The sequence below is a fragment of the Nipponia nippon genome, unplaced genomic scaffold, assembly GCF_047370975.1.
Source record: "Nipponia nippon isolate SJK-2023a ecotype South Korea unplaced genomic scaffold, ASM4737097v1 scaffold_25, whole genome shotgun sequence".
Taxonomy (NCBI): domain Eukaryota; kingdom Metazoa; phylum Chordata; class Aves; order Pelecaniformes; family Threskiornithidae; genus Nipponia; species Nipponia nippon.
The window spans coordinates 1,172,438-1,294,333 of record NW_028262342.1 but is presented as its reverse complement, the minus strand read 5'-3'; the positions used below and the strand labels follow the sequence as shown (position 1 = coordinate 1,294,333).

The window sequence follows — 121,896 nt, the reverse complement described above, 5'->3', positions numbered from 1 at the left end:
CCAAGAAAACCATTTTCAAGTACCAAAGAGGTGGATAAAGCACCAGGATCTGTCACGGAATGGCCTTTCTGTCTGGGACGATCAAATTTTCTCGATTGTCAGATATGTTCTTTGCTGATAAAATGCTCTTAATTTATTTTAAGAAACGCTGAGAGGAAGAAATACGGTCAGGAACGTAAGTTATATACACCGTTAGCTCCTGGCCATGTCTGGAAAGCAGAAATGCGGATTTCTCTGTATCCCGCGCGTTACCTCGCTCCGGCAAGGCGCGAGAGCTGAAGCCACAGTTCTGAAAGCGTTTTGATGCGGCCCCGGCCTCCCGAGGGCCAAATCATCTCCAGTGGTCTCGTAGCGAAGAAGCGCAGGTGGAAAATGCAGCACACTGGGGGCTGGTTGGTGCCTGTCGAGGCAGGGAGAGCGGGACAGGGCTTGTGCCCTTCCGCCGTTGTGTAAATCCCAAAGGAGGGGAGCGAGACCCCACCACCCTCCCAGTTTGGACACCCTCAGGACTGGCCAGGAATCCCACCCAGCATCGTCTCTTGGTGGTGCCCAAATCCCCATTTCAGCATGGCACAAACATTCAGGGGGACACAGGCCCTGAAATGGTCATCAGACTCCAGGCTGCCGCTCCTGTTTTCCCTCTGCGGATCCTCTGAGCAATTTCTCCCCCGGGAGGTGGCATCACTTCTTCCACAAGCATCGAGCACCCCATTTAGCCCTAAAAGAAATAGTAAATGCAGCTTACAGCTGGTGACCACCCACCACCACACCTGCAGGCGAGGGGTCGCCCACCATGAAGGTGCGGGGTGGGCGCTGGGAGCCAGTGGTGCAGGCTGCGCTCCCGGGCACTGATCGGTGGTTGTCTGTGGGGTGGGGGTGGGCTCTGCCGGGGCACCCCAGGGTGGTGGCAGACACCCAGGGTTGGGGACATAGCCGGAGCTGGGGGCTTGAGGGGGAGCAGGAGGGGGATCATGCAGGCATTGGCACTGGGGAAGCGCTCAGGGAGCTGTGGGTGCAAGAGCTGTTACTGGGAGAGGCAATCGACTCATAGCCCCTCATTACTGGGAGGACTGGGTGGGGGGCAATCACGCCAGGGGCTATTGCTACTGGGAGGACTGGAAGGGTGGAAATTGCCTCAGATGCCCTCATTAGTGAGAGGACTGGGGGGGGGGGCAATTACCCCAGAGACCCTCATTACTGGAAGAACTGGGGGGGGATATCCCCTCAGGTGCCCTTGTTACTGGGAGGGGGTAATTACCTCAGAGGCTGTCATTCCTGGGGGGGGGAATCCCCCCAGAGGTCCCCATTACTGGGAGGACTGGGGGGGGGGGGGCGCACAATGTCCTCAGAGACCCTTGTTACTGGAAGGACTGGGAAGGGCAATTATCTCAGAGGTCCTCATTACCAGGAGAACTGGTGAGGGGGGCACAATCACTCCAGGGGCCCGTGTTACTGGGAGGACTTGGGGGGGGGGGGGGCAGAAATTGCCTGAGGTGCCCTCATTAATGGGAGGACTGGGGGACAATTACCTCAGAGGTCCCTGTTACTGGGAGGACTGAGGGGGGGTATCCCCTCAGGTGCCCTTGTTACTGGGAGGGGGCAATTACCTCAGAGGCCGTCATTACTGGGGGTGGGGGGGAAATCCCCCCAGAGGTCCTCGTTACTGGGAGGACTGGGGGGGGGGGGCACAATGACCTCAGAGACCCTTGTTACTGGGAGGACTGGGAAGGGCAATTATCTCAGAGGTCCTCATTACTGGGAGGACTTGGAGCAGAGGGTAGCAGAAATTGCCTGAGATGCCCTTATTACTGGGAGGACTGGGGGGGGAGAAATTACCTCAGAGACTCTCATTACTGGGGGGGGAATTCCCCCAGAGGTCTTTGTTACTGGGAGGACTGGGAGGGAAGGGAGGGCACAATGACCTCAGAAGCTCTCATTACTGGGAGGACTGGGGGGGCAATTACCTCAGAGACCCTCATTACTGCGGGGGGGGGGGGGAAGAAACCCCCCCAGAGGCCCTCGTTACTGGGAGGACTGGGGGGGCAATTACCTCGGAGGTCCCCGTTACTGGAAGGACTGGGGGGGAACATCCCCCCCAAGTGCCCTCGCTACTGTGAGGGGAAAATTACCTCAGAGGCCCTTGTTACCGGGGGAAGGGGAAAATCCCCAGACGCCCTCGTTACTGGGAGGACTGGGGGGGCGGTTGCCCGCAGGCCGTCGGTACTGGGAGGGCCGGGGGTCCGGCACGGGGATGACTCGGGGTCGGGGGGGGGGGGGGGGGGCGACTGTTACGCAGCGGCGGCACAGAGAGCGACCCCTCCCCCGCCGCCGTGACGTCAGAGCGGCGCGCCGGCAGGGTCGCGGCCGGGGTGACGTCATGGTCTCGCGCGGGGCGGGCGGGGGCGGCGCTGTCCCCGCTGTCCCCGCGGCCCCGCTGCGGCCCGGGCGGGACATGGCCCCGCGCGGCCGCCCCGCCGCCGCCGCCATGCCCAAGAGGGGCGCCCGCAAACGCCTCAAGTTCCGGGCTGACGACGTCTGCTCCGAGCGCGGTGAGGAGCGGGCCGCGCCCGGGCCTGAGGCGAGCGGGGCCGGGCTGGGCCTGGAGCGGGGCCTGAGGGGAGCGGGGCCGGGCTGGGCCTGGAGCGGGGCCTGAGGGGAGCGGGGCCGGGCAGGGGCTGGGAAGAGGGGCTGGGCCGCGGCCTGAGGGACGAAGTGGTCTCGCCCGAGGGGCTGAGGGGCCTGGGCTTGGCCAGGGGGAGGGGAGTTGGGGACGGTCCAGCTTCCCCCGGGAGGTGAGCGGGGCCCACTCGGGCTTGTGCATGGAGAGGGCTGCGGGGGGGATCTGGCCCGATGTGGGAGTGTGGGAATGAGCCGTCTTGGTCCGCGAAGAAGGAGCCTGGGCCTAGAGGATCAGCCAGGCGTGAGTGTGAGGGGGGATGTGGAGTTTGGCGTTGGTTGGGGTGGAGGGAGAGGGAGAGCTGGGCAGGGGGGTGGCTCCCCTGGGCTCGGGAGCCTGATGGGCTGGGGTGGAGGCCTGCTGGGGGCTCCTGGCCTGCACCTCTCTGCTGGGGCTCCTTCTCCTGTTTGTGCACCTCCCGCTCAAGCCTCCGTTCCTGTGGGGAGTGTCCCCTTGAGGGATCGCAGCTCTTAGGCCTTCTATCCCCTCCCTTATAATCCGTAATCCCGCTGATGTCCTGTCTCCCGACTCTCCTGCAGTGACGGTGGCAGATTATGCTAACTCAGACCCAGCTGTCGTGAAATCTGGACGGGTGAAAAAAGCTGTGGCCAATGCAGTTCAGCAGGAAGGTGAGTCTACAGCGGGGAGCCTGCCTTCCCCAGGCTGCCTCTCTGTTTTGCTGACCTCTGCATGATGTGGGAAACTCCCCCTCCATGGCCTGAGAAAATCTGTCTCATTTGGTGCCTGAAAATGAGTCTGTGTTCCTCTGCAGAATCAGGTTTTTAGGATCTTAGGAGGTTTTGCAGAAAGCCTGTTGGAAGCCCAGTAAGAATTGCTGAGTCTTTGTTAGTGCCTGAAATGGAAGGCCTCTTTCCATTAACTGTTGGGTGTTACCTCCTGCTTGAAGCAGAAAACAACATGATAGCAGTCTTTATTACTTTATTACCTCATATAAAACTGTATACAACTTTATTAGCATGTAAAATTCTTTCCAGTGGGAATAAGGTTATGATAGTTCTGGCAAACATGTTCCCCCCCTGTGCTGCAAGCTGCAAGGGGATCTTTTGAGGGTGTTACTGTTTCCTTGGTGAACTGTATAAACAAGCAATTTCCTGGAAAGGTATTGCAATATTTGTTATCTGCTTCCTCCATGGCTTTTAGCTGCTGTGAGCATTCTGAACTACAACACCCTGTTTGCTTGAGAAATGCTGGAGGTGAATGTCACACATTGACAGTGATGACTGAACCCTTCATATAGGAAAACTCTTGTTATGTTGCTGAAATCTTACACGTTTAAAGAAAACAAGCTCTTTGCCTGAGTGCCTGTCATGGGGAGACTCCATGGGGCAGTGATGCTGCTGAATATCCTTTTTAGCTGCTACTTCTCAAGCTTTTAAGATCAGGGTACCTCCCTCTTTTGTTGCCTCCTTTGTAACAGGCTGAGGGCTTCCTTCTTCCCATTCCCTCTCCTGTTCACCCTTCTCTATTCTGTCTCTTTAAGGCAGTGCCTCAAAGTACTGCACTTCAGCATCATACCTGGCAAACTCTGTTGTCTTTTCTCCCTGCCCCACCCCGAGTCCTTGCATCCAGCATCGCTTGCTTTGTCCAGCTCAACCCCTCTCCTAAAATCCTGCTCTGTTTCTAGCTCACTTCCACGCTGTCTAGATGACTCCAGGTCACAGCAGTTCCCTGCCTGCCCCTTTCTCAGGTCTTTGCAGTGCAGAGTCACTGGGGCTTTCCCCTCCTTAGGCGGGGATCCTCAGGATCTCTCCTCCCCAGCCCCAGCCTTATCTGGTGCAGTCCTGACGCATGCTACAGCCTTATCTGGTGCAGCGTGCCACCACACAGGGACAGCAGCCTCTGCCCAGGGAGCTTTAGCCTTTGGCCTCGCTCACCTCCTGGCTCTTGGCTCCAAGTAAACATCGCACTGCGTGTGCCTGCCAGCAAGCGGGGAGCTTCATGGGGAGGGGAGCAAAGGCCAGGCGGAATTTTCCTGAGCTTTTTTCCTCCCCATCCTATCCCCCGGGGATGAGGTGGGAATTACTGCTGTGAGATGAAGAGGGGGTGCCTCTGCGAGATTGCGATGCAGTGTGATTCAGTAGACTCAGATGCTGATCTTCCCTTTTCAGAGTGCGACGGTTTCTTTTTCTAAACCCCTCTCTGAGTCTCTGTCAGTTGTTGTCCTCTCTTGCTTGGCTGTATTTGATGTCATAACTTACTGCCATTCGTGTTGCCATCTATTTCTCTTTGCCTATAAAAGGTCATGTAGAGAGGGCAGTACAGTTTGACAGTGAGGGATACCGCTGTCATGAATGCATACAGTTTACAGAGTAAACTGTGCAAAGCGAGGTAGAACTGGTTTAGCAAAGCACTAAAGCGCCTCTAGTCAGTGGGTACAGTCAAGCTCTATCTCAAGACTGGCTTTCCGTCCGCTGTCTTACCGTTTTGAAACCTTGTTCTGTGGTTAGAAATGAGAACGTCTCTCGCCTGAATCTATTTATGGTCAGTTCCTGATATTTTTTTCTTTGTCTGCTGCTCTGTCCCTTTAATTCAAACAGCACGTCTTGCTTTCCAGTGGCTCTGGTGGCTGTAATGTATAAAACCTTCCTGGGCTTCAGTTTGTGCTGGGTTAGAAAAGCTTGGGCAGTGCAAGCCTCCTCTGGCCTGGTCAGGTGCCTCTTGGTAGAAGTCCTTTTCTTCACCCAGCGCATTAGGTTGAAATTCAGCTTTCTTGAATGAATTTTACAGACTATTTGCAAAGTGTTTGCAATGCTGTTACAATGCTGGTCTCTCTGTGACAGTGCCTCATGCAGCTGTAACTAGGACCGCACCTTTCTTTTTCAAGACTGTCATTACTGCCTCACAAGTGGATTTTTCTGCCCTAATGAGCCCTCAGTTTACAGATCAATTTTTAAAAATAAAATTTTGTAACAGGGATGTGTCTAAGCATCTCCCCAGAAGCAGAACCTCCCCCCCCCCCCAAAAAAAACCAAAACCCAAAAAAACCAAACAAAAAACCAACTGACTCGACTTGCTGTTTTCCTCATTAGGCCAGAGTCTTTCCCTTCACTAAATTCTAGGAGAAGTAGAGCTCCTGTATGCTTGGCAATGAGTTATATCGCTGATGGATTGTGTGTCATCGGCCACAGGATCTCTTTATCCTGCTGAGAAGGGAGTGCATCTTCTCTGTGTTCATTGAACAATTACAGAGTAGGTGCTGGCTCTATACAGGCTGAACGGTGGTCATGCACGGAAGCTCTGGTATGCAGGGGAACCAGTTAGCACTGCAGAGAAAGAGCCTGTTGTTTTATTCGGAATTGTAAACAGCTTCAGCTAAACCAATGGGATCATCTGCATAATGTGCTGGTAATTGTCCTCATTGTTCATTCTTTAAAACAAAAAGCTGAATAATTATGTTTCCAATTCACTCACCCGTGCTAATCTTTCTCTGACAAGGTAATCCTCTGGCCCAGGATTTATTGCTTGTGTCGCTCACCAGAAAGCTTTAATGCAGTTAGCATTCTTAGCAGTGGTTCCACTGAAGTATCTCCTGAACTGGGATCGCCTTTTTCTCTCTGTTGGTATTCTTACCGTGTCGTTGCTTGTCATTTCAGTGAAATCCCTGTGTGGTTTGGAAGCTTCTTGTGTTCCTGCCGAGGAAGTTCTCTCCGTGTCGGGAGAGTCTTGTGACAGCAGCGATGAAATGGATACAAAGGAAAGCATCAACGGGCGAACTGCGTCTAGAAAAAAGAAGAGCAAAAGGCACAAAGGTATGGTCGCCAGCCTCTCCTGGGGGGCTCTGGGTGGGCTGCTTCTGCATATTCTGCGTGTGTGGTGTTAATGCTTGCTATTTGCAGGTTAGTCACGGGCTCTTTGGGGCATTCTGGAACTTGTATGTGCACAAAGAAATGCCAAGGGTTACATCACTTTTAGATCTGCTGGGTCAGAGGTGGTGTCTTTTCACACAGGCAGAGCCTTGGGCTTGAAATCCAAGCCGGAGAGCTCATTCCTTTCTTCTCTCAACCTTGGAAAATGAATGCTGCTCTGCGAAAGAGTTGTGAAACTTTGCCACTGGACGTGTTTCTTCTTTGAACACATGTTGGTGAAAGCAGGGTTTGCTTTGGGGAGAAAACAATGCTGCCGTCCCTGATGCATTTGTTGGCAAAATACAAACTCTGTCTTCAGGATGTTTCCAAGGCTGTGGTTTGTTACAAATGAGTTTAGAGGGCTCTTTTTCCAGCAAGCAAGTGAATTTGGCCCCGTGGCACCATAGTAAGTTAATTCCAGGGATACGTATCCTTCAGCATTTACACTTTGTGCAACTCTATAGAAAGCAATTTGCAACGCAGTGTAAGCAACAAACTGCTGCTGCACTGTGGAATCCTGCAGGAGTTTCTAATAACAGGTTGCTTTGAGAAACACATTTTAACTTGGTTTCTTGAACTTAAGAAAAACCTAACTTTGTTAATACTGATACTAATTTGTGTAACACAGGAACTCTCTGGGATAGGAGCTTAATATCTTTTATTAAGATGTGCTTGGGAATTCTGGGAAAATAAGAATATCCGAGTGGCTAGAGTTATGGGAGTTACGAGTCTGGAAAGACTGTGTTCTGTTCTACCACAACCTTGTCTTATTTCTGCTAAGTGTTTAGGGGAGAAAAAATGCTAATAGACAGACGATGCTTCTGGCTGCACTCTGCCGTTCAGCAGCTGTGTAGTTTGATGGCTTCTTGAGTCAGAGCTGAAACAGCAGAGCGGATGTTACAGCCCGATGTGGGTGTGCCTGCCATAAATCTGTAGTGGTGTAGGGAAGTGATCACATCCAGAGCTTTCCTTGGCAATGAACGTAGCAATTATAAGATGAGGATAACGTACTGCCTTTTGTTATTAACCTGCTCTCTCAGGATTAGATCGGGCACCCTTAAAATTCTTAAACACCTCCTTTGTGCCACTTGTTCACAAACCTCATAGCATTTTTTTCTGTTAGCACTATGTACAAGTCATATGTTTTCTTTCTCTTAATCTTCCTAACGCTCCATATTGTTTAGCTGTTTATGTTCTTTAGAAGTATTTTTTCTCCTAAAGTTGGAGCAACAACTGTGGAAAAACGTGTGCTGTTAACTTAAAAACACTGCAGGAATGAAAGGAGTTTCTGAACCTTCAGTTCTGGTTGAGCAGTTCTGACACCTCTGAGAGGAAGAACAGGCCGTTCTATTCATCTGAACGGCATTAAAAGTTTCCTATCCAAGAAGCTTTAATGAAATTGGAGATTTAAGAAAAGCAGTTGATTAACCAGTAGCAGAAGAGAATTGCTTGCCCTCCCTAGCAGAGCTCCTGCAAAAATATTGTGACCATTTGAACACAGAATTGACAAGCTTGGCAATGTCTTAATGTTCAGCAACTTCTAGGGTAAAGCCTTTTTTGATAACCCGTTAAATGAGCAGTTCTGATAAAAATGCATGAGCTTGGCCCTCCTTTACATAAAGTTGCGTCTGTATTTGCCATCCCATTTTTATTTCTCCGCTTAAGTGTTATTTTTTAGCTGTCAAAAGGTCAAGCATTGAAACAGGGTCCAGAAAGGCTGTGGGGTTTCCATCCTCGGCTACAGTCAGAACTTGATGGGACAAGATCCTGAACAAAATGATCTAATTCAGCCTGCTCTGGGCTGGGCTGTTCGGAGTAGAGACCTCCAGAGAACCTGTTCAGCCTGGATTATCCTTTGAATCTGCCACTTTGCATACTTGTGCAAACAGTGCAGCAGGGATAAATGATGGCAAATATCCAGCAAAGGGAAAACATGATGGTTGTGCGGATGGGCAAGTGAATGCTGATGAAAACCGGTAGCAGTGATAATGAAGTTGTACTAACTTGGGCTTGTTTGGCTGACTGTGTGTATATACATATTTCAGCTGCTTACCCCGTGCTACCGGTAGGTAGTAAAGCACACGCCTCTAGATGTGACTTGATAAAGAGGTTCTTTACCACACTAACATACCTTCATTGCATTATAGAAGATCCTGATGGGGGTGGTGGAGAAGAATACCCCATTGATATCTGGCTGTTGCTGGCTTCCTACATTCGCCCTGAAGACATTGTCCGGTTTTCTTTGATTTGCAAGAAAGCCTGGACTGTTACTTGCACTGCTGCCTTTTGGACCAGGCTCTACAGAAGGTGAGACTCTAGAGAATTTTTAAACTATTTGTAGGAGGCTTCAGCAGTGACCGGCTCTCTGCAGAGCTGTAAATAAGGGAATAATTCCCTCTAGGCTAGTGTCCTATGATATTTGCATATTGACATGGTGATGCAGGCCTCATTTGGTGAAGGGTTGTGCTATATCACGTCTGCTTTGGGTCTGGAAATGGATCTGTGTGGCATATTCCTGTATGCTCCATATAAAATCTCAAAGCATCATGTGCTTTTCTGCTTGCCATGGCCTACGCGCTCCTGTTTGTAACAGTGTGCTTTGTGTGTAAAGCACTCCGAGTGCTTACGGTAAGGTCAGCGCCATTACCTTACTGACAGACAGGCAAACATCACTGACAGAAAACTTGCCCTGCTTCAAGCTTTGATCATGGCCACCTTCCTGTAATTAGGGTGGCCTGAGAGAAACTAAGGCATTTTGGAGCTGTCTCGGTGGCAGAAATAAGTTATAAATAAAATACGAGAAGAAGAGCAAAGAGGTGGGCAAAACTTGAAAGAAATCCTTCTGTCCTGGTGTGTGTCACTTGAACTTGCCTTCAGGACAGAACTTTTTTTTTTTTTTTTTACGTTTCTGTATCTGTTGCCCAGGAGGCACAAGCAGCAGGAGTACAGAGCAAATAGCAGCCGTGGTCGTCCTCGCCCCTGGTTTTTAGTGTGAAGTTCCCTAGCAAAGGTTCCTTTGGCATCTGATCAAAGAATGACCCCCGAGAGCAGGCATTCAGACTGCTCAGGCAGTTCTCTGCAGGCATACAGTCAAGCTCAGCTAAAGTGATCCTTGAGAACCTGCAGGAATCTGCAGGCCTTTGTGCATCCTGCAGCTCAAACACCATCTGGTCCCTCTGGGCAAACTGTCTGCAAGGAATTATTGGGGAATTGTAGCTTGATATGCTTATGTGTATGCTGGAAACCTGTCTGATGCAGGTAAAGTCTTTGAGACTGTCATGTCATTTCATGTAGAGCACTACAACACCCTTGAAGCACTCGGAGTTGACAAGAGGTCCTCTGATCAATCAGATGTTCAGTTTTTTCTCAATGTTGATCTCTTCATAGCTCTCTTCTGCATGTCTCTGGCATTCTGACCCTTCAGCACGTGTTGGGTTTGTCGTTGGCTTTTCAGGCACTACAGTCTGGATGCGTACCTGCCTCTCCGCTTGCGGCCAGAGTCCATGGAGAAGCTGCACTGTCTCCGTGCATGTGTCATCCGGTCGCTGTACCACATGTACGAGCCTTTTGCGTCTCGAGTCTCCAGGAATCCAGCTATTCCAGACAGTACTCCCAGCACTTTAAAAAATTCCAGAGTAAGTGGAATCACTAAGGAAGTTGGATATGTCTGAGATGTTGCTCTTCCTGTTTTTTTTGTTCTCTTTCTAGAAGAAAAATAGTTGATGGTTAGATGGTCACCAGTGAAGCTTGGGTGTAGGATGATTGCTAACTCTGAATAGTGATTTTTAAAAGCATGCTGGTTATTTGTATCTGTGTAGTTGCTACTGCAGAGGATTCTAGTTACTCTGCTGGGTAACTTCTGCTTAAGTCCTACCACAACATCTTTGTAATCAGCAAAAAGGCACTTGCTTCACTGAATGTCACAGCTGCTAGGGATATTCGCAGCTCTCCCCTCCTCTGTTGCAAATTTGTTGCTGAAAGGAGGTTGCAGTAGGATCAGCTTTTATATCTTCTGCTTTATTCTGACACTGTCTGCCAGAATACATCTTTTCTCTGTAGCAGGCATCTGGAGAGATCAGAAGTGACACTGATAGCCTCTGAAAGGGAGTCATTTCGTACTACGTTCCTGTAGGTCATCCATCGTCCTTGGTGTCTGGGCGAGGGAGGGCAGTGAGGGTTGTGAGCATGGCAAATGTGCAGAGCAGATGTCTGCTTTGGGACCCGGGCTGCAGTTGTGTTGGGCTGTAAAGGGTTTGTCTCTGGTGTGGGCAGGCAATTCTCTTTGCTATCCCAGCTTGGAGCACTTGCATATCCATTCCTCTTTAATTGCTGTTGACCATTAACTCTGAAATGCCTCTGTGTCTCTTGTTTGGTTTTAACTTGCAACTGGCTGATACTCTGTGAGCAGCTTAAGCAACAGTGTGAATTCTCCAGCCTCCAAATCCAAAGTCAAAAACCTGTCGAATGAGGTTTTTGGAGCCAAACTGAAGTGGTTTTGGTTCAGAGTTGTACTTTGTTTTCCATGCAAAATAGAGCAATCTCATCTATCTGTGTGTGTGACATCCCTCCTTTCTTCCTTCCTCTCCCTGGGTGGATACTGGAAAAAATGTCATACCGCTTAGGGAGCATCCAGCAGTCACACAAGCAGGTGGTGCTGCAGAGCAGGAGAAGAGCACACAGTTCGGTGTGTAGTCTTATCTCTGCATCCAGAGCTCTTCATTCTCTTTGCGACTCCCCAGTTTGGGTATCATCTTTCTTAAAAAATAAAAAGCAAAACGTTTCTAGGAAATTCCAACTTAGTCCTTCTGAGTCTAACTTCCTACCACTGCTCGGATCTGGCAGCATGGCTGTAGGAGCTAGAAACCCTGAGATGATGCTGGCAGGGGTCGGCATTTTGGAAGCATTCACATTGACATCATAACGGCTTTGGTGCCCACTGCTAGTGCTTCTACTGTACTAACGGTGTGGGGAAGATTCTTGATGTGCAGCCTTTTATTATTCAGCTTTTAAAAAAGGAAATTAAATGGTGACGAGGCTTTGTTAGAACAGTAGAGGTTTGACCTAACCCCTTGGAGCATAAAAGACCCATCCTGAGTCTGGTCTTGCTGTGCTACTGCATTGCAAGACTCTGAGCTCCGCCTGTGTTACTGTGCGCAGAAATGCCTTGGCACAGTGGGTATGGAGGAGGATCTGATGTTGCCTCCCCACGTTCTTGCTTTCATGGGCTTTGGTTCTACCTTTACGGGTCATTGAAACTAATGGCAAATGCCTACATAAACTGCATGTGGCAAGAGGAGCCCCCAGACCCGGGTGTTATCAAATCTAGCTTTTCCTCTTTAATTTCCTTTTTTCTTTCCCTAGCCTAGCTTGTGTGGGACACTGGAGCCGTTATGGTGTCAGCAGAAGTGTTTGCCCTTTAAAGACACCCCCATTATTTTTGGTGGAGCGGCAGGCCGTACGGCGCGTCTGAAGGGCAGGACGGCTGACCCGTGGACGACATCCTCTGCCCCTTAGGAGGTACTGACCGTTTTGTGCTTCGCTACTTGCCATGACCAAACAAGTTGCTAGACCAGGCTGTCTCTGCAGGTGAACTACAAATGCCACTGATGGTGGAGTTAAACTCAGCAGCATCTGCTGCTCACCTGAGTTAAAAAAGATCTGGAGAATGTTTTTTATCAGGAAAAACTGAGGGCCACCTCCTCCCAGGTGGAGGTTACTTGACGCATGTTTCTGAGCTTGACTCCACATAGCTTTGTTGTTCACCTCATGAAGATTGTCGAGATAAAGTCCCTTTAAGGACTCTTGTTTATGGACACGACTCAGAGTTGAAGTAAAGGGTCTCCTATCACCTGTAGTCTCTAATTACGGAGCCCCCATGGTGGATGCTGGCTCTGGCTTTGTTTCATTTGGGGTCACGCTATTCTGGAATGAAATTAAATGTGTGCTTCACCCTGCAACCCAGTCAGGCCTTCTCTTGGCGTGGGAGAGGCTGTGTATGGGTCAGGGGGAGTTATCTTTACCCATATTATTCTTCCTTTTCCTGCTGACACTGTGGAAAGATAAGACCAGCTGTGGTGGGCTGGCATCTGTGGTGTGGAAACACTTTCAGTGATGGCTGGACTGGCTTGCCAGGTTCTTTTCTCGGCTGTTGAAGGCTAGTTGCTTCTACTCACTGGTAGGCAGGGAATTTCCCGACTACTCCGTTTAATGCAGGAGTTCTGCTGAGACTCCTGCTCTAGAACGAGTGCTACATCCTGGGATGGATCCTGTGGACCACACAGTGATAACTGGATTAAATTGGAGGACTCCTGGTGTATGTCTGCATGGGAGGGCAGTGCTGGTTACCTCTGATGCAGTTTGAGGCCCTTTTCTCATTTTCTTTTAAAAAGGCACAGTAGGTTGATCAGACTGTGCTATCCTGGCAGTGTTTTTATACTCTGAAGTATGACAGTCAGTGCCTAGTGATGTCAAGACCTTCTTTTGGCACTACCGTGGCTTAGGAACTTTCTCATCCGTCACCTCATAGCTCATGTATTGGTCTTTGCATTTCCCTCTGGATTCTCTTCTTCTTGATCCTTATTCTGTTTTCAGTTGTTCCTCGCTTTAGTCTTGTTTGAAGTCCAGTTTAATGGGAGCTCTTGGTGGGTGGGGGAAACGGGTGAATCTGTACCGCTCATCTCTGCCCTATGAAAGGGACAAATTGCCCCACAGGATTTTTCTGTTTAGCCTGTCAGTGGCTACCTGTTGTATCATCCAGTTGCATGATGAGTTGGCCAACTTGAAACTGGGAGGCCTAAATCGCTGAGTGTGTTCTTTGAACATAATTAATTTGAATAAATGGCTTCTAACTGCTCCTCTGTGATTGTGTTTGTAACCGGAAGCCTTTATGCTCTGCTAAAACTTATTTAAAGTGGTGCCTCTAAGGGTTTCATAATTTTGTGTTTCTTTTTTTTTTTTCCCCCCACCTCAGTGTCTGCTTTTCTGGTGCAAAAAGATTGAAGGGAACAGACAAGAAGCAATGTGGGAATTCAACTTCAAGTTCAAAAAGCAGGTATGAAAGAAGAACCAGAATGGCTGTGACTTTTTTTTGAAGCAGTAATGATTTTTTTGGGTGGTAGAAAGAAAGGTGGAAACTTTTTTATGTGTTCAGACAATAAATGGAAACTCAGACTCCCATGATAAACTAAAGCACATTCTGAAACTACACTCAGTTTTCAGTCTGTATTGATATTTAGAATCCTACATTTTTATTTCCTCATTTGGTATCCTTTCTCCACTGCAAGATGTGGATCGTTTGTTACCCCAAATAATCTAATCTTTGGGTCATCGCTGCTGATTCCTACCAAAAACCAGACTATTTTACTTTAGTGGTCAAAATGTAGACCAAAATCTCAAACTTCTTGTTTTACCATTGGAAAGATTTCCCAGAGAAGTAAAGAAAGCCAACACTGCCAATGAAAACCTGCCAATGAAAATGGGCCTTCGGAAAAGCCAGTAGTTTCAGGCAGCCTTGGGAATTCTGCAACTTTCCCCTCTAAAGAAATGGTCCTGCGAATTGCCTGTCCCGAGTGCTGGCTTTTTGTCGTTCATGTAACGCTCTGCCCAAACGCGTGGGACTGCGGTGGGAACCTGCTAGTCAGCGCTGGTGAGAAGCAGCCAAGCTCTCATCATAGGCTCCTGCTTAGCTAAATAAGTTTCTCTTTCTTTCAAGTCTCCCAGATTTAAGAGCAAGTGTTGCAAAGGTCTTCAGCCACCGATTCAGTATGAGGAAGTCCACACAAATCCGGATCAGGATTGCTGTCTACTGCAGATCACCACCTTTAACTTCATATTCGTGCCAATAGTCATGGGTATGACGTTTACCTTGGTAAGTGTTTGAGAAATCTGCCAGGCAAACTTGGCATGTGCAGTTTCTGTAAGGAGATGAAGAGGACACCTCTTTGGTGTTGCGTAAATCACGCTGCTGCGTCAACAAACCAATTTTGGGAATCTTAAGGTTAACGATCAGAGGAAGTGCTGAGGATCTCCTCAGTTTAGCTTCTGCATTTCCATCAGCTCTTCCCTATTTGGTGCAGCAAATACAGATGACGTAGAGAATCTGCAAGGAGCTGTGGTTGTGCAGCAGCATCTGGGGGCAGAGTAGCTGTTAGTACCCCAGGAGGGTACAAGAGGTAGGGACGCAGGAGAAGAGGAGGTCTTCACTCCTCAAGACAATATCTCCTTACCTTACAGCAATAAATTCTGAGAGCAAAAACCTATATGAGCAAACTCTTTCAATGGGTATCTGGTCCCTGACTGCTGATTGCTGGGAGAAAGAGCAGCTTTTGAACCAACCTCCACAAACTCCGCTCCAGACAGCAGCAGAGCAAGTGTGCTTAGGCAAGAGCAGTGGTAAAGCGTGGGGCAGCACATGTGGCTGTACTTGGAAGGTCTGGGTTTCAGAAGTGACCTGTGCCCAAGGGAGGTTCGGTCTGGCTTCACTGAAGAGTAGGGCGGGGGGTTCCAGACTTCCTCTGAGAGCCGCTTGCTTGCAGGTTCACTTCTGGCATTACTATTTGGGGTTGCCAGCCAGAGAGAACTGGTTTGCATCCAGTGCTATAGATTCAGAGCATAGCTTCAGACTTGTACGATTTAGAAGAATTAAAAAAATAATATATATAAAAGTGTACTGTGAAGAACTCTATTTATTCATCACTTTGATTTTCTGAAGCACCTCCTCCTCTTCTCTTGCAGTTCACCATCAATGTGAGCACAGACATGAGGCATCATCGCGTGCGCCTGGTGTTCCAGGACGCCCCAGTTCGCAATGGCAAGAAACCTCGCCTTGACCAAGGAGTGCAGGTTGTGCTGGACCCTGTGCATAGCGTGCGGCTCCTGGATTGGTGGCACCCACAGTACCCCTTCTCTCCAAAAGCTTAGTGCTCTCCTGAGTCTGCAGGAGCCGGCAGGTGACTGAATCTGGCAGGCCGAAGAGAATTTCTAGGAACCAGGAAATCTGATTTTTATTTCTTAAATAAATTCTGCAGTCTCCTTGCAAGTGGTTGAAGCTACTGAGCTAGTCTGTATGTATATAACTTCTGGTCAGTGATGGGCAGAGCTGAGTGTAAAGCAGAAACTATTTGTAAACACACTTTTATGTAAAATTCACATTTTATGATTTGAAAGGAGGTCCCTGGAACTGTTCATTTAAAATCCTTTTGGTGCTAATGAAAGTGGTCCTGTTTTCTGTTCGGGAAGAAGCAGGAGGTTTTGCTTTCCAGCTTGAATATGACCAGAAACAATTTACAAAAAAAAAAAAATCCGTGTTTGTTTTGCTGCAGCGTGATTGCATTCAAACGCAGCGTGTTATTTCGGTGTCTGAGAAGCACGGTAAGCAAAGCAGCAGTGATCAACAATAACACTAATTCACAGTCCAACAGATATGAGTTTAAGGAAAGAAAAAAAGCAGAAATGATCAAACAAAGGCATTATTTCAAAGAGGATTTGTAAGGCAAAAGTCTTTCTTGAATGTAAAGATGCTCCCAAGTTCTCACCCTGATGTTTCTTCTTTGAAAAGAAGATCTAAACTTTTAAAACCAGAAGGTGCTTTTCAGAGAAGATAAACGGAGGGAGGGGATAAACTAAAATAACTGAAGCAGTGATGAAGGACGTGACTCTGTGTCTTTTCTAAGAGCAGTGGAGCAGTGTTGGCCTGTTGACACCGGAAGGCCCAGAAGCGATCGGTGATGTGATTCTTGACTAAACAAATTCATTTCTGTGAGGAAGAAGCAGCCCCGAAATTTTCTGTGGCTTTGGGTTGATGGAGCAGGGAGAGAGGCCCAGAGGCTGGGCCTGTCCGTTGTGTCCAGAACGAGTTGGGCTGGAGATTTAATTCAGCGGGTGAACATCTTGCTGCTGAGAGAGGGGGGTCTCGTGGAGGAGCGGCGGCAGGCAGAGGAGGTACTGGAGTGCAGGTGGGCAGCAGGGGAAGGAGGAACCCTGGCCTGAGTTCTGCTGCCTGTTGATGCTTAGCTCCTCAGTCCTATTTCACATCAGATCTTGTCTCAAGCAGGAGTAACCGAGCGCTTTTCCGTGCGTGATGTTTAGTGAAGCTCCCGGAAGGAGAGGGAGTTCTGCCATCGCGGTTTGAATTTAATATGCAAATGCCCCACGGTCCCTGTGTAGCTGCCTGCAAGGAGTTTCTTGCGTGTGCCTCTGCCGCTCTGTAAATCACCACCAAGGACGTCTACCCCAAACTTGGATCTACGTTAGATGCTCTGTGATGGTGACTTCAAACGAATGTGTTCGGGAGACCTCCTGTCTCACAGTTCCCCTTTTCACTGCCGCTGAATACGCAGTGATGCCAACAGGTCAGCTTTGAAACTAGATCAGTTGAAGCAGAGATACAGGGCAAGAGAAACGTGTCGCAACCGTGATAAGGAAGCTGGTTCCCGGGGTAGTGGAGCCTGGTCCGAGTTGTGATCGCCTTTGTGGTGCCGGAGAGGAAGGGCAGCAAGTTAGCGCTGGAGCTGTGGGTGAAGGCTGCAGCCGCAGCGCTCCGTCCGAGCGGAGCGTTGTGCAACACGTGGCAGTGCCTGTGCAGAAGGAAGCTGCTCCAGGACAACGGATGAGTAAGTCGCCTTTTTTGAGGTGCGGTTAAATACCGCTGAACTGTGACAAGTCGTCAGTGGTCGTGTGGTGGACTTCCTCCACGGGAGTTTAGTAAGTGAAGCATTGTCAGCTTGTGCGGATATCTGTTGTCTTGGGCGGGAGCTCTCTGGGCTGGCGTACGCCCTCCTAGGGAGACGGCTATTCAGTCAGAGCCTGTTTTCTGCAGAATCCAAGGCGCTTTGAAGAGGATGCTTCAAGGCGTCTTCCACTACAGACCCTGAAAACTCCTCTGCTTTACGCGATGATGCCAGTGCCGTGTGCCTGGTGATTGCTGCTTGTGCAAGATGTGGACGTGGAGGGTGGGAGCAGAGATGTTCGGTCCCGGCTCGGGGCTGGGTGGCAGGAGGACGGAGCAGGCTGGTGTCTGCCTAAGGCTCTGCCCTCACCTGCGGAGACCTGACCCAGTTGAGTGGGGACTGGGAACGGTGGCCTGCGCCTTGCTCTCGCTTCTGTGAAGAAATACAGAACAAATCTTAGGGCTGCGTGTTTCTGACATCTGTGAAAGCAGGAACAGGTTCTAATCGGGCGGATGGCGTTGTCCAGGATATGCTTAATGTTCTGGGGCAGAGGGACTCTGGCAGCACCCGCTCCAGATGGCGAATCGTTTTCAGCCCCGTTACTCTCCCTGGGCAGCTCGAGTGGAGCGGGCGGCACAGGCTGTCACGCCGGGAAGCAGAGGGATGGGGTGTTTCCAGCTGCCAGCAGACCTGCTGGTTTCAAACAAGGATATTTAAATAGGGACAGATGCCCCTAACCCAGAGGTGCCTCTCCTACACCAGCCTTTTTCAAGGCTGAAACGTATAAAATGTAGAAGAACGATTTTCAATTTTTCCCTTTGCAAGTAGCAAACCTTACAATGACGCAAGTGACGGAGCCGTGCTGATGAGCAGCGCTGGCAGGGATCGGGGACCTGCTGCGATCTGCGCGGGGAGGCCGGCGAGGCGGCCGGGATGCTGCAGAGGTTGGGCTCTGCTGCCCCGCGTCTGGAGCTGCAGGGTGCCAGCTTTTCCCCTTCCTCCCTTACCCGGAGCACAGAAACCCTGCGCGGGATCTGCTCAGCGATGTGAGTGACTCCTGCCAGACCTCAGCCCCAAGCAGAGGGGGTTTCCACCCCGAGCCCAGCCTCTTGAAGGCTGTTTGCCAAAATAATCCTTTTCTGTGTTCTCCAGGGGCGGGATGCGGTGAGGCAGTGATACGACAGGTCTCCACGGTCCCTGCCAGGGCTGTGGGCAGGGCAGGCTGGGGTTTGCTGTAGGATAATCACTCTTTTCTGTAGGATGTGACTCAAAAGGGTCCCTGGTGGTGTGGAAACGGAGCCCCAGATCGGGATCGTGATGGCTGGAGCCCCGCTGCTCTCCCTGCTGCGTGGGGCCCTGTTTTACCTCCACTTTGTCCTGCTCGGGCTCCTGAATAATGGAAGGGCTGTAAGCGGATCCGGCCCGGCTCTCCGGTTTCCCTGGGGAAAACGTGGAGGCTTGGCCACCACCCTGGCCTCACGTTGCCCCTCTCCTTGCTGGGGATCAGGTGTCGGATGGGAGCCGAGCCAGGGCAAGGGCTGGGTGCTCCGGGAGGGTGGCCGGTACCTGCGGTGGGTCCCCTTGTGCCTGTCCCACCCCAGTGCTTGGCTCCAGCCCCAGCTGGGGGGACTGGTCCTCCCCAGCCCCCCAGGCTGCGTCTGTGCCTGCGCCGTCGTGCGCCCGTCTCAAAACGGCCTTTGCACCTGGGGCTTCTCTCTCTTCTCCGGTTTATTCCAAGAACAAGCCAAAACAGAATATTTCAGTTGGAAGGGACACAAATGTGCCTTTTAGCCCCATTTAAGCCACCTCTCTATTCCCCAGGCAAAAGAATAATAATAATTATTATTTATTATTTATTATTCAATGAGCAGAAGGCGTGAACAGCAGGTTTGGGCCAGAGGGAGGTTTGTGTGCGGCTCTGGGTGCCAGGGCCCCGGCTGTGCCTGGGCGCTGAGGCTGTGCTGTGGCCCTTGCAGCGGGGGACGGGTGGGGGCCCTTTTCCAGCACCCCAGCCAGCATTTGGGATTTTCCCCGTAGCACAGGGGGTGACGGGATGGGCTGGCTCAGGCTGGGCTTGTGGGACTTGCTTGGAGGGCAAGAGGACCCAGGACCGCATCGCGGTGGGCGCTGGGGGCTGCATCCTGGCTGTGGATTCCTTTTCTGCTCCGGGCAGGCTCATGGATGTGCCTGGAGAGGGTCAAATCCTGCCCTAGCTCTGCACCCTGAGGTGGCATGTGGGGACCAAAGGAGGATCCTGGGGGCTCTGCTGCACCCGTAGCAGTGCTGCGTGTTCCCCGAAGGGCACGTTTCTATGGTGGGGTGCCCGTTGCGCCCACGAGCGTTGGGGACCCCAGGGCTGCGCTGGGCACGGTGGCCCCCCACTCTCCTCTTTCTCCCCACGAGGGCAGGAAGGACCAAGCCCCGGTTCCTTCCTGCACAGGGGTGGGGGTCACGGGGCATCTGCGGCAAGAAAAGCCCTCCCCATCCTGCAGCTGCTGCTGGTTGTTTCGCCATCCCATGTGAGTCACCGAGCCCCACATCCCCTCCTTACCATGTGCGATTCAACAGGAAATCTGCTGGGTTCCACCGTCCCGGAGCCCGTGGGGACAGAGCCACTGGCATCCTGTGATGGGAATGTAAGGATTTAAAAATCAAACGGTGTGGGAAGAGCGAAAGCCAGCGGATCTGGGAGCCTGCGGACGTCTCTTCCTCTCCGTCTCGGCGCCATCGCCTGCTTCCTACCCTACGTTACCTCTCCATGGCCACCTTTGTCCTCGCAGATGTGACCGAGGTCAGCGGCTCCACCTGAACCCACAGTGAGCAGCTGGGGCTGGAAGGCGTCGCGGGGGATTTGTAGAAGACGGAGCCTGGGAAGAGGCGTCGGGGCCTTTCTGAAGGTAGGAGAGGTCCAGGCCAGCGAGGAGAGGAGGGAAATGGGATCCGTGCTTCAGTGCGGATAAATGGGGAGGATGGGGTGGAGGGAAAGGGAAGGGTCTTTCCCTCTGTTCAGATGGAGAGAGAGGTGGAGTGCCTGGCTCGGAGCTGGGTGCAAGCACTGCCGTTGGGCGACTCGTGGTGGGTGCTCCGGGCTGCCGGGGCTGCGTTGCTGCTGGGGGTCTGGAGGAGGGAATCGGAGGGGGAGAAATGAGGCTGGGGGGGTGGAGGAGCTGGGGACAAGCTGGGCTACGGGAAGGGCCCCACGCGGCCCGCGTTGGCTTGTGGGGATGAAAGTGGCTTTGTCCCCAGCCGGGGCTGCGATGTCCAATGCTCCAGTGAGGAGCTGGGGTGTGCGGGGAAACCAGGGTACCCTCATGGGTGCAACCTGCCTGGGATCCTGGCAGCCAGCTCTGCCCTGCCCGGGGTGCTGGGTGTTCAGTTCTGGCTCAGCAGCCCCGGAGGTTTCCGCTCTCTCAGCACAAGGGCTGGAAAATAATCAGCAGCAAAAAGAATGCGATGGCTCCGTGTCCCCAGGCTCCTGGCTTGGTGCATGCTGCGTGCACCCTTGTGCCACCAAAGTGGCAGGTTTGCACGGGAGTTTGGGGTCCTGGGGCCTGGCGAGAGCCCTCGGGGAAGGTCTGATCCTGCCTGGGGGTCTGGGGCTGCCAGTGGAGGTGGTGGGAGGCAGCCGGTGCCACCGTGGGATGCCCAGTCCAGGGGGGAAGCTGAGGCTGCCCTAACCCCTGCAGCGGGGCTGGGGGCTCTTCGCCCCATCCCACCCGGGGTCCCCACCAGCCCGGCCAGTTCACTGTGCACTGGTTGGCATGGGGCAGAGGATGCCGGCGGATGCTCCTCCTCTGTGGGAGGCAGGCGAGGACTCGGGGTGGGGCTTTGCTGACCAAGAAACCAGAATCCAGCCAGCTCTGGGGAAGCTGCCAGGGCCAAGCACCCTGGTGAGACAGCGAGGCTTCCTGGCTGCTGCCGCCGTGCACCCAACGTGCCGGACTGCCGCGCACCCCGTAAGTCTGTGCCGCCTCGGTGGGTGCATCGGGAGCGGTGCTGGGCACGAGCTGTCTCACTGGTGTCATGGGATGGGGCTGCATGGGCAAGGGGTGCCCTGGGCCAGGGTTGCCTGGGGACCCGGAGGGGGGTGAGGGCAGGGTGGTGGGCAGGGGGTCCCCGTGCTGTCAGCTGTGGGGACTGGACCAGACCCAAGTGTCCCCTTCCCAAGCTGCCTGCAGAGCCCCCCCTGTGCTGCGGGGCTGTAGGACATCTGGGTTGACCTAAAGCTTCGGCTGCAGGAGTCCTGCGCTACTGAAACGCGGCTTTTCCCCTCCTTCCTCCCTGCGGGACAACCCTTGGAGCAGAGACACCCACAGAGCGTGGGGCCGGACCCTCGGCTGGCTCCCAGGGGCCCAGGAGCACCCTGTCCCGTGCAGCCCCGACTGGCCATGATGTGCCCATCGGGGACATTGTGCTGCCACAATTTGCCATGTCCTCTGCCGGAGCAAGCGGCGATTTCTGGCGCTGGGTTGCACCCTGCCCCTGTCTGTCCTGGGGACCCCCACGGGGAGGCGGTGAGGGGCACGGACGATGATGCAGGAGACCTGGCACTTGGCCCCCTGGGGGATGCACAGCCTTTTTCCGTGCCTCGGTTTCCCCCAGCATGGAAAGGTGCTTCTGGCAGTGGGACGGTGAGCCCTGGTTGTTCCCTTCCTCCCCGGGCAAACAGCCCCGCTCTCCCCAGCGCCGGAGGAAGCAGCTGGAGCCGCCTGCGCACGGGGAGCATCCGGCCCTGCCTCGCAGCCTCGCGGGACCGAGGCCGTGTATTTATCCCCTCCGCTGCTGGACTGAGTCACGGCTGCTGCGTCACGCAGCCCGTTTGGCCGGGAGTCTCTTAGCAAAGTGGAGGAATTCATCTGGCTCCGAGTGGGTGGCTCTCAGCAGCCAGCTGCCCTGGCCACCAGCCCAGTGTCCCCATGGGGGGCTGGCTTTTGGGGACATCCCCAGCAGGGTGCTGAGCTGCGGGAAGGTGCATGAGGTGCTGGGGCAGGAGTGGGGACAGGGATGCTCTGTGGAGGCACCCGGAGCAAGAGCAGGCACCGGGAGGATGCTGCATCCCAGTGACGTGCCCACGGTGGCGTGGCCCTGGCTGCGCCCATCCCGCTGGGCTGCTTTGTTTCTCCATGGAGGCAAAAATCCAAAGCCCAATTAGGGGGTAATTAAGGGGCAATGTTCGTTACCTTCTGTTCTGTTAAGCCTGCGACGCAGAGCAATGCCGGAGGGGCGAGGTTCGTGCAAGCCCCCATTCCCCACAGGCTGCCTGCTCCGCACTCCATGGATGAAGCCGCTGCCCGGGGGAGCTGAGCAGCACCTTGTTTTCCATCCAAGAGAGGCCGCTGGCAGCCAGACGCCCTCCCAGCAGCCAGAAAAACCGTTGGCCACCCAGAGTATAAATACGCCCAGCCTGAGACGTGGCCGGCTGCCAAGCCTTGCCGTTCCCAGCTCGCCCCGTGGCCTCAGCGCTGCACCGCAGACAGCAGAGGTCAGGGCTCAGAAATCCACCTCCAGAGTGGCTTCAGGGCGCGATGTCCCCGTGGCCTGGGATGGGTGCCTCGAGCTGCTCCCCGCTAAGCCGGCGAGCTGCCTGTGCCCCCATCGCTGCGGGGCAAGGAGAGGCCGGGGGGCTTTGGGAAGAGCTGGCCACAGGGCTGGGCCACGGCACTGAGCACCCCCAGTTCTCCCTGCTCTCTGCTGTGACCTGGACCGAGATTTTAAGCAGCTCCAGGAGCTCACTGTGCCCCCAAGTGCTTCAAAGAACCAGCGCTAACCAGAGCTCAGCCACCGCCTTGTGCCACCACGGGCGTTCCTGTGTCCCCTTCCCCAACACCCTCTGGGTTCAAGGTCGGGGGAGGCGGCTCCTCTGCTCTCCTTGGCCAAGGTCTCACTAAGGCCATGGCTCAGCCTGAGGCTCCTTGGGAGAGAGCAGCTCGCTCTGTTTTAATTGCTTATCTCTGAGTAACGAGCAGTGTTCCTGGGTGAGGTCGGTATGGCAAGGACGGCACTGGCTGCTGCACCGGGGGGGCCCTGCTGTGCACCGGCCCGTTGAGATGCTGGCAACCCCCCAAAGGACTTTTAGGCAGGGAAATAGGGATTTTCTCCTTAAAATAAGCCCAGCACGTGCTCCAGGGCAGCGGCAACAGAGGTGCTGCACCGGCCTCTGCCGTTTGGGGACCGTGGGTGGGCTGGGAGCATCCGCTGCACGGCGGCAGTTGCTGCAGTGATGTGTTTAAGGAGAAGTCCTGGGTAAAGCCCAGCCTTCGTTCAGGAACTCCGGCAGCTTTCTCGGTGTTTTACCATGCAGCTTGGGAGGGCTTTTCCTCCACGCGTTTGCATTCAAAGACGCTTTGACCCAAACGCACTGTGAGCAGTTTGGACAGGGCCGATTGTGTCTGCCCCGCCAGGCTGGGTGCTCGCTCGCTCTCCGCTTTCCCCTCTTCCCCAGCAGACCCGGTCACATTTATCACGGAAAAACCCCAGGCCCTTTAGCCTCCTGCCACGCCTCTGATACAAAGCAAGATATCTCAAGGGCGGCACAAACTGCGACAAGTTCCTGTGCGGCGCAGCAGGCGCGTCTCCTCTGCCGCTGCCCTGCCTTCCCAGACGCCCTTGCCTAACAAGTCGGAGGCTCTGCAAGTGGAACCGAACAAGAACCAGGACGTGGTTCAGCTAGCGTGGAGGCGTCGCCGAGGTTAAGTCAGCCTATGCTCTGCGTCAAAGCTGCTTCCTGAACGACGGGGTCGTTGTCAGAGGAGGCTCCCTTCTGAGGGGAGCAGAAGGCCCGAAGTGCAGACCGGACCCGCTGCTTAGGGAAGGCTGCTGCCGCCCTGGGGCCCGGGTTAAAGATGTGAAGAGAAAGCTTCCCGCCCTGGTACAGCCCTCGGAGTACTCTCCACTATAGATTTTCCAGGTAGGCAGCAAGAAAGTTGCAACAAGAAGTCCGAGGGCAATCGAGAGAGACTTCAGGGCTTTGGGACGACTGGTTAAGGGAGTGGGAGCACAAGCAGTGTTCTCCTCGATCCTTCCAGGTGCAGGGAATGGTGAGGGAAGACGCAGGAAGAGCCAGCAGAGCGATGCCTGGCTCCGAGCCTGGTGTCGCCGGCAGAATTTCGGGTTCTTCGATCATGGGTTGGTTTACACGACACCAGGGCGGCTGGCGCCAGACGGGGTACCCCTGTCTCAAAGGGGGAAAAGGGTCTTTGAGCAGGAGTTAGCAGGGCTCATTGAAAGAGCTTTAAACTAGATTGGAAGGGGGAAAAGGATAAAACCAGCCTCACTAGAGAGAAACCTGGGCACGGCTCGCCAATGTTTGAGGGGCGGTGTGCTAGGGAGGTCCTTCGCTCTGCCGTTTCAGTGGAGGTAGGGGATGGAGAGCCATGCAGCAGTGAAGATGCAAGGGCTATGGATGCGTTAGAAACCACGGAAGCACCTGAGAATGGTCACATAGGAATTAGGGCTTCTCCCCCCCAAAAAGCGGTGGGGGCAACAGCCCAACTGAAGTGCGTCTACGCCAATGCACGCAGCATGGGCACCAAACAGGAGGAGCTGGAAGCCGTTGTGCACCAGGAAAAAACTATGACACAGTTGCCATCGCGGAAGCATGGTGGGATGACTGACACAACTGGAGTGCTGCGATGGACGGCTCTAAACCCTTCAGAAGGGACGGGCCAGGAAGGAGAGGCAGTGGGTTGTCCTGTACGTTAGGGACTGTTTTGATCATCTAGAGCTTAACGATGGTGACGATAGGGTTGAGCGTTTATGAGTGAGAACCAGGGGGAAGGCCAACAAGGCAGACATTGTGGTGGGAGTCTATAGACGACCCCACCGGGATGAAGAGGCGGACGAAATATTCTATAAGCAGCTGGGAGAAGTCTCACGATCGCTGGCCCTTGTTCTTCGGAGGGGACTTCAGCTTACCAGATGCCTGCTGGAAATACAACACAGCGGGGAGGAGACGGTCTCGGAGGCTCCTGGAGTGTGCGGAAGAGACCGTCCCAACGTGGTTGGTGAGGGAGCCGGCTGGGGAAGGCGCCCGCTGGACCTCTTGTTTGTGACCAGAGAAGGCCTGGTGGGTGATGTGACGGTTGGAGGCCGTCTTGGGCACAGCGATCATGAAATGATAGTTTGGGATTTTTGGAGAAGCAAGGCGGGGTCAGCAGAACGGCCACCTTGGACTCCCGGAGGGCAGACTTTGGCCTGTTCATGCCTGCTTGACAGAGTCCCTTGGGAGGCAGCCCTGAAGGGCAAAGGAGCCCAGGAAGGGTCGAAGTTCTTCAAGAAGGAGATCTTACAGGCGCAGGAGCAGCCGTCCCCATGTGCCGACGGACGAGCCGGCGGGGGAGAAGGCCGACCTGGCTGAACAGAGACCTTTGGCTGGAACTCGGGAATAAAAGGAGAGTTTACAACCTTTGGAAGGAGGGGCAGGCAACCCAGGAGGACTACAAGGATGTCGTGAGGTTATGCAGGGAGAAAACGAGAAGGGCCAAAGCCCAACTGGAACTTAATCTGCCTACTGCCATAGAATACGATAAAAAATGTTTCTACAAATACATTAGCATCAAAAGGAGGGCTAAGGAGAATCTCCATCCTTTATTGGATGCGGGGGGAAAGACAGTGACAGAGGAGAAGGAAAAGGCTGAGGTACTCAGTGCCTTCCTTGCCTCAGTCTTTAATAGTCAGACCAGTTGTTCTCGGGGTACCCAGCCCCCTGAGCTGGAAGACAGGGACGGGGAGCAGGAGGAAGCCCCCATAATCCAAGGGGAAATGGTCAGCGACCTGCTGCACCACGTAGACACAGACAGGTCTCTGGGGCCGGGTGGGATCCACCCAAGGGCACTGGGGGAGCTGGTGGAGGTGCTCACCAAGCCACTCTCCATCATCTCTCAGCAGTCCTGGCTGACCGGGGAGGTCCCAGTTGACTGGAGGTTGGCAAATGTGACGCTCCTCTACGAGAAGGGCTGGAAGGAGGATCCGGGGAACTACAGGCCTGTCAGCCTGACCTCGGTGCCGGGGAAGGTCATGGAGCAGATCATCCTGAGTGCCATCACATGGCACGTGTGGGACAACGAGGGGATCGGGCCCAGTCAGCATGGGTTTATGAAAGGCAGGTCCTGCTTGACCAACCTGATCTCCTTCTATGGCAAGGCGATAGTCGATGCTGGCAGAGTGCCCACGTGGCCAAGAGGGCCAACAGCACCCTGGCTAGTATCAGGGATAGTGTGGCCAGCAGGACCAGGGAGGTGATGGTGCCCCTGTGCTGGGCACTGGTGAGGCCGCCCCTCAAATGCTGTGCTCAGCGCTGGGCCCCTCACCCCACGAAGGCCATGGAGGGGCTGGAGCGTGGCCAGAGCAGGGCAGCGAGGCTGGGGCAGGGGCTGGAGCCCAAGGCTGGGGAGGAGCGGCTGGGGGAGCTGGGGGGGCTCAGCCTGGAGAAGAGGAGGCTGAGGGGAGCCCTCATCGCTCTCTGCAACTGCCTGAAAGGAGGCTGGAGCCGGGGGGGTCGGTCTCTGCTCCCCAGGAACAAGCGCTGGGACGAGAGGGAACGGCCTCAAGCTGCGCCAGGGCAGGTTTGGGTTGGGTATTAGGGAAAACTTCTTCCCCCAAAGGGCTGTCGGGCCCTGGCCCAGGCTGCCCAGGGCAGGGGCTGAGTCCCCATCCCTGGGGGGATTTAAAAGATGTGCAGCTGTGGTGCTGAGGGACATGGTTTAGTGGTGGGCTTGGCCTGATGTGCCCCTTCCACAGGCCTCAGCGTGCCAGCCCGGTGCTATGCGATGCTCCCTGAAGCGCTCCCTCACAGCTGCGCTTGCAGCCTCCTTCCTCCTCCTCCTCCTCCTCCTCCATGGGAGCAGCCGGCAGGAACAGGATCCCCTGGAGGTGAGTCCCCCACCAGTGATGTCCTGCTGGAGCGGCCACCGGAGCATCCTCCATCCCTGCCTGCCCCACACAGACCCCAACCCCAGCTCTGCTCCCTTCCCCTCCCCTCAGCATCCCCAAACCCCAGCTCTGCCTTCTCCTCTCCCTGGGGCTGCCCTGTGCACCTGGGCCTCCCCAATCCAGGAGCTGGGAGGGCAGAACAGGGGCTGCCCCTCATTTCTGGGTCCCCCTGTTGTCATTACCCCTTGCTCACGCATCTCCGTGGTGCTCTGGGGTCTGACCTGGCTGCCTGCGGCTCCCATCCAGGTGGAGCTTAGGGGCTTGACCCCAGAAACGATCCTGCAGATGCTGCAGCCGGGAGGAGCCCAGCGCATCCTCAGGGACATGGATGACCTCTCTGCACTCCACAATGTCTCCTACCACCTCCTCGCTGGCTCCCTGTCACCCCACAAAAGTGAGTGGCTCCGGGACCCCGGACTGAGCAGGGCTCTGGGTTTGCACATCTCCCATCACAGCTGCACATCCCAGCATGGACCTGCCCCATCGCTGCTGCCGCCAGGGTGGGGAGGGGTCTGCTTCCAACCTTTTTGGAACAGGAGACCTGCTGATACCTGGTGACCTCCCCCCCAGCCAGCCCTCGCTGCTCTCCCTGGGGAGATGGAGGGGTAGAGGAAGGTCTGCGTGCTCCAAGCATGGTCCATGCTTCTGCACCTTGGTATTGGGGTGACCGCAGACATTTTGGGTTTCCCAGTTCTCCGTGGGGAGGGTGGCTGAGATCCCCTCTCCCAGGGGCTGCTCCCCAGTCAGGAAGGTGGAGATGGGGCTGGACCACTGGGACAACCACATAGTGTGGGAGATGTGGGTCAAGCTCTTGGACAGGTGGACAAAAAGCAATTCACATGCAAACACCACGGGAAGGAGCTTAGGGCAGCCCCACGCAAGGCCACGCTGAAACCAGCGGTCCAGTACCTGCACAGTGTGGTACAGACCAGCAGCAAGAGAAGCTGCAGCGAAGCTGAGCAAATGGAGCCGCAGGTGGGCTGTGGGGAGGCCAGAAGGATGCCTCAGCCCACTGCGGTTGCATCTCCGCGAGGTTCAGAGTAGGGCAGGGGCACGCTTCCAGGATGCGTAGCCATGCCACAAAGCCATCCCTGCCCCACAGACTGTCTTTGCACTGTTCCTTCCCCAGGTTTAGCTATTTTTTTAAGGTCTTTTTCCCAAATATTTCTTCTTCAGAGGAACCCCTGACTGCTCATCCTGTCCTCTCCCTGCCATTTGAGCCAATTTTGGGCACCTCCTAAGATGCTGGGGGCTTCAGCTTCAGAAAGGACCTGCCGGCCTTGGACAAGGGCCATAAACACCATTAACCGTGCCGGCTGGCCATGCGGAGAGCTTTTTGGAGCCCCCTCCTTGTGGCTTGCAGGGAAAAACCTCACCACGGTGCAGCCCAGGTCACCCCTCAGCCTGCAAATGCCTTTCCTTTGCCTTGCAGAATTCCTGGCGGTGGGATTGGCATCGGTGCAGCGGCCACGTGGCTACTACCTCCCAGACACGCTCCAGTCCCTCTTCAAGCAGTCGACGGAGGAGGAGCTGCAGGAGATGGTGGTGGTGGTGCACCTGGCCGACGCGGACCCCACGTGGAACATGCGCGTGGCCGCCGACATTGTCCACAGGTTTGCTCACCACATCCTCCTGGGCCGGCTTCTGCTTATCCACGTTCCCCACGAGTTTTACCCCACCCTGGAGGGCCTCAAGAGAAACTACAACGACCCAGAGGAGCGGGTGAAGTTCAGGTCCAAGCAGAACGTGGACTATGCCTTCCTCCTGGCCTTTGCCGCCAACCTCTCCTCCTACTACTTGATGATTGAGGACGACGTGTGGTCCGCCAAGTCCTTCTTGTCGGCCATCCGCAAGGCACTGGCTTCCCAGGAAGGCTCCAACTGGGCCACCCTTGAGTTCTCCAAGCTGGGCTACATCGGTAAGCTCTACCGCTCCAGTGACCTTCCTCGCCTGGCTCGCTTCCTCCTCCTCTTCTACCAGGAGATGCCCTGCGACTGGCTGCTGGTCCACTTCCGCCTCCTTCTCACCCAGAAGGACGTCATCCGCTTCAAGCCCTCCCTCTTCCAGCACATGGGCCTCTACTCCTCCTTCCAGGGCACCATCAACCGGCTGGAGGATGACGAGTTCCAGGCCGATGCCTTGGACCTTCCGGACAACCCGCCAGCGGCCTTGTTCACCAGCATGTCTGTCTTCGAGAACTACGAGCCCCTCAAGGCTTACAGCACAGCAGAGGGGTATTTTTGGGGGAAAGACCCAGCAGCCGGCAGCGTCTTCTCCGTTGTCTTCCACCAGCCGGCCCGCATCACCCGTGTCCGGGTGCGCACAGGCTCCGATGAGCGCCGGGGTGATTTCCTGCACGCGGGGGTGCTGGAGCTGGGCCGGCGGCGGCAGGCCAATGGCCGGGACTGCTCTGCCTACACCACCGTGGGCACCTTCGAGAAGGGGACCTTTGAGCAGCGGGGGCTGGAGAAGGACGTGCCCGGCCCCGTGGAGTGCATGAGGATCCGGGTAACCCAGGACCAGAGTGAGTGGCTCATCATCCAGAGCATCGACATCTGGACCATGGCAGGCACCTGACCGGGGACGTGGCGGGTTGCCAAAGCCGCTGGAGTTTGTACTAAGAGGTCCTTCATTTTTCTCACTCCCTTTTTTGATAAGGAATTAAATAATTGGCTCCCGCTGGCGCTGCCACCCGTCTCCGGTGGAATGGCAGGCGCTGCCGATGGGGCCGGGAGCAGGGCCCCCGGGCTGTGCCTGCTCAGGGGATGCCCCGCGAGCAGTGCCGGGGGTGTGGGGAGGAGCAGGGGCTTGGGAGTTTCAGGCTGGGCAGCAGCAAACATTTCCTCCCAGGGAGGACGGTGCACAGCACAGAGCTAATCAGCTAATTAACAAAGCAAATAATTAACCAGGCAGTGGCATTTTTTGCAACTCCTTCACACCATCCCTTCCCCGGCTCAGTGTTCTCACCCACCGACTCTTGATTTTTAACCTGCAGTTTTTTTCCTCTCCTATCCCATTTTCAAGCGGTTCCTGGGAGGGGCCGGGGGAGGACACGGGGGTGCTGCCCACCAAACCCCTCGCCCTCCGGGATCAGGGAGCCAGGGGTCCGGTCGCTGGGAGCAGGACCCCCACCACGGGTGGTCACCGATGGCTCAGTGCTGATCAGCGGGACCAGACGGACCCAACGCACGGCTCAGTCCCTGCGCGACAGCCATGGCAGCTCTCCTCCCGCCGCTGCTCCTGGTCAGACCCTTCAAACAGATTTTTCCCCCTCTCGGCGGGCTGCAATTCCCAGCCTGTGTCCGTGAGGGATTCACACCAAGAGGGAAGGACAGGGGAGATGGGGTTTCTACAAGAGGGAGAAAGGTCCAATGATAGAGTACTACGGAACAAGGCTGGGTGAAGGAAAATGTGACCTCGGTATAATGCGCGTTAATTCCCGACTTGAAATTCTGCTAGGAAAAAACAGACCTTGTTTCTTAGTACTTTTAAACAATTTTCAACAACTCCAACTCAATGCAACTATTTATTAAAAAATAAAATGCCCAAGATCTGGTACCTGAGACGTTTCAGCTTTTTTGACACCTAGATCTGAAAACGTAAAGTTTACACAATCCTATTTTGTGTAGATAGGAGGGTGTGTACTTACTGGGACGTTTGCCCTGTAGTTCGTCAAATTTGATAAAAAGCTCAAAGATATTAGGTTTCTTGGAATATATATATAAAAAAGGGATGGATCAAGATCTTACTGCTATTGTACTTCTTTTTTCACCTATTTCTTTCTTGAGGGAAAGACTGTAGCCTGCCCTCAACCCTTATAGTGTGTCAGAGAATCCACATGGAGGAAACGCTATAGGAGGAACTTCAGTCACACTGGAGAATTCAGTGATGAAGCGTTAGGAAATCGGTCTCTTTTCCCAGGTAACAAGTGATAGGAGGAGAGGGAACGGCCTCAAGCTGCGCCAGGGCAGGTTTGGGTTGGGTATCAGGAAAAATGTCTTCCCCCAAAGGGCTGTCGGGCCCTGGCCCAGGCTGCCCAGGGCAGGGGCTGAGTCCCCATCCCTGGGGGGATTTAAAAGCCGGGGAGATGTGGTGCTTGGGGACATGGTTTAGTGGTGGCCTTGGCAGCGCTGGGTTAACGGTTGGCCTGGATGATCCTAAAGGTCTTTTCCAACCAAAATGATTCTACGAATGCGAAGCTCTGGGTACTTTTTAGCCTGGCGAGGGGCTGAAGGGTGACTGGGGTACATGCAGGCTGCAGGCACAAAGCCCCTGAAACGCTTCCGTTTGGATTTGTCTGGCAGGATCAGCTTGGAGGGCTGGATCCTGCTGGGCAGCTTGATCAAAAGCTGTTGGCACCAGTGTGCAAGGCAGTGACCGGCACCTCTCCCAGTCAGGCTTTTAGCAATGATTGCTCAGCGTTCAGCAAACAAGGAGGAATTCTGATCTGCTTGCCCTTCCCGCGAGGCAGCCCGGAGCGGCCTGTCGCTAACTTGGGCCAAGCAGGACTGCTCTGGTTTGCCAGCGTTTGAAGCCCAGCTCTCCTGGAGCAAGACAGTCACCCTCTGAGCACAGACAGACACAAACCAGGGCCGAGGACCCACCTGCAGTGCTGAAAACACCCCGAGCACTGTAACCACAGCTCAGTCTCGAGGTCCTGCATCAGCTTGCCAGCTGGGCAGTGGAAGGCAGCCTGGAGAGCAGGCGCTCAGGGCTGGGAGCCCCAGACCTGGCGTGATGGGACTTTTCCCTGAAAAAAAGCCAGCCGTGTAACAGATCTTTGTCTGCATTTAATACAGAGATGCTACATGATGAACTCCAGCACCTTCCTGACGTTATCAATGCTCTCAGTAGGATCAATACACACACTGCAGAATCACTTCAGGTTCCTCCACACAGCCCGAGTACAGCCGCGGCTCTCGGAGTGTTTTGAGTAGCACAAGTGTCCCCTTTCCAGGGCCCCAAGACGCAGACAAGTGTTTACAGTGCTCCAGTAGAGCCTTTGCCCCAGTTCTCTTGGACACAAATGCCCCTGCCCGCACTGTGAGAGCGTCGAGGGTTACTAACGTGGGTACAAACGGAAAGCTTTCTCCCCAGTATGTTTTTATCCACTGCTAAAGCAGGAAAAGATAAAAATGTAAATCAACCTGTCACCTGTTGGTCTCTTACTTGTGAACGTACTAATCGGTTCTGTGACATTCACCTCCACAGAAACAAGCTGCAAGCCGAGTTGCGCTGGTGTAACTCTGGACAGACTCCACTGGCTAGAGGGGAAATCCGCGCAGTTTACACCAGGGTAAGTGCAAGCAGCAGCTGAGCACTGGCAGGGAAGCCCCTCTTCCTCCTTCCAGTGCAATGAACTTGTCTCAGCACCACGACACCCAATTAACACTGGTGCAAACTGGAGGAGGAGGCGGCTTCTTCATCCTGGAGGAGCGCCACGTAATTTATCCCACATAAAAATGATCCTGCTATTTTTATCCCAGGAAGACTCAGCCAGCTTCCGACACTCCGTACCGAGACCCCTGTCTCTGATGCGGGGGTGAGCCGACGGAGACTTCAGTCCCAGCAAGTGGTGCCCGCGCGGTCCAGCCGAGCCCAGCGCACCGGAGCTGCAGCCCCTGCTCGAGTCAGCCCGTGAAGCGGGGCGACAGTGCTGCGTACAACTGACCATTCGCATGCAGCCACGGGGCTAACGATCAGCGCAGATCTTGGCCAGGCAAGGGGTAAGGAGCCTCTGGGCTGAGAGGTAAAGGGCAAGGGGACAAAACCAGAGGCAAGCATTTTGGTCTGCTTCTCTCTATGAAGACGGTAAATCAGAGAGGGTTGGAGCTTTCAGTCAAACACCACGGATGTCCCGAAGGATGACTTGCTGTCCGTCTTGACCAGCAGAGCTACCTTGTCTTTTGGGAAGTGGTGCCGCATAGCTCAGCAAAGATCTAGCTCAGCATCTTGTGGCGGTCAAAAACTGTCTTCCTCTGCTCCTGCACCTGGCGCTTCCAGCGCTGCTGGGCCCCCTCCACCCTCTCCAGCACCGTGTTGGCTCTAGCGCCAGACGGGGTGAGGGCTGCGGCCAAGGAGCGAGCATCCTGCAATGGAAAGAAACGGTGACAGAGATCAAGGCACGCCCGGCCCGAACACAGAAGGCGGCAGCTCGACTCTAGGAGAAATTTCAACTGAAAGACAATTCAAGGCTTGAGTTGTGCTGACAAAGAAGCTCATTTTCAGAGCTCCTCAACACCAGCCCCCCAGCTCCAGCTGGAAAGCTTGCTCTTAGGGACCACCCATGGTAAAGTCACAGGTCCCAAATAAAAAGTCCCCAGGAGAGGAACTGCGCTAAGTCTAAACCTCTGCTGGAAATCCACTGCTAGGAGTCTGCAAGGAGCCACACTGCTAAAGCAAACTGCATCACCCCGCTGAGACTGGGCCAACAACTGCCGTCGTCCTTGGCGTACTAGCTTACACAGTAGCTGCTCCTCTGTTTCTCGGATGGTGCTGCAGGACTTCTGTCCAGCCCTGCTGCAGAGACTGCTCCAAACCACCACATCTGCACTGCAGTAACGTCAGGAGGCCCCTTGGGTGGGGATCCATTCTGGCACACAAACACCAAGGCAATCACAAGGCCTATCCCAAAGAATTTACAGTCCAGCACGCTGGAGTGAGGTAAACCTCACCTAATGTCAGGCATTTACAATGTGCACCTAGATCTAAATCTGAATTATTGCTGTGGAGCAGTGGAGAAAAAGCATACTTTTGGGATACAATTCATCTCCTCCTGCAGGACCTCTTTTTTTCAGCAGAGGGAGATAACGGATAGATGTGCACGTCAGAGCAGCTACTCCTCACATCGGCATATGAAAGAATTGCGCCAAATGGTTTATACCTACAACCAAGTCTGATCCAGTGGTTTTCTCAGAGACTAGGAGAGGAGAGTACCTTCAAACATCGCAGCTTCCCTTCTCCAAGTGTGACTGAGCTAATCGCTAGCATCCAGAGCCACCAATCGCTAGGGAAGGCCTCCTCAGGAGTCTCCTCCCAGCAGCCGGGGGCCTGGAGCGGCAGCAGGGGCAATGCTGGAGCACAGCCCTGGGGCTCCACCAAGGGAAGGAACTCAGCTCCAGGGGAGAGTTCTGCCTAGCACTGCGCCCCGCTAAACTCCACATCTCTGAACTGAGAAAGCCCCAGGGAAAGCTGTGTCACAGAGCCACATGCAGCGTGAACACTAGCAAGGCTCAGACAGCCCTTGCATCTCGCAAACAGAGCATGAGCTACAGATGCAATCAAGCACGGGAGCTAATCACTGTGCATGCAGCCACTCTGCTCCTCCACACTAGCCATCAGCTCTGCCTCCAACAATTCCTCTCTGAGAGACCATCCCTGTCTCAGTCTCCTGTATTTCCCTACAAAAGAAGGGAAGCCTCAGGGGAAGAAGGAAAGATTTAGAAGTCAGGGCGCTCTTGTTCTGAAATGCCCCTTGGAATCAGGCCCAATTGTTCCCCCTAAAGCACCGCCTCTCTCCCAAAGGGAAGGATGTTGTATGCTGGATGCTGAAATGGCACGAATTTCATCCAGCAAGAAATTTGTCCTCCCCCAAAACCAGAGAGAGAGAGAGAGAGAGAGAGAGGGAGAGAGGGAGAGGCGCTCTCTTTGCTGCTCTTCTTGCCCAAGAAGTCGTATGCCAATGTCCCCCAAAAAGATGGGATCTGAGTGAAATTCTGCTCTGGGGAGAAGCACAAGGAACAAGAGCCTGGATACAACATGGCCCAGCCCCAGAGCAGGGTCAAACAACAGCACCTCAGAGGCTGCTCTTTTAAGCACCTAGAAGAGAGGACAGCCCCATGTCTCAGCAAATAATTAAACCCATCCTTCCCTGGAAGCTCACCTAGGACACTGCACAAACGGGAACCGTTTGACTTTTTGTTTCATCTAGACAGACATACCAAATTCAGGCCACTTGGTAAAAAGCCACGCCCTGCCCCAGAGGACAGGTCTTGTCTTGGGCTCCTAATACAGAACTGGTACTTTGAATATTTCCTTGTGTGTCAGCAGGATCTGCACAGATCTGAGTCTAAATGTTTACCTGCGGTAAGTGCTCAAAAAGCAACAGTGCTGGTCCCACACTGGATCAGAGGGGACAAGCACGAGGTCACTCTGTTTCCTTGTCGGCCATCCTCTTGGCACCCTAGCACCCTGTCTCCACCGTGACCGCAGCCACCCACCTGCACCCTGCACGCACCAGCAGCACAGCCTCACCTCATTCTCCTCCTCATTGTGCAGGGGCTGGGTATAAGCATCTGGCTTCCGGATCAGAGGGTCCACCAGCACAAGGAAAGCCATGTAAAGCAGCAGTGCGCCCACCACGGACAAATAAATGATGATGATCACCTGCAGTTAAGGACAGCACAGTGGGAAAGGATCAGTACTGTAGATAAGAAGCACCACAGAGGCCAGGAAGCTCCAGTCACAGCTGCCTCTGATGTTTGATCTCTTCTCTCATTCTAATTTTGCTCACTAGAAAGTCTCTTGCACTTGCAGGAAGGCCACTGAGATGCAAGTGCCATCACTGCATAATCCGTGCTGATCTTCTCCGCACTGTGCCAATTTAGGACACGTGCTGCATGTGAAAGGAGACCAACAAGATGGGTCCCCGGTCAGAGTTGCTGGGCACTGTCACACATCCTCAGCAAGAAGACTGGGCTCCTGCGCAGCCTGCTCCTCGCTGCCAGGAGCCCTCCTGACTCAGAGCCCCCGGCACTACCACCATGTCCTAGCTGTGATAGTTTTATTTTCCCTTTCTGGGCTCTTTTCCAGGAACCCACCAGTCTAGCTGTGCCTGGGATGGCGTGGCATGGCAAGGAGAAGGAGCCAGCCACAGGGAGTCGACCCACAATTACCTTGATGGTGGTGGTGCTGCGCTCCTCATACTTGCATTCGCACAGCAGACAGTAGGCCTCCACATCATTCCCTGGCACCGGCATTGGCTCCACAACATGCAGGCAGTTGCTGCAACACAAAGAAACCAAAATCAGCAACAGGACAAGGGGAAACCAGTGCTCTGTGGAAGGATGCTGGGGTGACTTTTTCTGTGTCCCAGCTTTCCCATCACGCCGATCCAGTTTTGACAGTTCCCCTCACAGCTCAGCTAGCCCAAAGTTCCTAGGACAGAGCGTCCAAGCACCTTCTGCAGGGATCTGGTCCAGGTGAAAGGGACTGGAGGGTACACCCTACATCTGCTGTGAGCCGTGGCTTAAGAAATCACGCCTCCCAGATTGAACAATCTCTGTTCAAAAAATGCCCCTCGTCTGGGTTGAACATCACCTACCAAAACAGCTTCCTCTGCCAATGCACAGGCAGGGAATTACTTCCTCAGCACCAGCTGGAAACTCCGGAGTGTTGACTTTCATGGACCGACCCCTCAGGCTTCAACCCACAACTCACCAGTCCTTCTGGGACACGTTCTTGTTGTAAATGTGCCCGCTGATGTTCCGGTACGGGGGACAGATGCACTTGCAGCGGATGTCCTCCGAGCTCTGCAGAAGCAAGAGGAGACGGCGCTAGTAAGTGAACACGTGCGTACAGTTCTGCTGCCCTCACCACCCAGGGGTGTAGGAAAAGGGAAGACATTCTCTAAGACAGAGAGAGGACTTCACACCATGCCTCTTCTTCCTGCACTGCGTCTTTCACATCAATAACTTCACAGTTTTAAAATGGCTTGAGCACTTTTGCTCCAGACACCAGGTACTTTTCAAACAAATTTTAAAATGCAAACTCCAAAACACAGCAAAAGGCAGGGCAGAGGCCACTGTCACGTACACTCACAGCTCTATGTATGATAAACACATCTGCTACAGCACTCCTTATCTTTGCAGACTTCCACAGAAAAACAGCTGCTTCTCTGCCGTTTTTGTTTCTGTTGTACTACACACACGGTTCAGTGCTTGTGTCTGAAGCTGTTCACTCACCTTGCTAGCTTGTGCTGGAGGAGAAAGGATGCAGCACAGCAGCGCAATCAGCAGCACGGAGCTCGCACACTTCTGCGTGCACTGGGCAAACATCATGGAAGCCTGAGGAAAACAAAAATTCACATCCAGGATAGAGGATCTCAGCTGAATGCTGAATACGAGTTAGTTTGAGCTTTCTTTTTTGGCCCACTTGCCTCTATTTTGCCTGGGAAGTAGAAATTTATTGCTGAATCAAGGCTGATGCCAGTCAGAAACTCCTGGGAACACTTTACACAGATCCCAAGAAACACTCCTATCAAAAAAGCTTCCAGCATCTAGAGCCACGCATCCAAACTACAACAGTCCTGCAAAAAAATATTGCTGATTTCTGCAACTCCACAAAACCTTCTGTTACCCTCTTACTATTGTGGAGCTCTGCAACGGGTATTTTGCTGCTGACAGTTTTGCCCAGTAAAAGATACAGAACGGGGAAAACCACAGACCAAGAGCGACCTAAAGAAGTGCACGGGGGCCTCATTGCTGTACTGTATAATAAGTGCTAAATCATTCATCTTCTGATACTCAAGGTTTTGCTTCTGAAGGGGTCAGCATATTTTCCTCTCTTGCAAGGGGGTGGAATATTTACCGACTCCTAAACCTCCTTTACCCCAAGATACCTGTTTAGTAAAATCCTAATTTTAAAAAAATATTTCAAGTTGCTAGTTTGCTGAATTCATTACATGCCTTTTGCTACACACGCGTAAAGTTGTTCTCAAGATGTGTGTTTGCACAAATCCGAAAGAATTCCAGTTCATTTTCTTTGCCGCAAAAAGCAAAGCTAGTGGAGACAAAAGGCACAGCAGGCCTCGTGGTGCCACCTTGGGGAGAGCTCTGAAAAGCCACCTCAGCACGGGTTTATTCAGGGAAGGCAATTTACACCTTCATTAATCAGCTCTGTCCGGCGCACGTAATCCCACGGCTAACTCCAGGTGTTTACATTCTATTACCTAACATCATTCCATTAGTATTTACATCACTGGAATATTCTATCACCCTTTGCTTTATCTTATGGCAACGCTTTAAAAATTAGTGTAAATAATTCTGCATCGATTTTATGGATTACAAACACCAAGTTCCTCTCTTCTTTATCTAAAGAAAACACCAGCCACTTCTAACACGCTGAGCTGCCAAAAACCATCAAAATGCATTCCAGTCGTATCAGCTTATCACAGAATACCTTAACCCTGTGCACCCCAGTTAGCAGAAACCTCCTCAAACAATGGTTCTTTCTCTGGAGACACCCTTGCGCATCGGGGTTTTAGCTCTTCATCAAAAATGCTGGTTAATGTATGACCTATCTGAGCTGCACAGTGCCCATTCCCCATTGTAAGTGGCTCTGGACTACTACTTGTTTGAATTTTTAACTCAACAATGGAGCGCGTACCTGGAATTTAGTTTTGGCCCGCTCAACTAAATTCAGATCATCTGAACAACTCTTAAGTGTCATTTTTAATAAAAGCGGGGGAAATCACGTGATCTGTTATACTATGTTTACCAGCAACAAAATAAAAACTTGGCCTGACACCTAGACAGAGTCCCCGCATCATGAACTGTAAAACACCAGGGGCAATTTACACGTAGTTCCTTCCAAATTTGACAGCACGCCTTCCAAGGGACACATGCACACATGCCTTAAAGCTATTGTTTTCCAGACCGTCAGCCAAGCTTACAGCAGCCATCTGTCTCAAAGCATCGGTATCCGGACCAAAACCCAAGATCGCTGGGAATGGCAGTGGCGGAGAGGGGCTGATGCGTGGGTAAGGTCTCGGCGGTCGGGACTGAGGAACGTGGCAGCTCCCGGGCATTGAACCTCCTCCCAAAAGGAGCCCGCAGCGCACCTGCACGCATCCACCCTGTGCCCCCTCCCTGGCAGCAACCCCAATAAACTCCTCACCTTTAACATCACCTGGAGCCCTTCTAAGACTACATCTACGACGGCTCCGACACCTCGCCCACCGCCGCTGCCCCACCCCGGCATCCGGGCTCTAACCACCCCCGACACCGAACCGACCCCCTCGGACCCCCGGTTCCACGCCAGGAGCAGGCCCCTTCCCCAAGGAGCGGGGCTTTCCCCGGGGGCGACCCCTCAGTTCCCGCCGAAGGATGCTCGGCCCTGCGGGGCTTTCCCCAGCCCAGCCTCACCCCGCTCCAGGGGGCCGGGGTGCCGCCGGTAATCCAGGCCTCCGCCCCCACCCACCCACCCAGCAACCGACCACCGGGCTCCCCCACAGCCCGAGGCCCCTGATGGCCCGGGCCCCCGGGGGCGGGAAGCGGCGGGGGAGCGGAGCAGGGAAGGGAGGGAACCGGCCTCCCCTCCCCGCGGCCCGGCCCTACCTGCGGCGCGACGCCGGTGAGGGACGCTCACCACCCGCGGCCCCGGCGCCTGCAAGCCCCACCCCCGCCCCGCTCCCTGCGCGCCCATTGGTTGCAGAGGGTGATGCCCAGTGACAGGCAGTACCCGCGGCCAGTCGGAAGGCAGGTCGCCCCGCCGGCTCCTTCCCTCCCTCAGAGCGGAGGGGACGGGGTGGCGAGCGGGCAGCAGCCGGCGGCGACCGGCCCCGAGGCCCCGGGGGTGCCCGCGTGGGATCGCTGTTGCCAGGCGGTGTTAGGCGGACCTGGCCTGGGGCAGCTCCCACCTGGCTCCCCCTTCGTTCGGGCAGGCCAGGCCCCCCGTCCTGGGGCTGAGCCCCGAGAGAGCCCCGTTCTCCCGCAGAGCAGCCGCCCTGCTCCCCTCAGCGGGCCTTGCGCCGTTCACACCAAAGGTGTTGCTCTGAGCATCGAAGGGGAAAACACAGTGGTGCCGTTGGCTATGTTTTTTGGCTGGCGTATGGTTATAAATGATAGTCGCGGTCCTCTAGGCTCAAAGACCGCAGGTCTGCAATCAATCTCTTGTACTAGAAACCAACGACTCATTTTTGCTCCATCATTGTGCCAAGAAGAATATTGTGCCTTTCCAAAGCCACGTGGTCGTGTGTTTGTCCAAAGGGATAATTTCTGAGATCTGGCTCTAGAAGTATCTCGGTTTTGCCCCATTTTCTGTGGCCGCACCCTTAACTTCAGGCGTGGAAATAACCTTGGCCGTGGCCGTGGCCTTGGCCCTGGCCCTGCTCTGTGGCAGCTCCCTGGGAAGCTCCGCTCTGCAGCTGGGGGGGGCGAACTGCTTCTCCGCTCACTCGGCATTTTGCTGATTTACGTGGGCAATATGTGGTGTCTGATAAAATCGGGATCTAATTCTCTTTCAGGTAAAAAGCTTCCATTGATGGAAGGGAAAGAAAAAAAAAAGAGACCCAAACCTTTGGTTGAACTTCTTGGAACCTTGCGGCTGGCGGCTGGAGCGGGCGTTTCCAGTCCTGACAGAGTTTGCACCTTTGATGAAAATAAAAATGAGAAGACTAAGGTGAGATATATTCAGCCAGAAATATGTGTAAATCGGAGAGGAATGTCTGTCTGGCATAGATACTTTTAACTTTTTAGAAAGGAGTAAATTGATTGAGGCTGCTTGTTTTAGGGTTTGTAGAATGTATAGACTGTGGAGGCTGCCAGCCTTTAAAATGTCCCACACTGGTATTTAAAAGCCAGGTAGATGTGGTGCTTGGGGACATGGTTTAGTGGTGGGCTTGGCAGTGCTGGGTTAATGGTTGGACTGGATGATCTTGAAGGTCTTTTCCAACCTAACGATTCTATGATTCTGTGCACCCAAGTATGGGAATTACTGATGTAAAAGCCTTTTCTCACCCCATTGCTGTAATGTGACCCTGCCACGGCTGCATCTCCCCCCCCACTCAGCTGGAGTCTGTTACGGGACCGTGGCCTATGTCAGCTGGATTGATCCAAGGAAATATTCCATGAGAACAATCCTGGGTATTAGATGCACAAGGGACTTCTAATTCCTTCCTCCTACTCCAGCGTTGCTGAGCGGAAGAAGCTCTTTGGTGCTAACTCGCTGCTCTCACTTCAGAGCAGAACCTTAGGCCTGCCTGCGGGACACTGCCAATGCTGTGAAATGACTGAGTTTTTACAGGTTTAAAAGCCAGATGACCACGGGGATTTTATGCTACCAACTTTCACAGCACGATTGGCGAGGAGGTATTATCTTCTCTGACGCGCCTGTTGTCACAACAATCTGTTTTTCTGTCTTCTTTCACAGCCCAAAGGTACATATCGCTGCTTCTTGTGGGGCTGGAGTAAGCTGGATAGACACCTGGAGGAAGCAGCCTGAAGTGGCGACAAGACACTGAGAATCCCCTTGGAGTAAGTAAAGGAGTGGCCCAGGCAGCTGAGACACTGAATGCAGGGATCAGGTTTTTTAGGTGAGGGCCTCAAAGACAGACCCACCAAATACAAGATGAGCTTGAAAGTTGTATTTCAGTTTCAAGTCCCTTTTTCAAGAGACTGGTTTCCGATTCCTTGGAAGGGAGGCTTAGCTGCGTGTGCATTTCCTTCATAGTGATGGAGGGTGTTAACAATGAGTTAAATGCATAATAAGTTTTAATCTTTAAGCTATTATGTTAAGAACAATGTAGAATATAAATTACATGGGTTGTGTGCTTGCAGGTGTTCAACATCAATCATTTATATTAAATTCATGCAAGACTGCTCATTTGTCCCTGTACAGCCCCAACCCAGAGGCAGGCTAAAATCTGCCTACCTAAATAGAAATTAGAGAATAAGTAAAAAGGATTGAAATGTAGATAATTATTCACCTTTAAGTACATAGGGATAAGAATTAGAAATAACTTAGGTATACGTGGAAATCGAGACGAAGTGAAGAAACCGTGAGGATCAAATAAGAAATTTGGCCGAGATGACCTTTGTGACAAGCCAACCTGAAAGAAGGAAAACAAGAAGAAAAGAGAAGAAGTGGGACTTTGAAACAGGAACAAATCGAGACGTTCTAAATGCCCTGAACACCCTGGAAATTTCTGACTGTTCAGAACAGACACACATGTGATCTATATGAGATAACGGTAAAAGACAAGGTATATAAGCACGGAGTGAAATAGTTTGAATCACCACTCTCTGCGGAGGTGGTCCATCGATATATCATTGCCTGAAAATAAAGCAAACCTAGAGTTACCCATTCTCCACTGAATATTTTGGTGACAGAGGGATATCTCGCACACACCACCTCCAGGAGACCATTTTCTGTTTCCTTTCTTACTGGCTTTCCCCCTGCCCAGCAGCCTTTTTGTCCGTCCCAGGTAACTTGGACGTAGTGGGCTCAGTTGTCTTCTGGATGTCATCCCTGTTGCTGTGTTTAAAGCCCAGCAGCAGTGGAAAAAGAGAGAATTTGGTTGGAGGGAGCAGGATTTGCTGCTTTATTTCTCCCTACCTGTTGCTCAGCTTTGTCCTCATTCGTAAGTGCACCACTATGCAGATCCAACAGATGTGGTCACGTTTCCTGAATTTCTCGGTGTGCTAAATGCAGGTCCCTTCAAAAATCTACCTCCAGTAGTGGGTCCTGAGAGATCTTCTGAGTAATTTGGGTTGATGGTAGCTACTGAAACCAGCCTGCAGAGGTCTGTGACTCCCCCAGTGGTCTGGCAAGAAGCTTCATCGTACTTTGGAGACCGCAAGATTAGCAATGACTTTTTGGGGCTGTTCATTCCCAATTTCTGCCTTTCGCTTTGTTGGCAGCAGACAGGTAAGAGAGGTGCCTCAGAGGAGCTTTCCATAGGCAGTGTCCTGGGAACAGAGGCCAAACACAGTTCATCTGGCATGGAGGGAGAGGGAATTGGAAATCAGCATAGGAAACAAAGAAACACAAATACATAAAAGAGGGGAAATGCATCACGCGTTGCTGTTAACACTGCGCTCTCCCCTTACCGATGTAATTAGTCCTTACTGGTATTCACGGTGTCAGCCTTTGAAGGACAGGTGGCATTTTTGTTAACGTGACCAGCGGCTAAGGACACACAAGAACAGCTTGTCCTTGGCCTTTCTGGAAACGGGTGTTAGCGACTACACTGTAAATCTTCTTCCTGCACAACGATGGGGTCACATCGGCAGCCAGATATTTAAAGGGCAATTTATTTTAAATTGTAAACAAACAGCTTGACTTGTAAATATCCTGGAGATACATCCTACCAATATAAAAGGCATCCTGTAATTCAGGGGGAAGACACTTCATTCTTCACCTGCAACAAAACGATCTGGTCTTTGTGTTAAGCATGAAATGAAATTTGCTCGCAAAATGCTTTCAGAATTGTAAACTGACAAGAGGGGATGCAAGGGTGCTTGGGCATTGGGCCAACCTCCTTGAGCTCTCTTCCTTGCGCAGGATGGTTGGTTAGACCAAGGAATAGCAAGTCTTCTCTCTTTTGCTGTCGGCTCCCTTACGACTCCAAGGAAGTGGCTTCTGGTGATGTGCCTTAGTTTCCCCAATCCTATGGTACACAGGGTTTCTGTGAGGGTGACTGAAGAACTTGTGAGGGTCGTAAGAACTGCTTGTGAGGGTGCATTAAGATCTCAATGTGAAAGACCTCACAACCTTAAGAAGACGTGTAGAAGCCTTACAGAGATTTCTGAGCGTATGTTAATGAACAGGCATTGTCAGTCACAGGCAGGAGCAGCTGGTGTGTGGGGGGGTTGACAGAAGATGTGGCTTTCCCAGCATGCTGGACTCTGATAACCCAGGAGATACAGTGTCAGTACGTCTCCTTTGGTCACGCGCAGACAGGCTGGCATTGTGAAGGACCCTCTGTCAACCATGACCTCCCATGGTATGAACAGAGTAGAGAACAACCATTAATGTAACAGCCATGGAAGGGTAAATCTGGACCATGGAATTTGGTGTTGAGTCTCACGGCTCACAGCTGTGCAGCAATTGCTCACTCACACCTTGAAGTGCGATGGTGAGGAGACTCTTCACGTTGGCGGCGGGGTGTCTCTGGGGTGGCGAGGGGCCACCAAAGGGCTTGACTGATGCTTCTCCACCTTCGTTGCATTTAACCATTTCGTAGGCTGCTTCTGCCCCTAGACTGGAAACCATTTCCAGTCTAAATACTCACAGTTTACAAACAGGACAGCTGAGAAGAAAGGCCTTGTCCAAGTTCACCCAAGCCTCTTGCAGCCTAGAAGAGGGAGCTGCTACACCCCAGGGCAGTGCTCTGGCCACTGGTCTGCACTGCTTCCCTCTGCTTGAGTTCGGTGTGCTTTCCCAAGTAAAGAACAGAGGCCGCCTTAGAGGGAAAAGGGAATTCCCTGTGACCAGAAGTATTTTTCAAGAGCTGATGCTGTGTCCTGGAGCCTGGGAGCGTGTGTGGTGGTGCAGCCCTGCTGTGAACCACATAGGAGCTTGAGAAGTGTCCTCGTCTGCTGGAGCTGCCGTCTAAGGGAGTAGGGGAATGCGCTGTTATGGAGTTGGGGCAGATAGAGACCTTGCAGAGCCAGACACATAACTGGTTTTTCATCTTCTATGACACCAGTGTAGAGCACTGTCTACAGAGGTAGCGCTTACAGCACATTAGGGTGTATAGATGTCCGTGAAGCATCACAGAATCATAGAATCGTTAAGGTTGGAAAGGACCCCTGAGATCATTGAGTCCGACTGTTAACCCGGCACTTCCAAGGCCACCTCTAAACCCTGTCCCTAAGCACCACATCCACACGTTTTTTGAACACTTCCAGGGACTGTGATTGCACCACTGCCCTGGGCAGCCTGGGCCAGGGCCTGACCACTCTCGCCATGAAGAAATTTTTCCTAATACGCAACCCAAACCTGCCCTGGCGCAGCTTGAGGCCGTTCCCTCTCGTCCCATCACTTGTTCCTGAGGAGCAGAGACCGACCCCCCCGGCTCCAGCCTCCTTTCAGGCCGTTGCAGAGAGCGATGAGGGCTCCCCTCAGCCTCCTCTTCTCCAGGCTGAGCACCCCCTGCTCCCCCAGCCGCTCCTCCCCAGCCTTGGGCTCCAGCCCCTGCCCCAGCCTCGCTGCCCTGCTCTGGCCACGCTCCAGCCCCTCCATGGCCTTCGGGGGGTGAGGGGCCCAGCGCTGAGCACAGCATTCGAGGGGCGGCCTCACCAGTGATACCCTTCCTGCTATCCTCCCACTAATGTGTGTGTGATGTGGGGGAAGAGGGGAAGGAGTAAAATCAGGCTGGGTATGATAGACCGTGTTTGGGAGACTGAGCAGCTGCAGCCGCTGGTGCAGTCCCCTGCTGTTTGGTTGCTTTGCACCCATCTCTGCACTGCATGGGCTTCCCTGTAAGTCTGCTCCTGACTTGGCAGAGAAACGCTGAAGTTGGCACTCTTTTCTGTGACACCTGGATCAGCCAAAAATAAGTTTCTCCAAGATTTTTGATGGAATGGCATGAAACACTGGAACATTTAGGCCTAAGTGTATTATTGGCATCAGGCCTGCTGTTGCTTGGTTTTCCCTTCTAAGGTCCTGCTCCTGCTGGGCTGCAGTCATCCCAGCCCACCTCATGCTGTGATCCACTCCTGTAAACTTCGTCAGCTAAGAGCTGTTGAGCTGGGCTGGTCGTCAGGGATCCCTCCTTCTGGTTCAGACTGGGAGAAACTACTTTTCACGTGAGACCAAGGAAATCTTTCCTGCCAGAGGTCACTGCTTTGGGGGCGGTTTAAAGCCAAGTCCCCGTGGTTTGGAAGGGTTGCTTGGTGCTGTTCTGGGAGCAGCAGTATTGGACCAGGTGTTTCAGTCCTCTTCCAACTTACACAGTTGGGATTTTGTTTCCCTAAAAATTCCCAAGTCTGAATATGGGATTCATCTTCTTCTGACCTGCCATGCTGAGCTGCTGCTAAACAGCTGCTCTGTTTTGGAAAGGGTGAAGGGATTTCTGTGGAGAGCCCTGGGCAGGATGAATTGCCAGTGTGTGAAAGGGCTGGTGGGACTGGGAGGGGGCTGTGGTTATAGGATCCCGTCTGTGTTTGGCTCCCTTGGAGCAGGGTGCTCTCCAGAAATGTGAGGAGCAACTTGGAGAAATGATTCAGCTGCATTTGGAGGAGGTAATTTTCAGTGTAAGTAAAGTGTATGCTCAGTTTCTCTGGCAAAGAAGAGAATGCAAAAATGTCAATAAGTGGGCAAGTTCCGTCAGTACAACCCAAACGCTGTGCCTCCTCAGCTCTGCCGTTGTCGTGGTTTAACCCCAGCTGGCAGCTAAGCCCCACCCAGCCGCTCCCTCACTCCCCCCGCAGCGGGACGGGAGAGAGAATTGGAAGAGTAAAAGTGAGAAAACTCGTGGGCTGAGATAAAGACAGTTTAATAGGTAAAGCAAAAGCCACGTGCGCAAGCAAAGCAAAACAAGGAATGCATTCCCTCCTTCCCATCGCAGGCAGGTGCTCAGCCATCCCCAGGAAAGCAGGGCTCCATCACGCATAACAGTGACTTGGGAAGAGAAACGCTCCGAACGTCCCCCTTCCTTCTTCCCCCAGCTTATATACTGGGCATGACGCCATACGGTGTGGGATATCCCTTTGGTCAGCTGGGGTCAGCTGTCCCAGCCGTGTCCCCTCCCAGCTCCTTGTGCCCCCCAGCCCGCTCGCTGGTGGGGTGGGGCGAGGAGCAGAAAAGGCCTTGACTCTGTGTCAGCACTGCTCAGCAGGAACAAAACATCTCTGGGTTGTCAACACTGTTGTCAGCACAAATCCAAAACACAGCCCCACGCCAGCTGCTATGAAGAAAATTAACTCTATCCCAGCCAAAACCAGCAGAACCATCAGCTTTTAATGCGGGAGTCCTCAGATGGGCCATCCCTATGTATCCATCAATGCGGATGGGAGTTTTGCCTCTCACTTCAGGGCTGAGCTTCAAGGAGGAGAGCAATAAAGGCTCCAGCTACAGTAGCTTGTCATCTTCTGTGTGGACCAGCACTGGGAAGACTGTCCCCTTGGAAAAGGGACAGGGAGTGACCATAAGCCTTTTATTTCTATATAACTTGGAGGAATTAAAACATAAGTTAGAAAAGCAAGCACTGACGTGCAGGTGGGAAGCTCCTGAAGTCTCCCCATATTACAGTGGTCACTTTAGTACAAGTGTGTAAGTACACCTAGACGGCATCGCATCGTAGCACCTAGCCAAATAGCCTGCTTCTCTCTTGGTGTGATAGCGATGCGTCGGGCAGGGTACGAGAGCCGTGCCGGTGTACAAGGATTCATGCCGCGGTTTGGAACGCAGTTCCATCTGTCTGTGCCTTAGGAGCTTCCTAAACCACACACCATGGGCTCATTTTAGTATTTAACAGCTACTTGATGAATTTTCCTCAGACGACAGGAGTGTAGGCCTAATCCACTGTTGTCTCTGCGGCTTTTGTTATCGGCTGTAGTGGAGTACATATACTTATGATCAAATATAGTGACATATTACAGCCACATGTTGTCATCGGCAGTCACCCCAGCTGTGCTGAAATTAACCCAAACTGTTGTGTGTCCAGCTGGGGGACTCCAACCCATGAGGGATTGCCTGTGGTGTGGGATTTCCCTGTACGTGATCTTTTCGGGTCAGACTTGCTCCCCAGAAGGCAGTGACACTTTTGTTAGAAAATATTCCATCCTGTCTAAATTAATCTTTTTGTTGCTAATCTTGGAGGTAATAAGATAGCGGGGTGGCAGGCAGTGCTCTCATCACACATGTAGCTTGTAGTAAAAATAGACTTTAAAAAATAATTTCTTGGGCCCTTTTAAAATGATCCTGGACCTTTGTCAAGAGAACTCCATGCTTTTCCTCCCCCAGCATTCCTCTCGCCTTGGAATCCTGCTTCCCTTACGCCTTTTCGGTTAGCCTTGCCTGCTGCCGTGGGTATTATTTCTCATATTATGTTTCACCTTCCCCCTCTCCGTGTCCCACTGCAGCCACTGAACAGGACAATCCCTCGTCCCAGGCTCAGCAGGACAGGAGGGGATAATGTTGCTGACAGAAGACTATACGAGGCAATTAACAGCTTTTACCAGCAAGCAGACACTGATTGGAAAGCAGGTTATTCCGTACTTCTCAAAGGGCCATTCCCTACTTGTCAAGGAGCCTTCTGCTTGGAAGGGAAGATAGAAGAGGGCCTGGGCACAGAAGCAGGTCTGCGCTACTGCTGTGCTGGCTTTCTGCTTGGTCAGGATGTTTTCAAGAGTAGATTCCAAGTGGTATTTTTTGACGTTTTGTGCAAACACGTCACCACCGAATGCTCCCACATCACTGAGATCTGCGCTGGATCGTTCTGGGCTTCTGGCTCTGTGTAAGAAATGGTCCCATGAGCGGCAGGAGTGAGCAAAAAATCACGTTTCCCTCCATTGCTCTTTTGGGCTCCATGACAAAGGGGTGTGTAATGCAGAGCAAGATTCAGCCTCTGGCTGTAGGAGTGAAGAACATCTGTGGAGGGAGGTACTTGCCCTTTCTATGGAAACATGGGTGATCTGCGCTGCTGGGACTTGCAAACCACTGAAAGCAGCCTCTGTGCAGAGAGAGGGGAATGGGGGCTGCTCTGCCAGAAGGTGTTTGGTGCAACACTGGAAGATACTGGTAGGTTACTGGAAGGTGCTGGTGGGTAGGTGGTGGTATCCTGCTTCAGAACGCACTGGCAGTGATGGAAAGGCTGACACCAAGGTCAGTGAGCGCTGCGCTGGGCATCCCAATCATCTGAACCTTGCCGTCAACTCAGCGTAGTCTGCTGCAGGGATGCGGGGTCTGTGCTGGAGCCTTGCTGCAGGCGTTGAAGACCTGTGCTCCGGAGGTGCCAGGAGAGCTGGAGAAGTGCCCAGAGCCAGTCTGCTCTGGAGGGAGCTCTGGATTAATGGGTGATCCACCAGACTGCCCCAGCCTTGCAGGGTCAGGTCCCTACTGCCTCGTGCTGTTTACTTACCGCTAACTCCCTCCAAAGGTATGCCTTAGCCTAACAGATAGCTATTGGGCGGCAGCGTACATCCCCTGTTTCTCTCCCTGTTGGCCCTATTTATAGATTTCAAATGTTGGCAGGTAGGGGAAGCGAGACATCTGAAGTATGAGGGACTGTCACCGAGAAGGCAGGGATATTTATTGGAGTTGTTGAAACTTCTTGTCATTGCACAGCGCTAGGAACTCTGCACATGTGTTGTGGGTCGTCATTTCCAGGGCATTGGTGGGCTTGTTATTCAGGACAGAGCAAACAAAACATTGTTAGAGTGGGAAGAGGGATTTCTACCTGAATAAATTATACCCAGTTATCACCACCTGGATGGCAGTCACATTTCTCCTGAGGGCTAAGATAACATCTCTCCCTTTACATTTCAACAGTCTGATCTGCCAGAGCTGTATCGTTTGTCTTTTCTATGCACACAGTGCAAGCTGAGGGAAAGCCCGCTCAGCAGCATGGCAGATGGGCTGAAATCTCTTCCTGGTGATTTAAAGCCAGTGGGGAGCGTCTCCGTTATTGCCTCCATTACTTCTTTTGTCTTACCTACAGAAAGCTACTGTGGTGAAGTGCAGTTGCTCAGCAGGAACCTTTGCTGCTTGCTGTTCAGTGTCTGGTTCCTCCAGGCTCTTGGAGGAGGGCCCTCGGTGTGCTGCGAGACCTCCTTAGATCTCTGTAGGTCTTCTACCTCAAATGCAACAGAAATAGGGAAAATTCTCCTGAAAACCGATCTTGGTGCAATGGACAGATTTCACAGTCCCTTGCCAGTCTTGAATACTCTTTCCCTTGGGGAAAGAGTATTGGGGAATACTCTTGACTGGTAATACAGGGATGGCCAGATAGTCCATAGGAGTGGTGGCCAGGTCTGCAGGGTGTCCCAGTGGCAGGGATTACCATTGCGTTCACAATAACCAGCTCGTACTGGTGGAGAGAGCTGTGATCCTGTAAAACCACTGCCATTTTTTCTGCTTGCTCCCATGACAGAGCTCTAGCCTGCCAAAAATAGCTTAGCAGATACAGCTCTAGCAAAGTTCAGGCTTGGACTAGAGACTTCCGAAGTCCCTTGCCTTCCGTGATTCTGTGTTTTATGACACAGACATGATTTGAGGCATTGCACAGGGACCAGTGACCAGCGTAACACCACTCTGTAAATGTTTTTTCCAGAAGGGAGAGGCTTCTACCACAATTTAGAGAGCCAGGGCTGGAGCAACAAAGCAGCTGGAAAAGAAAGGGACTTCATTTCATTGTTTCTTCTTCTCCTTTGACAAATATTTCAGTGCAGATGCTGAGTACATTTTAATTCACATTAATTTGCTTATATGTGCTATTTCTTCCAAAGTCAGTCCCTTTTTGGTGGTTCTTAGGTCTCTCCACAGGGCTGAAGAGCTACATTTTGTGTGTGTACAGTCCTGTTCTGGGGCAGAGAAATGAATTTATTTACCCTTCTCAAAGGACTGGTGAAATACCTTGGTGCTGGTCACTTGTCTGAACGTGACCAGGAGCTGGAAGGAGCCAGCTGGCAGGACATTAATGGCAGCACTAGTTTGTACTCTGAAGAGGCCAGAGAAACATGGCACCAGATCAAACCAGGGATCCGTGTCCTCCGGGATCTCGCCTCTCCCAGTACCTAGAGTTGTGGCCATCGTTCTGCATGCTCCTGGAGGAGAGGCTGCCCTGACCTCCAAGCTCTTCTCTTCTCTTGGGCCAGTCCTGCAGGGCAGTAGTCCCCACTCACCCATTAGTCCCAGCCCCTTGGAGATCCTGTTCAGGTGCCACCCAAACAGGCCGCCAAAAGCTGCAGGTGCACGTATGAAGATGGCGGGCAGTGCCAAGGAGCGCTGCGGCAGGGAAGGGGGGCTCATGCTTCCCCTGAGACCTTTTTTTCTGTGCGTGATAAAACTGAAGGCTCAAATGGGCTCTCAGACGTGACTGGACAGTGGATGGCTGCAGTAGGAGCCATCTTCATGAAAGTTAATTGCGCCTATGTGATCCCGAGTGTTGAAGGGACACCGTACGCCTAGCATTTTATCCTGAATTGGTCTCTTGCAGAGGAACATTTCACTTATCAGAAAATCAGACCCTCTTCTTTGTGTGCTAGCACTGGCGCTGGCAGCTGAGCCTGCCAAGACAGCAGATGCAGAAACAGTGCTTAGTGCTTCAGCCAGGCTTAGCTTTCCCTCTCCAGATGTGAGGCCGTAACAGCGGTGATGGGCAGACAGAGGGAAAGGGCCACGAGGAAGCAGAGAGGAGAGCTGGTGTGTGCCCTTTCTCCGCAGCCTTCTCCCACTGCAAAGGTGTTTATCCTAATGACAAGTGCTGTGGTCCTTTCATAACTGCTGCATTAGCAGAGGATCAAGTAGCACTTAATGGGAGCAGTCTCCCTCATGAAGTATGATTGAAAAGGTCACCAAGGTGGAAGGGAAAATATTTGCAGCAGGCTGACATAAGCCTTGGCTTCTGATTGACAACAGGTGTATATTTTATGGGCTGCCCTCTCCATCCAGCATTTTTGCTGCCCTCTCCTCCTTCCCTGTATTGGCTCAATGTTTTGCAGCGGCGCCATGGAGCATCTGCTGAGCTCAGTGGGTGGCAGACAGGGGGAATGCAGCCTGGCCACAGAATTCAGGGAAAAGGTGATTTGAGGCCAAGTGTTGGCTCCTGAATTGGCGAAGCAAGGGAGTCAGGCGAGGTGTAAACAAAGCTTTCTTGTGAAACTGTTCCAAGCTGAATTGGTAGGTTGACCATGGCTGGGCTCTTCACTTTAATGGCACAACAAATAGCTTTATTCCTCAAGGCTACTGGTTTTGCTGTGTTTTGTCTCTCCCTTCTGCTGGCCCTACGGTAGGTTTGCTGAAATGAGGTTGCTGGATCTCAGCCAACCAACGTTTTGAACACCCCCAGTTTGTCCAAGCCAGCGGAAATCTTACTACTGCCACTGGCAAGCCGGTGCCTGAAGTTATGGACACATATTGATTGCTTTGCATGTCTTCTCACCCTACTCTCTTGCTGCTTTTGGTGCCCCATCTGTCTTATATGGTTTCATTTGGGAGAATGCAGGCTATTCAATCCAGGCCACATTGCTGATGACAAGCTAATTAAAGATCTAGCAAGAGAGGAGTAGCCTAATGAGGGAGAAGTAGGAGGAAGGGCAGTTTGCCAGGACTGTGCGGTGACACTCTCGCTCAGTGGAGCTAATTGTGTGTTGTAATTGATGGTTCAAGGGAGCTATTCACCACACAGACCGTAGGGCAGAGTAACAGAGACCTCTTCTGATGGTGTGTTCTGAAAGGTTGTGATGGGATCACAGCTTCCCAGGTCCAGTTCTTCCTCTATGGTGCCAGGTAAATAGCTTTAACGTCGAGTTGTGCTGTCTTACGCTGCTGTAATAGGTGATCTGGAAAGTATGCTACGGCCGTGTCAATGGAGACAAAAAGCCTAGAGCAGGAATGACACCTTCTCAGGACTACTAGTGGTCATGCTGAAGGTCATGTGCTACCCAGCAGCCCTGATCACGAGCTAGTTCACCTTCCTGCAGCGTGCGGCGCACAGAGAACAACGGTCAGCGTGAAAGGGAGGTGGCTTCTGGCAGTGGCTGGAGTAGACGCTCTGCTGGATCATTTCATTAGGAACGTGCGTGCTGGGAACTCACGGGGTAACGTGGGGTTGGCCCAGCCCGTACTCTCAGGGAGTCAGTGGCAAATGGCCAAGTTACAGCAGCGTGCTGGCCACAGAGCTGCATAGCAGGACACCGGTCTCAGTGCCCTACCCTGTATCTGCTTCTCCCACTTCATCCAAATTAGTCAATGCAAGGCACGTCTTCACCTCGGGGGGATGCTGGAGTGTGCGGAAAAGCTGATTTATGAGTATGAAAAGACTTTTATTTGGTTTTGCTTCCTGGCTACTGTTTCCATGCTGAATTTCCTTTCTGAAGGAAAGCACTGAGAGTCCTTTGATTCACAACCAGATTAGTCACTGCATCTCCCCAAACCCGGAGAAATGAATCAGAGAGCCTCCGGATGCTCTCTGTAGCTCTGAAAGGGCCTGCGGACTGGAGAGTGGCTGTGTCGGGTCTTGTGTGTTTTGTCCTAAAGTCTGGAGAAAGATTTTTCCAGTAGTTGCTTCAGAAATGCTCATTTCTCATGTTAAACAAATCATGCAATAGCTCTGTGTCTCCCACCTCCTCAGGAAACGGTCTGGGGACTCACGTCCAGCAAAATGGTCTTAACCAAAAGGCACAGTACTGTTGTTATAGTAGCAGTTGTGTTTGGCACAGGCCTCTGCCAGGGAGATCTATTTGCAGAGCGAGCTCCTGTCCTTGAAGCCAAGTGCCCAGGGGTGTCAGTAGGTGCACACAGCCACGTTCACACTGTCCTCCCTGCAGCTGCGACCTCTCCCTCCTCACAGCTTCTAAAATTCCTCTCACCAGCGGGGTTATTTCCTTATTATCGACACCTGCTTGGGCAGGCAGATGCGCTGACCACTTACGGAGCCACTCGGACTGAAAGCTTTTATGCATAACTATATCAAGAGGTGTTAAAACTGGCTGTGTGTAATTTATAGTCTGCAGGAGGGGACTCAGCCCACTAGACACAGCATGCTGGAGCATTAGCTCTGCTGTCAGCTCAATTGTCAGCCGGATGCCGAAGGAGGTGGAGTGGATACTCTTTGGGTCACAGCTTTCCGCATTCTTGATCACAAGTCAGCGGAGTCATGAACCCTAAGACAACTGTTGTGGTTCTTAGGCCCTGAAGCACTCAGCAGGTCCCAATAAAAGGCTCTCACGCAGACGTGTGCACAAATACATATACACACACGTACACACCAAATGATGGAAGCATCATCACTATGACTGGCAGAGGAGAAGACAGACACACAAAAATGGTATTTCTGTCTGGATGAAATGCCAACCTGTGATTTCTACCTAAAGGGTGTGGAGGTCTGGCTAGCAGTAAGAATTGGGACCTCCTATTCTAAGGGCTTCGCTGGCAGGGATGTTGGTAGCGCTCAAAGCTTGTGTAACGCTGCCTTGTTAGTTCAAATGAGTGCACTGTCTTACTTAAAGCTTTCTGCATTGCCCTGCTGCTGGCCTGGTATATGGGTGCCCCATCATGCAGTGCACAAAGTTCACTATAGTTTGGCTATTGAAAGAGAATGCCAAGGGTAGGGACAACAAATTGCCAAAATAACTGCACAGCAAGTCACTCCCAGCTGGCATTTACTGCAGCCAAGAGTTTCTGAGTTCAGTGTCTCCTAGCCATTTGTCCTCCTAGACTTCGTTCCTGACCTTAGAAAAGACCTCTGAATTTGAGTGGCAGAAAGCTGTGTCACAGAGCTCCCATTATAAAATAAATAAATCTATGCTAACTCTGTCAGACACTCTGCCTTATTATTCCAACTAGGAGGCTGTGTTAGCCAGATCTGATGGTTAAAAATCTCCTGATATTCCTTTTTATGGTCAGTTATTTCCATTTGTCCTTCTGTCACCTTGTCCTCCCTTTTGGTATTTACTTTTGTCAGGTATTTAATAGCTTTTTCCCCCCATCTCTCTTTTGTTGGGCTGAACAAACTAACATTATTCACTCTTTTTTAATACAGCTTGCCCTCCACTACCTTGAGCAGCCCATGGTGCCATCTCCATACATCTTCCTACTTGAGCAAATCATTCTTGAAGATGGACAAACAGCAGTGTTCCCCATATTCTGGTGGAGGCCTCAAAAGTTGAGATCAAAAGCCGGCACTGATATTTTTCTAACAGCAATACTTTATCAGCTTGTGCTGGAATTGCACTTGGAGTTTTCCATCCACTGCTCTCACGGTAATTGCCATTTCTGTGTACTCGGTTCTCAAGTCAGCTTTGTTGTAATCGCTGCTGATGACAGCGATGACATTATTATTTAAAACTGCGGCTTCACACATTCTCACCCTCTCAACACTGCAGAGTGAACCCATTGCATCTTCTTTTTTTGTCTAGATTTTTTCACTGTTTGTTTGAAAGAATTTGTATAATCCTAGGTTGCCATTTGTCAATTCTTACTTGATCAAGTACATCTTGATTTTGAAAACATACCAGGTTGGCAAAAGCATAAAACCTAGTAAAACATCCTTTCTCAAACTCATCAGGACAAAAAACCTGACAGAATCTGTAGGTGTGAAAAAGGTGTGAAGGGACCACACCAGGAAATTAAGGTCATAGCAGAAAAAAACCCAATATTTTGTTTACATCTGTGTTCAGTGTGGAGGTCCCTACACTTGGCTCTGTCATTTGTGAGTGTCTCCACTGGCATCTGTCTCAGACTGAAGTCTTAGAAAGTTATGGAACATATAGATAAAATGAAACCAACAGATTGCAAGGACCAGAGAGATGAAAATCTGCCCCAATGGAGGGATGAAATAGCTGAACTACTATCTTACACTTAAAATTGACTTTGTACCATGACAAAGACTTGAGGATTAGAGTCAGGGCCCTGAGTGTAGTAACAGGCCACAATGGCCCTGGCAGGAGTGGTGTTTTCATACCACCTATGCAAGGTCAAAGGAACCTGATCACTCAAGGTCTCTTCCTCACTGAAAGCAGATGAAAGCAACTTGTATCCTCGCTGAGCACGCACAGATTTACTCCTTTAATAAGCTAGGACTTCCCAGTTATTAATAATAACTGATATCAGACTGCAGCATTTCAGCAATTATTCACAGAGCCTTAATGACAGACTTCATGGCAAGCAAAACCATTAGAAGAGAAATGTTGCCAGGAATCCTAAATCCCTGACTCTGGCATGCTGAGGTTTGGAAGCTCCCACCTCAACCTGCCTTTTGGGGGATGGTTTGTCAAGATGGATTTGACTCTCAGAAGTTCTCTTTTCTGCAGTGTTTGCCCTTCTTTCTTCGTGGTCATGCCTTTGCTGGTATGCAGTCACTCCACCTTCATCTTGATCTCTGTTGTCTTCATGATTGCTACCTCCCTTTAGCCCTTTATCCATTTCCACATTTTTTAACAAAGCAAGTTCCTTCGGTTTTGCCCTAGTACTTGTACACAGAAACTTCTTTTGACCATCTCATGTTTACTGATTAAGATTAGCACAACCATTCTACTTGCTATCATTACTATTTTGACAAATTTCATTAACTTCAGTTTTATTTCTCCTCCTTCTCCATCCTTTTGCCCACTGATGCCTTTGTCCTTCAATTTGTCCTTTTTTTTGCTAGACATTCCATATTTTGAGTCAAACCTCGTGCTCAAAGAATGACCAGTTTTGAGAATAGATTCTTCTTCAAAATAGATCAGGTTGATTAGGGCCTTATCCAGCAAAATTTTTAGTATCTCCAAGGATGGAGATATGATCTCTCTGGGCTGTTGTTCCGGTGTTTGACCACTCTCACGCGATTTTTTTTTCCTGACATTTTTCCTGACATTCCTGACATAATTGGAACTGCTCTTGTTGCACTTTGTGTCCATTGTTTCTTGTCCTATTGCTGTGCGCTGCTGATAAGAGTTTGGCTCTGCCACCCTAGGTAGCAGGAGATTGAAATCCAGTCCCCCTGCATCCTTTCTTCTCCAAGCTGAGCAAATCCAGCTCCTTCAGCCTCTCCTCTGCCTCATGGGCTCTAACCCCCTACTGAACCTCCTATTGGTTGGCTCTCTACTGGACTCACTTCAGTATGTCCTGGCCTTTTTTTTTGTAACTGGGGAGCCCAAAACTGTATGTAGTACTTCAGATGTGGCCTCATAAAAGGAGAGGAAGAATTCCCTCCCTGGACCTACTGGCTGAGCTCTTGCTGATGCAACCCAGGATGCTGTTGGCCTTCTTTGCTGCAAGGGCTCACCGCTGCCTCCTGTTCCGTCTGTTGTCCATCAAGTCCTTTTCTTCAAAGCTGCCTCCTAGCCAGTCGGCCCTCAGCCTGCCCTGCTCCATGGGCTTGTTCTGGCCCGGGTTCAGGACTTTGTATTTGCCTTCACTGAACTTCAGGAGGTTTCTGTCAGGCCATTTCTTCAGCCTGTCCAGGTCCCTCTGAACAGGATACCCTGCTCTTCAGCATATTGACTGTACCCTGCCTGGATTTTGAGTTCAGGATATGAGAAGGGAGGATAAAAGAATGTCCCCACATAGATTTGTGTCACCGCACTCAACTTGCACGCCCCACAGCTGCTGTCAAGATCTGAGCTCAGGGTCCCAAGTTGCCATCTGGGTTTGGCTAGGAAGCCTGATCCTTTACTCGTGCCTCTCTTTTCACTGCTTTTGGATCCTGAAGACTCTGTCCCAAGGAGAGCTATAAGACTTTCTCTGTAAGGCCTTTCCTGAGACCTCTTACAGTTCCCACACCCTCTGCAATGTTGTATTGCTCCTTCCCGTCTTAGCTGCCGCTTGGTAGCACCATCACAACTCCCTTCCCATGGGGGTTCATGACTGCAGCCCCTAACCTCTGCTTCCATCCCAAATACAGGGGATCCCGAGTCCTGTGGGGCTGCTCTGCAACGCAAAATCCTCATGCCTCCAAGAGGAAAGGGCTGAGGCAATGTCCTCCCATGTGAGTGGCTCTTCTGTCCAGTCCCCAACTTGCCATTCCTCAGATCTGTCTCGAATTATGGAGTTGAGTGTCTGCAGAGACAACATGCTGTTACAACGAGCAGCCTGGAAAAGGACCTGGGCTTCTTTAGGAAAGGACACAGACATTATGGTGGATGCTAAGTTGAATATGAACCAGCTATGTGTGGTCACCATAAAGCTAACTGCATCCTGGGCTAAATCGGAAGGTGTGTGGCCAGCAGAGCGAGGGGTGGTCATAAAGGTGACAGGACCAAACACTTCTTGGTGGTGCTAAATTATAGCAGGCAATGGCCACAAGTTGCAGCTCAGGAGGTTCAGGTTGGGCACTAGGAAAAGACTTCTCCAGGAAGCTGGTGCAGGCCTGGGACAGGTCATCAGAGAGGGGGGAACGTCTGTCCTTGGGTGGCAGTGGGGGTGGTTGTTAAGACTCAGTGGAAAAGCCATGGCTGCTCCGATCTGGTGTTCAAGATAGTCCTGCCCTGAGTGGGAGGTTGGACTGGGGACCTCCAGAAACCCCTTTCACTGACACCTCTGTGATTCAGTGACCATCAGTGACCCAGCTGCAGCTCTTTCAACTGCCAAGTTAGGTGGCTTTCGGGTTCACCAGGGCTTTGCTTGTATCTGAGTCTTCTATGAGTGCTGTGACCTTGCATCTCTGGAAACAATGGTTAGGACAATGTGATGTGGCAAATAATAAATCCTTTTTAATAAATACAGCAGAGAGCCCTACAGGCCTCAGCTGCTCTGTGGACTCTCAGGGCTTTCCTGCCGCCTTCTGACCAGGTCAGCGTGACTGACTGCCTGGGACCTGTAGATGGCTTTGCCTGATACACCGTGTCGCTGAGTGTGAACATTTCCTGGGTGAAACGTCTAAGGAACTGCTGTAACTACTTGTGTTTGAAAGAGGCCTCAAATCATTGAGACTTGTAAAGGTAAACTGGGACCATCTTTCTCCTTTCACCCTCTGGTTGAGCTCAGAAATCAGCTGACATAGTTAAGCTGACAGTCATTAGATTTATATGTCCTTTGCTTCTGGCATTCTGTCCTCCTGTCTGATCCGGCAATTTGGGTTTGTTGACCTTTGTGGCATGTGGCAAGGCCAGTGTATCTTGGCTTGTGCCTCAGACGGCTGTGGCTTGTTGTTTAAGGAAGTTTATTTCTCAAGGATATGGTCATAAGTCAGCAATGCGCATGTTCTATTTTTGCAGGCATACCTAGAGAGTCAGGAAGGAGGCCAAAACCCTTCCAGAGAAGACAAACTGCAGATCTCAATGTTCTTATCAATGAGATGTAAGTTCATAAGCTACAAAGAAGATACAAATTGTACAACAGGATAAATAAAGAGAGAGGGCCGGGAAAAGAAAGGTGGCAGGAATATGAGATAGCCACTTAGAAGATGATGGATAGATAGGAAAATACTACACTAGGAAGAAAAACCTGAAATTTTAGTGTAGATGTATGGGACACAGAACTAAAATTATACTTTGAAAGATGGGCATGGAGTCTTAATAAACACAAAGCCCAGAAATTTTGTCTTCATATTCTTCCAAAAGGAGAGCAGCAACAGTTAATGGTTTATTTGATTGCTCGCTGCTTTTTAGAGCTCTTTAGGGTTTTTCTTTCTGTCTTCCTGACTGCTAGGAGTCTCATTCTCCGTGCTGGATTGACCCTCCTGCATCAGCAGCCTCCCACTCTGCTGCTGCTGCCAATTTGGGGTGGGACCCAAGTACCTTAATATTGCCATGAAAGGAATGGTAAGGATGGCCAAGAGGAGCATCTCACTTGTGCATTCCTCCTGCCAGCGAGGACTGGGAAATGGTCAGCGTGACCCAGCTGGCCCTGAGGAACCAGAGAGAGTCCAAAGTTGTTGTGGCACTGGGGAATACAGGCCAGCTCTCTCAGGTGATAAACATGTGAGGTTTCTCCCCTTCTCCCCTCCACCGTGGGCTGCATAGACAGCTCTGGCCCTGTATGGTCACTGTGGGAGGAATTACTTGCTCTGATTACAACCCCTCCAAAGTAGACACACTCGCTGGGTGAAAAGAGAGGAGTAGGTGGTGAGTGTAAAATGAGATATGCCTGAAAAAGAAGCTGAATGAAGCACATGAATGGCTGAGAGGATGACCACTGTCATGGTCATAGACAGCTCTGAACCATCTGGGACTCTCAATCTGTCAGTCAAAGAGATTGACAAGGACATGCTGGACTTTGTAAAGGCCCAAACTGCAAGCAATTTGCTTGCCATTCAGTTTGCCTCAGATCAACAGACCAGTTCCCTCTGAACGCAGGGTTAATCAGCGCCTTTGCGTGGGTCTTGTTTCCTCCTGCTCAGCTCCTGGCACTGGTATTGTCTGCCCCAGCCGCCCTTCCCAGAAGATGGCCCTCCCTCATCCATCACCCGTTCTGACACAGGATCCGTCTCTGACACCCACTCCTCCTTTCCTCCCTTCTCCTAGTCTGGCCGTGACGTATCGGCACCCCTGACATTATCCTGCCCATTTCAGTGATGCGTCTATCCATCTGTCTGCCTTGAAAAGTGACCTGCTCACTATGTCCCTCCACCCTTCAGTCAGACAGGAGTCTGCCTGTCTGCCTGACCGCAAGGGCAGAACGTGCTTGGTGGTGGAAAACACGGAGCGCGTGCGACTGTATGTCACCAAAGGCAATACATAAAAAGTAGTTCCTGGAGACTGTCAGAGACCAAGTTGTAAACTGGGCTGCAAGAGATGGTATCATCATCCAGTTCCTATTCAGAGGCTCTGCCTTTCCCAGGCAGTTGCAAACTTAGCTGTGTTGTAGGGAATAATGTTGCAAAGTGGTGACAAAACTCAGTGTGAGATGTTAAAGGAGGGGAAGGTGATTTTATTTTAAAACAAAATGTTTTCATTCACTCAGAGACATATATGCACGTACCCACAAGGACCAAGATGCTTATATCCCAGCGGTCTTCCCAGCATGTGGGCACCAAGACATGTGCATCCAGGTGATCCCAGTGACTTCAGGGAAGGCTCCAGGTACTCAATACCCGTTAGTCAGGTCTGGACACTTCAAACTGAGATGACTTGAAAAATGAAGTTTTGCGTCTTCAGGAGCCTTGAAGTACTGGCAGTGACTTCATCATCTAACACTGCCAGGGCTAGGCCACGAGGCAGTCTGACCATCATTCTTTGGTGCTCTTTACTAGGCATCTCCAGTTCTGCACTTGTCTCCCCCCCGGGTCAGTGAAATCACTGGCAAAAGGAGACCCCTGTGGTTGGGTTCGCAGCTGGTACAGCTTCACAGCACAATGAATTGAACATGCCCTAGCAAGGAACTACTTTGCTGAAGACTGCTGAGATCTTGCCACAAGAGGTAGTTGCAGTTTCGATCCTAAACAGAAAGATTACTGTCTGTGATGCTTTTTAGAAAGTCAGCGTTGGTGTGAAATGCAAGGCAGCAGTTGCATCTCCAGGGAGGAGCTTGGAGGAAGACTGTTGTGCTAGACAGCATTGATCAATCCACTGCATATGCTCGAGGGAGGAAATGGCACAGGAATCAAATTAAATTCCTTGTGAAAAGTCTGGCAATGTTTTTTAAAGGTTAAGACAGTGAGATCGCACAGATTCATTCTAGAGACTGAGGGAGCGTGGAAGGGAGCAACATCCCAGTTTGGAAATCTCAGAACAGAAACTCCCAACAAAAATAGACTTTCCTCTTCAGGTCCAAAGAGTGAATACTCCTCCATGAAATGGGACAATTTTTCCTGTCGTATGCTGGGGAGTGTGAGGAGAGGGAGGTAAACCTCTCTATACTTGGTTGTCTGCTTATCCATTGCTCAGTGTCTTTTCTGCTTGCTGCCTGCCTCTTCACATGGCTCTGCTCCCACCACTCCCTTCAGTCAGGAGCAGGGAAGGCATGTGGGGCAGATGAGTGCTACTGAGGGCACGGACATGCAGAGGGGATAAAGAGGTCATCTGGGCCTGGAAATCAGCAGGACCAGGGCAGGGATCGTCCCCCTGTGCTGGGCACTGGTGAGGCCGCCCCTCGAATGCTGTGCTCAGCGCTGGGCCCCTCACCCCCCGAAGGCCATGGAGGGGCTGGAGCGTGGCCAGAGCAGGGCAGCGAGGCTGGGGCAGGGGCTGGAGCCCAAGGCTGGGGAGGAGCGGCTGGGGGAGCTGGGGGGGCTCAGCCTGGAGAAGAGGAGGCTGAGGGGAGCCCTCATCGCTCTCTGCAGCTGCCTGAAAGGAGGCTGGAGCCGGGGGGGTCGGTCTCTTCTCCCCAGGAACAAGCAATGGGACGAGAGGGAATGGCCTCAAGCTGCGCCAGGGCAGGTTTAGGTTGGATATTGGGAAAAACTCCTTCCCCCAAAGGGCTGTCAGGCCCTGGCCCAGGCTGCCCAGGGCAGGGGCTGAGTCCCCATCCCTGGGGGTATTTAAAAGCCGGGGAGATGTGGTGCTGAGGGACATGGTTTAGTGGTGGGCTTGGCAGTGCTGGGTTAACGGTTGGCCTGGATGATCCTAAAGGTCTTTTCCAACCTAAATGATTCTATATGAGAGCAGAACCACCTGGAGAAGCAGGAGGATTTAGGCAAGGCAGGGTGGGCGGGGAGGGGGAGCTGAATTTGAAGCATGATGCACCTGTGGGGTATAAGGGTTGGGTGAGCCGGTGTGCCACAGAAATAAAGTCCTCCTGAAATCCAGGGTCAGGGCTGTGAGAGCACTAATAGGCCTTAATTGCCCTGAGCAACCTCACATGGGACCCCTTGCCATACCCTCTGCCCATGTCCCAGGAGCTGTATTTAAACTCAGGCCTGGGCCTTCTTTCCCTTTCTGTGCTTTTCTGCAGTTGCACCTGTTTTCAAGCTGGTTCCTGAATTGTTGTTTGGGCTTCCCAGGCTGACTTTGGACCTGACTTTTTATCTTGCCTTTGATGATCATGGGACTGTTGATGGAGCCTGTTGCCATCACCTCTCTGCTCACCCACATTGGGTGCTGCGTGAGTGTACCTGGGCAGTAAGGTCCCTGCCCTGCCTCTGCTGGGGCTGCCTCTTCCATCGGGGAAGAACCTAGCTCTTCCTGCTCCCCAACATCCAGCTCTTACAGGTATTTCCCTGCTGAGGTTCCTGGCCTGACCTTGAGACTGGTGGTGAGCAGTAAAGGCCTGCGTCTGTCACACATTGGGTCACTATCACATGGGAGAACGAGTGAGGGAACTGGCTGCCATGGGGTGTTTGGGGGCAAAAAGCTCAGCTGCCTTCATGATGCGGTAAAAGCTCTCACAAGACCATCAAGCACCCTGCAACTGTCAGCCAAGACAGAGTGACAGGGTGATATCAGACCTGCTTTGGGCTGGGACCCAAGAAGGCATATGTAGGCTGGGCATTTACCGTCTCGCTTAGTGTCATCTGGCCTGTTTTGTGCTCGCAGGCGGGAGGTCAGGTTACCCAGACAGCAACCAGAGCTTACAAGGGCAGGTTCCTCTCTGTTAATGGTACTGGGTCAGGTGAGCTCCACTGAATCTCCTTAGGCATGTACTAATTCCATTTGAAGGAGGCTGGAAGAGGTGAATCAGAAACCCAGTTTGGTTATCCCTGCTGTTTCGGTTTTGGTCAGTCTTTTTTTTTTATGTGACTGACTATCTGGAGCATGCTCATCTCCTGCTATCCTGAAGATGCAATTATTGATCCAGTGGGTGTGGGTGGCTGAAGGGTAGGGGAAAAGGACATGCAATAGTTGAAAAAGCAGCTCTGGTGGCAATGGTGCTTAGTTTGTCTGGTAGCTGAACCCCCTGGAGGGCTCTGAGTGCTTTTGGATGCTTCAGTAACTTGTATTCTCCGCCTCACAGGTGCTCACTGCCCCTTTGGCAGAAGGCTGTAGGACAACTAAGAGGGGAGTTTGGCTTTACTCCCTGAGCGTGGGTAATGGAAGGGATCCCCAGCACTTTAACTGATAGAGTTTCTGTCTTTGAACCATACCCTCCACTTCATGTCCGGGTGCATATGCTGAGCTCCTGGCTATTGGGTAGGTCACTCAGCTAATGGGTTGGTTCTCCACAGGATCTAGCTACCTGACATCAGCCTCACCACAGGCAAGACTTCCAGTGGTTACTGAAGTAGTATGGCCTTTGGAGGCACTAGTGAATTGTACAGGTTCAGTTGCCCAAAGGAACTGCGATGTCTCATTCTGGATGCTTGAGAGATGGCAAACGTGATCAAAATAGATCTTTGGCCCCTCAGAGAGGTGCTCTGCTGCCAGGCTGCGTCCTGGTTTGGTATGGAGCCTGTGCTTTGGATCTGAAGCAGTGTTGTAGTACCTTACTGTAGGACACTCTTATCAAGACCACATGCTGGGAGTCTGAAAACTGGCTGAGATGTGACAATTTGTACAACTGTCTCTAGTGTCCATGTCCACTGCCTTGAGACTCCATGCTTCTTGAGCATAAAGTTTGAGAAGAGCACAAAGTGGATTGTATTCTTAGTTTTTCACAATAAATTTTCAGGGTGCTCAGGCTTAATGCAGTAGTAGTTCGTTTCTGTGTTTTATCCTCATTTGATGTAGAAGTGAGAAGGTTTTTGTGCCCTCAGTACAACTCCTAACAGACAATTTAATGAGTGGGTTGCAAACATGAAAGGGGAGAGGGCTAGGGCTGCCTGAGCTGACAGTGTTTTAAGATAATGCTCTGTGGGAGAGTAACAAAATCTGTCTATGTCATAAATAAATCTGAATGGCTTATTTTGGCAGAGAATTTTCATTCCTGACAAATGCAATTTTGAGACAACCAATAACCACTTGCTAATTTGGAATGAAATTAGAATTGGAATCTGATGTCCTCAGGTCAGCTCAGATGTAATATTTGGTGGGTTTCCAGTAGAGTCCTCTCGCATGTCTGATAGGAAATAATCTTTATGAGGGCTGTCAAAGGGAAGGGAATACTCAGGCTTACAAATCATTGAAGTGGGTTATTGGAAAGGGATGTGTCAGAGGATTGCTAAGTAAAGCACATTACATAAGGCTGCCCTTTGGGTTTCTGAGGTCTGGTAACTTGACATATTTTCAAGTCTATCAATCAGACTGATTTTAGCATCTCCTGCGTTGTTAGTCCTCTGCTTCTTGAAGCAGAAGTTTTTGCTCTTCTACAACATTAAATGGGACCTTCTATGTTCTGCTGACTGTAAATGTGTGTAAAGGTGTGTTTGGGATGTGTTATGTGCCCTTTATGGCTTAAATCTGTTACAGTATAACCTCCACAGATTGTGCGACAGCTCGGGCTCTCTCATTGGCAGGAAGGATGCTTAGCTATTGAGGGGCAAGGTAGAAAATCCTCAGTGGATTTCAGTTGGCCACTGTGATGTCAAGGGACTGAGAATCCGAACTCAAAAAACTGGTTAATCTAAAGTAAGAGTTAGGGAACAATAATCCCATTTGGGTCATCTGATTTCTTGGAAAGGACATTAAAGTACAGGCAAACCTGCTCTCCTCCTGCTTGTTCATCTTCGTACCTCTTGCTGTGCCTTCTTACAATTAATTGCTTACCAAGGCTTGGTGCATTGGAGGTATAGTTTTATGCAGGGGGACAATAGGTCCATCGCCTGGTGTGTGTGGGATTACTTTCAAGTGGTTAGAAGCAAAACCTATGAAAATGATATTTGCTTTCGATTCTTGCCTCTCCTCTTGGATTGTGCTGGACTAGGTGGCATGATTCCAGGCCAGGTCGCATCGTTGGGGCTGTGGAGTTTGCCCACCTTTCAGCGCTTGAAGTGCTTCATGTACAGCCCATCCCACAAGCACATTTTCTTCCTTGAAGAGAACAAGCTGCTGAACTTTATCCATCTACTTTTTAGAAGCATTGATGTGCTCATGCCTGCCCTCCCTCACAGTATTGCATGGGATTGCCTTTGAAATTACTGAATATGACTGACATTATCAGCCAAGGTGTGACTATCCCCGTGGTGAGCAATGCGGACAATGAAACACCAGAAATGTCTGCAACTTGCAGACCTGGGAAGAGGTGGGAGCGAGGAGAGCTTTGGGTGGTCCATGGGTGCCCACTACCCTCTGCAAGCTGAGGAAACTGTCTGAAGCCTCTTCATCCCCTGCCTTGGGCTCCCTTATTTTGGGACTCTGTCTTGTTTCTTGAGATTGATCTAGATCAGCTCCAGGTGACTCTGGATAAATGTCTCCTAGTAGAGGAAGCCTTTACTGATAAGCAGAACCCAGTCTGCAGGGGCACCTGATCTCCATTTCCAGCCTGACCTAATGGTTCCTAATCCCCTGTTAATGCTGCGGAGGTGCCTCAGGTCCCTATTCCGAGGGGTGTACAAAGCTCTGTAGGTAACAGAGGCTGCTCTCAGCCATGTAACTGGAGTGCAGGCTCCTGCGTTTCAACTGCATGCTAATAAATTCACATTAGCGCTGTGAGCTGGTGAAGTGCCCTGTCCATCTCTCATATTCATAATACTTCAGAGAGTTATTTAAAAAAGGAGAGTATTTGGAGAAGCCTCATCTTTAATTGTGCTTGGCCACTCACTTTTGACTGAAGTTCGATTTGTCTGATGAGTTAGTAACCCTTGTTATTCTTGAGATTGGTTTCAAGCCAATTAAGCTGCAGTTTCCTTTAAAACATCCAGAGCCATTCGGTTGTATGGAAGTTTTTAATGAGTCGCTGCGAAGAGGAAACACAATCTGCAGAAAAAGCACCACTTCAATTGACTTGTGAAATGTTGAAGAATTATGTTAATCTCAAATTTGTCCAGCACCATTACTGGTATGGACTGAAATAATAACGAATAGGAGGCAGGTGCATCGGGTTCCTATAAAAAAAAAAAAAAATCATCTGGATGTCTTGCAGGCTAACAGCCCTGTGACAGGCTTCACCTACTGGAGGGAGAGGGCGAGAGACAGATTAAGTGTGAGAGAAGGGGAGGCAGAAGACGAGACAGAGGGAGCAGCTGAGAAGGATCCCAGGGACCCAGTACTGATCCCACAGCCGAGCGCTGACTGCAGAAAGGACGTGGGTGAGCTGCAGCTTTGACAGCAGTCGGGGTAGGAGAGGACAGGACCTCTGGGGTGGGACACGCCGGTGAGTGCTGTGTACCGGTCTCAGATAAGTAGCTGTGTTTGCTGTGAGCTGAGGTGTGTTTGAGCTCCTTGTGATCGTCTTCACAAGGCAGAAAAGGTGGCGGATGGGGAGTGACAGACCGTGCTAGCTTCGTGCCTGCAGAAAGGGGAACGCTACGACCCTTTTGTGAAACTGCAGGATTCCTGGACCAAGTGGGGGTGAAAGGGGAGAGAAGCCCTCTCTTTCCATTGTGATTTTTTTCTGTTTTGGTTATTTCTCCATTGGACGCCAGCATAATTTTCTGGCTCTGGATGACACTTATTTTATTCCGATATTTTAGTGCTGGATAAGGAGGGAGTTTGACAGAGGACAACGTTCAGAAGGAACAGGACGTCATTTCCAGCGCCGGGAGTCCTCTGGCACCTTTGTAGGTAGGTGCTAGACATTAACGTGTGCAGGCACAGGTCAGGCAGGGCAGTACTAGAACAATGCTGAAAATAATTTTCAGGCGTCCCGCAAAGAAAGCGTGAAAGTGGTGCATGCTGTGGCCTCTTGGAGTTTCAGAGAGATTTTCTTACCATTTGTTTCAATGTCAAACTTCCTGGCACATCAAGGCATGAAATATTAAAATAGCTCGTGTGAGGACTGGGCTTTTTTCCTCTGTTGCCATTGGCAGGTTGGGGAAACAAATAAATAAATCAGAACTGGGATATTTGTTACATGCTCTAGTTTGAAGGGGAGGAAATAAGAAAAAGCCTTATAACTTGAATCCCTTGTGAATAGCACATTTTTTTTTTTACTGCATGCAGTGAGCTTTATTAACCCTCTGCATGCCCAAGGGGTGGCGTACGCAAAGTGGTTTGAACATACATAGTTAATTTTAGCTGGAGAAGATGACGTTTGGCAAAGCCCAATGGCCATATAGGGTCAAATGAAAGCGGTGCAGGCATGCCTTACTCTCTACGTTCATTAAAGCATACAATGGGTTAAAATGTTGTTTTCTTCAGTGTCTCGAGGAGTGAAAAGTACTGGTGGGTTGATATGTCTGGTAACATGTTGATGTTTAATCGTGTCTTTGATGAGTCTATATTAAACATCTGACACCCAGTATTTTGTTTTTTTCGAATGGAAAAGGGTAAGTAAATTCCAACACTGGCCAGCCCAGGCGTTGAGGCATGCAAGAAAGAGTCACGAGAGCAGCTATCACAAGGGGAAAGTAGGAATGTCAGGTTTATAGGCAGCCGGGCTCCATCTAAATCATAGATCGTGCTAGCAAACCCCTCCGGTCAGTCATGGATGCAAACAGATTTAATCAGTCCTGAACAAAGGAATAGAAGGAATTCTGTACGCCGTGGGAAGGAGGGAGCTAATCTGCAGTATGAAAGCAGAGCACTGCTGCTTCTTGAATCCGTTACCCTGATTCTAATCTTTTCCTTATGTTGAGTTGCATCTCAGTGTGTGAAAGTCCGGCTAACTGCAGTGGGTCTAATCATCGCTCCGTGTGAACACGGATGACAGACCTCAGCTTGCTGGTGACAAAGGGGCAGCCTGGCATCTTGGGTGTGGGAGGTAAAATAACTGATAACGTAGTCCCTTAAATTTCTTCTGGAGTGTACAACATGGATGATCTGGTGTTGAGGGACTGGGCTGAGCCTGGGCATCTTCCACTGAAATCAGAGGGAGCTGCAAGTACTCAATACTCAGCGCATGACATTTATTTGAAATCAAATATTATGAGTCCAGAAGACTCATCTGGGGCACCTGCATGCATGGCGTGACTGTTCCTCATCCTGGTGCAGGGCATTCTCCTGGTAAAAACAAAATGCTGTCCTGTGACCCACCTGGTCCATGGCCTGATCTGACCAAAAGAATGCCCCATTACATGACCAGCAAGACCAGTACTGTCAGACTTACCGGATTCGATATAGTATGTTGGGTGGTTGTAGGGCTGCAGGCACCTGGTAGTCTTTACTGAATTTGGACTTTTATTTCATTTTCCATGCCCTTGCCCATCCTTAAATGCAACTTTTTTTTTCTTTTATAGTGTTTATTGGGTTCTCACTGCTATCACATAAAGGTGACTTTGACCATGACTACTGCCCTTTGCATATCTTGACCCATTACATATCTGAATATTTCTGCCCAAAAGCCTCCCTGACATCACCTTGACCTTCAGCGCAGTGACTGACTGGACACCCATGCTGCAGGGGAATGGTGTGGCTTGGCCAAGTGACTCAAGTGTGAGACTAGCTTTTGGCCTTGGTCATCTGTTAATGAACTGGAACATCCAGTCAGCTTTTTGGACCTACCAGGTCTTGGTTTCTTCACTTCTTGCTCTGTCTGAGCCATGTGGTGGGCACCGACAGTCTCTAGGAAGAGTTGTGCCGGTTGTCACCGGTCAGAACGGGTAGACTTCATACTGATATACTGAAGAAGAAGGGAATTACAGGGAAAACAGAAGATCGGAAGAGCCTTGTTTCCAGATAAAATGTACTTTTAAATTCAGTCCTGAAATAACTGTCCTGCAGCTGTTCCTTCTTGACACTTTTTCGCTGCCCTTCATTAGGGGAATGAACTTGCTTCCAGGGAAAAACGCACCCCCTTTGCAGTGAAAGCAGTGACCGCTGCTGAATGTACCAGGCTTCATGATGACATTTTGCAGGTTTTCAGTGGTACGCGATAGCTTATCCACTGGCATGCAGGGGTTAACAGGACTTTTGGGTGGGCGGGTGGAAAATAAGCTGTGAAATGGAAGAAGGTCAGTCTCTTGGAGGGGTTTGCTCTGTCACAGATGGTTTTAAGTTATCAGTCCATCTGTAGGAGAGGTCTCCATTCCTTCCCCCCTAAGAAAACTGTAAAACCAGGGCTGGAAATAAGGCAAAGCCTTATCAGGTCCGGGTTCAGTGGACCGGGCAGAATTGTGGCTCTCCTGGTACTTGCTAGACCCAACTGTCTATCTAATTAGGAATTCCTCAGTTGTTCAAGCAAACCCCAACAGCTAAATGTGTTTTGAGACTAAATATCATCAGCAGCGCACTTTTCAGTGGGGAACAAATCACTGGAAAGGGAGCGTACATGGGAAAGGGAACAGCAGTCAGCCTTGTGGCTCTGGATAGCTCAAGTCCTTTGGTTGGGCTAACTGCTAAATGGACGGCTCTTGCTGCAGATGATGAGAGCTGAATTCAGGTTTCGGTAGAAGCCGATAAATGCTTCCTCTGGGAGCATTCCCATGGCTTACATGAAGTGTTATCGTCTTTAGAGACTTGTGTAGCAACTGGTTTTATTAAAGGTACTTAATGTTAAGGCTACAGCATCCAATCAACAAACCGCTGCCCTGGACTAGTATGATTAACGTCTAAGGAAGCATCTGTGGGATGATCATTGGCCAAAACAGGTGGAGGAAGGGACTGTGGGAAACCCACTAGGACACTACTAGAAAACAGTCTTTGCTACTGAATGAGAGGATTTTCCAGCAGCAGATGGAAAATCCTTCTTGTCTTATTTTCTTGGCTTGCTAACTTTCAGATTGTTCACATTTGACTTTGGAATTACTTCTACTTTTATATCACTGCAAATGTAACAAGGGCTGTGGAACTGAATGATCTTAGCCCAACCATCAGTTTGAACAATCGCGTTTTCCTCTATCGATGCTCTTTTCTTATGAACTGGGAAGGTCTAAATATTGTCACCAGCAATAACTGTCAAAAAGAAAAAAGGAATGAAGACAATTTCTCCAGAATTTCATTTTCACGTCTATCTTTTAAATTGTTGATTAAAATGGTGATCCCCAGCTCTGCAAAGGAGAAGTTTTTGATATCTGGATCGGAACAGCTGACGGATCATACTGCTACCGCCAGTGTCTTTTCCTCTGAAAGATCATCTTTCTAAGACTAGCGGAAATGGTGCCCTTCATGGTTCTTCTGTCTTCATCCTATCTAACATGACTCTTAGCTCCAGGACCAAGTTTTTGCTCTATGTTCCCTTCCCCATTAGCCACAGATTTTTGAACTCTAATCTCCTGATGGGAAACCAGAGGAAAACCTTGTTCTGGTTCTGTCAGCCCAGACAATCATGTGAACCATGGTCACCATGATAAAAATACTTCCGTTGCCAGCTTCTGGAGCCAGCCCTTCATCTCAGAGTTGAACATGAGGGTTTAATATGAATATATGGCACACAATTCAAAGGAAAAAAAGATTGTATGCTCTCAGCCAGAAGTGAATGAAAGTAGACTCCCAGATGGAGCAGGCTTTGTTGCCTGCATTTAATGCTGCTGGGAGAAGATAGCATTCGGTCCCAGACTGGCCATATTGGTGAACATCAGGAACTAAACAGAGGTACCTTTGCTTCTAAGTGAGCTTTCTGAGTAGAGGAAGGAAGGTTTACAAGTTGCAAGGGCAGACTGGAAGCAAACGATTTGGGGGCACAATATGCTGCACTTGCACTTCTAGGGTAAACCTGTCCATGGAAAAAAGTGGCCTTGTTGCTGCTCATGGGAACAGGGATCAGCCCTTGGCTGTGCCGGAAGGAAAGACTGCAAATTGAGATGCCTGTTTTGGCTGTAGCAGGGAAGCTGTTCTAGGGGGAACTGGATTTCTTTCAGACCTCTCAGAATAGCACGAACTGAGGCTCTACTTATGAAGGCCAAGCCCAGGCATGGTTGCCCCATACACAAATGCAATAATCCACTGGTTTTACTTCTTCTCTAAGGAATGATGAGATCTCCTAAGGATTCATGGCCTCTGAGAACCAGTCTACTGGTGTGTCCTACAAAACTTGGATGTACAGCTTGTCCTTTCCTTGGACAAGCCACTGATCTGCACAAATGTTTGTCCTTCTTTGCGGCACAAAGTCTTGACCCAGCTTGCACTTGGAAATCCAATGTTGCCTTGACTGATGGTCGCATCTGACCAGGTTGGCCCACTGCCTTGTTTGAGGCTTGCCAAAGGCACTGGGTTCAATTGCACCTCCCCTGGTGCTGTGGGGAGTGTGGGTGTATAATGAGCCCCCCACAACTGCATGCAGCACAGTATAGAGATATCTTGGCTAGGCAGCTACTGGGCACAGACTTAGCTTCTAGGAGAGTGGAGAGGTGCGAGGGGGACAAGAATTTGTCATTTCTTTTGCCGCTTAGTGACATTTACAGCAGACTAATAAGGGGCGTGGCTTCTTCCATACAGATCACTAATATCTGTGACCAAGAAACCTGTTGAACAGCTATGAAGAGCTCTGTGGTCTGAGTCAACGGACAAAGCCGCCGTGGTCCTGGGAGACGCAGTATTAACTTTGAGCAGGATCATCTGAGAAACTCAACCCGTAAGGTAGTGAGTTTGGTCATGTCACCACTGAGATTTCTGTGGAGGTGATACAGAGCTGGGGGTATGAAGTGTCACCTTCACTATCATGGTAAACGTTGTTCTGTGTTGCTGTAGGTCTGAAAATTCTTATAAATATTGTGGGAGGAGTGGCCTCCTATAGCGTATACTGATTTCCCTAGTAAGATGGCGGGCTGTTGAAGATCTGCCCTAACTGTCCCATGGAGCTCACATGGGACTTGTAGCATGGGTATGCTATGGTTTCTAACGTTTGTTGTCTTGGAGGCACTGTTTCTTGGGACAGCAAGTAGGGATACGTTGGTTTTTCTTCTGGGCATTTAGGAAAACTCTTGTATGTGCTCTGTGGTATTTGCTGTAAATTTGTTGACTGTATGAAAATGCACATCTCTGTTATGAAAGAATTTATGGGTATGTTGTAGACATTGAAAGGAACAGACTGACCTGTTCTCGTGCTGTCACCCCATACCTGCTTCACCAAACTGACATGAATTCACTGTCTTGTTCACTGCTGTTAGGGCCTAATTGCTTTCATTCATTTAGAAAATATAGGTGGTGTGTGTCTCCTTTTGGCATTTTGTGTCCATGCCGCTTTAATAAATAAATAACTGTAGAGTATCTGGTGTATGCATCCGTAAATTGCGGACAGCATGAGCAATCACTTCTGTTATATTCATAATCCCTGAGGCAGAAGAGAAGATCAAGTCAAGTATAGATTTACCGAAGGGATAAGTCACACAAAATCTGATCCTTGGGCATTCCTCCCCACTCTACACAAGGCCTCCGTTCATCACTGGCGTGCTTGTGACGTTCCCCCTCTGTGACCTGCTCAGAAGTTTTCATGGAGTTGCACTTCTGCAGTTGCTGGCCTTCAGTTCTGTGGTTCTAACCAAAGTCTTTGACGTTTTCCTTTAAAAATCTTCTGAAATGGGAAGACTTGAGCTCAAAATACTACTTAAAGTTAACAAATAAACAAAGAAAGCCCACCCAAAGCTAAAAGAGAAATTTTAGGTGAGAGATCCTTCTTCTCTGAGTATCTGGGTCCCCTGGTGTAAAGCACAGCTAGAATTTGAGACTGAGCACACAATAATTTGATATTTTGTTTATAAATATTCATTTGCTGTGTTGGGACTGTCCTGATTTTTATGAATTACAAAGAGAAATAGAATGCTGCATCTGTTGCTGATTATTTAGTATAATGATGATTCAAGTCTTCTCCTGTGGTCTGTGCTAATGGCTTTGTACTCCACATGTACTGGGCTTGTGCCAATGTCTGTGATACATCTCATGCCTCCGGACCCATCACCTCTGCATAAACCACTCCCTGCCTGTCACTTCTCTACAAGTTTGGCTAATTCTGCTCACCAGTCTCTGCCAGCAATTATGTCACATCTTGTCTGTGTGTCCCACTGTCTGAACCTCATAAATAACTACTTGTGGCACCTCTGGTACCTCCAAATCCTGTGACTCCCAAATGTTTTGCTTATTCACTTAGCTGATTTATGGCCCTATCACTAGTGTCCAGTCAGACTGCAAAAGGGAATGGGCTCTTGCTCTGTCTCACCCAGACAGACTGATGGAGACAAGATGAAGGGCAGGCCTCCCATCCCATCAGCCTATCTGGTTTATTGTGGTAGATTAAAAATATTGTCATTAGTCAAGGGCTTGCTCCTGCTCTGCGTTCAAAGCTGCGGAAGCTTTGCCACCGTCTCCAAAGGGGATGTCTCCGCAGCGGAAAAGCAGCCAGACTTCTGCCTGGGATGAGAAATAGCCAAGTCTTGGTTACCTGAACAAGGCTAATGCATGACAATGCTGTGTTTTTCAGAGGGGTGACAGTGTTGAGCTACTTCCAGTGTTGCCCTGTTGTGCTGGGGATGTTGGTCAACAGCATTTCGCCTAGGGAGGGGTAGATTACTCTTTGGAAGTATTTGTTTGCCTCCATTGTATAAATCTTGGTGATCATCTTAGTGTGGACACCTGTGTTTCAAGCATCTGTGAGTGAAGATATGAATTACATTATAACAATTTTTGGAAGGCTTTTGCTGTCTTTCGTTTCTTTTAAAAATTCTGTGATTTCTTTTTCTAGGATTGAACTGAAGTAAAAACATGGTTATTCATGTAACAAGGGAGTGGAAACTTTAAAAGTAAGCAGGGCAGGGTCTGAATGACTCTGTGCCAGCTGATATGTTATTTTCTGGTCCTCATTTAACACGGAAGACACTAGAAAATGTGATGTGGTTGGATTAATTACGCTGAAGGAATGTTCTCTTGCGTATCCCAGCACTGTTATTTTAACTGTGCAATCAATGTGTGCCATTAACATGCTTCTGTCTCACTCTCCAGAAGGCAAGAATTTACAGGAGTTTAAGGACTCAGAGCAGCTTATCTTTAATCCAAGTGAATTTCTGAAATATTTAAGGCCCTGTAAACTCAGCAGTTTACGCATACTGCACATAGTGCATGTTGTACATTGAGAGGATGCATACGTGTTGCCTATTACTGCCTATACAAATATTGTCAGTATTTGTTTTTTCTTAAACTAGATTTGAGCGTAGCCATCTCTCCACAGGTTATAATTATGTTAACATATATCCGCAGTCACACCAGACTGAGAACAACTGTCTTGCATGATTCATTTGGTAACATAAGAAAATACAAAGTTTCTTGATAGCTTTGGACCTGAAAATTTGGACCACGTTCATGTTTCGGTGTAGATGCTCGTCAGTATTGCCTAGTGTGGAACGAAGAAGTTGGGAGTAGCAAAGAATAAATGTAAGCGTAACATAAAAAGAGCTTAGGGGAATACTGTTGCAAGCTAATGTCAAGTAATCATGTTTGTTGAAAGTTGTAAGCATTAGACATTTCAGCTCCAGGAGTGGTGACATGTTTAGGAAGATAGAAGACCGCAAAAGGCAATAGGGGATTATAATGTTTGCTATTAATACAGTTCAGTACTTTGGAGGACAAATTAAGTCCATCAGAAGAGGATGATCAAGAGTCTCTGAAAATCTCTGTCATTTGCTGTGCAATGCCCTGCAATCATCTTATTTTCATTTCAGTTTTGTGTTTTTTCCCCTCCCACGAGCTGTTCGTTCCCTTCATTTGCAATTTTTAAAACATCTGCCAATGGTTTACAGAAGTAACTATGTGATATGCCAAAATACCAACACACGAAAGCTGGAAAACTGAAATGTAAAACTCTTGGTTTGGTGGACAGCAACAAAAGTCACCCCCAGCAGACCGGGGAGGTGACGGAACGAGGACTTGGCTGTCGTTCGCACAGTCCCATGTATTCATTTCCCATTTCTGTTGTTTCACGTGCATTTCCACTGAAGTCAGTGAGGCTCAGAGAATGATTTTCCAAGTAGCCAATTATTTATGATATTTGTATAGTGTGCAGAGCCCTAAAATAAGATTTGTGTTAGGGACAACAGTGCAGCCAGTGATTTGTTGTGGAGAGATGTCTATGTTCCTATTTGCAACTGCTGATTAATGGAAAACCAAAGTTTATCCTTTTGGTTCAGAATTTGACCCAGAAGTACTGTGAGTTGTGCTTTCTCTGGCATATCTATGGGACATAGAGCACAAATGATTTTTGTTAACTTAGTTGTCTTTTACCCTTAGCTGAAACCAAGTACCACACAGATAATGCAACTCCGAGCTAAATGTATAATAAGGAGATGTTGGGGTCCTACCCAGAGTTTTCATCAGGCGTAGTGTGGCGATACTAGGTTGGATGAACGTCTGATACAGGGAACAGAATTAAGATCATAGGTGTGCTGACAAAGTCCATCTGCCTTTTAAAATTGTTAAAAGTTGCATGATCTTGTGTGACTCTGTTGACTGAAGGAGTGCAGAGGGTAAATAGAGACACAGCATTAATCCCGCATGGGAATCTAATCTAATTGCTCTTTCAGTGCTTCAGTAACTCTATAGTTTCTGAGCATCTCTCATATGACAAGGAATCTGCCTTCACAGTTTACTTGCAAGATAGTGATGTGTTACGTTACACGTTGTCCAATTTATAACTACAGGGAAAGAGACACCTTTGGCAGAAGGTCACATGAGTGATCTGTAACAATAACTAGTTAATGCCAAGTTCACACTACCATTTCCTTCTAAAGTAAGTAGTAGCTTATAGTCTGCTCTCCGGTCTGTTGCTAATTTAGACAAGCTAATTTAGATCAGGATGTGCTTCTGCTTCATGCCCCAGTTTAGACATCCATCTCCGTGGCTTTCTTCTCAGCAACTGCTCTTGCCATCCATCAGAACTCACCGCGTGAGTGCCATGTGGTGTAATATTTGCCTGAAACATGAGAGGAGGTCTTTGGAGGAAAGCCAGGTGACATGGAAATGGAAGAGTTGACAGAGGGATGCTGTTAGATGTGTACGTTTTGCGTTTAGCCCTGCTAGCCATTTCTGTACCTGGTTTGTGTTGGTTCAAAACTGTGTCATGATGTGTTTTGGAAAGGCGTGTCATGATGTGTTGATTGGCAGGCCTTTCTCAACTTGGCTGCTACGATGTGGCAAGTGAGGAAGGGCGAACTGGGTCATAAAAGTGAGCAGTATTAAGGTCTGTCATTTGCCTTGTGAATTGTAAATAATGAAATTATTTGTCTTTTTCACAGGAGAACCTGTAGTCTGTTTGTGCTGACCATAGACAGCTGAGCAAAAGCATCATGACGAACCGTCAGGCAGGTGAGCGAACAAACACAGCTATGAAAACTATCTGGGGTACCCCTGCAAATAAGCCCAACTTGCTTTTCTTGTTTGGCAATTAGGTATCTGTCTCTCACCACCACAACGACAGACACCAGCAACTGGCCCATCAGGTTCTGCTGACCTTTCTTTCTTATGCCAGATTTTGAAGTTTTATTTGGAACAATAACTGATGTAAAGCATCCTCTATCCAAATCATCACTAGACCTGTAAGCCGATGTAGCGCAGGATTGTGATCTCGATTGCGGATTTTCCCACTTGGGCCCCAGCTTTGCAATAAGTCGGCACAAAACCACAGACCTTAATGCTCCAGCCTTCGGACACGCTTACAGCCTGTAGTACTAGAATGGATGGGTCCTTCATAGTCCAAGAGGGGAGCGGGAAGAGCTACTGTTCTACAGAGGGACAATGCAGATTGAGAGATTGTTTCTAAAGGACAAACATGTTATCTTAATTGAATGTATTTTCCCTTGCCTTTCTAGTAAAATCCTTCAAGAAATCTTCTGTCCCAGGAGTTGTTATCACCCAGTTCGTGGATGATATTCCAAACGGATGCAGTACACCTGACTTTGAGCAGAAACCTGTCACTCTGACATTGCAGCAAGGTGAGATTCTTGAAAAACAGTCAAAGCCACAGACCTGGAGGCTTGACTCCATGTCTCACCTATGTGAAACAATTATCATAATTAAATCAAGCTAGTTTCTAAAGAGATTTCTAAAGAGACTAGACCAGAAAAGTGTTGCGTGGCCGAAGTCTTTATGGTACTGATGAAAATTCCATCAGCACTAATAGAGGTCTCCTGAGTTTTCACTAGTGTACGCAAGATCAAAATCTGGCCCCTAATGGATACGACAAATCCTGTGAATTCTATAGGAAGCTCTCAAAGTAGGTATTTTGCAGCAAAAGATTAAGCACATTGAAGAAGTTGTTTTTTTCTGTTGAACTAACGTGTATTATGAGTGTTCAGCACGAAAATTAACTGCTTTTTAAAGTAAGATGTACTGACTGCAGATGCTATTTAGGCTGTACTTCTTCAAGAAGCAATATGGATCTTGCATAGAGTACAGAGAAGGCAGCTGGTGAGCCGAGACCTAAAATCAATTGGAAGCCTTCCAGTAATCTCTCTGCACTTGCAGAGAGTCATATATTAATTTTTTTGGGAGTGGGATAGCCTGAGGAGATCGTGTATCTCCTCTTCCCTCACAAGACTGAACCGTTTCTAGCACCCTGGATTTCAGTGTTGTCACACCCATCTGTTGACTTTCACAAGCCGTTGAGATTTTATGAAGGAGCGCAGTGGCCTCTAGCGGTGCCTCCCTCCTCCTCCTCCTCCTCCACCTTCCCTCCACCTGCACGTTTGAGCCAAGGCGGTGGTCAGTCACCTTGTCTAAATTTTCCAAGTTTTTTCATTTACAGTAGGTTCCTCGTAGTTCACATCCAAAACGTAAGGGCATTCAAGTTGGTCACTGCGTAAGCTGAATTCAGCGTCTATGCAGATGCACGCTATCGTCATCGCCCCATTGCATTCAGTGCGTGGATTAGCTGATACTCCTAGCTGTGGAGCTGTGTCCTGTGGCAGATGGCAAGCATGTGAAATTGCAGCCAGAATGGCTAAAATTTGACAAAGAAATAATCAGCTGGAAACAGACTTTAATAATAGATAGTACTGCAATCTCAGAAAAAGTTGGAAGATGCCTTTTGATAAGAATCTGTTGCTGCAGATGAGCTTGCTGCATCAAATAAGTTTTTTGGTGGTGAGTGCAGAAGGGTGTGGGAAATACTGCAAGACTTTCTGGGGAGAATTTGTAACAGCGTTGGTCACCTGAAGACCAAAACTATTGCAAAAGTAAGATCGTAATGATTTCCACCCTGAGCTACCTCCATGTATAACTCATCTCCATTTCTATTCCCCCGTGACACTCCCAGTTACCTACGTGAGTCATTTCTCTGATGTGTTGTTTCATAGTGTTTCCTATGTCTTTAAAGCCTTTGGGAATAAAAATAAGAGGTTTATACTAGGCAGTGGTAAAACTTGGAGATCCTGTGGGCAGCTGCAGTACACTCAGGTTCTTAGGGGAGAAGAGATGAAGGAGAGAGCTCACAGGTAAATCCTCTTCTCCCTTCCTTGCCTCTTCAAATAGCAGAGCCTGGTGTGTTTGGGGTGCAAGGTAGTGCCAGGCTAGCAGACAAGGAAGATACTGCAGAAAGATGACATGTAGGGAGTACGTGGGGAAACACCCTACCCTGCATGGGTCCTCCCAGTTGTGGTACAGTGTTGTCTGTTAAGAAGGTGTTTTCTTAAGTGCGCGGAGTGGGTATCTTCTTGTTTCCACCTCCTAATGAATCCAAATTTATCTAAATGGAAAAGAGACCAGGAGCTGCAACTATTCACAGATGAACTTTACTGATGTCTAGAGACAGGACGTTCCAGCGCAGTCAGCCCTATCTTATTGAACATCCTGCCTAGCGTGGTCGCAAAAAAGGGAATAGTCTGAAAGGATGGAGAAGCAATGAGAACTTGTAGGGGAATATGTGTGTGATGAGAATGGATTTGGGCATTTCATGTTGCCAGAAGCAAGTCTAGGCTGAACTTGCTATAGCGCCATTGATTTCGGAGATGATCAGAGGATGTTAGCAGTCACATCTGGTAGGCTAACACCACGTTTTAAAGGCCTTTTACGATTGAATACAGGCAAACCCTGACATTAGTGACGTGGGGAAAGGTAGCCCAGCCTGGACTTGAGCTAATAACTGCTTGCTCTTTGGCCCTGTCCAAATATTGAGGGAGTTCAAAATCAGACCAAGATACCAAAAACTTGCTCTCTTGGGTACGTAATTTCTCTGTCTGCATGGGTGTGCAATAAAAACACAGGCAGAGACCATCTGTGTCAGTGGTGAATTTTAAAGTTTTCAAGTAATCTCTTTGAAAGCCAGTGAGGCAGAGATTATGGCAAATGTCTTGCAGGAATTTGGGCATTAAATGCAACTTAAACTGGTTATTTAGGCATCTTTTACAGGGAAAACAAAAAGATATCATTATTTTCGAAGAATGTTTCTGCCTAAAACAACAGAGGTGGCTCACTCTGGGAATCACTCTATTGATAACATAAGGAGCCTGGCATGAGAGTCCTCATGTTCAGGCCTGTCTTAACTAATTTCTTGCCTCTTTTCAAAGGTAAAAATGCCATTTTCAGAGCTGTGGTCAAAGGTGTCCCAACCCCTGACGTGAAATGGACGCGTATGCAAGGAGGAATGGATGATCCTGCCAAATATGAAACATTCTTCGATAACGTTACAAATGAATTCATTCTGCAGGTAATGATCAAATAGTTCAGACAGGACTCATGGAACGGAGAGAGCAATGGAAAGGAAAAACCTGCAGTGGGCTGATCTAGACATCACCAGATCTGAGATAACGCAAAGATGAGCAAACAAAGCTTTTTAGAGTCATTCTGGGAACAGAAGAAAGATCTGAGATGTCATTGAGTAGCTGTTTTATTAGAAGCTGAAGATGCTGCGAGCTCTTACTATGTTCTTCTTTTTAAGATAAACAAAGTCACTGCAGAGGACAGTGATTTGTATCGTTGTCTTGCTGTGAATGAATATGGGGAAGCTTCATGCTCTGCTGGCCTCAGGATCCTACAAGGTAGGATTGACAGGTTGTGTGCTCCAAAGGTCTTGTGGTCCCAAGCAGTTGGCTTTACTGTCCCCTGGGGGTGGGTGCCCAGAGCATTATCTGAGTATCCTTGGTGTGAAGGTCTATTTTTCCACTCACTGAGGACTGGAGGTCTTCTGTGACTCCCCCTACTTTGGCGGTTCCATGGCAGTATGAGCTTTAAGGTAAGGGAGAAGAAAGTGGTATTGTGGTCCCTGCACTGGACCATAATGAGAAGCTCTGGATTTAGTCCTGAATTGGCTCAATCCTTTATTTATGATGTTGGATGAAACAGTCTTTTGGGAGGGATCCATCTCACTTCACTTCAGATATCTATGGTGTCCACCTGACCTAGCCCCCGGTTCCCTTTGTAGTCAGTGGAGAGAAATGGGCAATTTGTGGGTAAAATATAACTGACCTGTTCTTGGAATCTACTTGAGCAGGAGGTGGACTATGTTGGAAGCATCCATTTCACCTGTGTGCCTGTAAAGTAAGCTTAGAAGGCAATTATCTGCATTAGGCCAGATAATCCTTGCACCTTGGCTCCCCATCTCTAAAACAAGATGTTAATATTTCCTACCATTGCTTAAACCATAAGCATTGTAGGGCAGAAACGGTCTCCTCCACCGTGTAGAGTATCCAGTAAGCACAGAGTTGATTGCAATAGAAATATTGCATTTATAGATGGAGAAATATTGCATTTATAGATGGAGATTACTAGGAGTCAGATTGACAAGGAAATCCAAACTAGGATTTCCTCTTGCATCGGTAACATCCAGAGGTTTTATAGTTCATTGGTTTACTGGTGTTAGTCTGAGTGTTATCTTGTTCTTCTTATGGCTTGTTTTTCCTGTTTTCTCTTGTAAACTATCAGTTCGCTTTAAAAGGAAAGGGAAATATGTTCCTGTTCATGCTGCTGATGGTAAGTCAGAATTATATACATATATATATATATATATATATAAATATTTTGGGTGGGGGCATAGTTAATACTCCTCTGTATTACTGCATTATTACTGCCCCAAACTTGTAAAAAATAAAGAGAAGGGTTAATGAATCTCTAATGTTCTCTTTCTGCTTGCTATTTACCTTTAGGTAAAGTGATGATCTTAGACATGGCCTTGAGCTGTTCTAATTAATGACTCTAGAATCATTAGTGCTAGAAAAGGATTTTGTGATGTCAAATACAGCTGGATCAAGCATGTTAATATGGCTGGGAAATAGTGGGTTTCTAGAGTGTCCTCTCTAGCAAGAGAGGAAAGCTCCCTGGGAAGTGGTGAACTTTGATGGCACTCAAAGGACATGAGTATGGCAGAGAAAACTGGCTCTAAGTTTCATGACAGCTTTTTTTGTCAAGTGTGAAAACATCACCAGAGGTAAACAGCGTAGTGGAATTGGCCTGTTGTCAGTGACTATTTTGCATTATCTTCTTGGGGATATATTTTACAGTGTTGGGTATCTGAATGTTTGTTGTTTCCCCCCCCCTTTAACAGAGTTAAAGAAGGAGCTTCAGGAGTTCAGGAAGCTGCTGAGGAAGCGGTAAGGCTCGGTAGTGAAGGATGCTGTTACACTTCTAGGTGTTTCTTGGTGATAGGGGACAGCTTCATAGGTCTTCAAGGCAAAACTTCTTGTTTCCAAAGTTGTTGTGAGACTCAATATGGAGAGACATAACAGAATGTCTGTGAGGCTGAGAGAAACACAAGGTACCAACCTTGTTTTGAGGTGTATGTTCCTTTGCACCACGAGGTTTTGACTTACAAGATCTGTTTCTCTGCTTTACTGTTTTTAGCTCACAAGTAACTTCTTGGCTAAGCGACAAGTCTTCATATAATGATCTTTCTGGCTAACTAGGGACTGAGCCCTGGCTCCCAGGCCAAATGCACAGACTGCCATGTGCACGTTGCTGAAATCCCTTCACTTCCCAGGTGGGAACCTCCAAAGCTTGCCTAATGGGAGTGATCTCTGGCCCGTGCAAAATCCTGAACTGTGCTGAGAAATTACTTGGGAGAGAGCAGGTTGGCCTGGGCCAAACTGTGCCAGTGACTCTGCTGGTAATTTAACAGTGTGGACAACTGCATTACAGTCTTGCCCTAGATGGCCCAGGGTCAAGACTGTTCCCTGGCAGCATTTAATTTGTAGTATAGATGCAGAAATACTGTTCTGGAAGAGTCCCATTCTTTCTTGTCTACATCTACAGGGCCACGTGAAATACAGAAATGATGGAGAGAGAGATGAAAGAGGATTCAGTATAGAAAAATAAGACATCTTGTTGTCTGTCAAAATGTCTAGATTTTTTTTTTTCCCCTGGTTCTAAGGGCCCCAGCACCAAAACCCAAACCCGTGGACAAAGAAGCAGTCTGGCAACTGTTGCTACATGCAGATAGGAGAGATTACGAGAAAATCTGTATGAAATATGGAATTGTTGATTTCCGTGGGATGCTGAGAAAGCTGCAGGAGATAAGGAAGGATGCAGAGAGTGAACAAGGAGAGGTAAAATAAACTGACACTACTGAAAGCACTGATTTTTAACAAACTGCAGTCCTACAGTTCCTCAGTAACTTCTAAAAACAGGCTAAACCTTCCTAAATTGCTTTATAGATGAACATTTTATTGTATGACAGAGAATGATTTATGACAATGTTTTAAAGAAGTCCTAATTCTATACTCATGCAGATGAAAATGCTATTGACTTTTTTGAAGTTCACTTCATAAATTTTAGGAGATATGAACCTTAGGGTAATCCTTTTATTAAACCACATGGCTATATTCTGTATTCAGTTGCCTCTGATGAGAATTTGGACCCCAAATTGAAAAGGTACATGCCTGAGAGTCAAAATTGGCCTTCACATACAGGGGCATGTAGAAACCTGGATGGATAGTGGTTGCGTAGTGCATGAATGACCAGGAGGTAGCACATAAAATATAATTTGCCTGCAGAAGGAAACTGTGGAAACTTACAGGTGCTTCTATGGTCATAAAGTTAGAGGTAGCTCTTTTCTATGCAGATAAAAAGGAGATTTCACGTTAGTTCAACAGCTTAAGAACTTCTGCCATGGCAACCTTATCATTTACTAGGTTCTTGTATCTTTCTTTGCAGCTAGTCCATAGTGTCAAAAACTTTCAACACATCAGAGTCAACAAGGAGGGAAAAGCTACATTCAGTCTGGAGATGGACCTGAAAAACAGTAACAGCAAAGTTTATCTGCTTAAGGTGAGAGGGCAAGATGAGTTGGCTAGCTCCTAGCAGCCACTGAAGTCTTCTGCATAAAATGCTCGATCTGGGCAGTGGCTGAGAGCAATTAAGCCTCTTAAAGTTGTCTGGCCATTGCAGAATCCTTGATTGGTTAGGGGGAAGCGTTGGCGTGGGGGTTCAGGTAGTCTTTGGTTGTGAATATCACTTGGGATTTGTAGATCCAAGTACAGGGCAAACAGTTACTGATATCCTTTTGACTTCCAGAGCTCTTCTGGTCAGAGGAAATTCTAACGGTGTCTTTCAGGCTGCAGAAATTCTGCACTCATTTAAGAAAAACAGACTGATTTTATTCACTTCCTCAAGTCTGTTATTCCACTATAATTCACTTCTGTGAAAGAAGATCTCAAGGAAGTAACACATCCCATCTAGTTCTGTAGTTATTCTGCTGTGATGCCTGGGTGATTAGTGCTGTGGATGTTTTTCTGGAAGATACATTTCAGTCCAACTGTGGTTAGTAGCTTTAATACAGGGGAAATCAGAATTCATTAAAGAGGAGGTCAGACTAACTCTATGAACTTCTGAATCAAATGCATGACATGAATTCTATGGAGCCACCATGTAGAGAATGTAACCCAAAGGTACTACAGATAGGAAGGTGGTGAACTTCCCTGCTTATCCATCTATGAGGATGCTAAAATCTAAGCAAAGAAAGTACTTTGTCTGCAAAGCTACAGTGACTGTGTATTAGTTAAGCTTCAAAAGCTTACGTGAGCTAGCAAAGTACTGTTGTTTTGCCTGGTTTGAGGGTCTGATGCTCTGTTCTGTGCGGGACTTACTGCACATAGTATTGCCTGTGTTACACATGCAGCGAGCCCTGTCCACTTACAGCTCCCCACTGTAAGTAGTAACAGAGTGTAGACTTCTCTGTTGTTACTCATTTATATCAATAAAGTGATTGTAGCACAAGTTTGGCCTGATTTGTTTGAAATGCCTCGCACTAGTTGTGCGTTGCCTTTAAGAGTATATTCTTTCTCTTCCTTAGGATGGTGAGAGGGTCAGATATGGAACAGGGGATGAATACAGAAAGCACTGCCTGAGGCAAATTGGAAAAAGGTATCATTTCATTGTCAACGATGTGCAGCCAGAAGATGCAGGCGTGTATCAAGTCAGAGTGGAGGACGTACCTATTTTCTCAACTGAACTGGATGCTGAATGTAAGGAATTGAGTTAGATGTATGTAACGCGCAACTACAACAAGAAATTATTTTTTGATGGAAAATTTTATCTAGGAGCATATGCAAAGCTCAGCAGTAAAACCTGATAACCACAGAAGACTGTTGCCCAATAAGGGCTCCTTATATGACACAGGTGAAAAATTGCAGGTGTGGAACTGGGCACAGGAGCGTATCTCAGTTTCTCCTTTTTCTGCTTAAGCCAATGCTCATAGGCGTGGCAAGTTCCTGTCTTTCTTCTTTCCTTCAGCTGCAACAAGTTTTTCTTGGAAGACAGAAATAGGTCTCTCTTTCCTTTCTGTAGCTTTTGATTTTTCCATTGCAGCCATCCCTGTGAGATTTGAGCAGCCGCTCAGTGATGTGCATTGCCCCGAGGAAGAAGATGCCGTCTTTGAGTGTGTCCTACGCACGCCCTGCTATGATGCTGTGTGGCTACACAGAACCCACCTCCTCAACGCAAGCGAGAAGCACCAGATCGCCGTAACGCCTGACGGCATGAATCACCAGCTGATTATCAAAAACGTCGTGCCCTCTGACAGCGGCATGTACACACTCGACACTGGACTCTGCTCCTCCAATGCCTGGCTTATTGTAGAGCGTAAGTAACGCTGTGTTATTCCCGTGGTGTTGGCTGGAGGTGTGTTAACAAAATAATATTCCTCTCACTGCCTGATTGCTCATTGGGATGATTCTATGCTGAGAAATGAATTGTGGAGCCTCCAGTCCCTAAATTCTGTTTGGAAAAATGAAAGTCTGGTTAGACCCTCTTTCCTCTTTAGACGAGAAAATTTTTTCCCTTTTTATTAATCCTGAGAAACCCTATTGGCTTATTTACTCCACAGCTACTATGAAGTAGCACATTCTCCAACAGTTATCAAAAAATATCCCATATCTCAACATGCGTTTTTGATGAAGCTGTCACTGCACACAGTACAGCATGCAGGGGATCAAGGAGCTTTCAAGGGCGTCTTGCTAGACAGCATTTTTCTTTCCAAATTAGAGGTTAAAGAGGTTAGAAGAAGCTCAGAGGAAGCTGGGAAGATGGGAAACACTCCTTCCAGCACAAGCAGATAGTTAGCTGGCTCATACTTTTTTGCTTCTGAAAGGTAGTTGCTTTGGTTTCTTTTGAGATCTTGCTGCAGCAAAAGGTGGTCTCTCTCATAAAGGCTTTTTGGTGGCCTTTCAGTGCAGGTTGAGTAGGACGTACAAAGAAACTGCCCACTGAGTTCATTGAGCTGTTAATGCTCTACAGAAATAAAATCTAGCCTGGAAATCAAAACAGTGCATGACCTGCTAGCTCCACTGTTTATCTCGGAAAAGCCTGAATTTTGGATTATTACAAAGCTGTTTACAGAACTGGAATCTTTAGTCTTCAGGTTGGCCGTTTCTAAAATGCCAGGATGCGAAGCATGCAAGGTGCCTCAGTAGCAGTGAGATCCTAACTCAAGGGCGGGAACTGATGGCCGCACTGTGCGTGGAATATTCTGTAACGCCTCCAGGGCTGGAGGGAGAAGGCAGAAGGAACTGATGAGTCCCAAATGCAATCTAAGCCCCTCTAAATTAGCCCTATCATGCTGGAAATTTGCCTTGTTTTTCTGATGTTTTTGTTTGGCTTGCTTGGTTTTTTTTAGTAAGCATGTTTCTGCTAAAAAAAATTGTCTTTTTAATTAAGAAATGTAAAATTATGTCTGAATGTGACACTGAAAAAATTCAGGCTTTGAACTGAATCTAAATTTATTTAAATATATTATGTTTCTGTGTCCTGGAATGAAATTATAACAAATGCTAACACATTTTCTTTGGTTGTTGATGCAGTACATGACCTATTGATTGTCTGTTCTTCCCCCCTCCCCCGCCTTCTTTTCCGGTAAATTATATCTCCTCCAATCAAACAATGCATCTTCAATACAGATCCCAAAGGAAAGAGGAGACAGGGTGAAGGAGGTGAAAGAGAGAAATCTGAGTGGCTGAAAGAAACATCGCCAGATAAAGACAGGGCTAAGAAACTTCGACGCAGAGAATATGCTGGGGATGAAGATCATCTTATGGACACCGGCGTGGAAAAAGATGGCTGGTACAGAAATGGTCAAGGCGGCAGTCAAGGCCACTCCATTGATGTTGATGGAAGCCATAGATTTTTGGGAAAAGATGGGCTACGTGGAGCCCACAGAAATGGGATGGAGTTTGGGCAGTTTTCTGGAGCAGACCTAGATGGAGACTCAATGACAAATGATGGTAGTAGGTTTGAATTAAAAGGCTTAGGAGGCAGAAGTGGATTAAGGCCTTTCCGCGGCAAGGATTCTATGACAGGCAGAGCAGACACTGGCGATGAATTAGGAGGAGCAGGTGAATGGTATTCTGGGGATGGCAGAGATGATGGTATGCTGGATGCTGCTAACATTGATGTGGATGATGGAGAAGGTGTGGGCTCTCAGCATGACAAGGATGGTAAATTAGGTGATACTAGTTACAGAGCTGGCTTTGGAGATGTTGGGAGATTAGGTGCTACTGATAGAAGTTCTGTGTTAGATGGACTCGATCCTGATTCAACTGGAGTGGGAGGTGGTAAGGGTGATCTGCTCAGTAGGACTAGTCCAGGGACTGCAGCTAGAAAGAATGCTGCAGGTATGGAGATTGCAGGAGGAATGAGGTCCCCCTATGACAAGGATGGTCTGCCAACTGTAGCTGATGTGAATGGAGCAAGTATAAACCGAGAGGGACAAATAGGGACTCCCTATGGCAAGGATGGCCTGACACTTGATGCTAGCGGTCATTTAGGTCAGGCAGGAAGGTCTGGCTTGCTGTATGGCCCAGGTGGTCTTCCAGCTGGAGATGGGGCTACGTTTGGTGCAGGTGGCAGTTCTATAGGGGAAATGCAGGCTTTGTATGGTCCAGATGGTCGGCCAGCTGGAGCAGGTGTTGGTGATGCTGGTGTAGCTGGTGCAGGGGGAATTGGGTCTCCCTATGGAAAGAATGGTGTTCCAGCTGGAGCAGGTGTTGGTGCTGGTGTAGCTGGTGCAGGGGCAGTTGGATCTCCATATGGAAAGGGTGGTCTTCCAGCTGGAGTAGGCATTAGTGGTGCTGGTGCAGGGGGATTTGGATCTCCCTATGGAAAGGATGGTCTCCCAGCAGGGGCTGCTCTTGTTGGTGCTGGTGTAGCTGGTGCAGGGCGATTTGGGCCTCCTTTAGGAAGGGATGGTCTTCCAGTTGGAGGAGGTGTTGGTGTTGCTGATGTAACTGGTGCAGGGGGATTTGGGGCTCCCCATGGAAAGGATGGTCTCCCAGCTGGAGGAGGTGTTGGTGGTGCTGGTGTAACTGGTGCAGGGGCACTTGGGTCTCCCTATGGAAAGGATGGTCTCCCAGCTGGGGCTGGTGTTGGTGGTGCTGGTATAGCTGGTGCAGGGGGAGTTGGGTATCTGTATGGAAAGGATGGTCTTCCAACTGGGGCTGGTGTTGGTGGTGCTGGTGTAGCTGGTTTTGGTGGTGGTGGATCTCCATATGGGAAGGATGGCCTCCATGCTGGAGCAGGTGTCGGTGGGGCTGCAGTTGGTGGTTTTGGAGATGTTGGATCTCCTTATGGGAAGGATGGTCTTCCTGCTGGGGCTGGCATTGGTGTTGCTGGTGTAGCTGGTGCAGGTGGAGTTGGGTCTCCCTATGGAAAGGATGGTCTCCTAGCTGGGGCTGGTGTTGGTGGTGCTGGTGGAGCTGGTGCAGGGGGAGTTGGGTATCCCTATGGAAAGGATGGTCTCCCAGCTGGAGCAGGTGTTGGTGGTGCTGGTGTAGCTGGCTTTGGAGGTGTTGGATCTCCCTATGGAAAGGATGGTGTTCCAGCTGGAGCAGGTGTTGGTGGTGCTGGTGTAGCTGGTTTTGGTGGTGTTGGATCTCCATATGGAAAGGATGGCCTCCATGCTGGAGCAGGCATTAGTGGGGCTGCAGTTGGTGGTTTTGGAGATGTTGGATCTCCTTATGGGAAGGATGGTCTTCCTGCTGGGGCTGGCATTGGTGTTGCTGGTGTAGCTGGTGCAGGTGGAGTTGGGTCTCCTTATGGAAAGGATGGTCTCCCAGCTGGAGCAGGCGTTGGTGGTGCTGGTGTAGCTGGTGCAGGTGGAGTTGGGTATCCCTATGGAAAGGATGGTCTCCCAGCTGGAGGAGGTGTTGGTGGTGCTGGTGTAGCTGGTGCAGGTGGAGTTGGTACTCCATATGGAAATGATGGTCTCCCAGCTGGGGCAGGTGTTGGTGGTGCTGGTGTAGCTGGCTTTGGAGGTGTTGGATCTCCCTATGGAAAGGACGGTCTCCTAGCTGGGGCTGGTGTTGGTGGTGCTGGTGTAGCTGCTGAAGGGGGATTTGTGTCTCCATATGGGAAGGATGGTCTTCCAGCTGGAACAGGTGTTGCTGGTGGAGGGGGATTTGGATCTCCCTATGGAAAGGATGGTCTCCCTGATGGAGCAGGCATTGGTGGTGCTGGTGTAGCTGGTGCAGGGGGAGTTGGGTCTCCATATGGCAAGGATGGTCTTCCATATGGAGCGGGCATTGGTGGTGGTGGTGTAGCTGGTGCAGGGGGAGTTGGATCTCCCTATGGAAAGGATGGTCTTCCATATGGAGCGGGCATTGGTGGTGGTGGTGTAGCTGGTGCAGGGGGAGTTGGATCTCCCTATGGAAAGGATGGTCTTCCAGCTGGAGCAGGCATTGGTGGTGCTGGTTCAGGTGGAGCTGGATCTCCATATGGAAAGGATGGTGTTCCAGCTGGAGCAGGCATTGGTGGTGCTGGTGTAGCTGGTGCAGGGGGAGTTGGGTCTCCCTATGGAAAGGATGGTCTTCCAGCTGGAGCAGCCGTTGGTGGTGCTGGTGCAGGTGTAGCTGGATCTCCATATGGAAAGGATGGTCTTCCAGCTGGAGCAGGCATTGGTGGTGCTGGTTCAGGTGGAGCTGGATCTCCATATGGAAAGGATGGTCTCCTAGCTGGGGCTGGTGTTGGTGGTGCTGGTGCAGGTGTAGCTGGATCTCCATATGGAAAGGATGGTCTTCCAGCTGGAGCAGGCATTGGTGGTGCTGGTGTAGCTGGTGCAGGGGGATTTGGGTCTCACTATGGAAAGGATGGTCTTCCAGCTGGAGCAGCCGTTGGTGGTGCTGGTGCAAGGGGAGTTGGGTCTCCATATGGCAAGGATGGACTTCCAGCTGGAGGAGGTGCTGGTGTAGCTGGTGCAGGGGTAGTTGGATCTCCATATGGCAAGGATGGTCTTCCAGCTGGAGCAGGCGTTGGTGGTGCTGGTGTAGCTGGAGCAGGGGGAGTTGGGTCTCCCTATGGCAAGGATGGTCTTCCAGCTGGAGGAGGTGCTGGTGCTGGTGTAGCTGGTGCAGGGGGAGTTGGATCTCCATATGGCAAGGATGGACTTCCAGCTGGAGGAGGTGCTGGTGTAGCTGGTGCCGGTGGAGTTGGACCTCCACATGGCAAGGATGGTCTTCCAGCTGGAGCAGGCATTGCAGGTGGAGTTGGATCTCCATATGGCAAGGATGGTCTTCCAGTTGGAGGAGGTGTTGGTGTAGCTGGTGCAGGGGGAGTTGCATCTCCATATGGCAAGGATGGTCTTCCAGCTGGAGCAGGCATTGGTGCTGGTGTAGCTGGTGCCGGTGGAGTTGGATCTCCATATGGAAAGGATGGTCTTCCAGCTGGAGCAGGCATTGCAGGTGGAGTTGGATTGCCATATGACAAGGATGGTCTTCCAGTTGGAGGAGGTGTTGGTGTAGCTGGTGCAGGGGGAGTTGCATCTCCATATGGCAAGGATGGTCTTCCAGTTGGAGGAGGTGTTGGTGTAGCTGGTGCAGGGGGAGTTGCATCTCCATATGGCAAGGATGGTCTTCCAGTTGGAGGAGGTGTTAGTGCTGGTGTAGCTGGTGCAGGAGGAGTTGGATCTCCATATGGCAAGGATGGTGTTCCAGCTGGAGCAGGCATTGGTGCTGGTGTAGCTGGTGCAGGAGGAGTTGGATCTCCATATGGAAAGGATGGACTTCCAGCTGGAGCAGGCATTGGTGGTGCTGGTGCAGGTGGAGTTGGATCTCCACATGGAAAGGATGGTCTTCCAGCTGCAGCAGGCATTGCAGGTGGAGTTGGATCGCCATATGGCAAGGATGGTCTTCCAGTTGGAGGAGGTGCTGGTGTAGCTGGTGCAGGAGGAGTTGGATCTCCATATGGCAAGGATGGTGTTCCAGCTGGAGCAGGCATTGGTGCTGGTGTAGCTGGTGCCGGTGGAGGTGGATCTCCATATGGAAAGGTTGGTCTTCCAGCTGCAGCAGGCATTGCAGGTGGAGTTGGATCGCCATATGGCAAGGATGGTCCTCCAGCTGGAGGAGGTGTTAGTGCTGGTGTAGCTGGTGCAGGAGGAGTTGGATCTCCATATGGCAAGGATGGTGTTCCAGCTGGAGCAGGCATTGGTGCTGGTGTAGCTGGTGCAGGGGGAGTTGGGTCTCCCTATGGAAAGGATGGTCTTCCAGCTGGAGCAGGCATTGGTGGTGCTGGTGCAGGGGGAGTTGGGTCTCCCTATGGCAAGGATGGTCTTCCAGCTGGAGCAGGCATTGCAGGTGGAGTTGGATCTCCATACGGCAAGGACGGTCTTCCAGTTGGAGGAGGTGCTGGTGCTGGTGTAGCTGGAGTTGGATCTCCACATGGCAAGGATGGTCTTCCAGCTGGAGCAGGCATTGGTGGTGCTGGTGCAGGGGGAGTTGGGTCTCCCTATGGAAAGGACGTTCTCCCAGCTGGGGCTGGTGTAGCTGGTGCAGGTGGATTTGGATCTCTGTATGGAAAGGAAGGTCTCCCAGCTGGTGCTGGTGTCGCTGGTGCTGGTGTCGCTGGTGCAAGGGGTCTTGGCTCTTTCTGTGGAAAGGATGGTCTCCCAGCTGGGGCTGGGGCAGGAGCTGGTCATTTTCCTTTTGGAGGTGAAGCAGTAACAGGATCTCGCCATGGCAGGGATGCTATGCTGAGTGGAGCTCAAGGATGTATAGGTGGAGCAGGACGAGATGGGTTTTCCTCAAAAGGCGGTGGTGTCGGTGGCTCTGCAATACGGAGTGCTGGGTCTCCCTATGGCAAGGACAGTGGGTCAGCTGGAGCCAGGGCTGGTGTGGGTGGTGTTGGCAGGTTGGGAGGTGATGAAAGGGAGTTACATGGTGAAGAAGGTGTGGTAGGTGCTGTTGGACGAGGCGGTGAATATCCCAGCAAATCTTCTATGGGACGTGAAACTGGAAAGGGCACTGCCAGTGATTTCAGAGGATCGGGGAACAAAGTTTCATCTCATGACAGAGATTCACTTTCAGGTGAAGGAGATGCCAGGGGTGAGGGCAGAGATTTAGGACGGTTAGGCTCACTTGGTGGCAAAAATTCTGCCTTTGGAGGGTCAGAGAGTAAATCCCGTAACAGATCTGTTGATGGGAGGAGTTCAGGTGGTTTTGGTCAAGGTTCATTGGATTATGGTCAGATGTCAGATCTTTATGGTGGACCTCCTTCAATAAACCAGAGAAAACAGAAACCTGGCCTTGATATTAAAGCAAATAATTTCTTGAAGAATACGGAAAGTATGGGAAAAAGAAGACGTTATTGTCTAGATGATCTGAAAGGTATGTGTATAATCGATGACTTCTGTATTGCCAGTCTTTGAATTTTGATACTCACATTCCTAATCCTGGGGAGAAAGTGAATCCTATGGTTTAGGCAAATGTAGCTGTATGTAGAAATTTGGTCAGACTGAGATCCCTTCCTAATTCTACCATTGATTTGCTGTTTGACCTTACACAGTTCGCTCAGATCAAACTGCCTTAAAAGTCTAAGTGATCTTTGTTTAAAATATCTAAAACAGGTAGCATCTGTTTGTTCAAAGAAATGATTCAGATCCACATGGAACAGACTTCAGTTCACAAACACACTAGTTCCCATATAGTTTCAAGGAATATGGCCATGTTTCTTTGATATTGTTCCAATTTAAAACTTATTGTTTCACTTTATTTGTTCTAATATCTAATGCAAAGATCTGTGTTTTTCCAAGTTCTGGGAATAAATCTGTGCCTGCTTATATTGCATTAATAGCACATCGGGCCTAACATAAAGAGCTCTTTTCTCTTGTAACACCAGAAGTAATAAGGTGTTACTTATAGTAAAAGGAAAGTAATGTGTATGCAGCCTTTTGACTATGACCGGTGGCTACACTAGCAAGACGATAATGTGAAAATTGTAGAAATGAGAAACTTCATATGTACAACCAAAGGGGAATGCTCGTCTAATGGAGTTGCTGACAAGTTAGAAGTGATCAAGGCAACCAAAACATAAATAAGGAAGTAAAATCGACAAAATTTGGAGTTAATGGGCAAGGAGGTGGGGTGTTTATTAGAGAGGGGATGAGGATGTTAAAGGAGAAGAACTTGGGAAAGGAAAGAGGAATACAGGGGCTAGAGAACAGTGTGACGTAGGGCTGTTCAGAGGGAACTGGTTGGGCAGCCCCGTATCTGGGCAATGCCGAGGAAAAGAATGATGAAGTGGTATACCCATATGCTGGAGTAGCCTATTTTTTCCCACTGGCTGTAGAGGGAGCCAAGACAATTAGCATACACTTAAAATAACAAATCTGGAGATGGAGAACGTGATTTGTGATGAATCCATTGCCCATTAGGTTGATGTTAGGACTATGTTGTATGCAGGCCAGCTGGCGCATCCCTTCCATGCAATGAGTTTATGCCAGCTGGCCCGCAGTGTTGTGGTACAAAAGCCCGTTGTGGCTACAGCATTTACTTTTTAAAAAGCTCTCTTTTCTCCTCACGTGTGTATGCATTTTCATCTCTACATTTCTCTCTGTCAGTGTAACAGAGACTTAACATCTTTTCAATATTTTCTTTTCTGAATGTTCAGCACCACGCTGTCATGTCAACAAACAGTTACTTGATGTCAGAGTCCTGAAAGGGGAACCAGCTGAGCTGTCTTGCACTGTCAGTAAAGATGACGTGACAGGAACCTGGTTTAAAGATGGATTAAAGGTAGGTGTCCTCTAGCTACTGTGTTCTTCAGTTAGCAATGCTCTGCTCTCTGGCTCTACCTCTTATCGAGTGTCATGTCAAGGTGTCCTTCCCTCTGCCAGTCTTACTATAGTCTGAGTGTGGCCCTGGCAGGATTCTGCAGGAGCCTGTTGATGATAAAATTCCCGATAGAAACCTAGCAACATTTCTCCCCCTTCTTGCTGCAAGACACTTCCATTCCTGCTGACAACAGGAGGCTTTGTGTTTTCCATTCTTTTTCATGGGTGGAGATGGTGTGCGTCTCTTCCTTGCAATGTAATCCTTTTTCTTTTCCTTGGTGAATGAGAGAAATACACAAAAAGTGAGGGAAAATCTTCAAAGGATCCTTCAGGCAGACATAATGAGAAGAGTACTCTTTCAAATTAGTGCTTAAGGTCAGGCATAGACATCATATTCTGTGTTCCAAAACAACGCTGAAGAGTAATTCCAGTTGTGGGATCCAGGTGATACTGTAGTTCTGGGGTGTCACACTCGAGCATGGCCCAAAGGTTTTGTCATTTAGACAAAAGAGAGAGAAAGCTTGGATATTTGACTAAAATTTATTTTAATGGACTTCGAATCAAGTCTTTGTGGGGAGTATGTTGACAATGCTTACATGCAACGTTACCAAATGAGTAATCCCAGAATATTATTGTAAATAAACATGCCTGTCATTCATAAGTCTTTTTAATTACATTTCAAATTTGCATCTGTCCCATTTAAGTTTGGATTGCCCTTTTTTCTTTTTTTTTTTAAGAATGGGTCTCTGTGCTTTACCTTGTAGTTAACAAGCATGGATGGAGTCTTTTTTGAAAAGGAAGGTCTAGTCCACAAACTAATTATTAACGAAGTGGAAGATATTCATGCTGGGAAATACAGGTTTGAAGGTGGAGATATAAAAACTGAAGCTTCAATTTTTGTTGAAGGTGAGTCTATTCAAACTACCAACGCAGCACGCAGCACGCTAGCCTTGATGTGCTTGAAACGTAATAGGTTTTCTCAGAGACCTAGAGTTGGTTATTGAGACAACTTCATTGTAAAGAATTACCATGTAAATGGGAGATAGTTTTTGTACAGGTTGGTGCATTTTGTATTTACAAATGGGAAAGCTAGGGAGCTTTCCTGAATATCTACCATTATTAACTCAAAGGTTTTGGGGTGCACATAACACTTTATCAGACCAGATTCTTCGTTCTTGTGTCTAGTGTATTGCCCATGAGAAATTTGCTCCAGTCAAAAGGACAGTATGATACCACAAATACTTTGTGATAATCATCCTGTAGCAAAGTACGTGTATCTATGTGAAGCACTGAGCATGCAACTAAAGGTGAAGGTCCAAATGTTGTGAGCTTCTAAGCATTATTGGCAGCATCATGAGGGAAGCCCTTCCCTCCAAGGTAAGCCTTATCCTCTTTGAATTGCAGTTTTTAATGACCTTGTATCATCTGCTTAGATCCTCCAAAGGTTGACAGAGTTCTGCTCAAAAACTTAACGAGTGTTCCTACTGTGGCCAAGGCAGGGGAGAAAGTAAAGATTAAGATCCCCTTTGAGGGCCGGCTGCCAGTCAGAGCAACGTGGCTAAAGGACAGAATGGAGCTAGCAGATGACACAAGGATTCGTGTTGACAAAACAGAGACCTGTACCATGCTGTCCATCTCCAGCAGCGAGAGAAAGGACTGTGGGGATTACAAAGTCAGGCTGAAGAATGACAGTGGGGTCCTGGAGATCAACTTAAAGCTCGTGGTGATAGGTAAGAGCCCCGTAACATCCACTGTGACTTTCATTGTAAAGCTTAGGCAGGGAACCCAGTAACACGGGTGACAGTCTTATTTGGAGGTACTGGGTATTCCAAGATGAACAAGACTGTGTAATTTTCCACTAAATTGGGGTACAAGCAAAGATTGCTGACATTTTTCTTGCCCTTTAGTACAAGGTGACACAAATCTAGTTTGGTTTTGCATGGCCTTAGCAGCTGAGTTTTGAATGTTGGGCGACCGTGGGAGATGGGACTATGCGCAACGGGTAAATCTAAAATAGATTATCAAGGCTAAATTCAGCCCTACCATAAATTTCTGTGCTCGTTTGGAAGACCAGAAATGGTGTTCTTCCTTATCAGCAAGCTGAACCGGGGCAGTCCTTATGAGAACAATTAGCCCATGGAGCAAGAGTCTGGCTTCCCCCACACTTATCAAAAGTTAGAAAAGTGGAAGTATTGAAGAGGCAATTCAGGTGCCTAGCCCTTATTCTGCAACTATGCATGTATTCCATCAGAAACTGAATCTCCTAGCTGCTGAGCAAGAAACAGTGTCTGCTCCAAACCCAGGAGCATGGCTGGGTCTGGAGCCAACTCTCAGTCTCTCTGTGTTCATCTTTTCAGACAAGCCACAGGCACCTGCAGGACCCATCAAAATTGTAGAAAGCTCTGCAAATGACATCACCATTCAGTGGAAGCCCCCAAAGGACGATGGGGGCAAACCACTGCAAAGCTACATTGTCGAGAGACAGCAGGTAGGTAAGAACGACTGGGAGACTTTGGGAGAAACCCCCAGGAGCTGTACTACCTTCACTACTAACAAAGTGGAACAAGACATGAGCTACTACTTCAGGGTGAGAGCTGTGAATGCGGAGGGAACTAGTGACGCGCTGGAATCAGACGAAGTGAAGGCTGTCAGTAAAGGTAAGGAAGAACTTTTCATAGTTGTGTTTGACAGCTATCTGGGAAATTCATTACCAAAGCTGACATCAAAGAAAACTCACTGCATTTTGAATGTTGCTACAAATCCAAACTTGAATCACAGCTGTGAAGTCTTCACACAAATCTGTGGAGATTGCACATTGAGACTAGAAGTTTATTGTAGGCTTTGGTGATGCTGAGTGAGACGGTGTTACATTCTCAGTTATGCTCCATTCTGAATTGGAAAGCAAGTTTCATGGGGGAAATGCAATGCACATCAAGATCAGAGAAAATTTTTCCCGGAATGGCTACAAAGGGAACATGTGAGGCTTTTTCTTAACTCCATAGGTAAAGGAGTGTCTCCATATGTGCAGCATTTTTCAGTATGACCATTTCATTCCCCTGATTTCCAAACTAATTCTATTCTTTGTTCGTCAATGAATTTAAACACTAGAACAGTTTTGACACGAGCATGACTGTAGTACTAGAGAGAAAGCAATGCTCTATTCTATTTCTATTTTTCTTCCTTCTACATTCTCCTTCTCATGATTATGAGAAGCCCTGCATTTTGAGTGCAGAGATAAGAAAATACATTCTCTTTCCAGTTTCTGTCATTAAAAGCAAGAATAACGCTGACTTTTCCTACCATTTAAGAAGGTACGTGCCTCACTCCATAGGCTGACAGTGGAATTGTCAGTGGTGATGACAGCAGGTCATTCAGGAAAACAAAATTCAGGAACAGAGATCCATGCTGGATCCTGTTGGTGTGGGGAGTAGGATACACAGCTTCAGGTCTCAGTCAGGTTTTCAAAACACATCCGTATGAATACCTTGGGGAAACTGGAAGAAGAAATGACACAGAACACTTTCTTATCTTGCAATAAAAATATACCTGCTAATGAAACACTGATCTCTTTCTAGCTTCACCTGGTGCCCCAGATCCCCCTGAGATTGTCAGTGCCAGCAGAGACTCCATCACAATATCCTGGAAAGCACCTCGTAAAACTGGCAGTTCCCGAATTGTGGGATACATCGTTCAAAAACGCAAGAAGGGTACCACGACCTGGCTGCCGGTCAACAATGTGCCTACAGCAGGTAGGTAGCTTAAATCCTGGGACAGACTGGAAGACTTGAAAAAGACACACAGGTCAGCTGGGTTCAGGAGGTAACACGCTGATCTTTGTGGAGTTGCTGCCTTCTAACTCCTTGCTTTCTGCATAGGATTCTATGCCTTTTCACATCAGCGTCTTGCCTCTTGAATTCTTCACCTAATGACTGTCCCCATCACAACCGTATTACCCCTGTCTGAAGTTTTACCTTCTTATCTTTCACAGCTCTAGTGTATGTGTTTTTTCACAAGTAAGGTTACACAGCTGTGCCATAGCAAAGCCGGGCCTTGTTTTTATATACAGCTGGATGCCTGAGAAGAGGATTATGATTTTCTTCTAGATGGTGAGCAAGCATATGGCTGTAGAAGAGTGTAGAGGAGCTCACTGCTGCATCCTGGGACATAGCTCCTCTATAGATAAACGGGTATCTTCAGTTTCTGGAACTAAAGTCTTCACAAACAGAACTACTGTCCTTAGTCCTCATGCCAGGAACTCGGCAGACAAGAATTTATAAATGCAAGGAAGATAAAGAAACTCAAGTGATGTGTATGAGCTCCAGAGTGTGTTTTGACTATAGCTATCAATTATCTATCAGTTGCAAGCTAGGACTTCTTATCTGGTACAGAAGAGTTTAGGATTATCCCATGAGGAAAAGCAGTATTTATCCTTTCTCTAACTTAATAGCTCTCAAATACTGTTTGATTTGAGAGGGAATACAATATACACATCCCAGAAGTACATATGCACTAGGATAGAGAAAGGGCAAGGGAATCAGCAACAGCTCCTGAGAATTATTCAGTCCATAGTTCTACGTGGAGTAAAGTACAACATTGTTGTCACACCCTTTCCTGCTTGGGGAACGGCTCACCTGAGCCAACACGCTCCTTTTCTTTCTGCAGACAAGAAGCTGAAAATGACCAATCTCAAGAAAGGTCTGCAGTATGAATTTCGTGTGGCAGCTGTCAATGCTGCTGGCATAGGAGATGCCAGTGAACCGTCACTGCCCGTCTTTGCGCGGGATTCCATGAGTAAGTGCACTGCCTCCCATCCTTCTGGCTTGGGGATACGTAACGCTGGCGATGTAGACTGGCAATGTTAGTGGAGAGGCGATGTTTTTAAGTGCTTTCTAAAAGTATGTGAAGACAAAGATCAAATGATTGGGGAATGTTTCGTGGCTGAGAATCCACTATCAGCATGAGGAAGGAACGGAAGGATTTCCCGTGTGATGTCTAAGTCAAGATGTGGCAGGCTCCCTGTGTGGGAGTTATGTGCAGCGTGGAGAAGTATTCAGGATGGGTTGCAGACTGTTTCAGGAGTGTTGCAGATTGTGCTGTATGGCTGGCAGGAGCCAGGCACCTGGGTCCAGCTTTGAAGAGCTGGGACAAGGTAGAGGCAAGACAGCAGGGCGGATATCCAGTGCACTTCAGGAATGTTGGGGAATCTCAGGAAGTGACTGAAAAGAGGGGACAGAAATCCTAGAAAAACAGTTTAAATAAAATTTCTCTTTTCAGAATCTCCAGGGCAAGTGCAAGACCTTAAAGTGAGCAGCAGTGACAGCACTAGTGTCACCTTGACATGGAAGAGACCTGAAGCAAATGATGGGAGTGATGTGAAAAGCTATGACGTGGAGATGCGGTCTTCTAACAACCCCAACTGGACCAAATGCAATAGTCTTCCCATAGAGGTGACCGCTTACACAGTTAAAGGTCTCCAAGCCAAGGAGATCTACTTCCTACGTGTGAGAGCCCTCAATGACAGTGGCCCAGGAGAAGCTGCAGAACTTGAAGCTTGCATCGAAGCGGCTCCCCCTGTGGGTGAGTCAAAGTGGGCTGCTTTCAGAATGAATGAGGTCATTCTATAGGTAAAGGGGTGCTGGCAAGGTCTGGAGGTCACTGTGATGAGCTTCTTTCAAGTTCCAGGCTGTAGCAGAAGGACAAGTACTACATTGCTCCTCTAGAATATGGTCTTATTTGGTCACCTCATCAGGAAATTCTGAAGATTTAGCTGATAATAAATGTGCAACACACAGTGTTCAGCTCATGCTAAAGACTCATTATGATAAAAGAACTCCGAAAACTGTATTTTCTCTGTGGATTTACATTTTGCCTCCTGCGCGGAGCTATACCACAGTCATGATCACCAGACAGAAACCGCACATACCTTATGCCTACCCATGCTCTTTTAGGGGAAAAATAGAGTTTTCAGTCTCTTTTTAGACCATCTTGTGGAATTAAACATTTTATTTCATTCTCTTAAATCACAATTGTTATGCTGATTTTTGTAAACTTTACTTTCCTTTTTTAATTTTCTAGTTTGTAAGTTTTCACCATTTTCACTTTTTCATCTTCATTCACAATCTGTAGCTCTGGTTTTATTTCCTGCTGTTTGGGAATGTTGCAGAAATACAGAAGTAAGAGATTCTGTGAGGGATTCATCTTCCTTAGCTTGGGTCCTAGGTGAAAATGTCTACTTTTGGACTGTGCCTGGAGACTCCTTTTATAATCAGTCAGTAAACAGATAAATGTAAGTCCATTTGGGAAGCAGTTTTTTTCTGTTTTAACCTGGAAATACTAAATACAATTTATATTGATGAAAAGAGAAAAGAAAAAATATTTTAAATACTAAAACCCATTATTTTTAGTAAACTCAGACCGGTTTCCCAAGGATGTTCTGTACTCTGTATCGCACATATATTTCATAAGTGTCCATTACAATTTCCTTTTCCCCAGATGTCATTTTACACAAAAGATTATCCATGTGATGGGGTAAAGTGTGTCAAAGAGCCCATTTCTCCATGCTTGACACATCACATGTATACAAACATTGTTGTGAATGTATTTTTACATCATTTCCCCTTGCTTAGTCATAGTGATAAATAAATAGTAATAAAATTTGAAGGGTGTAAACTCTGGTTCTGAATCAAAGAGCTTTTTTTCCACAGTGCCACTAGGAGTTTATCAACAGCCTGCAGACTAGCTGTTGGAAAGGCATTAGGGGTATGGAACACTTGCGTATGAGTTTGTCAGCCAGGGACTCTGAAATAATGTACAACTTCTTATTGTAATCACTGTCTTTTCCAGTTCCTCCCAGGTTACTAATAGATGACACAGTGAAAAGCTTTCTGGTTATAAAAGCAGGAAATACCATCCGAGTGAATATTCCCTTTGAAGTAAGTAGTCAAATGTGTTTGTAAGAATTTCCCATCTGTTCTTATGTTGTAGTCAATAGCAGGCATGAAAACTGAGCTACTGTTTTCTTGGCATGGAATTCTGTTTAAAAGACACGGGACAAATCCTTTAACCTGCCTCTGCTGTGGATACTTTCTGCATGAGGAAACCATGAACAAGAATTCAACTCTAACTCTTGGCGTTAGTGTTTTATGAGATTATGGTCATTCATTAACCTCTGCAAACAAGGCGCAATGCTGTCCATCCGACCATATCAATATTACCATCATCTGGTACTAATCTGTCATACTTGGAGTTTAAAAATCAGTTGGTTTCCCTCTGACTCCCTCAGAAGGCCTTGGGGTAGCATTTCTAAAACATCCTCTTGACTGTGTTTGTCTTACTAAGCAGCAGGACTTAAGCTGTATGACTTGAGAAATAGGCATGCACTGACAGAAGTGTGCTTTGATATAAGCTTGGAACAACACAGGTAAAGTCTGGGATGTCAAGAAGAGGTTGATGAAGGCAAAGTGTGCATATTTGCTGGCCTTTCTCCTAATCTCTTGGAGAATAGAGATGAAAGATGGCACAATGGAAAGAAAGACTTTGAGGATGTCTTTTCTTTCCAAAACCAGCAGATCTTTTTAAATAGAAAATACCAACTACTGATGTCATCTGTTGTTCTTGATCTAGCACACCTTGTTTGACATAGTTACCGTGAACACCTTACTACAATAACATTCTTGAAAGACACAGAGAAAGAGAAAAATTACAAAAAACTTCAGAGTAGCCCTTTATCCAGGGCTCTTAGATCCATCTTCCATCCATATTTCTAAATATTACTTTACCGTGTCATGTCAGTACACATTTGGGACAAGATAATGAAACTAAAGATGTAAAGATGCAATCTGGAGGCAAAACAAGCAGGCTATAGCTCGTGTTGTTCTTTACAGGCATCTCCAGACCCAGTGGTGACCTGGTTAAAGGATGGCCTTCCTCTTCCAAACCGGGCTACAGTTAACACCGAAGATGGTACCACCCAGCTGCTGATTGGAGCAGCTGAGTTCCCTGACAGTGGCATCTACACCGTTGAGCTCCAGAACGGGTTAGGGAAAAGAGAAACGTTCAGCTTCCAAGTTCAAGTTACAGGTAACTCACTCACTGCCATATATACACGCAGATTTACTGCAAATAGAGAATAGGCAACGAACCGAGTTGAGCACAGTGAGCTCTGATGCAGTTAAGCCACACAGGCGCACGGAGAACTAGAGTGCAATTTTCCATGAGATTCGGTCTGGCCACTTTGTGGTATCACTGGGCCGTGTCTGCAGGACAGCGCAATCTACTGGTTAAAATTACACCCGTCTTCCGGAGTGCCTCTGCTTAAAAAGGCAAGGTGATGCAGATGGATAGTGCAAACCACTGCAGAGCAGTTCATGCTCTTCGTAACAGTGTAAGGATAGTCAGCAGCAGGCTGTAGGACATTTAGTCATAGCTACAGCTCTATACACTGGCTCCCTAAGAGGTGAAACAGTTTAGCTGTACCAGCCCTCATCTCCTCCCCGTAAGAATGGCAGGAGGCCCAGCAATGCAGACGTAATGCAGCAGAAGTTCAATTAATAGCAAATGAGCTCATGGAGAAGGAATCAAATTTTTGTCCCTTCTAATGACCAGGATGGTTACTCAGCCCCCAGACATAGAATGGACTCAAAATATTTACGGTTCTGTACTGTGCCACTTTTCCTTTGATATTATTTGCCTTCATCTAACAGATATCCCACAACCGCCTGGACCTATTCAACTGGAGGAGAATGTGCCAAATACAGTGACAGTAACTTGGGAGCCATCAGCATCTGAGAAATGGGAAAATAATCTCTACTACACAGTCCTGAAACGTGAATCACAGAAGGGCTTGTGGCAGCTGGTGGGTGACCTGATCTACACCAACAAGTTCACATTCACCAAACTGATCCCGGGCCGGGACTACTACTTTAGGGTTGTGGCAAAAAATAGCTTGGGAGCCAGTGGTCCATCTGACACTGTGCAGCCTTGGAAGATTCGAAAACCAAAGGGTAAAACAGCTTTTACAAATAGTTATCTGTGTGTTGTCATGCTTTGTTTCTTTTATTGTTTCTAACACACCATCCTGAAATGGGTCTCTCCTCCTGTGAACACTGACTTGCCCAGAACAAGAATGCATAGAGATACCCTAAGAAATTCCAGTTTGGCGGGGAAGGCTTGTCCTTTCTGCATGGACATTGTGCAGATAGATCCCTTATTTCCAGCCATTGTATCAAGTAATTTGTCACAAAATTAATTCCCAGCAAAATCTAAGGCTTAAGTTTTGCAGAAACGAAAGTTTCTGACTTCAAAGTTAAATTCTGGCTAATTTGAGAAGAAACACAGGTTACAATCCATAGGTGCATGGGATCTCTGGCAATTTGCAGTGCACAACCAAGTGTCATGACTGAAAACCAGTCCTTTAAACCCTGATTTGTATTGCTGTGAAGCAGTATCTCAGGGTGTGTTTTTATGTTGCTGGGTTTTTTTTTTTTACAGCTGAATTTCAAGTCAAACAACCGAAATACAGGGGAGTTAATCAAAACCAGCCCCCGAGATTCCTCGTCCCATTGAAGCCTCATGTGGTGACTACTGGGAGTGAGTGCCGTATGAGCTGTGCGGTTGGAGGCCATCCACCTCCAAAGATCACGTGGTACAAGGACAGCAGAGACCTCTCCAATGATCCCAACTATTTTTGTACAAACAACTTTGGTGTCTGCTCCCTGGTTGTCCTCGGTGTCACAAAACAAGATGTAGGAGAATATAAGGTAGAAGCTACCAATGAATTGGGCCGTGCATTCAGCAAAGCCTCCCTCACTATTAAAGGTAACAATGCTTCTCTTCCTTCATCGTGTGGTGTCAAGATATGTCATTGCTGTCAAGACGCCTTGTAAATGGTAGCTGTACAGCTTTATTTACTGACAAGTGTGATGTCCTGTAAGGCAGTGTGTATTTGGACTGCTTTATTGAATTTTTAATTAACCTACCAGTGATCAAGTATAAAACAGAGATAGGAATGAAAAGGCAGACATGGGAAAAACACTTGATTTCTACATGAGCCAGAGGTTTTGGTTGACCTTGAGCATCTTCGTTTAATAAGATAATATCTAGGTTAGATTTTTCTACAGTGCAGGAGCTGCAGAATAGAAGATCCTAAGATGTGCAAGGTTAGGTGAAGCGGTGAGGAAAAAGCTGGTGTTAGGTGGCCAAAGGCAATGAGAAGGGAGGAAAGAGGAACATGGTATGAGTTAAACGGGGCCATTGGGGATCCTGATGTGAATACAGAATCAGTGTAGTTGACTGAGGATAGACGCATGGTGGATATAATTATGGATAAATATCGCTGGCAGTTTTACTCAGTTCATTATGAAATATCCTTTACTTTGAGTCAAATATTTGCCTTTTAATGCACTTCAGACTACCTCATTGGGATTATACGAGCGGAGAAATGGGTCAGTTAAATCCCTGTAATCCTTTTGCACACTATTGGTCTTTTTGGCCCAGTAACATTTCAGGTCCCCTTTCCAGTGTACCTTACAGACTTACCTCCCTCATTACAATATTGAGCCACTTCTCTTTCTCTTATTTTCAGACTCCACCCTGTAGCATGACCTTCCTGAGAACATCTCTCCACTACTATGCGAATGAGAAGGTTTTCACTGAGAACTGGCTCTATACGAAGGCTATGTATTTATTTGCAGATGTGCATTATAGTCCGAGTGTTTTATTTTTCAGATCCAGTAGTTGCATTTTGAACATGATGCTGCATTCTAGTCAAAATGGGGAGAAAAGCTTTAAAAGAATTGTATCTTTTTGTAATGATCATGGCTTTCCACTAGACCTTTAAAACACAGATGAGAAGCTTCAGGAACAGAGATGATGAGAGGAAAAATAATTGGCCAAAATGAAACTTTCCATGGAGAACACAGGCATGAGAGATCGTTCTGCCACGCCACTCACCTGCTGTCAGGCTGCAACAAGAATATTTCTTGACACCAGAGATCTATGAAGCTGCCCTTTTAGCATGTGGTTTTCTAATCCGAAGCAATCATTTTAGATTCCATGTCATTCTCAGCAGGTTTCCTAATTCTGGTAGAAGCAGTTCTGCATGTATTCCACTACCAGTAGCAGCTAAGTATATTGTTACCCTTAACCTGTATGTTGAAAAGAGCATCTGCCTGCTAGTTTTACCTGGGCAAGACATAAATTCTCAGACTAGGCTAACATGGGGTAGAGCTACTCGCAGTGAAAATGCATTGATGGGGATGAATGGAAATCTAGAACCAGTTGTATTAGCGTGAGCAGATCAATGCTGTACTTAAAAAACCTACTATAGCAAGTGCTGTAAAAAAGGATATATCAGTCCTGAACTACCACATTAGTATCACCTTTGAAACATAACTGCCCCTACCTCATGACATTGCTAGAATGTTTTTGCCTAATGCAAAAAAGAGGTTAAAAAATCTTCCATGTTTGACCAGAAATCTGAGGGTACCACCAGAGATCTTCTGCCATGGCTGGGGGATTCCATCACTGAGCAGAGGAGGAGACCGGGAAGCAAAAATGTTATGATGACTGTATGAATGTATGGCATTGTCGCCTTACCACCAAAGGTACTTTGATGATGGCATCTGGAAGGCAGGAGAGTCTAAATCAAAGACGCAAAGCCACTCGATCCTCAGACAGCCAATCAAACATTTATACGGGGCTGAAATGTTCTTTTTGATTATATTTTATATAATGTTGTACAGACATAGCAACAGTAGATTATGAAATTAAACCATAATTCAGTAAAATCTACCATGAGTAAGTGTTTGTTTTGGAGAAGGAAGCCCAGCCAGTTCCTGAATGCCAATCTATGTCTGTTGCAACAGTGTTTTCAGATGTAATGGCTGTGTAAGTTCACCCCTCGCCCTGTATTGCATATGTAAGTTCCTGTTCAATCTTGGAAGAACAGAAGAACAACAGATATAAAGCTTTTATAAGTTTATTTCTTACTAAGATCGGAGCATGCTGTTGGAGTGGCAGAGTAGTGCAGTCCCTAATCATGAAAATTGGGTTCAAAAACTATAATAATGTTCATGGCAGCATAAGCCAGCTACTTACTGATCAGGATGTACCCATGGCAAATGATCTCACACTTCCTTCCTTGAAGCCGTCAACACCAGCTGCTACTGGGAACATTTATGTTGCATGCTGATCTTAAGCAAGGATCGTTTTATTTATACCACAGTAACCCTCAGCACTGTATTGTGACCCCTGTCTCAGGCCCTCCTTCTTCCACCAGATGAAGCCGATGTGTGTTCCACGTGTTATATGCAAGAGAATTAGAGGGCTACTCCCCTTTAAGTGTCTGCTTCCATCAGGGACACAACTGTCTCTTCTTCCCTTTCCCACCACGTGTGGGCTCCTCTGGTTGGTGGTCTCAGCCTATGGGCTGCCAACCCCCCCCAAATCTTGTTACAGAAACCATCTCCCAGGAGAGTGGGGCTTCCCAGGACTGCCAGCATGGACCACCGGGCTCTAGCCTCGCAGCACGTGCCATCCTAAAAAAATGGGTAGGGCAGTGCCGGTGCCTGGCCTGCGCTCTTTGCTGTGCTGAGGCCACTTGTCCCTGATAGGCTGACATCCTGAGCGATTTTGGTAGCCAGGTCAGTCAAGTCCCTTGATGTGCTACTTGTCCGTCCTTTGAAAGAGCATGGAGACTGGGTGTAGACAGCAAGTGTCCAGTGAGCCATCTGCCACGGTTCAGCGGGTGAAACGGGTGTATGTGCTGAGCCAGGAGCATGGGACCACAGTCAAGAAAGCAAGCACCTGTTGCTACTGCTGAAGGACTCCTTCATGCTCAGTTGGGAACTGCCGTGCTGCACCTGGAGGAGGGTCCATCGGGATTTAGATGTTTCTTCTGAGGTGGCCTGTTGCTGCATGCAAAGAGGGAAAATTAATTCCTGCAGGGAGCGGGACACGCTGCTCCCTTCCCTTGGAGGAGGACCATCTCAGTTTCTGCTTCCCTCTCGGCCATGAGCTGATTATCTTCCCTGTAATTCACATGTTTATGGATCCCTGCAGGCTTGAATTAGGTTCATACCTGGAGATGTGCTTGCTGCTGTTTGTACTCTGAATATGCTAAGAGGAGAGAGATGCTTTCTTGCAAGGCTGAGTGGCAAACACCAAGTTTTCACTAGCTTCAGACTGACAGGCACTGGTGAAGATACTGTAGGAGTGTGTGGTAGTTTCTGTATAGCGAATGTGCAGCAGTAGGGTTTCTTTTGCTATTTTCTTCTTGACTGATAAGCGTAAGGGCCAAGCTTATTGGAAGGAGCCGAACATTTGAGATTGAAGCCCGAGTGATCTCTGGATCTGGCACAGTAGGAGCAGGGGGCTCTTGCAAGTCTTGCTGAGAGTTGCAGACTTATCCCTGTGCACAGATGTCACCATCAATTCAAGCTAGTCCTCTGCTGTTATTCTCAAATATTTTATATATTTTATATATAAACAATAATATATGTATATATAATATATATTTTATACATGCTTAAGGTGCTGGTACTTAACACCTGGGGAGCAGGGCTGACATGTCATGCAGGGCTGCAAGACAGAGAGCCTGACTGGTAGTGTCAGAAATTCAACAGGGAACAGGTTGTGTGCACGGGTGAGAGGTGCTCTAGAAATGGCCAGTCAGCACGAGAAGCAGGTGAGGGAGTGTTTCGAAGCCAGCAGCCTTGCTTGTTTGTCCTGCGCGCTTTGATTGCAGCAAAGTGGTGCTCCCCCTCCCAGCAATCACCCTCTGAAGAGGAAGAGCAGACGTTGCTGGGTGGGGGGGCCAAAGGGAGAGAGCATGGCCTGGAGGGAGCTGGGGAAGGAGAGCTCCTGGTCAAACTTTCCTGGTCTGAAAGTAAGCAGCCTCCCCAGAGTCACGAAATGAAAGCAAGCTACAAAAGCCTTGGGATCTTCAGAGGTGTCCTGAGCTCTATTTCTCTCATTTCTTGCAGTGAAAGTCTTCTCACCGAGGTCCCAAACCAGTCCTCTGGATGCCAGCAGCGGCAGCAATCACCCAGTCACTGGCACAGCCCAGAGGCAGTACTGATAAACCCCTCTTGCGTCCCTGGTGCTGCTTGTTTGCCACTGGCTCAGCAAATGGATCTCATGCCATGCTCCCTGCGGGCTGGCCAGCCGCTCCCGGCACCCTGGGGGTGGCTGAACTCGTGCTCCAGCTTGGTGGCATTTAGAGAAATTATTGCCGATAACCTGTTCTGCATCCCTTTTTCATGGTTTGCTATCACTATTTGCAACTGCTATTTGACTTTGAAGATGGTAACTGGGGAGTTGGGATAAATCTGATGGCTCTTCCTTCCAGGAACCGCTTGTAACAATCAGAGGATGTTGTACGGGTGCCCCAGCCTGTGGCTTCGTGTCACCAAGGGCGCAGTAGGGCTGCCTCTGCAGCGCTCAGCCTCTGCTGGCACTTGCCTTGCAGTCCCTTGGAGCCACTCCCCCAAATTCCCATCCGATGAGGGAGCAGCAATACCAGATTAGTGGAGTTTGTCTCTAAAATCAGGTTATGAGCACTGAGGAGAGCAATGCTCCTGAGCTGGGAGGGACAGCTGAACTCTTCTGCTAACTCCCACCCCAGGTGGAGGACGCAGGGCGTGTTGATGAACGGGCTAAGCCATGCCTCTGCCAGCGGTTGGATTTTTTTCCCCTCTTTTCACAGGTAAGGCTGGGCCTGGCTAATTTTGGTGTATGCATCATCACTGCTGAGGGTGAGCAGCTCTGCCAGCTTGGGATGAACGAGCTGGAGAGCAAGTTTCAACAGCGTGAAAGCAAAATCCCCTCTTAGCCCCTGAGTACGCAGTGATGGATGCTGTTAGGGCAGAAAGCAGGTCCTCACACAGGAGCCTTCCTTGGCAGGAGGTGTGCTTGGTGTATTCGGCTGATTTGCAGCAAAAAAAAAAAAAAAATTCTCTTGTTAAGACTCCAACTTCTGTGATCTTCGGTGACTTGGAGAACGAGATCAGGTCTGCTCATAAATCAGCAGTGCTTTTCCATGCTGTTTTCTGAGAGCTGATGTCAGCCCCGGGGATTCTCTGAACCTGCTTTCCTTCCTTGTTGATTTTCCCTTCTTAGACCCTGCTTAGCAAAGGCTTTTCTCCAGCCATCACAGTCAGTGACCAAGGCTCTAAGGGGCAGAAGGCCTCTGCTTCTTCCTCTGCAGGTTCCCAGTCTGCTGTGTACTGTGGATGTCCATGTCCCTACGTTTGCCGTGTACGGCTCTATGTCCTAGCTCCCTTCTCTCCAGGATGGTGCTGGCCAGGGCCATGGGCCTCAGCTTTTGGTTGAAGCCCTCTAGAAGGAGATGCTGCTGCAGTCCTGCCTCTGTGTGCGCCCAAGAGGTTAAAGGCTGTTTGGGTGATGGTCTGGTTTGGCTGGGAGGCAGGAGGTGGTGTGGGGACTTATGCTGGTGTCCTTGCGGAGCCTTTCAACATGAAGAGCATTGATGCATTGGGCAGTGTAGCATCCTTCCACACGGAAGACTCTGGCTGTGTTGGTGTGAGTCCGTGAGCAGCCCATGAGGTTGAATTCAGGGTACTTTCCCCTTTGGGAAGGATAACTCCTTCCTAGCTACAAGGGTTCACAGCCCATCCTCCTGGCAGGGCAAGATGGTGATGGATGGACCCTCAGCAGCGCTTGGAGCAATGGCTGCCAACTTTTGCACCCAACTCCTGGATCTGGCTGCTACAGGAGGGGAACCGGTTGCCTCTGGAGATGGCAGTGCTCAGCAGGGAGAGGCAGCCTTTGGAACAGCCTCTGTCCACGCTCCTCCCTGGCTGCACAGCTGGTCCCATCCCTTCATCTCCAGGGAGTGGTGCTATAGGACTGCAGAGCCCTCCAGGTCTTCCCAGGGACAATGCAGAGAGGGGTTTCCAGCCTAGGAGGCTCTGCAATTCCAGCTCCTTCAGAGGCTTGAGACACGTTAGAGCCCTGACATCCTCCATGAGACTTCATTTGAGAGCTGCCATTGGCATGTCTTAGCTCTAGCTAGAGGGCTGAACACTTCTTTTCTGGATGATGAGGTTAGAACAGGAGTAGCTCTACACTCAAGGGCGCCCTGGCAGCCTCTCCCCAGATCTTTGAGGATGGTGCCTTACTGTAGGCTCCTGTAGCTTAGATCCAAACATCATCATCTCTGCTTCCAAAGTCTGTCTCTGCCTCTGCTCCTGAGTGGAGTCAGTGCAGCTGGTCTGGCGATGCAGACCAGGAGGTGGCTGCTGCTGGAGCAACCAGAGGGAGGTGAGAAAGGCACATATGCCCCATGCAGAGGGGTTTGCAGGCTGCACCGAGGCAGGAATTCAGCCTGCGTGGGAGGGCACAGCCGTGGTACCCTGCTGCGTGTCCTGCTGTGTTCCCTCTGTGCCATGCTCTCAGCTCTGGCAGCATGGCTGGAGGAGGGAGAGACCTGGGAGCAGAGCGTGAGTGCACACCAGCCACTCCAGTTTGCATGCACCAGGCCCTGTGCTCACCAGCCCAGGGCAGCGTTATGCGGTGGGGCAGGATGGGGGCTATACCTTCACTTAGGTCCAGCTCAGTGTCCTGCTCTAGGTGGGAGAACTAAAAGTCAAACTGCTCTGGTCTGCTTTCAGTCTCCCATGGCTCCCTTCCTTTCTTCAATCTCAGGTAAGACTTTTTTTTTCTTTTATACTGTCTCCCATTCCCCGTGGAAGCTAGTCAGCCAGGCAGCCAGTGTGCTATGAACTGGGAAGCAGAGTGGAGTGTGAAAGGACTGATGTCAGCCAGCCCCAGCCTGCCTATCCCAGTCTGTGCACTTGCACTGGGAGTCTTGGGGGAGCACCTAGCCCTCGTGAGAGGGATGTATTTGATGCTGATCACAGCATTGCCCGTTGTTGAAGGAGGGAGTCCCAGCTCCACAGCATCCTGTAACACCTACACCAGGACAGTCTAGCGAGGGAGGGATGCTTTGTGCTGGGGGATGCTGGTTTGGGTAGTGGCCTTCCTGGGGAGGGTGAATGGGAACCCAGTGGGATGTTGGGTTGCTCCATGGCTTGCTGGAGGCAGGGGTACGGAGGACCTACTCTGCAGGGCCAGCTTTGCTTGATTTGTTCAAGGGAAGTAAAAGGAACCAGATGTCTTCCTCTACCATGTCTGTCTGGGGAAGGACAGACATGGGGCTAGATGGAGGACAAGATGGACCCACTTTCTGACTCTGTTGGTCCTGGATCTGTACTGGTTGCAACTTCCCTCCCTGGAGTACTGGGATATTCCATGTGCAGGGACAATGCTTCCAGTGGGAGAAGCTCTACTTCCACCAGGTTCCCAGTCCTTACCCTTTGTCCCTGCGGGTTTGAGATGCCATGGGTGTGTGAGTGCCTTCACCATGTCTCCCTGGCCCTGGGGGTCCCTTCCGTGCTCTGTCAGTACCATTTAAGCTGTAATCTCTTTTCTGCATTAGCACAGGCAGCCTGTTGATGAGTTAGAGGGGTGCAGGCACTGAAAGCTAATATTGCCTGGGTTAGTCACCCTCAAATGCTCTGGGACACCTGGCTGAAATTCTGCTGCAATTGGCGATGCAGAGAAGTAAAACTGGACAAGTCTGGAGTATTTCTAAACCCTCTGCAGCATCTCTCAGCAGTGATTCAGCATCTGATGGGAGTCTGGCAGCTGCCCATCTCAGCTGAACCTCTCGTGTGATTTAGGCAGCCGATGTAAAGCTGCAGCTCTCAGGGTGCTTCCTGGCCACGCTTACCGTGGTGCTGGATTCACAACAGGGTTATGTGAGGCAGATTCTGTTCATAGGCGGCTTTCCTATAGGGCAGCACATTGAGATGCACAAGCTTCTCGAGCTTCTCAACCCAAATGGACCTGTTAGTAGTGCTGGCAGTGCAAAGCTGGATGGAGGTGTCGACCAGACTGTAATTTCCTGCCTCATCTTACTTCTGGGCCTGCTAACATGAAAGACAAAAACCAGATCCCTCTGCAGAGGGCCCTGGCCAGGCTGGGGCGATGGGCCCAGGCCACTGGGTGAGGGGCAGCAAGGCTCAGGGCCGGGTCCTGCACTTGGGGCACAACAACCCCAGGCACCGCTGCAGGCGTGGGGAGGAGCGGCTGGGAGCTGCCCAGCAGGAAAGGACCTGGGGGTGCTGGTCGACAGCCGCTGAACATGAGCCAGCAGTGTGCCCAGGTGGCCAAGAGGGCCAGTGGCATCCTGGCTTGTATCAGGAATGGTGTGGCCAGCAGGACCAGGGCAGGGATCGTCCCCCTGTGCTGGGCACTGGTGAGGCCGCCCCTCGAATGCTGTGCTCAGCGCTGGGCCCCTCACCCCACGAAGGCCATGGAGGGGCTGGAGCGTGGCCAGAGCAGGGCAGCGAGGCTGGGGCAGGGGCTGGAGCCCAAGGCTGGGGAGGAGCGGCTGGGGGAGCTGGGGGGGCTCAGCCTGGAGAAGAGGAGGCTGAGGGGAGCCCTCATTGCTCTCTGCAACTGCCTGAAAGGAGGCTGGAGCCGGGGGGGTCGGTCTCTTCTCCCCAGGAACAAGCGATGGGACGAGAGGGAACGGCCTCAAGCTGCGCCAGGGCAGGTTTGGGTTGGGTATTAGGGAAAACTTCTTCCCCCAAAGGGCTGTCGGGACCTGGCCCAGGCTGCCCAGGGCAGGGGCTGAGTCCCCATCCCTGGGGGGATTTAAAAGCCAGGGAAATGTGGTGCTGAGGGACATGGTTTAGTGGTGGGCTTGGCAGTGCTGGGTTAACGGTTGGCCTGGATGATCCTAAAGGTCTTTTCCAACCTAAATGATTCTATGATTCTGTAAAAACACTGCAGCAAGGATGTCATTAGCCATTCACTGCTAAAGTCAGGCAAGGTGAATACAGTGTGGACTGGATCTCCACCTGTGTTACCACTGAACGCAGTCTGTGGGCCATACGTGTGTGATTGAACTAAGCACTGCTATATCTGCTGGAGCTCGCTGTTCTTCAAGGAGTTTTACTTTAAGCCAGGATGCAGCAGGCAGCACCAGTTCAGTAAAAGGTGATGCCGTGTGCGCTTGGTTACTCTCACAGCAGCCTCGGGAGGCACCTTGATTCATGGAAAAGATCCTGTTAAGCCACAAGGAGCCGGGGTGTTTGCACAAAGATCAGGAAATCATTGGAACATCTGTGCAGCTCATTCTTGCTGTAAAAAGGGACTTCCGAGGCCTCCAGCTTCACCCCTTTCTCTCTGACCAGCCCTGGCACCACCAGAAGGACTGTGTGTCTGCCTCATGGGCTGTGGTCCTCCAAGGGGCCAGAGCTATCTGAGAGCTCAACCAAAAAGGATCATGTTGAAATGAAACTCAAGCAAAATCACCCACAGCAGCAAACCGTAATGTGCTTGTACTGGCTGACGCTTGTTTCCTTTAGCCTTGCCAGTGACACTGGCTCCTCCTCGCCCTCCGCAGGCACAGCCTTCTCCAGCAGATGCAGATTTGCATGACAGACCCAGAGGCACTGACATATGAAGTTCTGTTACCCTGCAAATGACATTTCTTCTTATTTTCTTACCCCTGTGCAAGTGAAGACACTCTCGGACATGTCCCGAACCACTGGTCTGGGCAATGCCATTCCCTCTAGGGTGGCCTCGGAGTAGCCGGAGTTTCTAGAGGCATTGGCTTGTTCAGGTCTTCATTTTCTGTGTCTACAGCTCTGCCTTTCTCTCCTACCTTGTCCATGCACGGCCACCTGCATTCTGCACAGTCCCTTTGCTGGGACGGTGGCTGCCTCCCCCCTTGCCTGCTGCTGCTGCTTCTTTTGCTGCTGGAACTGCTTAGCGCCGTGCAGGCAAACCCAGGCTTCTCTGCCCTCTTTCCCCTCCTCTCCGTCACCCACTGTACCACAGCTCCTTCGCTGGCAGCAGCAGCCACCCCGGCCTTCCACATCTCTGCTGTAAGGCTGGGGTTGTTTTGCTTCCTCCAGCAGACTGCCGCCTGCCTTGCCTGTGCCTACACCCGGCTCTTGGCTCTTCTGCCTTGGTGTGGCACGTAGTGGCCTTTGTTCTCGCCCGTTGCATGGTGAGCAGATGAAAGCCAACCATGAAGCCTAATTTATAGCTAGCTTGAAACACAGTTTTGGCAGAGCAAAGCACGCCAAAAGATGTAGCAATGCCTGAGGAGCTGTGCTCATACTGCTTATCAAATGATGCTTGAAAGGCTCAGTAATGCAAGAGGAGGGTTGAGTTGCTCAATTCTAGCAGAGGATAAACTGCCTCTATTACAGGGACACGTGTTTGGGAGCAAGGAGCTGATAGCTGGCTTTTGAAAACTTGTCCGGCAAGGCAAATCACAGCTTCAGGAGCCCTGGCCCAAAGGGCAGCGAGGCTGCAGGAGAGTGCCTGTGACACACCTAAGCAGGGCTGCAGCACCTCTCCTTTCCACCCTCCTAGAAAACTGGCCCAGAAAGGAGCTCATTGCCTTTAATACAATCAAATATGTGAATAAGCTTCACGACGATTACCCCAAAATCTCTGGGCAGCAGGAATTCGGCACCGGCACACCCCGCAGCGATGCGTGCTGACTGCACAGTTACCTCCAGCCACCAGGAAAGCCTGGCCGTGAGTCAGACGTGTGGCAGCCTTCGCTTGATCGGACAGACGGCAACGACCAGCCACTGCAGCAGCCTTCTGCTGCTGAGCAAGCCCTGCGCTGCCGCGGGTCCAGGGCAGGGCCCTGGGCAGCGTGCGAGGAGCACGTGCTGGCGTGGACCACGCACCCTGGCAACATGGTTTGCCTCTTCCAAGCTGATCGTATGGCAGATGCCTGGAGCATCCCTGTCACTGCTTGTCCCTGCTGTCTCTGCTATGAGATGCCATTGTCCTGGCTGCTGGCCCTCTGCAGTGGAGGGAGTCTCATGGTGCTTGAGGAATGGCAGTTTTGTAACGTTGTGGGGTGGGAAGGAAGCTCAAAATGTCACCTGGCCCTTCCCCTGCTCCAGTGCAGGACCCAGTGCAACCAACCCTTGCTCAAGAGAGGTGTCTGTCTTCTAAAAGACTTCCAGTGCTGCAGGGTCCACGTGTTACTGGGGTACAAGGCACTTGCCCCAAATCACCAGCAGCTTCTTTTTTTCCCCTCAAGACCCCTTTTTCTGTCTGCTGGTAGGAAGGGTCCAGGAACTATTGTCCCTATTAACCATCCCTAGCAGCCAGGATAGGTCAGAGTTTGGGTGACCTAGCAGCCTCCTGTCCCCTGGAGCAACATCAGCTGTGAAACCCTGGGACAGCGCTGAGCCTTTCGGACACTTGTGTTTCCTGTGTGGGAAAGACCAGGCAATGCAGGAAGATGCTGTGATGCTGCAGAGGCCGTTCCAGCAGCTGTGTTGGGGCTATTGAGCTTTTTGCATTGCTGGGATAGCTGTTGGGGGCCTTAGAGGAATCTGGGCCACACATGGATGATCTGCTGGAGTCTTGTGTGTTTGTGTCCCGATATGGACATACAGTGACCTGCCTGTCCAGGTATACATGTGCTGCCAAGGAGCGGGGTCCAGGGAGCAGCTCCAGTCCTGACCCAGGCTCCTCCATTCTCACTCTTCAGCTTTGATTTGAGTTATTCCACCCAACTCTGTCCAGGACAAAGCCTGGGTTTCATGCTGTAAAAGCCCCACCCCACCACTGCTCTCAAATTATTTCTGACATTTGAGCCAGTCAAAAAAAAAAAAACCCCTCTGAGAATAATTACATCGTAGGCCACCGCATGGGTCTGAAGAGCGTGATCCATAGATGCAGCCTGCTCTGAAGAGGGATATCCCAAAGCAGGGTGACCAGGAGCCTGTCCGTGCTACCTGCCTCAGGACCAGGGATTAGTCTCTGTCCCTCTTGCATTAGCTGTGATGACACTGCCGATGCCACCAAGCAGGGAAGACCCTCAGGACATCCCTGGGATGGCTGGGAGTCCCCTTGGCCAACACTTCTGTGTCCTAGCTATTGGGACAGGACTTTTTGTACTGCCCAAAGCCGAAAAAGTGTCCTAGTTGCAAATATGTCCTCTTTTCCTTCCCACAGCTGGTGTAAATGCTTTGAATGCCATGTACTGTGCCAAGGACAAATAGTTTCCCTTTCCAAGGAGGTCCTGCTCCAAAAGTGCTTGCTGGGCTGCAGCAAGGTGCCCTTTCCACTCCTGTTCAGCTGCCCACAAGGGCAGGAAATTTCCAGGATTTGAGGCCTCAAGTAGAATGTGGAGTAGAACTGTCTAGAAGATTTGTGTTAAAACCCCTTCCTGCACAGAAAGCTCTCAATTTTATTTTATTTTGCCAAATCAACTTAAAGTGGAGGTTAAAAATTATTCAGGGCAGCTACTACTTAATAACTATTAGAACATCCTTTCTGGTTTTCTAGATCAAACATTTGTATAAAATTTCAAACTCTTTTTACTACAAGAGGAAGATGAGGCACTTTCATCTACAGAAGCAAGGTAAGATTTTTTTCTTCAGTCATTCCTAAGCAGTAGAGCAGTCCTTAATGATTTAATTTTAATGAAATTATATGTGTATTTCAACCTCAGCAGTTACTACGTCTTTAAAGGAAAGAGAAATTGCTTTCTGGTGTCACAGAAGTGGTGAACCTACTCTGCAAACTTGGCGTCTTCACACTGCAGATCATTAGTCTTGAGTTTTGCAGAAATGGCAAACAAATATGGTAGACCCCAGTGTTTTAGCCACATTTTAGCTGCCAGACTACTCATTCCTACCCTTTCACAGGGACCTTTGCAGTCCCCCAGATGTTATGAATGACTTACTTTGTAGTTAAAAATTACTATATTTGGCCAGTTTGGTTGCACAGTGATCATCCCTAGCCTGTGCAATGAAACTCTCTGTAAATCCATCAGGCTGGTGGTCAGCTTGCTTAAAACCCCTTTTTTCCCCTGTCAGGGAAGATGGCTGGGGCCAGAGCACACCATGTGTGGGGAGGCTGAAGGAGGTGGTGCCCTCAGCCTGGAGAAGCAGAAGCTGAAGTGGGCTTACCCAGCAGCCTTCCTCCACCATGGGAGGAAGGGCCAGGTCCTTCTCCAAGGTGCACCAAGAAAGAACCAGTGACACTGGGTAGAAGCTGCTTTTTCCTGAGAGACATGCAGCCCTGGGATGGGAGGTTTTTTTGAGGATATTCAAAACTCAGCTGGACAAGGACTGGAGCAACCTGAGCTGGCTTTGCAGCGAGCCCTACTTTGACCATGATGTTGGACTCAGGACCTCTTGAAGTCCCTTCTAACCAAAATCTTTCTATGGTTTTCCCCCAGTGAAGGGCAGCGACACGTACACACATGCGACAATAGCTTATTGCATCCTACAGAAGACTTGAAAAAGGGAGATGGCCCTTGACAATGACATATCTCTCTTGGGCTTTGGCAGCCTCGAAAATGGTAGGAGGAGCTGGCGCAAAAACCACAGCCTGCTTTCTCTGCACCAGGGCATGTTGTGTGTAGGACATTCCTGCACGGGTGACTTGATTAGTTGTTTCCATTATAAACCAGGGATGGGTGTGTGCTGTCCTCCAGCAGCATGGCAAGAGGTGGGGGATGTGCTCTGGAGGATGAGCCTCCTGTTGTCCTCCTTGGTCTTGTGTCATGGTCAAGACATCAGACCCCAACTGAGGGCCAAGCACTACTTCTGCCCCGGACTCCACTTTGGACTTGTCAACTGGTGTCGCCAAGTCCCGCTGTGATGCCTGGGGCTGCAGGGATGTGGAGCAGGAGCCCAGCCAACTAGCCGGGAGGCGGAATAAATTGCATCCTTAAACAAAGGCCGAGGGGAGGTGTGCACCTCCTCTGCCCCGAGCTCTCTGAGCTGGGTGTCGGAGCCAGGTCAGGCTGTCCCAGTGGTGGGGCAGCCGTGCTCCCTCCCTGGAATGCTGTGCCACGGGGAGAGGTGCTGGATTGGCAGTGCCGCACTTCCCGGAGCAGCCCAGCTTCCCCTCTGCACGTATAGACAGGATTGCAAAAATTTAGCCTGGCACTTCAGCATATTTCCAATAGAGAGGGGATTTCACAAGAAGAGATCTGGCAAAATGATCTTAGAGGCCATGCAAGGACCCGCACTGAGTGTGCAGGTACAACTCGAATGGTTGAACATACTCTTGGACACCAAGGAAGCCCCTTTCCTCTTCTCTAGCACTGTGTACCTGAAGACCGTTCATGTGCCTGGCCGTAAATTTTCTTTGAAAATGTGTTTTTCCCTGTTTAGTCTGAAGGTGATCTTGTGAATACCCGTCCATCTTGAAAACCCATCTCAGCAGGGACTCTTCCTGGAAAGCAGACACGAGTGAAACAGATAATCTGTGCATGACATGTATAGTTTAGCCTCAAATACTATCTCTAAAAGCTAGTATTAGATTTCATTATTAAAATAAAAAATGTTCTTAAGAAACAATATTAGTAGTGCAACTCATGTAGATCTATTGATTGACTCGTAGTAGTTTTTATTTAACAGGGTTTCAAAATTTATTTAGAAAAGAGAATGAACTTCTAGGTTATCTGGTTCATCCTTCAGGACTGGCATTATTATTATCATCAAAGTCCCTCCTTGCACCCCGCAGTGGATGCCAGGTGAGTAAATAACATCCTGCGAGGACCTCCTCTGCCCCACGCTTGACATCCATGTGCCCTCTTCATCCCCCCACCCCACTTTGTCTCCTTGTGCTTTACGCTGACACCACAGGACCTCTGGGCCCTTGGGATAGGGTGGAATGGAGGACAAGTCCCCATGGGTCAGCCCTGCTCCACGTGTCTCCGATCCGGTGAGCGTCTCCAACATGAAGTAGAGATGTTCTACCACAGTCCATGGCATCCCAGAACCTTCCCCAATGGGGGCCTGGTGCTGCTCACTTGGTCTTGGGAGTAACTTGGGAGCCTGTGTCCACTTCTCAGTCATCTTCTCTTCTCCTCCTTGGCCAGGGCTTCTCATAGCAGCTGAGGCTCCTCCAAGGACTGCAGAGGGGACAGCCCCATGTGTAGGTGGAGGAGGGTCTCCATCAGCATGGCCTGGTGCATCTCACGCCAGGGAGGAATTAGGTGCTGTGCAGGCATCAGAACCTTCCCAAATGCAGGATGGGAAGGTTTCAAGGAAGATGGGGAGGCAAACTCCTCCAGCAGCTGCTTTTCCAAAGGAGAGGATGAGTGTGGCTTCGATGTGACTGATGAAGGACACTGTCACCCACCACGGATCCCAGTGGACAGCAGTGCCGAATGGTGCTGGTGTCAGATACCGATGGGATTAACGCTGCAGGACACTGAGCATGTGGGGTCAGCCCAATGTTATCATCTGGAGAGGACTCGCCTACGTTGGCAGTTGGAGACGAACCCTTCTGGAGTTCAGGTAGGCAAGAGGCCAGGCCTGGAGGACAGGTAGTGAGACGGCATCACCGCAAACTGGTGATCTCAATGCTCGGGCTGCTCTGATCCTCTCCGTGAGAGGGCAACCATGCCAATGTCAAACAGTATCTTTGTGCTTAAGCTAGGATGAAACTCTGATGGGACTCCCTATCGTAGGGTGTGGGGAGAAATAAAACCCTGTCCCAAAGCCCTGCACTGAAATGGTGCTCTGGAGGGAAGGGGAAAGGCCCCGCTGGTGCTGGGAGTACCCACACCTCCTTGCAGAGCACATGGTGATGGAGCGATGGTGCTGCCAGATGTGATGTGGGCACGTGGCCATGTGTAACCTGGTGGAGCAGCCAGTGTTTGCCATGGCGTGGTTCGCAGGCCACGTGGTGCTCACAGCCCTCCTCTGCTCCCGGTCGCACCCCGTGTTCCCCATCTGTCCCAGGGGACTATGGCGTGATCACCTGCCTCTCCCCGCTCCCCCTGCCAGAGGCTGCTTTAATGAGTCGGGTCACACTGGGATATGTTGCTAAATCATTACATAAGCTGGTCTGTGATGTTTCCTCCCCCACCAGCCATGCAGGGGATTTCACAATGCCGTGGAATCGAGGGCATCCTCACACCATTTACACGCTCGCTCCCTTTCTAATTTTGGCCCTGTCATCTCTGCACCTTCCACGGTGGGAACAAGCTCTCCCTTCCCTGCAGTGTTTCTGAGCTGGTGCAGATTGCAACAGGCATGGGAAAGCAAAGAGTCCAGGTACCATCCCAGTTGAGATATCTGTCTACCTACCCTTCTCCACTTGGGTCCCCAGCTGCAGGAGACTGTTCACACCTATTTGCTTATAGTCACCTCACTGAACCATGTCTTGACTTGTGGTGGGCATGGGCTCAAGCCCTCTCCTTGACTTTCTGTGCAGTGCATTCATATGCTCCTGGGCCTGGCAGCATCGCCTCTGGAGATGGTGCCCCACACCCCAGCCCTCCCTCCAACCACTCCTGGAAGCAGCAGATGCAGCTGGCAGGATCTGACTTGACTGCGTTTACAGGGCACCACCCAACACTCACGCACCCCACAAGGTCTCTGAAACACACTTCGGTTCTCTCTGGGGTTTTTCATGGCAGTGTGGGCTCTTCTCCCCTGTCTAAGTGTGGTTATTCCAACCCCAGCCATCCTCAAGCATTGTCTCCATTGACAGCCAGTTCCCTCTGGACTTGCCAGACATGGGATGGCATGGAGAGTGGGGACTTTTCAACCCATTAAACATCTAGAAGCAAGAGAGGCACTGGTCAGGTCCTTGGGTTGTCTTCAAGACCTAGAGAAGCAGAGAAGGTAGATGAAGCTAGGGAGAAGGTGTCTACCACAGAGGCTGTTAGGTCTTCTGGGCATGGTCAAGCAGGATTCACTGCCATTTGGCAGTGGGAACACAACCTTGCTGAGGGGCTGGCACATCCTCACAGGCAGCCACAAGCCCCAAGTGCACGTGGCTGGACGTGGTGGGCAGTAGCATGACACAGACACGTAGACCAACCTCCCATGCTTATCTCAACAGCATTATCCATTTTCAAGGGAAGCCTCTTGCAGCGACCCCAGGTAATTGTTCCCCAAGAACAGGCTGCAATACCACCAAAGGTAAGTGCCATGAGCACAAGGAGTCCCTTGTTGCACCCGTCCCCTCCCACATGTCCTCTCCTGCAGATATAACAACCTGCTACTGAGGTGCACCAGCACCAGGGAAGTCCTTGGGAGAGGGCCAGCTGCAGAGATCCTGAGCTGGGATCTTCATGCAGTCTCCTGGGATGCAGCCTGCAAAGGAGCTCGTTATCCCAGACTCACTCAGGCACTGTCACAAGCTTTGCCCTTGGGCTGCTGGGCAAGGACTGTAGCAAGGAGAGGCTTTGCCAGCAGGGTCCCACACGGTAAGTCTTGGTGCGAAGCATCTCTCCCACAGAGCATATCCTTCACAGAGATGGGTTAAGAGAAAACTACAGGCTGAGCTCACCCTGAACTGGACATTGCCCTGGCAGAGAGTACTGGGTAGAGATGGGAGGAGATCAGCAGCTCCTTGACTGATTTTGTAGAGGCTCCTTAAGTGAGATGTGGACACAAGGAGATGAAAACTGGGTGGACTGGCCAACTTGATGTCATTCTCCTGGAGCAGAAGCAGAGCTTCTTCCTGTTCCATCACCATCCTCCCCACCCAGGGCACCTGCCTGGTGCCTGCCCTTCCCTGGCAGCTGCATGGCCACTCCTGGTGCTTGTTTCCAGAGTGACCTGCTGACCAAGGCATGTCCCTTTTTAGCTGCTGACAAGCCTGCACAGCCCTCTGAACTGTAAGCAGTTCAGAGTTGCGATGTTGTTGCTCATCAAAGGTGGGACCTGGGATGTGACTGCTTGTCAGGGAATGTTCGAGTGTAGGGAAGGGCAGAAGGGACAACTTGTGCCCTCAGCCTTGATAGTGCTGGGTCTGGACCCGCTGTCAGGCACCCGCAGGTTCCTGCACAGAACTTTAAGGGTGATCTCCACCCCACAGATGTCCTGCCCTGCTTTGTGTCCCCTCGCGTGCATTACATGTGCCATCTGCCACAAACAGGGGCAGCAAAAGCAGGGAACCAGGAACAAGCTGACAGGCCCAGCTGACAAGGGCAAGGGCTTGGCCTGCTCTCCAGCCCGAAGGTGGTCAGGAGTGGAGCACAGGACACACAAGGAAAGGCTGGGAGGGCTGAGTTGGTTCAGACTGAAGAAGGGAAAGTTTGGAGGGATCTTACAGCTCTCTGCACCTAATTAACTGGAGGATGCAGAGAACGGAACCAGATCTGCTGAGGTGC

General features: G+C 49.6%; 4 protein-coding genes across 13 annotated transcripts; 3 read left to right on the top strand and 1 right to left on the bottom strand.

Moving 5' to 3' along the window:
* The first annotated feature begins 2,363 nt into the window (after positions 1 to 2,363).
* Positions 2,364 to 15,594, top strand: TMEM183A (transmembrane protein 183A). The gene is made up of 8 exons (XM_087762286.1): positions 2,364 to 2,549; positions 3,217 to 3,306; positions 6,292 to 6,447; positions 8,691 to 8,850; positions 9,998 to 10,178; positions 13,514 to 13,594; positions 14,255 to 14,410; positions 15,277 to 15,594. Exons 1-8 carry the CDS (start codon positions 2,378 to 2,380, stop codon positions 15,460 to 15,462), a joined length of 1,182 nt encoding a protein of 393 aa, XP_087618412.1. The 5' UTR covers positions 2,364 to 2,377; the 3' UTR covers positions 15,463 to 15,594.
* Positions 15,595 to 19,705: 4,111 nt separating this feature from the next.
* Positions 19,706 to 32,437, top strand: LOC104011085 (alpha-1,6-mannosyl-glycoprotein 4-beta-N-acetylglucosaminyltransferase-like). Of its 6 annotated transcripts, none has more exons than XR_015705750.1 (6): positions 19,706 to 20,107; positions 20,625 to 21,166; positions 26,949 to 27,080; positions 27,426 to 27,534; positions 28,573 to 31,061; positions 32,352 to 32,437. XR_015705750.1 is itself a non-coding variant. In XM_009463293.2 (5 exons), the coding sequence occupies exons 1-4, from the start codon at positions 20,972 to 20,974 to the stop codon at positions 29,715 to 29,717; spliced, it is 1,620 nt and encodes a 539-aa protein (XP_009461568.2). In that variant the 5' UTR covers positions 20,625 to 20,971; the 3' UTR covers positions 29,718 to 29,764; positions 32,352 to 32,437. The 6 variants fall into 6 exon arrangements, 1 of the variants encoding a protein (XP_009461568.2); XR_015705749.1 differs by lacking the exon at positions 19,706 to 20,107 and having other exon boundaries at positions 27,387 to 27,534; positions 28,573 to 29,764; positions 30,165 to 31,061; XR_015705751.1 differs by lacking the exon at positions 20,625 to 21,166 and having other exon boundaries at positions 19,743 to 20,107; positions 27,387 to 27,534.
* Positions 31,911 to 39,256, bottom strand: TMEM9 (transmembrane protein 9). Of its 5 annotated transcripts, XM_087762289.1 has the most exons (6): positions 38,773 to 38,946; positions 37,103 to 37,204; positions 36,579 to 36,670; positions 36,035 to 36,143; positions 35,394 to 35,525; positions 31,911 to 33,229 (listed from the first exon to the last, which is right to left on the bottom strand). In XM_087762289.1, the coding sequence occupies exons 1-6, from the start codon at positions 38,944 to 38,946 to the stop codon at positions 33,080 to 33,082; spliced, it is 759 nt and encodes a 252-aa protein (XP_087618415.1). In that variant the 3' UTR covers positions 31,911 to 33,079. The 5 variants fall into 5 exon arrangements, with proteins under 5 accessions (XP_087618415.1, XP_087618418.1, XP_087618414.1 ...); XM_087762292.1 differs by lacking the exon at positions 38,773 to 38,946 and adding an exon at positions 39,036 to 39,256 and having other exon boundaries at positions 33,092 to 35,525; XM_087762288.1 differs by having other exon boundaries at positions 33,092 to 35,525.
* A 220-nt stretch (positions 39,257 to 39,476) lies between these two features.
* Positions 39,477 to 105,464, top strand: IGFN1 (immunoglobulin like and fibronectin type III domain containing 1). The gene is made up of 29 exons (XM_087762285.1): positions 39,477 to 40,014; positions 40,384 to 40,538; positions 41,289 to 41,392; positions 54,568 to 54,787; positions 66,892 to 66,982; positions 71,732 to 71,872; positions 76,513 to 76,582; positions 77,086 to 77,208; positions 79,780 to 79,919; positions 80,151 to 80,250; positions 81,134 to 81,181; positions 81,753 to 81,798; positions 82,575 to 82,749; positions 83,357 to 83,470; positions 84,495 to 84,666; positions 85,010 to 85,282; positions 86,596 to 92,289; positions 93,572 to 93,696; positions 94,499 to 94,640; positions 95,168 to 95,464; positions 96,092 to 96,391; positions 97,310 to 97,483; positions 98,397 to 98,525; positions 99,009 to 99,311; positions 100,578 to 100,666; positions 101,618 to 101,813; positions 102,437 to 102,736; positions 103,224 to 103,550; positions 104,317 to 105,464. The coding sequence occupies exons 7-29, from the start codon at positions 76,564 to 76,566 to the stop codon at positions 104,328 to 104,330; spliced, it is 9,300 nt and encodes a 3,099-aa protein (XP_087618411.1). The 5' UTR covers positions 39,477 to 40,014; positions 40,384 to 40,538; positions 41,289 to 41,392; positions 54,568 to 54,787; positions 66,892 to 66,982; positions 71,732 to 71,872; positions 76,513 to 76,563; the 3' UTR covers positions 104,331 to 105,464.
* Positions 105,465 to 121,896: the final 16,432 nt, after the last annotated feature.

Coding starts and splice junctions, on each gene's coding strand:
- TMEM183A (XM_087762286.1), top strand. CDS start 2,378: ATGGTCTCGCGCGGGGCGGGCGGGGGCGGCGCTGTCCCCGCTGTCCCC. Junction 2,550..3,216: donor CGACGTCTGCTCCGAGCGCG/GTGAGGAGCGGG, acceptor ACTCTCCTGCAG/TGACGGTGGCAGATTATGCT. Junction 10,179..13,513: donor GCACTTTAAAAAATTCCAGA/GTAAGTGGAATC, acceptor CCCCCACCTCAG/TGTCTGCTTTTCTGGTGCAA.
- LOC104011085 (XM_009463293.2), top strand. CDS start 20,972: ATGGGGCAGAGGATGCCGGCGGATGCTCCTCCTCTGTGGGAGGCAGGC. Junction 27,081..27,386: donor AGGAACAGGATCCCCTGGAG/GTGAGTCCCCCA, acceptor GCTCCCATCCAG/GTGGAGCTTAGGGGCTTGAC. Junction 27,535..28,572: donor CTCCCTGTCACCCCACAAAA/GTGAGTGGCTCC, acceptor TTTGCCTTGCAG/AATTCCTGGCGGTGGGATTG.
- TMEM9 (XM_087762288.1), bottom strand. CDS start 38,946: ATGCCCGGGAGCTGCCACGTTCCTCAGTCCCGACCGCCGAGACCTTAC. Junction 36,144..36,578: donor AACGTGTCCCAGAAGGACTG/GTGAGTTGTGGG, acceptor TTTGTGTTGCAG/CAACTGCCTGCATGTTGTGG. Junction 35,526..36,034: donor GCAGCACCACCACCATCAAG/GTAATTGTGGGT, acceptor CCTTAACTGCAG/GTGATCATCATCATTTATTT.
- IGFN1 (XM_087762285.1), top strand. Junction 77,209..79,779: donor CACTCTGACATTGCAGCAAG/GTGAGATTCTTG, acceptor CTCTTTTCAAAG/GTAAAAATGCCATTTTCAGA. Junction 79,920..80,150: donor CAAATGAATTCATTCTGCAG/GTAATGATCAAA, acceptor CTTCTTTTTAAG/ATAAACAAAGTCACTGCAGA.